Genomic DNA, 144179 nt, shown 5'->3' on the forward strand with positions numbered 1-144179 from the left:
GCAGAAAATTTTTTTATTACTATCTCTCTCCTTCAATTGATGTTGGTTCTTTCAAACCTACATTTACATTGTTTTCTTTGCGATTTAGAATGATGTTACTGAATTCGTAAAAGTGCAAAAGGAAATTTTTACATTTAGGAAATTTTAAAAACTAAATGTAAAAATTTCCATTAAGGGATTTTCCTTTTTGCGTTAAACATGTTATTGGGTAAAATATGGTATAGGAAAGTGATTAAATCAAAATCATGTGGGTTGTTAAAGATTATTTGGTTGTTTGGGGTCTCCTAGGATACCTAGTTGTTTTTCCACCAACCCACACATCCTCTACATTCCTAATAAAGCCTTTGGAATCTGCTGAGCTTTTTAAGGCTCTCAACATTCTCTATGACTTCACCATATCATTAAAAATCTAAAGTTATTTAGCATAATTTAATAGTATTAGCAAGATGTGTGTCCGTATCCAAGGATATAAACTTGTTTGTTGTGACAACCGCGTAAACACTCCAAAAGGCCACTCAAAGAAAAAAACATACCAGGTCAAATTTTCAGTAGTTTTATTGAAAAATGCCTCTTTTGTTTCAGAAATAAATAATATAAGGCAGTGAAATTCACAATCTGCAGTTAAAATATAAAAGCAGCAATTCTATGTTCATAGTCTTGCAAACATTTTCCAACTGCTTTTGATAACTAAGAAACATTATGTTCTGAAAAAAAAAGTTCATACTAAATATACAACACAAACATGCAATTCCGTCTCGGCAGAATAATCTGCAATTTGGCATAAATGTTAGTGTGTCTAAAACAAGGAGGTTTAAGGCAATATGGAACTGTATCCAGTTGATACAATAATTTCAGCTACATGGCTTAAGGTTTGTGGTTGTTAAAGGAGATGTATAAGAGCATTCTATGCCCTAATGTAGAACAGAAGATAGAAGAGGAAGATAAATAATTGCAATGGAGTTGTTTTTTCCCTCCGTTTTGGTTTGAGGAGGGGAATTACTTGAATCGTGGTGTAATTGAATTGCAAAAAAAGTTTTGTAAAAGATGAACTGCCTTCTCGAAATATACAGTAGTCCTGGGGTTCCAGGACTTACTGCTTAACCTAAGAGTTTCACTGAGGCTGCCCTTTGTGCTAACTAAAGGCACAAGGCACGTTCTCTTCTTGCACCTTTGGGGCAAAGTATTTTGCAAGCATTTCAAGGGCAAAGGCAAAAATGTCTACAAGACTGCGTGCAGCGAGCTAGGTTTCCTGCAGAAACAAGGTTCTCTACAATCAGAAAGCGTACTCTTGGATGAAGCAACGCCGGAAGACACATCGCAGATAAGACGTACACCTCTCTGTCTGACCTGTAAATGAAAATCCCAACACCTCCCCCCAGCGTGGCTGCGCTGCGCGCGGTTTCAGGTTCACTGCCCAGGGCCGCGGGGCAGGGCGCGCCGCCAGCGCGCGTGGGGAGGATCCTCGTCGCCAGGCTCGTCGGCGCCGTAGTCCTCGTACTCGTCCGCCGTCCGCTCGGGCTCCACCGGCACGATGAAGGGCTCCCGCTCGGGCAGGTAGGCCCCGCCCTCGGGCACGTACGGCTCTGTCCGATTCAACATTACAGTTATGGCATGATTTGGAAGGCACACACACAGCAAAAGCTAAATCATCACCCGAGGTGATGGCAATCCAGTCTTATCTCATAGCTATAAATAGAGAAGTTACAATGTCCTGATTACGTCCATTTGCTGAGAGAATTTGCTGATGATCAAATAATGAAATGGCACTTTTTTTTTTTAACCTTCAAGGATCCAGCGGTAAATACAATCATTGCACAAATACCTGGGAAGGGTCAGAGGCTGGGCCAAATAACTGTAAACGCAGAAACCTAGGTAGGATTTTCGCAACTGTGCAGGAGTTCAAACTCCTCAATTCAAAGAACAATTTGGAAAGATGAGGAGATAAGGGAAGGTTTTATTGGCTCCTAGAAACTGAACGCTGGAGGTGAGAATCAACTATCACCAGGTAATATACAGTACATGACATTTTCTGTGGCTGTCTCTCCCACAGACTGAGTTACAGTCGGTGGGTGAGGAACACCAGTGACGACAGTTAAACAGGAAGAAGAAAAAGTGGCTATAAAACTTTGGTTTGAAAATTGCAATTACAAAACCCAAATGAGAGTACATGTACAAAAAATAATAATAGTAAGACACATGCCCTGAATCAGACACATCGCTAACAAGCAAGAGATGAGGAGATTCCATTCGGTGTTATTCCGGCATAGAGCAAGCAGCAGGCTTGGATGCAGAAGCTTATTGTAGAATTGTTAAGTGATTTTAGTGGACAGGATCACATACAAATCATTTACAAGCCACAATTAGTTTATTATTTACATAAGACATTTCCCTTTAACCAGGTTAATTGTTTTTCTCCAAATGGCATAATCTCCGCTGGTTAGTAGTTTTATTATGCGCCTCTTTCACAACTGAGGCTCCTCATGGTTGTGTGTTTGAACTTTTTTTTTTTAATAATACTTTTCTATATTATTACTGAAATGCATCAGGCTTATAAACTAACACCACTGCTTTTGTCTCATTCAAGTTAGTATAAAGAGTCTCCACCCTCCTTTATGATGTCCACCCGGTTCTTTAACCATATATCTGTGGTGAAATTTCCATACAGACTCATTTCCTAATAAGCACGTGCGCAAACATCTCAGAAACAGGATTTTCATGTATTCAAACTGTAAGCAGCACTGGCGACTTAGAAAATTTGTTAGCCGGAACCTGAAACAGGTCAAAGATGATAGTTTTTAAAAGTTGAATTACTATGCAAAAAATATATATACACATCCATCTAAGTATGTAATGGTTAAAAAATATATATATATATATCCATATATTTCCAGTTATTCACACATACCATAAGGCAGAGGTAATTAAAATTTATTTTATAAAAAATTAAATTATAATTTTGTGAATGAGCTGCATGAGAAATTTATATTAAAATTACTACTTTTGGTCATATATAAGTATGCACATAAATATATAGATATATAGATATTTAGATATCAACTACTCATGCACTATTTGCTAGTAGCCAACCATATCAAACAGCAGTATCATTTTTAAAACTTGCAAGATGCTCGAGGGTGCGCTGATGAAAAGGTCACCTCTGACCACAGCATGAGTTTCTTATTCCCAGATCAGCATATCTCCCTTGTCTCCACACTCCCCAAAATCAGGCGTAAGACACCTGGCCTCTGTAATTGTCAGACACTAGATATGCACTACCAACTCCTTAAAAGAAAAAAATTAAGTCCCAGATTTTAGGAACATTAATTCTATGGACAGGATGAGACAGTGTATTATTTTCAGTTGTCTGCACCATGTCAGCAAAAAGTTTGCCTCAACATCAGATTCCCAAAACAATTTTTTAGTATGTATTCTTGATATTCTATAATTATATTCACAAATCTCTCTTCTCAATCTTTAGGTTTAAAAAAAAAAAAAAAAGTCATGTTATAGCATTCTTTGAACTCCCAGAAGAAGTAAGGAGAGATTTATGATGTGATTGGGCAAATGTAGAAATATAGGAAGGAAGAGCAAATAACCATTTGACCCCTAACAGTGAAGTCATGTTTTATGCTTTGAGAGAGAACAACATTACTGCATAATCAAAACACACAACTGAAAGAGTTTATATCTTCAAAAAATCCTCAAATCAACCTTCCTTCAATCCTAGGGAACTTCATTTCCATAAAGGTTCTAAATTCAGGTGAATTTGGGTTCCTACAATGGCAACAACATACCTGGATAGCCTTGCCCATTGTATGGGATGCTGGCACACTGGGATGAATCACAGTATCCAGGAGGACCTGGGGGGCCTCGGATACCTGAGTTTCCAGGACGACCTGGGGGGCCAGGAGGACCTCTTGAACCTGTGGACCCTGGTGGACCCGTTCTGGATTCTCCTTGTGGACCTAGTATGGGATTAAAACAGAGATTTCCCCTCTTGTCAAATACATCTCCTGAGGCAGTCCACAATTCTTCCACACCACCACTGCCTCAAGACTACATGATGCACTAGTGTATGGTAAGAAAATATTTCCTTAAGAAATCACCAGTATGAACCAAAGTGTGAAACTTTCTTACCAGTGATCCATCAAGAATTAATGACAGAAATACAACTACTTTAACGATTGTATCCAAAGAAAACTGACTTACCAAGAATTAAGCCAAACTAAAGATCCCAGTGAGTTCCCTGGATGGTTCCCACTCTTACAGAGATAAAACTATCTGAAGGAAATGGTTATATTAGCCGTGTTAGACTGCCAGGAGAACATGGGAGTGCCTGCCCCACACCTCCAGACTATGTAAAGTAATGTTATTTCTGGATCAAGTTGTACGTATTTATGGTTAACACAAATGTAAAGATTTAACCACTAGGGCTGACCTTGGTTACAGGGTCTCATGGACCTTATAACGAAGAAAAACAAGAAGTCATTTTCAATCTAGTAAATGAAATGCATAAAACAACTGGACAACTATTCTTTCTTTCTAAAACATCAATAAAGAAACTGTGAATGAAATCTTGTAATGTGTCAGGATTTTTAGTGAGAATATGTTTTCTCAGCCGCTAGCAACATCTTGAAGAATACTAGAAGAAACAGGAAATAACACCATCCTTAAAGGCTATGTGGCCAAACAAAACAAATGGGAATTCCATAAAAAGGAAAACAGTAACCCTCTGTGTCATTAAAACCCATACCCTCATATATTAAAGTTACAGTGAGTGCTTAATATAACACATTCAAACATTTTTTTTTTTGAACAAAGAGAACATAAAAATGAGCAGGTTTATACAGATTGAACTTCTTGCTAAAATATATTCACAATGACAGGCCTGCCTGAAGCTAACAGGATGAGATTGTGAATCTCTTAGGGTTGTATACTCTCAGTATTTATGCTGTTTACTTATTTGATTTACTACCAAACGTACCTGGGGGGCCAGGCAGCCCTCGAGGTCCCGGAGATCCAATACCCCTTTCACCCTTCTCTCCCGGCAAACCTAAGGGAGGACAGAAAGAGAACAGGGAGAAAATTATCTGGAAACATGTAGTTTTCATCTTAACTGATAATACTTAATTCGAGTAATTCACTTCTTTTAGTGAAAGCAGAAACTAATTTTTCACAGAAGTTCACTCTTTAAGCCAAATTCTTTCTAGACATTTGGGTAATTCCAGATTCATGGCCAAGAAACAAATCTGGCTACAAGTCAGGGGGAAAATTATTTGAAGAAAACAAACATGTCTATTATATATATTTTTTTAGAAATAGTAATTAAGAACAGGAATCTTGACTACATAGTTACAACTCATTCAGACACATCTTAAAGGTAGCTCTTTAATAGCTCTATTGCATAGCATCCAAACCGTTAGAATTATAGAAGTATCTAAATTTTCCCCAGAATATTAACTGCTGCTTTGACAAAAGGGAACACCCAGCATCCCGAAACATCTGGAATTAAATAATTCTATTTTTCTTCTTTTCCTTCAATGACACTTATCTACCATGAAATTAAAGCCAAACAAACACGTAAGACCAGTGCCAAGCCCTGAACAAAGGAACTAAAAGAATTTGGATCTAAAACTGTAAGGCTGCTCAAGTACATTCTAAGTACATTCAATGTACATTAAGCACATTGCTAGTCACAATAATTAATATTTTAGCATCTGAGTTTGCCAAAATAGTTTTTCCCATCAACAATAACAACAAACAATCAGAACACAGCATTATCTTTACTGAGATCTCCTGACAAAATCCTCCCATGTTCTAAGATACGGATCTCTATGGCCTGCGGCTGCCTAAAGAAAATAACGGGTTCGTGGACACACAGTTTTTCTGGGGCTGTCCAAACAAGAATAATTAAAGCAGTTTGCCAAGTTCAGCCTTCCACGTGTTTTTCAACCTGACCCAGATCCCCCACTTGCAAATTCCTTTCTTTAGCCCTGTACATCGGCCAGAGATGCCCACCTCGTTCACCTGGGGGCCCCTGCATCCCTGGTGTGCCAGGGAAGCCTGGTCGCCCCCCAGGTCCCGGTTCTCCTCTGGCTCCTGCACTGCCAGGAGGGCCTGGGGGACCCGGTGGGCCTGGTTGGTTGCGATTGGAGTGATAATCATTTGGAATCTGATTCAGCATCTGATTGAATCTGCTCATCTGACCTACAAACAGAAATAAGACTTGTTAGTAAGAAACCCAGTAGGGAAGGGATGAGATGGTGAAACTCTTCTCTTAGTGTCTAGTGAAATCCATCTCTATTCCTCCCCCTCCAGGACACATTCTAATTAGAAGCCTAAAAATAAAATAAAACACTCCAGTCATCTAGGACAAAATGATTCCTGATAAACACGTGTCTCCACAAAAATACTGACCAGTAAGCCACAGCATTACTATAAACGTAAAAGAATGGTAAAAGTTTGATATGGCTCTGATATAAAGCCCTGTGGTTTGCCAGATGATGTCATTCAAAAGAGAACCTTTCTTGAATTAAGCAATTTTTTGTGTGCATGTACCTAGAATGATAATCAGGCTTTCGTGTAAATTGGAATCGCGTATAGGATACATTGAAAAATACAGATCTCTGGGCCTCATCTCCAAAGACAATAATTCACTATGTTTAGGGTGTGGCCCAGGAACACTCATTGTTAACGAGCAATATAGGTGATTTATGCAGGTTTCCCTCAGGATCACACTTCAAGAAACACTGTTAAGAATTCTGAAATAGCAAACCCTGAGTTTAAAGCCATGTTGTTTGTAGGCACTGAGCTTTATTACTTAATAGGCTTCATAAAATAAGAAGAAAGAGTCTGTGAAAAATAAGGAGGCAATAAAAAGGTCACCACCAATATGTACTTTCTATGATCAAATTAATCTTGATGGGCCCCCTTTCCTTAAAGTCATAGAATAATTTAAAGTTTATAACTTTAAAAATCCAGTGTTTGCTGCTTCTACATGTATCCTGATGAAGATCAGTAAAAATCCTAACAAGGAAATTGAAAAGCCCTTTCAAAATATGATTCTGTATCAGATTAAGTATAGGATACAGGCTATTATTTTACTTTGGGTTCTTGTCTTATCTTAATGACAGTCATTAACATATGACTAGTTTTAACCGACCAGATACAAAACCAAGAATGTATAAAAATAAGAGATCATCACAATGAAATAGAAATATATATCTTAGAAACTCTGTGACTCAAACTCTGCATTTTCCTGCAACAAATTTAAAAAGCATTCATACATTAAAAATAAAAGAAATTTTACCACTTATCAATTGTTCACAGACTTGTCTTGCAACTGCTCGCATCATGTTCTGGGAAGCAATGTCTCCCTTGTTGATCAAATCAATGAGAATCATTAGCATATTATTTCTATAGTTTCAGACTTCAATGTTTAACACACAAAATAAAACAGTAAATCAGATTTTAAGAAATACATACTCTATCGCCCTTCTCTCCTTTCAATCCAGATGGACCCTGAAATACAGGAATTTTGTAGATTAGAAACTGACAAACATGATCTAAAATGATTCACGAACAGACATGATGATGAAAGAGAGCAAGGTCTGCTTTCTAACAGATTAGCAAAATGACACTTCATATTTATATCCATCTTACTTGCATTTTGCTTGTCTGTAAAAAGGAATCTTTCTGTCCTTGTCTCTCATAGAAGCACGTATCCTCCAAATTAGTGCTGAGATGTGAATTTTATGATTACACATTTAGAAATTATGTAGTCTGCATGCATTTATGATGCCATTTGCAATATAAGCCTGGAACTAAAATAGAGATGAGAAATTGCCCTTGGTACCATTACTCTTTCCTTTACATCACCATGGCTGGGTAGCTCAGATTGCTTCTGTAGATTGTCCATGAGGTTAATCTTGGTTCAGTTCTAGTAAGAACCAGTGGGAATTGAGTCAATTTCCTAACTAAATATATATCTCTAACTTCTTGCAATTATTTTGTGTGTGTGTGTGTGTGCACTGAGTATAAAAGGAACCATGTGTCTCTCTTACTAAAGTGGTCCCGCATCTAAACGCAGCCACAGAATATTTGTCCCTACTCTGTCAAGCCTCTCACTGGCCATGAGAGGATCTTGAAAAAAGTTTTCTATAGTGCCAGAGGGTTTTATTTTTCCATAATGTGTTTCTAGGCTGCCAATTGCTATCATGAAAGGAACATCTAAACCATTGACAAACCCACTGCTCACGTAATGTCCCAAACCGAACCACCTCTTACAGTCCCTAAGAATTTTGCCTAAAGAACTCCAATATCTTCCTCACTGCTCTTCCTGTTTTCCCATTCTTCCTCTCTAGAGTCTATTTTCCACACAGAAGCCAGAGTGATATCTTTAAAAGGAAAATAAGATTAGGTCACTCTTTTAGCTCTAAGCGCCCATCATACTTAGCACGAAATAAGAATTACATATCTTGGGCTAGATGGTCCACACAATCACCTTGTCCAGCTCTCTGGTCTTGCCTGCTACTCTTCTTCCCCTCAACTCCCTTCAGTTCAGGTACACAGGCCTCTCTGTGGTTCCTTTCATATGCCAGACTCATTCTTCAATCATTCTTCACTTGAGGCTTTTGTTCATACCTGGATCTTCTTCCCACAGATTTTCAAACAGCTCTCCCTCCATCCACTCCAGTGTCACCTCCTACGACAGGCTCCCTGACCACTATATCTAAAATAGCCACCTTCTCACTATCACAATTACTCCCTTGGCCCTCACTCTGCTTCTTTTTCTTCACATCACTCAACACTGCTAGAAACTATATTGTTTATGTACACGTTTTGGTCTATATCCCCCACTAGAATCCCCATGAGGGCCAGGACTTTGTCTTGTTTACTGTTGTATCCCCAGACCCCAGAACACAAGAACATGTACTAGCACATTTAGTCACTAAACAAAAAGGTTTTGAGTCAATGATAAAAAATATTCCACAAGAAGTTCCTTGAAACATCCGCCCTACAACATCATGTGTTACAAGTTAGCGAGAAGATACCAACTGCTTACAAGAGCTAATGATATAAGCCAACAGCCAAGCTCTCTGCTAAGACCTTTCTATACCCATCTGCTAGTTTTAGTTTTAGAAATTAAAGGTAAGTTAGAAAAGAGAAGAAAAGGAGGAACAATTTTCTACTTTAGAAGGATGAGGAAAATAAAGGGGAAAAAGAAGGTAGGGAAGGTCCAAAAAATGTTACCAAATGATAAGAAGAAACTGGAGTTTGGTTCTCCCTTTGCCAAAACTCTACACTCCCTTTGCCAAAATTCTACACTCTTACAGAAACGCTACTGTTACTTAGTTTGGAGCCTTCTGTAAATTGCAAGGAATTTCTGTTTTGTTTTGTTTTACATTTACTGCTACTTTGAGATTGTTCCTGGTGTGTGTGGTTTTTTTTAATTTACTGCCACTGTGAGATTGTTCTAGTATATATGATTTGTAGAAATCATCTTTATTGCCAGTATCTAGAGATCGCATTTCAAGTAAAGGAAGCAGAAATTTCTTTTAGGTTTCTAGTTCCAGCCATCAATTACATCTGGTATATTCTTATGTAAGACTCCATTTCAGTAATACTCAAATGAAATAGAATTGTGAATGGGTAGAAAAGTTCCATGTGCTTTTAACTGCTCTTGTGAAGTTCCTGCTATGATTCACTGAGGAAAAGAGAGTAATAAATTCATGTGCTAGGGTATACACAGATTGTAAAATATATCAGGGGTCCTTTCATCTTAATGCTGCTTGCTTAATTTTATGTAAACGTAGAAGGCAGGCCGTGTCACATAAAGATTCTACCCTAAGTTTCTTTGACATTAGACAGTTTTTAAACTTGGGTTTATATAATTTGGACAATACTTAAAAAAAGAGTTCCGTCCCGAGAACAGCCCTGATAGATTAGTGTCATTGCTAACAGTTGGACTTACTTATCTTGGAGATAAATTTTTATGTTTTAAAATTCATTTCAGACAAATAAACTGCTTAAAATAAATTCACACTTCACACATACAAATAAGAAAAAGGTTGTAAAGAAGAATATGATGCTCAATGTTCATTAAAAATACTTCTGGATTGGCAATTTTAGAACTTCAAATTCAGTTTTGGAGGTACCAACGTGGAAATGCCAGATATGCATAATGCCATTATTTTAACCAGGCCATCTGACCAAAAGGAAGTTAAACTGTATGTGAATTGCAGCAGGACAGTATAAAAAAGTAAAATAGCAGAGCAGAGAAATCCTTTTAATCCTAGGACTACTGTCTAGCAGATGAAACAGAAATAACCAAATGCATGGCCGGCTGACACTCATCAAGGGTTACCATCTATAAACTACAAATGAAGGCACCATGCACCATCATGTATTTTTCTATCTTAAGCAGCATACCGCTCCTAAATAAAAGAATCGTTCTGCTGACCCAGCTTTGAGTGTTTATACAGTGCAGAAATATGTGTCTTGGCTCAAAATCCCATTCTCCTTTTAAAGAAACCCTATGACCACAGTTTTCATCCCAGAATATTATAACTCAGAGAGAAAAACTTTAGAACTGGTACCAAGTTAAATCCATGGGTTTCGCATAGTTTCAACAAATGCTTCAAACACATTACAGAAGAGATAACATAAATACGCCAAAGCCTTGGCAACATCCTCATTATTTATGGCCACAGAGAAATGACTCCAGACATGCAATCTGTCCACTTACTGGTCTGCCATGGTCTCCAGGTTTTCCTGGTTTCCCACTAGGTCCTGTGACTCCTGGAGAGCCTGGGCTTCCCTGAAATACACAGGCGGAGAAAGGGAATGATGCGATGAAAGAAAAAGCCCATCTAAAGTAAACTAACAAATGTGGCCAGCTCTAAAAGCCTGTAACAGAAACAGCATACAATAGAGAGAGTAAAACCAAATTTTAAGATAGCACGAAAGAAAAAATTTTGAAAATTTCTCAATATTTATGGTGTGTATAGTTCTAAAATATATTTTAAGACCACTTGAAAAATATATAGATACATACAATCAGTTTCACAATTCATAGACTGCGATTCTCATAAATTGGTTACAAAATGAATTTGCAGAAAGCAATCCCTATTTTTTTAGTTCATTTCTATTACAAAACCGGGAAACCCCTCAAAAGACAGTAGTGAAAACTTTGGTTGGGGAAGAAATTAAGAAAGTAGCTGTGTCTATGCTAAATCAGGTACCACCGTGGCACAGTCTTCCCTTGTTGCTGGGAGTCTTGGTCTCAGCCTAGAAATTCACTATTTCGTTGGTGCCTTCTCTAAACTTCCACTTTTTTCTGTCATCTCAGCACCCTTCACCTCCTCCAAACCATAGCTTTTAACACAGTTTCAAAAATCTTAGCCATATTTTAGTAGAATATATATAATATCTACTAACCAATACTTTATGTTCTAAAGCCTAAAATTTCCTTAAAATTGATCATCAAATTCTGTAAAACAAATAATCCTTTACTTCATCAATTATGCAAATATTAAGCTCTGTAGTAAGTATTTAAAATACAAGTTTACTATACATTTAAACTCTCCTTTACCTGAGAACATATATAATGTTGAATGTTCATTAAACATCAATAATTAACATTTTTTAACATATGCCCTCATGTCTTCATATCCTGCCATAAGACATGAAGATCATCCATCACTTCAGACAAGTTAATTATGATGTCACCTGGATGCAGGCATATAGATGCCACTCTCAAAATCACTGGCTTTGGTGTTTTCCCCAAAAGATCTTAATTAGAAGATCTAGGGTAAACTTACTTCCTCAGAATGACTGATAGTGTTCAATAATAAATGCCCTTAAAACTGAAATGTCACACACCATAGCTTATCAAAATTTTAGAATAGGAAGTAACCGGTAAGGTCTTAAAACCCCACCACTCGATGTGGGGCTGGAAGGAACTGGGGCACTAGCCAACTAGTGGTCAAGTCACTTAGGAGTATTTTTCTATTTTTCAAATGTAACTTGATTAAACAGACTCTGTATTTTAACACATCTGTTTTCTCCAGCCCATTTTGATTTAGGAAAATAAAACAAACAGCTCCCTTGACAGTGCACCCCATAGTACAGATAGAATGTGCCTCAAAAGCCAGGTTACTGGGTTTTTCCCTAGCAAATGGGGGTAGGGATTTTGGGGTGGGGAGACAATAATGTAACCCATTCAGTTCTTACCGGTGGCCCAGGGGGTCCCCTGGGTCCCATTGCACCATCTTTTCCAGTAAAGCCCTATTGTAAACATAAAATTAATTATGAATTAGTGAAATAATGACCAAGTGAAAAGGAAAGATGCTAAAGAGACTGGTAAGAGTGAAGGGTGAAGTATTTAACCCAGCTGCAAGTAATCTTTCAGTACAAAAACAAATATACCCCCAAAATGCTTCCTAATTTAAGCTATGCCTTTGCTGATCATTTTAAGAGTCAAACTAGTCTTCTCCAAAGAAGGAGACTCCTTTCATAAAGATGCTAACTTTTGCTTTTGTGAGACTGTAAGGAAGCCTAAAGGAAGACTAACCTCTCTACTGAAAAAGTCAGCGTCGACAAACTGGTCCAGAAAGAATCAAAGTGGGATGAAAAGAAATGTTGCTGAGAAGAGCAACATAAAAGCTGAAGGAGAGGCCAACCACCTGATTCAAAACTGTCCCGTTTCCTAAGCAATGGCCAGCCAGTTAGGGAAGGACTTCCCATGTCCCCACTGCTGGTGAACTTCTCTCCCCCACCCCAGAAAAGAGTGAAGTTGTCTTGACTGCCTTCCACGCGAAAGAAAGGAAATCCTCAGTCTTCAGCTAATTTTTTAGTGGTTTGCTGCTCCTCATCTTGCATGAAAGACCAGATCCGCACAAGTGTCAGGTTGACTGGGAAGAGAGATGTGCCCCAGGAGCACCGCGCGTTGCTGCGCAGGCTTGCTCGTTGGCTCTCACGACCTGCCTCCATTCGGTGCCAAATGACCTCTGCCTCGCATGAGTCACTCTGCTACCCAGTTAGCATTCATCCCAACAGAGAGATCCCTGAAATTCAGCAGAGGATTTCTGAGTCAGGTCTTTTTTATAGCTCTTGCATTCCTCTGTCAAAGGAGATTTTTGTCTCATTTTCTGCAGGGAGTAAGAGTGATAATTTCATCCATATTCTTGGATTCTAACAAAAATCAAGAGCCTTTGGATAACTGCCTGGTCTAAGTATCCATGCTTCCATTGGTTTTATAACAGAGGAAGTTTAAATTATTTCCTTAAAATTGTGTTAGAAATATTCCACCACCACTACTCTCCGATTTTTTTCTCCAGAAACTTATACAGATAAAGATTTCAGAATGTTTTCTGGGAGCCCCAGGTCTGCTTCACAAAAAACAGACTCCAAGTTCACCTGATGTAACATCAACATTGCTTCTGAGAGCCACTTAAGAAACAAAAATGCTCTGGTGGTATTGCTTAGACAGTTTGAATTGCACGTCTTCCATCTAAATTTCTCCAGCGTCTAAGACACTCTTTTGTTTATTTGTTTAGGTGAGTATTATATTTCTGAATAATTCTCCTTCCTAAGAACTTCCTGATCAACCATTTTCTCTTTTTTCCCCCAGCTTTACTGAAGTATAATTGACAAATAAAAGTTGTACATATTTACGATGTACCTGTTTTGATATGCGTATACATGGTGAAATGATTACCGCAACCAAGATAATTGACATACACATCACCTCACATAGTTCTCATTTTTTGAGTGTGGTGAGAACATTTAAAGATCTACTCTATTTGCAAATTTCAGGTACACTATATAGTATTATTAACTATAGTCACCATGCTGTACATTAGATCTCCAAAGATCATTCATCCTGCATAACAACTCCAACATAGCCTTTTTGTAGCCTTTTTCCAACATCTCTCCATATCCCCCTCGCCCCTTACCCTTGGCAACCACCATTCTACTAGTTGCCTCCATGAGTTCAACTTTTTTTAGATCCCATACATAAGTGAGATCATGCAGTATTTACCTTTCTGTGTTTGGCTTATTTCACTTACACTAAGGTCCCCCAGGTTCAAGTTTCATCCGTGTTGTTGCAAATGACAGGATTTCCTTCTTTCTTAAGGCTGAGCATTTTATACATATAAAGTGTCCATCTATGAACACTTAGATCTGATCAACCATTTTCTTTTAGAAGAGACATATATCTAAGTTGGGGTGAAGAAGAGCTTATCCTAATGTCCTCAGGTCTAACTGAGCCATCTGCATAACTTTGTGATAAATTTTATTTTTTTTTCTCCATTCTCAAAGCGGCAGTGACTTTCAAAGCTGCTTCCCTCTAGGTGAGGTTGGATGAGAAGACCTATGGTTGTTTTCATAGGTGCACATGTATTAGATACCTATTCATGTGGTTCTTTTGTTTCTCTCTAGTGGTCCCCAAAGCTGTGCCTCATTTTGAAAATCATCTATGCTGAAGACAACCCATGTATCCAATTCCTACCAACTCCATCTTGGTAACAAGTCTTCCTGTCTCACTGTGGTCTTTGGGCTTGCTCTTCTGACCTTTCTTCTCTTCTCTTCCAACACAGAATTCAGGTTTCTTTTCCTTCCTTCCTTCCTTCCTTCCTTCCTTCCTTCCTTCCTTCCTTCCTTTCTTCCTTCCTTCCTTTTCTTTCTTTCCAGCCCAGATGCCTATACCAAAGTCTATCTAACTTTCCAAAGTTTATGTTCTATCAGCTGTGCGCCCTGTTTTCAGCGTTAGTGATAGGGAACTAGGGAGTAGGTAGGTGAACAAGGCTGAGCGTAAAGAGGGGAATGATTTCCTGAGAAGCTTCCTCACTCTCAAGCTGGGAGATCTGGGTGGCCTCACCACAAAGTTGGAGTCACAGATTGGAGTTTGAAAGTGAAAAAGCAAAAAAGCATAGAATCTTCCCACTCCCTCATTTTTCTTGAAACAGTGATGGTGTCAATGGCTACCTGTCCCCAGTTCAGGAAAAGCCTTTTGATGGGACATCCCTGGCAACCCATCATTTCTGCACGAAGCCCACACTGGGTGGCCATGATGGGCCCAACAAGACTTTCGTAACAGCACCAAGTGAGTCAGTCCATCATCACTTCTTGATTGCAGTGTCTTTGGTTTTGCTTTCTAATTGAATAGACTGACTTGTCACCTCTGCAATCTCACTACTGTCCTTTATTGTAAAATAATTCTTCATTAATAGGCAACAATGTGATATCATTGCCAACATCATCATAGCCTGCCTGAGAAAACTTACTCTATCTCCTGGAGGTCCCATTGGTCCCGGTGGGCCAGGTAATCCGGGGGTTCCCTACACAAAAGAAAACAAACAAGTGAAATGCTATAATATACTTCCTATATGGGAAAACATACTTTTTGTTCTTCAAAATGCTTGAAAAAAATTCAGGGGGCTCTGAAAAGAAGCAGAAAACCAGGACCAAGCCCAGTGCCAGCCATATAGTGGATGATCATCAGTATGCCCACACTTGAATTGAACAGCACAAATTTGACAACTAAGACTAGGGTATGAAATGGAAATAATGCGATGCACATAGCCTGGCTTCTGCTTTGCTGCCTCCTCTGGGTTCACCTTTTGAGGCACTACAAGGGCAACTTTTCAAACAGCACCTGACAAGTAAAAAAAGAGGTAGCTTCAAGAACAACTCACGGTCCGGCCGGGAAGTCCTGGCTCTCCAGCATCACCTTTCATCCCTTGGCGACCCTACAGCAGCAATGGGAAAACAGTCCTCAGGCATTTTACAGAGATGAAGTGAAAAGGGGAGACAGGAGTCACTTCTGAAATCTCTATCACTTCATAAATACAATGTAAACACATTTGGAAGGTAGACAAATAAATCATTTTTCAGATTGATGCTCACTTTTTAAGCTATAAATGCTGTGTTCTGATTTCCATTTGTAATATTAAAGGATAATTTTATATAATTATGGGACAATATACCTACTTTAAATGAACATAGTTTAACATAAGGTATTTTCATAGGAATAAAATTTGAAGGGAGAAAAACTATTTTTTATTTAATATATTTAATTAGTTGCTAATTTTAATAGATATTCAATGAAGTGTTATAATTTTGGTCTTTATAACTACATGCTAGAAAACACTTGTCATAAAGGCAAAGTAGAATTAATTAAAACTGAAATATTTAATTTAATAATAGCAGTAAGAAAGGTAAAAGCCCCAAAAGTCCCTTTTGGACACAAGAAGCTAAAAGTAGATTCAGGCAACCCTTTTGAGTGAGAAAGCCCTATCCCTCCACATGTCTCATTTCCAGCTTTATCTGGTATCAATTATTTTTCCTCTAAGTGCCAAGAAAATGTATCTGTCCTATATTAAGGCATCTTAAAAGGGAGTTTAGACTTGAATTTAAAACTATGCAGTTATCATATTCTTATTCATATGCTGTATTCTTTTGTTTATTTTAAGGTATAGAAAAAAATGTTAGTAGCTAAATAAAATATGAGTCTTAAAAGGTAAAAACACCTTTTATAACTTCAGATGAGCTTTTGGAACAAAAGGTAAACATTTCATTAAAAAGTTTTTTAAGGGGCGCCTGGGTGGCTCAGTCGGTTGAGCGTCCAACTTCAGCCCGGGTCACCATCTCATGGTCCGTGAGTTCGAGCCCCGCGTCGGGCTCTGGGCTGATGGCTCAGAGCCTGGAGCCTGCTTCCGATTCTGTCTCCCTCTCTCTCTGCCCCTCCCCCATTCATGCTCTGTCTCTCTCTGTCTCAAAAATAAACGTTAAAAAAAAAAATTAAAAAAAAAAAGTTTTTTAAAGAAGTAGTGACCTAGATAGACAATGCAAGCTTGCCTTGAGGTCATAAATATTAGCAAAGGGTTGCCACACACTGAAAGTAATTTCAAAGCCTTCAGGATGTTGAAGTATATATGCATTACTTATTCATTTTTAAAGGTCAAATTAGTAGCAATAATTTTATCTACACATTTAAATATTATTACATGCACTATTTGCATATCTGAAATCATAATCATAGAAGTTATCTCAATGGCCGACCTTGTTGAGTTCTCAGGAAACATTTGAGTTTGGCAAAATACAGTAAAAAATATTCTAGTTCAACTTAATGTTAATCTACCATCCTCACTGAAATACAGAAAGCCTTTGTGCTTACTTGTTCTCCTGGAATGGAGAGTCCGTTGGGTCCCTGGGGGCCTGGGGGACCCTGGGGGCCTGGAGGACCTGTATCTCCACGAGGGCCAGGGGGCCCCTAAAGCATACAAGAGAGAAACAATCACAAAGTCACATAATGACCTTCCAGTGCTAACATCCAATCAGAAGTCTGTCGGTGTGTCTTAAGACATCAGTCATATAATGTTTGCAAACATTTTCGAAATCTACACACCTATAAAAGCATTTATTAATGCCATTCCTTTCTTCCCTTTACTATTCATTAAAGAACAATTCAAGTGCAATAAATTCATAAGAGCACTTATATTTCCAAAAGTCCCATTAGAAGCAGATTTGTAAAAGAGGTAAAACACACTGGATATGATATATTCATAAATTTATACTCAAGAATTCATATGAGATCAAACCTTGAATTTCAGTGGATTTTCTTAGTTTAGGCTGGTCCTGCTTTCTCTTAGACTTGGCCTTATTTCTGGAACTAATGTGTATATAAAACAAGCAAGGAAAGAACAGATATCCACTAAGAAGATGCTCTATGCTGGAGCTTCTTTGCAACATGCCCAGGTAGAAAAGGTACAAACTCGGAGTCAGGGAACTGGGTTATCATCCCAGCCTCACCCTTTCCTAACTGGGTTAGCTTATCATTAGTAATATCATGACTAAAAGCACACATCATCTGCATAATATATTGCCCTAATAAGCTTGAGTTATCTTATGGAAGACAAGTATGGACCTGGTAGAAAAGGGCCGGTGACCCCCCACTGAACATATACATGGCTGCTCAGCTCTTTCTCTGAGACAGGGTGAAAAAAAGAGCCGCAGAACTTCTCCCAACTCCCTCCAGCTTTCTGGTGGGGCTCTGCCCCCTGTGGGTCTCCCAATGATTGGATTACCTGCTCTATTTCTCCATGTTGTAGCAGAACCCTTAGGTTCTTCTGCAGATTTCCTATGTGTAATTCCTATAGCAGTGAGATGCCTTGGACATTTCTTTCTCTGGCTAGTCTAATCCATCATCTTGACATCCAGAGACAAGACTGAGGTAATTATATTACCTAAGGCACACTAAACTTGAACTAACTTGCTCAAGGTCACATATCCCCTTAGTGGAAATTTTAACAATCAGACTTCAACATATACACGAAAACTTAAATGCACCATAAAATATACTTACAACTGCCCCACTGATACCTCTTTCACCTCTGGGACCTTTAGCACCAGGTCCTCCCTAAAATACATAGTAAGAACACATTTTAGGGTAAATATAAGGAAAGTAGGGAGAAGCTGATATACAGAAATTACTTCAAGAAGCAGCATTCTCCAGGCAATTGATACTCCTATGGTTACTTACAAATATTGAAGTGAATTTAACATATCATACAAATACGGGGGGAAAGAGAATTTCATAACTTTGTACATTTTAAGTGTCTCACTTTTACATTCTGAACTTTTCTTAATCGTTAGCAAATTTTGAAATTTATTTGAAAATTTGAAGCTTACTAGAAAAAACAAGCATTACTTAAATACAGCAAGGAGAAGATTCTGTTTGGAGTTATATGAGTGCACATTCTTCAGCGAAAATAATATGCAAAGAGAAGAATATCTTGAATCTTTCAGAATCTCAGAACATGTAGTTTAGTAACTGGAAATCAGAGTTCACTGAACAAAGAGGAAATAAATATGATAATGACATCCAATAATGCTACCTTATTAAAAAATCCTTACTTCTCAAAAACATCTACGTTACATCAGGATATAGTTTTATGATTACAGATATAAATCAGGTAAGTCACTGTTAATAAAAAAATAAATTAATAAATGGTCAATAATTCCAGTGACATTTTATTCTGTATGAGAGAAGCTGGTTTGTAATTAACCTAAAATCAATCTACACTATTTGCTCTGACCTAAGTACAATAAAATTTGTTGTTCTGAGAATCTCTGAGCGATTCCTACGTTAATTAACCATTTTCTTAAAAGAGACCACTAAAGCTTAGAGGTATCACTTCCATTCCACAAAACCAGCCCAGGTCACATGCTGGATTAACTGAATCAAGGGGTTCCACATTGATTAGTGAAATCTATCACTGTAATCTTCAGTGTTGTGCCCCTCCCCCACAAATAGACCTGGTCATAGACTTTTTTTACCCAAGTTATTCCAAACCCCAATACTTTCACCCAGAGTTTATGGTATCATCACATATGTAAATTTCCCTACTTATTGTCATGATGTATCTGCTACATAAGGTATACATATCCTAGGTTCCAAACAAGGTGTTCAGCCTCTCATCCATGGCTCCATAGCATACATACAAGAAGCTTTTGGGAAGTGTTAAGAAATTTTCAAAATCATGGGATTACAGATGGAAACCCAGATTCACATCTCTAAGGGGATAGCTCTTGAATACTAGCCAATCATTCATTCTTGCATGACTAGACAAAATGTGTTCAATGTGTTCAAACTTTCTTCTTGATTTATTCCATTTCAGATCTCGAAACATACCACAAAAAAATGGCCTGTCCCAGAAAAGACAGATGGCTGGAAGCATTTTATGCACTACATACTGGCAAAAAGATGATCACTCCAAAGATTTAAGAGGAAGGCTAGAAGGACTATTTCAGTTTCCTTACCGCAGGGCCTGGTGGACCTGGAGGTCCAACACTGTCCTGTGTACATGTACAAGCATTGGGAAGAGCAGGGCATTTTGCTTCATCTCTCTGAAATTTTGAAAAAGAATATTCACCTATGAATTGAAAGTGAAATGTCTTCCAATCCTCCACCCCCATTTGTCTTACATACACAAGGAAATCCGGTTCTCAAGTTGAAGAAATAATTTGTATTTATCAGTAAAAATAGTCTTATGTTGAATCTTGCTTTGGTCTTTTATGTCTTTACGTTTTACTTTAGGAAACCTTAAATAACGAAGAAATGCTTATAAAACCACCACATAGTCCACTGGTAATTTAATGTGGTTTTCTCTAATCTAGTATTAGAGAAATGCTGAGTATCTCAGATATCAATGCCCATTTTGTTCAGAGTAAGATCTAAAATCCTTTCCATGGCCTAGAAGGCCTTACACATTCTGCAAACCAGCGTCACCTTGCCCATCTCATTGTCTACCACTGCCCTTCCCGTTCACTTTACTCCAGCCCCACTGATCTACTTAATATTTCTCAGATATTTAGGGCACTTTGTGGTCTTAGGACCTTTGCATGTGCAGTCTCCCCTGATTGGAATGCAGTCCCCGTCATCCACATTGTACACTCCCTTACTTCACCAGGTCTCTGCTTAAACCTCACCTCATCACTGAGGGCTGATAGTGCTCACCTGACTCTCTATCCCTTCACCATGATTTGTTTTTTCATCATAAGACTTTCTACTTTGTAATGTAGCATGTATCTACTTGTTAATTCTTTCTCTCTCCTTTCCTTCCACTAGAATATTCACTTCCACTGCTGTAATCCACGCACATAAAATTGTGCCTGGCTTATAATAAATAGGTGCTCAATAAGCATTTGTGGAATAAATAACACACGTTGATCCTGTGGATGTATGTAGCTCACTGCTTGCCAAAAGCATCCACTCCATCATCATGTTCAACTTTGTAGCCACAATGAGGGAAAACCATCATCTCATAAAGTAATATGGTTATGTCTACCCTAAGCCTTAGATGTCCACAAAGGTGATATTTTTTATTCTGTAAAATGCTGATATTTTACAAGCAATAGGAGGGCTTTGTAATTAGTAGATATATCAAACGCCCTGATCCAGCAGACTTTTCTAACTACGCATAACCACTCTGGCTGTTAGGGAGAATTTCAGATGTGGTCTTGTGTATTCCTGGATTTTAAAAGAGGAGGTCACTGGCCTCAGCTGTGGTAGCTGATGAGCATGCACATCGTGCACATCCCTTGGCTCCGTCTTGGAGATTCAGTTGCTGAGTGCTACTTCCTCTCCCAGACCATCTGCATCCGCATCCCTTATTCCAGGAGGGCTTGTAAGACCACGACAACGGTTCCATTCCATCTTACTTACCCTAGAGGGAATATCACAGCATCTGTCTCTACTGGTCCACACCGGACTGCATACAATATCAAAACTCTGGATTTGGAACTGCAAACAACCAACAGAAACATCAGCTAAAGATGCGTGAAAAACATTTCATATTAACAACTCCACATTTTAACCTTTGCCAATTTCTCACAAAGACTCTCTCAAGAGTGCAAACCCTTGAGGGCAATGTGATCCTTACTTCATACGGGAAGAACATAAAAACCTATGCCTAAGAGAACATAAAAACCTATGCCTAAGAGAAGGAGATGTTAAAACAAAATGCATATGTGAAATTCCCACATCTGATTCACTTCCCCGGCTAAAATAAAATGCTTGATTGAGTTTTGTTTTTTTTAAGAAAACATTAATTTCTTTAATTAAGAATTAGGAATGTATTTAATTAAGAATTGGAAGACTACATCCATTTAAATCAACTTTTAAAAGTCCACTCTTGTAGAAAAATAACATTAAAAATAACATTCTTCATTTATTCTAAAATTGATGTTTTCTTTTCATAAATTCTTACCTGGGACTGACTAATAACTTTGATGATTCAGTTTAATTATTTCAACATAGCATATACTTTCTATTTTTCCACATTTAAAAAATAAAGTTATTTTGATAAAAAGGAAAAGGCTGCTTAGATGTAGCCATCCTTTTATAAACCTGTTATAATTGTTCTATTTAAAGAAAAAGACAATATTCAATAAAAAGTCTATGTATAAACTTGTTGAGTCACTGTTGTACATCTGAAAGTAATATAACATTATGTGTCGCCTATATTTTAATTAAAAAAAATAAAAAGGTGCATGCTAAGTGCTTGATAAATCTTAGTTATCATTATTACCATCGTTATTGATTTATAAGATTAGGCACATTAAGTATTCTATTAATCTTAAAAAATGTTTAAATTTAATTAAATTAAAAGTCCAGATGTTTATCACAATATATTAAGTTTGCACTAATGGTTTCTACATTTCAGAATAAAAATTTCACTTGTGAATCTAAGAGAACAAAATCCTGTGTGTGGAAGAAAGCTAAATCAATAAATTTAATATTTATAAGTAAATTTTTTTAAAAAGCCAAAAATGTTAACCTTGCTTTTATTTATTTTTTTAGACCAGAGAGGGGCAGAGAGAGGGAGAGCGAATCTTAAGCAGGTTCCACGCTCAGCACAGAGCCTGACTCAGGGCTTGATCCCATGACCCTGAGATCATGACCCGAGCCAAAATCAAGAGTTGGACACTTAACCAACTGAGCCACCCAGGTGCCCCTAACCTTGCTTATGGATCAATATTATTATTGATTGACATTTAATATAAACTTAATTAGCCTGATACAGTGAAAACTCTAGATTTAAATTTTTACTAATAGACAGCATTATAAATATGGTTGGCATGCTCCCGCCTCAAACTTGAGCCAGTGCAAATTGTGAGTAATGCAGTCAGCTGGCCGCCCTCCTACACTGATCTTCCTTCTGAGACAGATGATGACTCTTCTCAGAGAGAGCACAGGCTCTATGACAGTCACTGTTTGTGTCTGTGTTATCAAGCTACAAATGCTTAATGTCTTGATTGCAGAAATTTGTATTAACAATTGCTATCTTTGAAGAACAAAAAATGAGTTATTTTAGATTTCACTGATTATCCTGGCAACTATTTGTGTTCTACTCTCCAATTTGATACTGTTTCAAGATGACTACATGATGTTCTCTGGTGTCTTGACATCTTATTTTGTTTCTAGCAGTAAACCACATTATTATGTTCTGTCAGTAGTATATTTCCTCAATGTAACTTTTTCGATGTTTCAATCTGACCAAGGAATTTGACAATTTAAAACCCACTGAGAAAACAAAAACAAAAACAACCCACTGATTATTTTTAAAATGTTATTTCAATCTTAATGAAAAGTACCTAGAAAAATAAAAATGTGTGACTTACTGTAGCTGATTTCCTCTCCCCTTTAAGAAGTTTTCCAAGAATTTCATAGCCATCAGTTGTGATATTTCCAGCTTCCTTGATGTCTTTTTCTATAATTTCATAGCAGTCGATGTAAATCTTAACACTTTTTGAGGTCACTACAATATGAACCTAAAAAGATCATTTGTTTCCATTATAAAGTTTCTACCCAAAAAAACTTGGGTGATTTCTGCATATTTCAGATCACAGGTTAACAAATATGTTCTTTATATTATTGTTATCCCAAATCAAGTCTTGGACTAAAATCCCAATAGTCAGATTACAATGTCAACGTCATTTATTAAAAACATCAAATTAAATGAGCCTTCATCCACATATACATGCATAATTGCCTATTTTCCCATATGTACTCTTTCTGAGATGACCAGAGATAATGTAGTAGATGAGATGATCCCATTAACTATAAAGAACTATTCAAATACAAGTTAATAAATTATTAATGTATTGCTATACTCAGTAAACAGGATCCTCAAATGTCTTCCATTGATTTTGCTAAATTCAATTTTTAATTTGTTATTCCCTAATCTCAGCCAAAAAGAACTTGCATACCATATAGACATTTAACATAGTAAAGAATTAGCCCACGTCTTCTACAGAGATTCGGTTCTGGAAATTGATAGATATAAGATTCAATTTCCTTTTAAGGAAAGAATCTTATGTTGATTTACTTCTTATCTGATATTCAGGACACTCAGAATTTAAATCTATTAGTGCAGATAATTAATAAAACATTTGTATTTCAACAGCGTAAAGAATGGCTGCAGGTAATCTTTGAGTTTATAGTTATACTCATAGTTTCCACTTATCACAGCACAAATACTCAAGTAAGCACTCGATAATTACTTTGAAAAGTTTGGCTCCAAGTTAAAAGGAAAAGAAATTCCCTTAAGTTCTTTGAGTCAGTAAGCATAAGGACAATCTCTGGCAATGTTTTTAAATAGTGAATATTTTTCCCACATAGAATCACCACCAAAACATTAATTTAGTGCATCTGTTAAGTTCTAAGTGTGAACTGCATATTGATTGCTTTTATATAAAAGTGATACATAGCTTACTAAAAATTAACTTTAAATGTCCCCAGAATAATCATCTAATATTGAATTCAAGAAGAAGACCATATAAGCATTCCCAAGATATTTATTATCTAATAAGAACTAAAACTTATTTTTGGCTCTTCTATGAACAATCTCAGAGGCAAAAATTCACAAAATATTTTGAAAAAACCATAGTACCCCCAAAATTATTTCAAAATCAAAACTTTTAATTTGTAACAAAATTATTCCAATTGCCAGTCAATACTAGCCATTAAGAAACTCATGCTAAAAACATATTTTGCTACAATCTCTTCAGTGCTTTTCATCACATTTTAAATACAGGCATAATAACATTTCAGAGTGGGTTCTTCATCTGTAGACCACTGTCCCAAGTATTTAGGGACTATTTCCCAGCTGTGAATCCTTTTTGGTCACAGTAAAGTAGGAAGAAATAGGAACACTCTTATCAACTCATCTCCCTTCCCAAGTTCTACTGTTCCCTAAATCTTTTATTTTTCATCTATTCCACTTTTTTTCTTATGACAAACTTCTCACTTGGAACAGAGACACAAAACGTGTCAAGAGAATCCTTAAAAAGCAATAGCTGTCCGCCATTCCTTACTTAAGCTCTTTTACCCTATGCTCCTTTTCTCCCAAGAGTCCCCTGCATGTCATTTTCATTAATTTCCTACTATCAGAGTATCACTCATTCACATCCTAAAGACTGAAGAAGTTCAATTCCCAAATTAAATGGAAAATGAGAGAAAAGTGTTTGAATCTTTGAATGAGTAAAGAATGTAAACAGACAATAGTGACTGAACTCAGTACTTGATGAGATAAATGAGAATAGGTTAAAAGAATGGGGTGGAGGAGTAGAGGAGGAAAAAGAGCATAGTGAAAACATAGAGGAGAAACTAAAAAAAGAAAAGTCTGATGAGAAAAAAAGGTAGAGATTGAGGAGACAAGAGAGCTTGTCAGAAGGAAAAAGAAGAGGCATTACATAAAAACTAAGAACACAAATGCCTCTCCATAAAAGCAAGCAAAGAAAGAAATGTCAAACAAAATTATCTTGATTTGTAATTAATGACTGTCATTATAGACCTCTGCACAAAATACTGCTTTTTTTTAAAGTAGAATGAAGTATTTGATGAGGGTTGGAAATTTAAACATAATAGCGTTTAAGTGGTTATCAGTTGGTTCATAAATTTCTAATATCTTCAGTAGTATGGAAGGAAAAATAAAATAGTTCTTTTTAGCAACTACTGAAATGTAAGTTTAATAGGTGTATTAATGAGCCAAAAAAGTTCATAAGAACTTGGCCAAATTCAACATCTATTATCAGATAAGGAGCAGTTGAAGCTAATAATATTTGTCAAGCTAGAATTTTCTTTCCCAGTGAGGCATTTATTTTACTGTACTTCATCATGGCAGTAGATATGCCATTATACTCAGAGATCTTTGTTTTTCCTTCATTGTTGTTTTGCTTCTCACCAATGTGTACACTAAAGTGACTTTGAGCTTCATGAGGAGAGTCCCTTGCTATCCTTCGCAAGAATGATTCATCAATAAGAAAAAACATTCTGGAAAGAAACCAAGACTCTCAGGAAGAGAATTTGCAAAAAATCTAGCTAAACTACTCAAGTACAGGAAAGTTCAATTTTTACTTGAGAATCAGACTGAACTGGAAATATTTGTCTCCTATGCACGAGGACTAATTTTCTGAGTGCCTTACTGCTGCACAAGTGCTATTCCTCCTGTTAACTCAATCCAATGAATGACGGAATACCATTAAAAAGCCCACTCTAACCTAGATGGCTCTTTTCATTTCTAATGCTCCCAACTGTAGTACTTATTTGTCAATTAATCGTCCTTTAGAAATTTGATAGAACTTGCGTATTATCCTCTAATGTTGACATACAAAAAATTTTAATGAAGATCAACAAGAATAGACAATCCCCTAAGAATGCATCTTAGAACTTTTAATAATATTTTTTAGAGAATTCATAATGTGTTCATGTAAGAGAAATATTTCTCATAAATATATTAATTACTTTAGTAAATAATCATAACTTTCGGACTAGCATGCTTGTAACTCTTTGGTAAACAAGCAGAAGCAGCTTACTGGGCTCTATAAAAGAATTATTTTTATCAATTAAAATACTATCCACAAAAATTAAGCTTTTGAAATGAAATGACATAAAGGTTCACAATAAAATGGTAGGTAGAAAAAATAGGCATACAAAACTATACCTACTACATGATTCAAATTTTGAAGATATTAGCATTGAAAACATATCAGCATGTTAGTAGTAATTATCTCCTTGTTAGTAGAATTACTGTTTTATTTAAAATTTTTTAAATATTTATTCATTTTTGAGAGACAGAGAGACAGAGTGTGAGCAGGGGAGGGGCAGAGAGGGAAACACAGCATCTGAAGCAGTCTCCAGGCTCTGAGCTGTCAGCACAGAGCCCGATGAGATCATGACCTGAGCCAAAGTCGGGCGCTTAACTGACTGAACCACCCAGGCGCCCCTTACTGTTTTATTTTAAATATTCTCAAATTAATCAAATTCTTTAAAAGAAGATTTTGGTTTTAAAAGACATAGCTATGTTTCTACCAAGTTAACATGACCTTTTAATAAATAATAAATTAGTTTGAATTTTTAAATCATATGCTTTTTCTATAAATAATCAGATATTTTATGTTTTTACCTTGTGAAAACTGCCATAAAATAATGTCTTCACCTCATCTGTGTCAAATGTAACAGTTTGCACTTCACCTCTTGTATCCTTGTTAAAGAACGATAATGTCTTGCTAGAAGCTGTAACCAACACATAATTGTTATTAAATCACATGCATGGTATACTTTATGTGGAAAATATTAACTAATGATTCTTGTTGGAGAGCTTTCTAAAATATTCAATAATTTCAGTTGAGATTAAATAAAATTAGAATATTTATCAATACGTTGTATTTTTAAACATAAAATCATGTATCAAGTAATTATATATATTCCGTAGGTTTTTAAAGAAAAGGAAAGAGAATTCATAATCAAAAGTAGTATGCATGCGCCTTAAAATAAGATAAAAATCCTTACGATCTGCAATTACTCCAACTTGTGGTTTATAATCTCTATCTGTGATTTGCCAAATTGCAAAAGGGTCACTGGGAGTTTCTGGGAGAAGTCTGAACAATAATATAATTGTATATGAAGAAGGAAGTCCATTTGGGTGTAGATCTCTGTTGGATAAAACATAACTGATTAGTTAATTAACAAAGATTTCTCACCAGAAATAGAGAATATTTTAAATCTTTGTACAATAAACTCATTACCAGCAGTATTAGAAGCTAGTCATAATAATCTGGCTACATATTAGAAAAGGAAAAATTTAGGAAACACATCAAAAGAGCAAACACTAAAGATCTATTATGTAAGTAGTGAATAGATTATTTACAATCGGCTAAATTTGCAAAAGTCTGGGAAATTGCCCAAGGTCTTTTATCCTACCGTTAATAACTGTTAATATCCTACTGTTAATTGTTTCTAGACACAAATATGATTATAAAATTACATAATGATTTTAGAGTGATAGACACTGTATCTATGGATGTAATTTTAAGAAAATGAATCTTACTAAATATGCTTAATTTCCAATGTCAGGGGAATGAGATCATGAGTAATACAGCTTAAGGTTTTAATTTCTCCTTGCCTATTTCTGATAGTTTTTACACTTCCAAATTCCTCCCTTGAAATCAAATAAATCACATAATCTCCAGAAGCTCACATGTTCCCAAAAATAAAACCAGTAATAAACGTTAAGCCCATGTACATGTGCAAACGTTTAGTGATGATAAAGGATGTGATCCAATTAAAAGGAAATGTTTCTTGGCTCTAAAGCCATTAGACAAAAAATGTGGTCCCATGTGCTCTTCCAGAGTTGAGTCAGTCATTGTTCCGGGGGAATCTCTGAAGCAGGATTGATGGTTTTCTGTGTGAGACCATTTAATAATACTTTCTTCCTGAAGGTAGCGAAAAGGCTTTAATTATCAACTCTTGGACAGAAAAGAAGCTGTTCCTCCACAAATTTTGACAGAGGGCACAGAATGTCTCTGAAGGTTTCATGTCCTAGTACCACACCACTGGTACTTCTGGAACACAATGCCGCCCTGCTTCTTAAAACATATGTTCTCAGCATGCTGACATGATGCCTTTCATATGTGCAAAAACCTGCTATCTTCATAATATTCCATGTTAAAAATAATATCTTCTCCACATTAATTCATCTCTCACCCGGTGCATGTTTCTCCATTAGTTAATGAGTGCTTATGAAAAAAGTGTAATTGCATTCATGCTTCTGTCTTTCAGCCACAGTTCTGACTCTTGAGAACACAGTAGGCTGTCACAAATTAAATGTAGGAATCATACCTTGTGGTGACTGAAGTTAAACACCGGGTATTAAGATTCACTGACAAACCTAAAACTGTGAACCATCATGGTTAACCATAAAAGAGTTAGGAACTTACAGTGTGGTCAAACTACAACAATATGATCTGTGCTTTCTTTAAAGAAATTAGCTTTGATTTTATTCTGAATTTTCCATCAGCTTTCCCAGAGCATTTCAAATTTCAGACATCATTTTCTGACCCTGTCCTAAGTTTCTAAAGGCTTTATTTCTTCTTGTTCTTTTCTTCCCATAAGCTGCCAAACACATATTAAAGTGTTTTAATTCTAATGAATAAAAAATACATATTTTAGTTATGATTCCCAGGTGCAAACTTTCATGAAGTAAAATAACAACAGCTAGAGCTACCCAACAGATTGCCAGAGCATTGGCCAATAAAAACTAACCGCTGCCTGTCTGATCTTGGACAAGCAAAAGTGCCACAATACTTCATCTTCTGGAGATCTGAAACATTAAAAAGAATGCCGGCTCTCATTCGGCATTTATTCCATTCAGTCCCTCTGCACCACAGGAAGAAATGTTCAAAATAATTAGTTGCCTTCCTGCTTAAAAAGCCTCGCTTAGAAGAAGCCTTAAATCTACAATCCTAGCCTTAAATCCTAAAAGGTCCATTATCCATAATATTTCAGAACCAGGATGAGATTCTTGGGTCTGAGAATAGTAAGGCTGGAGTCTTAGTCTCCTGTGTGACCCGATGGGGAAGACACTTAAACCGACTGTATTTAAGGAAACTAAGCTAAGTCATCCATGAGAGACTTCTGACAATTCTAAAGTTTCCAGATTTTAAGAAGTCAGCAAAAATTCTAAGAACTGCAAAAAAGTGTCAGGCCCATGATAGGAGAAAGAAACTCCTCGTCACACTTACGCTGTAGGCTGATTCACAAACGCATTCTTCTGAAGTTTGTATGCTGAGTAGCTGGGGAAAGAACCAGACTCCAAAGAGACTCCTGGTACGGAAGCAAAATTCTTTTCTGTCAGGTTGTATGCTTCAAGCATCTTAAAACCTTTACACCAGAAAAGAAAAGATCAAAATTAGGTCCTTTTAATTATTTTGTTGCTTAAATCTGGAAGTAAGTTAGTCCAAGGGTATAAATGCTTACCGGGTGAGGTGTAGCCGTCCAAATAAATGAGAGGACAACCTGCAACACACAGTGTTCTCTGAGTTCGATTCAGCCACGTGATACACAAACATTACACATGCACACGAAGCAGCTATGTACATATACCAAGTCATGGGAGTGTTCGTTCATTTACAAAAATAACATCCATCTAGCCCTTTATAAGTGATTTCTTGTAGACTTCCTTTGTGTAGGAGAAATTATAGTGCTAACTGGTATAATCAATGTTTTCTGAAAATCCTCCAGTCCTAGTGGGAATTTTACAGTATTCTTACAAATAGCAAAAACAGAATTGAAGGGGGAAATTTTCAGATGTTTTTCAATAGATTAAAGAACTCTTCTCCCCGTGGATTTTAGATTTAAGCAAAGGCAGAAGTTTGTCCCTATTCAGCTGTCTGCCAACCCCTCCCACCCCCCAAGCCCCATGTCAGCTATTGGACGTCACACAGCGGTGACAAGCGTGCGACAGTTTTCACCCCGGGACCCCAGAGCCAGGGATCCTAGAGGGTGGCTTTCAGGACCCCAGAACCGCAAGGGAGGCAATGGTACCTCCAGACGCACTACCCCCTCCCCTGCGCAATTCCATTCTGAGCTTTGGCATGAGTTCTGAGAGTAAACCCCAGATTATTGTTCACTGCTGCCACCTCTAAGCACATCTCTGAGTTTTTAGTAATGTGTGAGAAGGCAAGATATAACACCTGTGAAGCGTAGCCCTCCCTAGGACCAGGGGTCTAATACTAGCCACATAAGTGTCTCCATAACACCCCAAGAATCGGTGCTTATAGGTGGGAAAGAGGATAAATTGACTTAAATAATTGATCTTTGGTCCTTCGCTGTATTTGAAAAGCTCCAAGTTCATTGAAGTCTTGGCAAAAACAAGAAAAATCTACACCCAAAAAACCAAAAGAGGACCAAGTGAATTTCTATGGAGTGCACACGCAAAAGTCAGTGTTTTCCTTGCTTCCTTGAAGCACGGATGTTGACAGAACAAATACCAATTGATTACTAATAGAGAAAACCTTCATCTCACAGAAATGTTTCTATAAATGCATTTCTAAGCTGAAGATTAATTTACTCAAACGTCACAGCATTGGGATGGTGGGAAAAGGATATGTTAAAACACTTCATTTCCATACAAGGAATATTACATCCTCAAGGCTAAAAGCGGACCTCTGACAAACACACATTTAGCATGATCTCAATAGGAACAATGATTCATCAGGTTCCCAAGTGATTTCCCCGAATTTATTTACTCACGGACCTGATCCCATACAGGACAGGCCATTGTCTACTAAGTTGTTTTCTTCCAAAACAGGTGAGATTGTGGATCCATCTGGACCATGACTTACTTGAAGTGGCAGTCTCACAGACAAACGTGATAAGGTTGTCCTCAATCTTCTCAAAAGACTCAAAGTCATCCACAATGAACACGTGCCGTTCACTCGGTTTGCTGGCAATGTTAGCGAGCTCATTGTAGTCAACGTCAGCCACACCGACTACAAAGACACTGAACCCTGCAGAGCAGTGTTTATAGAGTGAATTACATGTCCCCTTTTCCATACTTTATTCAGCAGTTCAAAATAAAACCTTTTCAGAAATGACACTGCATTTTTCTCAGTATATGCAGTAAGTCCTTTTAATGGACATAAACTCTCTTGGACTTTTCCAGGCCTTCCTGTTTTCTGGCTTAGAAAACTCAATTATTTGGGTTTCTTAAAATAAAATCCTAACAATTAAAAGGCGCACATCTTAACAGCAGAAAGACTTGATGTGGTGCACATTTCCTTCCAGAGATCCATAGTCCTAACAGACCCATCCATTCGACAGCTCTCTTAGGCACCATTAACACTTTAAGCTTACGTAATTCAGAAACCAAGAATGGGCTCATTTTAAACTTTGAGTTCTTGAAACTGATTTTCTCAACAACTCAGGCTCAAAGGCAGCACTTTGGCCACTCTTGAAATGGAATCTATAATTCCCAGTGGAAATAAACTTTCATTTATTTAGGCTAACACAAATAAACAAAGACTTCACTCCAAAAGTTTAGTTTGAAAGTAGAAAAAGTAGACTATATAAGAAATTAGTTCTCTAATGAGATATAAATAAGGTAACTTGAGCAAGCATGCATCACCCCAAACTTAAATCAACCAAAAGCCCAAAATATGTAGATATCTGTTCAAAGTGCATGACATTGCACTCATGCAATGAGTGGGTGGCTCAGTCAGTTAAGCGTTCGACTCTTTATTTAGGCTCAGGTCATAATCTCACAGTTGTGGGTTTGAGTCCCATGTCAGGCTCTGCACTGACAGTGTGGAACCTGCTTGGGATTCTGTCTCTCCCTCTCTCTCTGCTCCTCCCCCATGCTCGCTTGCTCTCTCTCAAATAAATAAACTTAAAAAAATAAAGGCAATAACTTATTTAAAAAGAAAAGTCAGTACAAAGAACAATCTGTATTGAAAGAAGACAGTATGACTTAGCACTAATCATGACTCATGCTTTTAGCCAAAGAATTATGTATGTGCCGATGAAAAATTCCATATAACAAAGTACTTTCTAAATTTACTACAGTCAATCAAACACAAAATAGAATTCTCTCTAAAATATGTTAACCTTGGACTCTACCTGGGAGTTGGGATTTGGGGGTGTGGAGGGCGTTAACGCAAGTGCTGGTGAGACCTAATTTCATCTCTAGTAATCCTAAATAATGAATCCAAATCTGTGTTGCCAGGAGGCTCTCAGGATATTTGATTGTCAAGGTCCACTTCAAAGATATCTTCCTCCTCCTCCCTTCAGCAATCTGCATTGGGTTTGTATCTGCAAGGATGTGCTAAAGCTAAAGGCTTCCCTATGTTTCTCCTGGCACAGGGAACCGGCATCAAAATTCACTTCTGCTATGGGAGGAAGTCTGCTCTGGGACCATCCCATTACTGCATTCTGTAGCCTTCTAGCCATGATGGGGAAATTAGGTTTGCTCTTTTACATACCCCGAGTCACATCTTACACAAAGATATATATATATACACACCATGTCATTTCTGAGCACTTACTACACCATCCACAAATTAAATATAAACTAACATTTAAAGGGTATGGACTCCAGAGTAAAACAGGAAAAATAAAGTAAAAGCAGCAGTTTCATCTTTCGCAATCATTCCTGGAAACATGTAAAACTGTTAAGATAATGAGTGCGCTCACTGGACATCAAATTCATGCCTGTGCTTACCTGACTGCTGGATGACCAAAGCTGCCTTCTTGACCTCATCCTGTGACCGACCATCTGTGACCACAACCAGCACCTTGGGGACATTCTTCCTCATGCCGCTCTCCCAGGTCAAGACCTTCTCCTTGATAAACGTGAGAGCTTTGCCTGTAGAGTGTTGCAGGGAACATTGTACTGTCACCTCAGTGAAAACTATCCAAATGCCAATAGACACACTCAACTGAGAAGAATATGAATATCAGAATGTGGTAGTACACTCAGTTCTACCACTCCAAATGCTTTGGAGAGTGAAGGTCCACGTTCACAGTTGATTAACTGTACCTGTCCTTGTGTTTCCTCCTCTGTACCTAATATTCTGGAGGGCCCCAAGGGCTTGGGCCTTGTCATTGTACGTGTTCAACTTGAACTCAGACTTGACCTCGTCACTGTACTGCACAAATGAGACCTGAAAGGGAATGTAGTTGGTGGTGAGGTTAAGACACCTCTTTCTATAGTTCAATTTTCCAGTGGCTCCTCCTGCTGTTGAATGGGGAAAATAAATATCCTAGATTTGACAGACTATTATAATAAGCTCTTTATAGCTAATACTATAACACTGACTACTATTGTCTCATTAAATTTACCAATTTCTAATCTTCAATGAAACCACCAATAATTGATATTTACATTGTAAATATGCTGTATTCATATAGTATTCACATCCTTTCTCTAGGATGTAGGAAGAGATGGGCAAGGCTAGGGAAGAGTGAGGTCCCAGGATTAGAAATGAGAACACACCATCTTGAACTCAAATGTTGGCTAAGCAATTTGGTCCTTAGCCAACTGCTTCTTCTCACTAACTGCATTCATTCTTCATCGTAAGATTAAAATGTTGCATGTGTGCTAATAATCAGCACTCACCACAAACAGTGTAATTTACTTGACAGAGTACAGGCTTTGTAGTCAGAATTCAATGGGCTCAAATCCTAGCTCTGCCTCTTAGTAGCTGTGTGACATAGGGGAAGTTCTGCACCTCTCTGGGCTTTCGTTTCCATATCAGTAAAATGGAGATAACTATCCTTACTTTCCAGAGTCATGTTAAGGACTGATAATCACGTATATAAAGTAGATGACACAGTAGTTATTTTTTACTTTTTATTAGAAATCTCAGTGTCTGAATGGATGAAAAAAATGGCTTAATTGCTAAAACATTAATTTAAGACTATAACTAGCTTGAATTTTTTACTCTTCTTGGGTTGGAAAAATGTTCACAGGATTATTTGGGGATTTTAAATTTAGTATATTCCATAAAAGAATACATGATTTGTTTATGAACTTATGTGTGGCTTATGTCAAAATCTCTTATTTTTATAATCAAAGATGCCACAGTGATGAAGTATGAAACGCCACACACCCACGCCAGTCACTGCTCATCACTGTGTCCTCTATCTTAATAGGGATTGACAATCACAGTGCATTTAATTTCCAGAACATTAGATGACCTTTTATGGAAATGTATCATTGTCGGAAGTCTTAAGCAGGAAGTCAGAGTCAGAATGCCCTAAATTCTCCAAAAGCAGTATCATCTAGCCAAGAGAATATCTACGGAAGAATTTATTTTTCTATTTGTCATTTATATCCAACTCCTTCCCAAAAATACATGTGTAAAGAAAAATAGTAAATAACAAAAGTCAAAACATAGTTTATACAGAAAAGCCTTTCTACTTAAAAAGAGAAATTCAAAGGAAATAGCAAGACCTTACAAATGAATAGCCACTATGAAACAGCACCCACCTGAATTCCAGCAGGACTGATTTCATCAAAGGCTCCCACAGTATTGAAGATGAATTTTACAACTTTGTTAAAATTATCATCCCCGATACTCCAGGAGGCATCAGTCAAGAATACAATATCTGCCTTGGCCCCTTTGCATACTGGGGGGAAAAAACAGAGAAACCCCAATTCTCATGAATTCTTTTACTCAAATGAAGTTACAAAGCTGAGAAGTGTAGCCCAACACCCCCTACCCAAAGTAGTCTTCAGCAGCAGCAGCAATTCCTGGGAGCTTCTTAGAAATGCAGAATCTGGGCCCTACCCAAGACCTCCTGAATCAGATTAGCAATGACAAGGTACCCTGACGATTCACATGCACAATAAAGTTTGAGAAGCACTAGTCTAATTGTCCCTTAATTTCTGGTCTGGAATTACTCCATCTGCTTAGATCCACTATGCAAATATATGCTCTTTCCTTGTGGAACTTCTCAAGTGGTTTCAAACAATAGATGAGGAGGAAATAAAATGAAAAGCAACAATGTCTAGAATTTAAGAATACCCATCAGTAGGTCTGGAGGTTTTGTATGTAATTGTCAAAGATTTGGTGCAAATTAGGTGTCTTTTCATTTTAAATTAGGCCACTAGAATCATACAGAGTAAGGGAAGGAAGGAATAAATTATCTTTGATTTCAATTTTCAGACCTGGAGGGTTAAAAAAATTAAAATTTTAGTATATAAAAACATGTAGAATATACAGCACCAAGAATGAACCTCACATAAACTGTGGACTATGGATGAAAATGATGTGTCAGTGTAGACCCATGGTAACAAATGCACCACTCTGGTGTTCAGTGTTGATACTGAGGGAGGTTATGTGTGAGAGGGGCAGGTTGTATGTGGGAACTCTATGTACTTTCAGTTCAATTTTGCTAAGACTGCTTTAAAAAGTAAAGTCTAGGGCACCTGAGTGGCTCAGTCCATCGAGCCTCCAACTCTTGATTTCGGCTCAGGTCATGATCTCACAGTCATAGGATCTGGCCCTGTGTTGGGCTCCATGCTTAGCGTGGAGCCTTTTTGGGATTCTCTCTCCCTCTCCTTCTGCCCCTTCCCTGCTCATACTTTCTCTCAAAAAAAAAAAAAAAAAAAAAAAAAGTCTATTAAGAAAAATTTAATATATTTTAGGACAAGGTTTTTTACTGAATTTCTTTCAACAGTCTAAAGAAACCCATTATTATTTTACCCTACAATACAATTTACCCTATATAGTATTATTTTATCATATAAGAATACATTTTTAATTATTTTATTTTATTTAGTAGATTTAATAAAGTTGTAGCATTCTAGAGCCCTCTAAGAGAAAAGAAAAATACTTATAAAATCTGAAATTCTTTCAGTTAAGTGCCAGAAACAGAAACTTGGGGAAAGAATAAAGCAGTAGTTAATTAGCTTAAACTTGATCTGATAAAACACTGAGAAGTGCCCCAAAGTACTGAGAGACCAGTTCTGTTAGCTCACTATGTCTTTTTGCCAGTTCCCTGCAAGTGACAATTATGTCTCAAAACTGCATTGAATGAACATTTTTTAACTTTGTGCAATCCAGGGCAGAAGCCAGGAATTCCAAAGCCGAAGGCCCTAGGTGTAGGTTGAAGATACAGCCAAAAAGGTTCACAATGCCTATTGATGTCAGCCTCCAGGAAAAAGAAATGCCCACCATGGGACTATGGACAATGCAAAGTATCACTAGACATTAATCTGCAAAATCGAGGAAAGAGAGTTCCAACTGAAGAGCTATAGCTTATGACTGAGTTCATTCACACTCCCGCCTGAGCGGGAGAAGAACAATTACTGGTAATCTTTTTATTTTTTTTATCTAAAAACTGTTCAGCAAAGATGATAAATCAGAAATAGCCTATATCAGTCGGAAGTAGCATCTAGGCTACATAAATAAGAAGGCTATAAATTCCTACCAGCTGAATGTACTGCCTGACATGCTGTACTTACCTTCCCGGGCTGGTGGAATTGTGGGAGGGGGAGGAGGTGTGGGAGGCTCCGTAGGGGCTTCTGTTGGCTTCACAGCTGGAATTAAAAAATAATAATTAGAAGAATATAACCTGTGCAAATTTCATATCACAGGAAGTGCATGTTAGGAGCAATTTAAGTCCTAGATAACAAATCAAGTCTCATTGGCACTGATATACCGGAAATTCTATTGTATCCAAATTTGATATCATTGGTAGTCATTCAAACATTGACAACAGCTGCAGAAAGCAAAATGACAATTCAAAGGGTGGATGAAAGGCCTTCAAATAGGGTCAAATGAGTAGAGGTCACTAATACGAGTGCATATTCACCTTCTCATTGCCAGCAAAAGCTGTATCTCCCTCCTGTAGCCCTTCCCTTAAAATAACACCAACTCTGTAACAGGGACAACATGGATTTGCTGTAGATAAAAGTCCTGAACCAGCCACAGATTCCTTCTTCATTAATCTGCCATCATTCCAATCATTACTATTGCCCAAAGGGAGAAGTGTCTACACCGGAGCCACTAAAGTCTCCCACACGTAGAACATTCTATTCTGACACCTTACAGAGACTTTCAGATTACTCAAAAACTTACTGGTATGTTCTTTGACAGAGACTCCAGGTCCCTCAAGATTTGGTGTCTGTACAAAAACAGTGACACCATAATCAGTTTCTGGTGAAAGGCCAGTGAAGCAGTGACTGGTTTCCGATCCACGCACTGTAATTTCTTGTCCTCTGGTTCCTGATTATGACAACAAAGGAAAATGCCAGTGTCACCATCAAATATATGTAAAGACATTTTTATATATAATTTTGTAGACAAAATAGCATCTCCATTACTGAAGTTTAAAATGTTGCTACTCTGTGCCCAGTCCTTTTTTTCCTTTTTTAATTTTTTTGTTTGTTTGTTTGTTTGTTGGTGTTACACACATACCATCTGCAGGGCTTAGTTTTAGCCTGTAGGAGGTGGCTGCCCGGTGAGGTGACCATCTAACACAGAACGTATCCCACCCGACCTGGTAAGTTTTCAGATCTGTCACATTTAAATACACTACGAGAAAAAAAAAAAAAAGAAAGAAAGAAAGAAAGGAAAAACAGATTTACTTCACGAATAAAGACAAAAATGCATACTTTTAATCAAAACACAATTTTAAAACTTCCACTGTAGCTGAAAAACAAATGCCTATGTTCTTAGTATGTTTCCTTGTAAGAAACATACAAGAAACATACAGGAAAATGTGGTACAGCTAAAACAGACCTCCTGTTCTATCACTAGTTCTCAAGGGAAAGAAATTCTACATAGTCTAGACACTACAAAGAACCAAGACATCTCATGTAAAATAATAATAAGAAATTTTTCTAAAAGGCTATCTTCTAAGTCCTTAAATAGTTATTAACTACTTGGTGACCACAAAATCTATCTTTGGGCCAAGTCATTAATCATGGCATTTCTGTGAAAATTTTCAATTGAATCAATCATTTAAGTAATATATGTTTTAACATCACATATGTCAAAAAAAAACAAAACAAAAACTACATAGCATTCCAAATCTAATTTTACAGATAAGTCATGGATAAAATCATAATTTCTATACTTTTTATCTTTCAAAATTCAAAGTATATTTTACCAGAAATAAAAATATCACATACATTTTTGTATACTCAATTATATTACTTATATATTTGTGTGGCTAGACAACAAAGGGCCACCTCCTTAATGCTGAGGAAACATGCATATGTTAAGAAGAAATGAAATTAGAACAGGCTGACCTGGCAATCTGCACCACACTCTTTCTTACAACCATGAAAAGATATGTCACTCACATGTAGTGCCTTGATCCGTCAGGGGGACACTGAGTCCAGAATCATACTGAGCGTAAACATCCACATCATAGGTGGTGCTGGGATTGAGATTGTGTAACGTGTATGATGTCATTTCTCCAACAAAAACTTCCATGGGCTCATTGGAACCTTTAAGAACAATCACAAAAATACATAGAAATATGCCACCACTAGTCTCAAATTTTCCTTAAAATCAAATAACTTATACTCAAATGATGGTAGGAACACCATTAATTCCACAGCCCCTTATGCACCTGCTCACTGTAGCACATGTTTCATTATATGGTGAATACAAAACTATAAGCAGAGACTGAATTCTTCACCCTCTTATAATCAAAGCATACATAGCACAGTACCTAGAATGTAGTAGGTTTGTAATCAATGTTCCTTTAATGATAGTAACTACCCTAGACCCCTCAAGCCTCTTCTCTAAGCCCCAATTTGGCAGCATAGTGCTTTGTGCATAGTAGATGCTCAGTTAACATTTTTCCAATTTGTTATAGAGATGATTTAAGAAATTCTATCTTGGGGTGTGCCTGGTTGTCTCAGGCAGCCAAGTGTCCGACTTTTGCTCAGGTCACGACCTCACAGCTTGTGAGTTTGAGCCCCACCACCTATATAGGGGTCTCTGCTGTTAGCACAGAGTCCACTTTGGATCTTCTGTCCCCCTCTCTCTCTGCACCTCCCCTGCTCACTCTCTTTCTCTCAAAAATAAACATTAAAAAAAAAGAAAAGAAATTCTATCTTGGTTCTTATTCCATGAGTTTGGTTCCTGAAGGTCCTCAATTAGCAACACCTTCTCCTCCTTTAAGCTCTCTCTCTCGAATCTCACATTTCCTTTCTCTTGCCCTCTCTCCTTTATTTTTCATAGCTCACCCCCTTTCTGGGTGCGTGAACGATACCCTCGCAAATTTGGTACAAAGAGCACTTTTCTTCCATTTTGCTAAGCATACAGGCAGAACATAGAAACAGAGATAACAAATCACTTAATCAAGGTGATATCCACTTAGATGTAAATGTTAATGGAAAGTTGAAAGCAAGCCTGTCAGGGATAAACTAAAATGCATATGCCCTTGACATAATGGGAAAACACAGAAGTTTATATTGATTAAATATGCATTATTTCACAATCATAATAACGTACAGAATATCTGAACACAGATTCCATTTGCGTCATTTTATGAACCAGACCAAACTTTATAATCATGCAATATAAGGAGAGTCTCATCTGCACCCATAGTAACAATGACACTTCAGACCATAGGCTTAGAACACTATTTCCAAAAATATTGCCTCTAGTGGGAGAGGACTTGATGTGACAACCAAACTCTCAAGAGAATCTAATCACCGAGGATGCGGTAAAGGCTCCCTCATAAACAATAAACTCTTTAATGCATTTGTATGGCAATAAAGGTATTTCCTTACCCACTGGCTTATACACAATTTTATATCCAAGAACCGGAGAGGGTGAAGGGTCCCAGGATACTCTGAATCTCGTATACCATTCATCAGAGATGTGTATGTTTTGAGGTGGAAGCAGTCCCACTGCAAACAAATATTGGCACACATTACTGACCTCTCATTGACAAGCAAGGAGAGCATAGGACATTATGAGTATTGATTGCACGGTCCCATGACAATAATTTAACAAGATGCCCTCATCCAGAAAACAATTTCAAAGCTGTGAAACGTTCAACGGGAAACTTAGTAGTTTTCCAAATTCAAACAGTAACTCAAATGGCCCCAGCAACTGATGATTCCCAGAGCTATTAGGCTATATAATGCAGATTAACAGAAAATACAAGAGATCTCATACTATTTGTAGCATGTTATACATTACAGATTGTTAGAGCCAAAAAGCAATTTAGAAACTCTCTAGTCCAACCACCTTATCACATAAATAAGATTTGATTTGCCCAAGACCACACAACTAGCTGGTGACCAAAATGACGTTCTTTCCCAGCACCCTTCTATCCTCCCCCATCATAACCTAGAGCAAGTCAAGTCTCCAGGGGTACCGCCTCCAACTCCACACCCTGTAAAACCAATGCTGTTAGGTAGCATGCTGAGTAGTTACTGCATTATTATTTTTATTTATATTATTAGATACATAACATATATTATAAAGGATTCAACTTAAACACTTTTTTTTTTTTTTTTGCAAGAGAAACTGGAAATGGCTTTGGCACTTCCTTGAAAATTTAAGTCTGGTAAAGATTTTTTTTTTATATTTTCATAAGCACAAAATTCTAAAATATGCCATTTCCCAAGAAAAGTACCAGAAAGTATTCTAAAACCTAAGGGAAAGTGAAAAATGAAAAGTTGTTCAATTTAAATTGTCAAGTCGCTGAACTGAGACTCCATTGACTCAGTCCTGCAGACAATAAGTACCAATAAATATATAAATTCCTGGCCTTGAGAGGCTGAGATAAAACAACTCTACAGGTGTTTTTCTCTTGGGAGCTTTCAAATGTCGCCTCCCCCAAATTTTGTAATGTCAAGATTGTTTAAGCACTGAAAGTGTTTGGGCAACTGAGTGTAGCAAGGAACCTGAAATCATTTACTTTAGTGGGTTTTTGAGGAATGAAGTGGAAAGAGGAACACGGATATTTACCGGTAACAGAACTCAGACCTACATAGCCCAGCCTGCCTTTATGCTAAACCAATGACTTTCAATCTCGGCTGTGCGCTAGAACGTAAGTGGATCCAGGTTACAGTTCAAACCAGTTCCAGTAGTATCTCTGGGGGTTTTAAGGCTCTTCAGGTAATTTCAGGGAGCAACCAACTTGGAGGACCTTTGCTCTAAACAATAAGAAATTGACACCAGTGTAAGCTGTAAAAGTGGCCCACCGTGGAGCCCAGGTGGCTCAGTTGGTTAAGCTTCAGATTTCTTGATTTCGGCTCAGGTCAGGAGCCCCGCATCAGCTATGCACTGACAGCGAGGAGGCTGCTTGGAATTCTCTCTCTCTGCCCCTCCCCTGCATGCTCTCTCTCTTTTTCTCTCTCTCAAAACAAATAAACTTTATTTTTAAAAAAGAAAAAAATAAGGAAAAGTGATCCGAGCAATGAGAAAGAATGAAATATGGCCCTTTGTAGTAACGTGGATGGAACTGGAGAGTGTTATGCTAAGTGAAATAAGCCATACAGAGAAAGACAGATACCATATGTTTTCACTCTTATGTGGATCCTGAGAAACTTAACAGAAACCCATGGGGGAGGGGAAGGAAAAAAAAAAAAAAAGAGGTTAGAGTGGGAGAGAGCCAAAGCATAAGAGACTCTTAAAAACTGAGAACAAACTGAGGGTTGATGGGGGGTGGGAGGGAGGGGAGGGTAGGTGATGGGCATTGAAGAGGGCATCTTTTGGGATGAGCACTGGGTGTTGTATGGAAACCATTTTAACAATAAAGTTCATATATTAAAAAAAAAAGGGATCCGAACACTAATAATTTTCTGTAAATTACTTGGTACTACAGGAAAAAAAGCTAAATTTGCAAAGACAGGGATGATTACCAATCATCTTGCTTCTTTATTTATGACTTAACATTTTATCATGATAGAGTGTTTTTTGCTGATACTAAATTGACTGAGTTAACAGCTACATCCTTTACTGATACCACACAAACTAAACCATTATTCGGAGAAACAATGGTTTTCCAAAGGAGAAACAAAACTATGTCAAGCAAAGCAAAATATGCAGATTTTGTCTCTTTTTCTTCTTTTAGTGGACTTTTAAAAAGTTAAAATACAAATTCTATTTCCATATCATTTTGACAAAATTCAATGTTTAATATAAATGTTAATGCAGTATTAATGTAATATTTGGGATGTACTGGTAAAGGAAAAACTTAAAGATTATAAAAGGATGAAGACAGTTACCAGTTCTTCCATTTCCTGTTAGATGGCCACCGTCTCCATCTTCATAAACAGCAATAACAGTAATTTTATATGGAGTATCAGACTGCAGGGGCTGCAACATTACATTATTTCTTCTGCCTGGGACTGTGGTCTATAAGAAGTTAAATGACAAGTTATCAGCTAGAGAGCTTCCAGATCAAAAGGCAACATTGTTTTAGGTATTTCTATAAACAGTAACAGTTTCTTCATCCTTTGTTTTTGTTGCACAATGCTCAATCAAGGTCTACACTGCCTCTGTGCAGCAGCAGGAGAGTGGTTCTAGAGTCAGAGAGATCTGGGCTCAAATCCCAGATCAGCCATTTATCAGCCTTGTGACTAAGCAGAAAAATCGTGGAGGAAATGGTGAGGATGAAAGGTAAGAACACATACAACACCTCGGTGCACATTACTGGGTACTGTGGCAGTCAGCAGCATGCAGCAAGGTTTGTCTCCACCTCTCATCCATGTGTGTTACATTTTCATGTACTCCCGCAGCAAATTCCCACCACGAGGCCACTGTGGGAATGGTAATAGCTGCTGGGAATTCTTTGGTGAACAAAAATGGACTCCTTGTCTGCCCTCAGGGATATCAGTTTGGCTGATACTAATTAGGCGGAAAAGACGAAAAACAGGAAATGGAAAATACATTCAACTACCCCCGTGAAGAGGAAATGAACCAGATATATCTATCTCTCTTCCAACCCTATGCTTTACCTCTACAAACAATTGCATGTGTTTCTGATAAATAAAAATGGGTGTCTGAATTAAAGCTTAACATATCAAGTTCAAAAGATGAAATAGAACACGACGATAACAAAGGGGGGGGGGGTGATCAAAGAAGGTCTGTGGCAGAATGATTGCAAACCACAGACCTAGCTGCTTTATAATCAACATTTTATGTAATCTTCAATTGACCTATCACTTCAATTAACCACTAAACTTTTTAAAAAGTGGTAAGTTTTTCCATCCATAGCTAATGGATATGCCTGGTGAGGGCTGTGAGGAAGTTACAAGAAACCTAAATCTGGTTCAAGAGAGACACTGTGACACATAAAAAGTTTTCAGGTAATTTGACAGCATATTATATTCCAAAACCAAAGTACAACAAAAAATGTTAAATTTAAAGAAAAGAGGCATCAGTTAGCACTGGAATACTGAAGGGGCATCTTGTAGAGAAATCAGATTTAAAGAAAGGATAGGCTTTGCAGGGTCATATCATTTGGACATTAATTTAGGTAGCTCAGAATAGTAGGTATCATGTTTCACTAGACTTAGTTCTGAACAAAATTAGGTGGCTAGAAATATGTATTTCATGCAATAAGACAATTTTTCAATCTGTCTTTAGAACAAAATGAACCCAAAGACATTGACTCTCCCTAACGTGGGAGACACATTAGATGTATTTGGGTGTTCCCAGTATTGTGTCAGAGAAAGTCATAACAAATGTGACTGTCACCCAAGAGTCAAGGACTCAGCTGTAATCACAGTACACTCTCAAAGGAAAAAAAAAAAAAACAACTTAATTTCACCCCCCCTGCCAGGTGAGAGATTATAAAATGCTCAAATAAATGAGAACTGAACTTACATATTCATCAATTGGATCTCCAACAGTGGGAGAATAAATGATCCTGTATTGCTGAACCGGCCCATCAGCATGATCCCAGGCTACAGAGAGGCTATTGGTTGTCTCCCCAAAGACTCTCATATTTCTTGGTCCACTTCGTGGTACTAAGTAAATAAAAATAGAATAAAGTTAGTTGCCCGCTTGTGAGCATGGCAGACATGGGGGTGGCGGAAGGGGCATAGGATAATTTTACAAAGGTACAAAGGAGTTACTTGGGGAAGCCTCACATTCGTTAGGATATTTACTCCCTTATGTTTGAAACTAAATATACAGACTGGGAGAGAAAGGGATTATTTCAACTACTATAAACCACCTCCTGTTTAATGAAACATAGAAGCCAAGCCCTCACATCTCTCAAGTGCCCACTTGGTGAGAAGATCCACTGCAAGGCAGAAGAAGAGAAAAACTCCTCTTTAACTTAGGTCCCAGATGAGAAAATGGCAGAATGAAGTTCCCTCAGCACAGACAGCAGTCATGGGCCCAGAGCTTTAGCCTGGAATTTGAACGTGAGGATGCCCAGGCAGAACCACATACCCAGGCCTACTCTCGTCTGTGCAAAGGTGGAGACAGTGCTCACCACATCTCACTCAGCACCCACCTCCCACTTCTCACTCACTCGGAGGAGCCCTGCCAACCTAGTTACAAGGGAAGGGGGTGGAGAAAGGATTTCTGCCTCACGCGTTCGGCCCTGGCCAGGGCTGGGATTTCCCTCTCCATCGGAGTAGAGAGCTACAATGTTCACAGAATAGGGCGTGTCCGGAATCAGCCGCTCCAGGTGCACCGTGCGGGTATTCCCTGGCACCACCATCTGGAGGGGAGGAAATGCCAAATTCTGCTTGACAACAGCTCAAATGCTTATCAAGTTTTTTATTAGTCAACATAATAACATTTATAATTAAAAGCTGAGCCCAGGCACGTCAGAAGCCAACCACTATGCTTCCTCATGAGATCTGGCAAAGCCACACTATCAGATACAATTTATCCTCAGAAATTCCCCCTCCAAAAAAAACCAAAATTTAGTTCATACTAAACTACTAAACATGCTAAACTACCCTTAGTAGCTTCAGTTGTCTCTCATTTATGTTTACTATAAAGATTCTCAAATCCAGGGCTCATGGTAGTTACCCACAGTGCATCCTGATTGTTAGACACACATAAGAGAAGGGACCCCCCCCCACACACACACACACACTAGTAGGGGAGAGATTTTGCATTAAAATCGAGAGCTACTCCATAAAATGGACAAGGACAATGTTGCCTGAGTAAGTCCCGCCATACACAGAGACATGCAAATCATTTGTCTATCTTTGTTCACCGCCATTGTCCATTTTTATAAAGACGTAAAGTAGTCCATAATTTTACTTTAGTCCATAAATTAGTCCATAAATTTACTTTTCCCTAGGTGTTCTGATACTATTTCTATTCAAATTACTAATTTCAGATTTCTACATCATCAATCTACTTATAAAACTGAATAGGAGACACCTAGGTGGCTCAGTCAGTTAAGCATCTGATTCTTGAATTTGGGTCAGGTCATGATCTCACAGTCGTGAGATTAAGCCCTGAGTCAGGCTCTGTGCTGAGCGTGGAGCCTGCTTAAGATTCTCTCTCTCCTGCCCCTCCCCCATTTGCGCGTGTATGTGCACACCCACTCCCTCTCATCTCTCTCTCAAAAACAAAAACAAAAAAAAACTAAATAGTATTGTGAACTGAAACAGACTGGGCAACTTGTAAGAGCCAGTGAAGGCAAACTTTAAGATATTTTCATAACACAGACATTTCTACATTACAACAAAAGCCCATATTGACAAGGTCTGTTAATGATTTGCATTTATTACTGGGGTATTTAACTCATATAGCTGACTTGTATTTTCCCAAAATCCATCTTTGCTAACTAACCCTAAATTTAGTACACCGCCTTAAATCATTAGGTGCAATCATTTAAGCATTATTCATGGTCATGTTTGTGGTTGGCATTCACACAGGCTACCAAACAAGACACAAACACAAGACTAAGCTCATCAGGAAATGAAGTTTGCATGAGACTCAGTGCCACTCCAATAACTGGCTTATCCGTCTGGCCCAGCAGCCACAGCAGGAGGTGCAGTAGAGTCTACACAGCTCTTTTACTGAGCTCGAAGAGGACCAGATTGCTTACAGACTCTGACGGTCTTGTGCCAGCCACAGGAGAATACACGATGCGATACTGCTGCACGGGCCCCGGCGCAGGGTCCCAGCGGACGTCTAGGCTGTTTGGCGTAGGATTGTACACTTGGACATTCCTTGCCAGCCCTCTCACCACTGAGGAAAGAAAAGCCAACACATATTTCTTAAGTCTGTTTACGTAGGTCAAACTTTTGTTATCGCTTCTTCGGGAGTTATACTCTGCAACAGGATAAAATACTGTCCTCCTTAAATTTCTAATTATCTACCCACAAAAGCAGATTAAAACCCTCCAAATCCAAATTTAGTCTAAGTTAGCCAATTATGGCCTTTTTCTATATGGAAGCAAAACTGTTGCCAATAAAAACAAGCTAGTACAAGCAGTAGTACTGGGCTGGCCATAAAAGGACAAGGGACAAGGGAGGCAAAACTGGAAAAGAAACTTTGGTTTTCCAACATAGATAATGGAGATACAGAAAAGGAATTTTGTAGTGTCTGCCTTCTAAGTACAAACTGACAACAGCTATGAAGCCTATCTAATTCAGCTGGCTGGTTTCAATCATTCATTCTTTCATCCAACCCTTCTTCATTCAAGAAATAGCTACTGAGGTGCTCTGTGATTAAGAGAAAAGTCAAAAAGAGGGAGAAATAGAAGATACACTCAGTTCTCAATTAACTTCCCCAACAGGCCCTTAGAAAAACATACAAATTAAATCCATGTATTAACCCCAAACTCTACTTTAGCTAATCACATCATCTTTCCAGAGCACAAATCTCTCACCATAAGAAGCCATCTATACTTGCTTCCTTTTAACCATCAGCAAGTATATTTTTAAGGCCAAAGAAATTATTTATTAGTATACACAAAAGCCTGTAAGCAATACTACAAAGCACAGTAAAACCACTTTAAACTGGTTTCACAAGATGTTAACAGCAAATGAAAGCACACAGATTTTTGACGACCAAAAGCACTTCATCAGCAAACCAGAGAAATGTGCAATCAAGTATGTGATAAACACATTTCAACACTTCACACTATGAAAGCCAATTACAAAACACTGTTTCATACAGATTTATAAAGCACAAAGCAAAGCAAAATCAATTTTTGTAGGTGAAAGAGAATGACTAAAATAGCATATTGATGATCATATTCACATTTATAAGTCCTGAAATTACCACCCCAGAAGAATGCCATTATAAATTTGTTATTTCATATGCAAAAATGTTAGCAGTTGGTGGTGTTTGGAAGACAAATAGCAGGTACCTGTTATGTAGTTATTCTATCATTCTGAATTTTCCAAAATTTTTTAACAGGCCTATGCGGCCTTTATAATGAAAAGCAAAATTTGTAATGAAAAACCTAGAATTTTCCTTCCTTCTCAACTTACATGTCCTTCCGGTATCTGATGTGCGTCCTCCATCTCCTTCAGTATAAACAGGAACTACTGTAACAGTATATGGGGTATCTGGCTGCAGATTCCTAAGAATGGCATAATTCGTATTCCCAGGGATTGGTACCTAAAGATTTTAATAAAACATAAAGCACTTGATTTGAAAAACTTGTAAAAGAAACAATACATGAAACAATATAATACTCAAAATACTAACTCAAGATCAAGTCAAGAAGCAAGTTCTGTAATATCGGAATATAAAGATGTGCCCATATGAACTGTGACAAGAGGTTATAAAGACTTTTTTAGACCCCGACACTCACCCTAGGATCCCCCTTTAGAACATCCTGGAATAATTATTTCCCCCAGCTCAACCTCCCAGAATCCTCCTATCACCCTGGCACTAAGGCAGCAATCTATTACCCTCTACTGAGTTCTATTAAATGAATATGAACTTCCTCAGCCCTAAAGCAAACTGGTTAACATTTTTAGCTCAACTTTGATTTCATTCAGCTACAGTTTAAATAAACATGCATTTTTCGCTACAGAATGTAATTACCAGTTCCTCTGGACCACCTGCTGTTGGTGCGTAGAAGAGCTTGTACTGACGAGGGTTTCCCTCTGCGTGGTCCCAGCGAACATTCAAGGTGCTGGTAGAAGGGTCATACACTCTGAGGTTCCTCACAGTATTCAGAGGTTCTGCAATGCACAGAAATCACATGACAGTATGATCCCAACTACGAAGCACACTCAAAATGCTCATTCGTTGATATTTCCCAGGCACCTTGAATACAGCAGAGACACCATAATGGGCACCCCACAAATATTTGTTGAAGTAGTGAATAAATAAAAGAATTTCTTTGGTAATCTGGTACACATGTCTCCTCTCCACAAAATATTTTGGCCCCAAAGTGGTTTCTTTTTCAGTCTTAGAAAGTAATAAATGTCTTTCTCCATAAACAGAGACAGATAACTCCAAGCAAGGATAAGCAATTAATATCATTTTTTCAATGTATTTTAAAATTTGATTAGCAAAACTGTGTCACTCGCTGTTTCCAGATAAAGATGTGATTCTGTTCCAGTGGTAGCTACTAAAGAAGCTACAGGAGTCTGGATTTACTTACTGGTCTTGCCTCTTCCTGTCATCCGACCTCCTTCACCGTCAGGATACAGGGAGGACACAGTGATCGTGTAAGGAGTGTCAGGCTTCAGTTTCTGCAGGACCACACTGTTCTGCCGTCCCCCTATTGTGGTCTTAAGCAAAACAGGGATAAGTGTTAGTCACGTCCTCTCCATCTCACTGATCTGCCAGAGAAAGCTCTTTCTACAGGGGAGCTATTTGAGACCCTTGCCAAGATCTGGAAACACATACCACAGTGAAGGTTTAAAATACATCTTATGGTGTAATTTGAAGTGTAAACTGTGCACCTTAAATCATAAAGAACATTCTAAGCCTTAAACTGGTGACCTCAAAAAGATATTTCAACTTGCCGCCAGCACAGCAAAATTTGGTCCAAGGCACATTTCATAGCTCTTTCCCCAAAAAGGCTTTGATCATAAGTGAGCTACAAAGGAATTTTCAGATAGCAAAGAACTGCCTAATATTAGAAGCTCCACACCATTCACTAGTATTTTTACTTTTTTACAGATGTTTTTTATTTGCTTTAGAAAACACATTAAAATGATTCAGCAAAAGATCTAAAGCATTGGAATTTTTCCTCCCCACCCTCCCCCTACCCCCCGCCCCAAAAGTGCCATTCTAACAGCATTAGCTGTGTAAACTACGTGACTGGACCCTTTGCCAGGTCACTCTCAGGCCAGGGTTCCCAGCCAGCTCTGTGATACCAGGCTTGAGGTATGAAGCTTTCCCAATTTCCTCCAATTACAGAGTTTGAAGTTTTTTACTCATTGCTTAAGGCCATCTAGCTATCTTGTTGAAAGAAAATTTGTATGATTTGTTAACAGTCTACCGAATTCAAATACTTATGTGATACTAATTAAAATCACATGAAAATGGCATGCTGCCCACAAAGAGTGTACATCTGGATGGCTGGATGCTCTAGTATGGTCCAGATGTTTCCCACTTAACCACCCACCAACTCTTTGAATTCCAGAAAAAAACCTCAATGAAACACGAGTCATCCTCAATATGAGCAAATTGAATGAGGTGGCTAATTTTAGTAAATTGGATATTTGAGGTTATGAGAAAAGAAGTATCAATATCCATACAAACCATTTGATATTTAACAAATATGAAGGCATTCACTTAGTAGAACAAGCCTGATGGGTAAGCAGAGGCATGTCCTACTTCTCCCGTCCAACTCTACAAAATATTTCCAGTATCAGTGATTCATTACTTTATTTCATGGACTAGCAGTGAAATGCAAATATTCCTAAGAATAACAAACCTTGAGGGATTATCATTTAATACTTTCCAGAGGGTGAGTTTATGAGACTCCTTCAAGTTATATCAAACCTCTGAGACACAGTAGAAATGGGGAGGGAAATGCTGAAGACAAGCTTCACCTGCTTTTAAGTTTTACCTAAATCTGGCCTGACATAGATAAAAGAAGTTCTGGAGTTTTTTTAAGTTTATTTATTTTGAGAGAGACAGCACAAGTGGGAGACGGATACAGAGAGAAAGAGAGAGAGAGAGAGAGGAGACAGCGAGAATTCCAAGCAGCCTTCATGATGCCAGAACAGAGTCCGATGCTCAATGTGGGGCTTGAACCCATGAAGCCATAACCAAAACCAAGTGAGCCACTCAAGCACCTCAAGAAGTCCTGTTTCAGACATCAAATTATCAGTTCATCAAATGTGTCTTTTCTTATTTTCTATAAAAGCCAGTTGATTACAGTTGGTATTTAGTTTATTATTGAAAACTTAATTAAAGTAGACAAAATTTCTATCCAAAAATACTGCCTAAGACTAGTTGTATGGAAACCTCAAAAGACTGACTCAAAAGTCACGCCAGTGACTGGAAGGGTGCCAGTTCAGCTAAACCCACTTAATATGCAGTATCAGAAAACCTTACCCACACACCTTTAACCACTGCCAGCATCCACCTCTGGCATCCATCTAACATCTCTACTGGTAAGGGGTAAGACCCATTTGCTGGATCTCGGCAAGTCCAGTGACTTACTGTTAGTAACTCCTACCTCTCTATAGGGCTATGTGAGGAAATGTTATAGCCAAAATTATGTCAACAAAATGCTGGACCATATACGGCAAAAGAGACATTTGAAATAAATCAGGAAGCATCTCCCTGCTGGTATAAAAAAATCATGGTGCCTTCTGACCTACGTGCAGTTCTAGTCACATATTTCACAAAGCAAAGGTGGAGAAGGTTCAAAAAAAGACGAAGTGAATGGACAAGGACTTTGTTAAATCAGGGAAGACCAGAAAGATAAAGAATATGAAGGTTGTTTACAGTAATATCATCTTTCTCAGAAACTTCTATTTGGGTAAATATAAAAATAATAAATAATATGAATTAGGTGAACAGAAGCCTAGATCTGGAAACTCCAGATGTAGGAAATATCTATCATATGCAAAAACAAGAAAATTACAATAACAGAAATTTGGCAAACTTTCAGTATTTGATTAAGTTGGAGAAATATGGATTAAAAATCTAAATAGACTTTAAAAATCTATAAATCTTCATAGATAACCCAGCGCTAAGAGTTTTTAAGGGAAATGTGCATGCATGAGGCACATGTCTGATGCTGTGAGGCTGCCTACCATGAAAAGCAATTTTTGCTTCTCATGAGAATGTCCAGAGTTCCCATCGCAAATGGAGTCAAATAAGCCCATTCAATACAATAAATTTTGCATCCCTCAAAGTAGTATGACTAAACACTAGAGGCGAAAAGAGTTTGAGGAGAAAAAGTAGAATTTTCCCAGTTATATTTTTTTCAAAAATATTACCGTTTGCTCATTGCCTTCTCCTGTTGAAGGCTGGTAAGTAATTCTGTATTTCTGCACACGACCACTAGCGGGATCCCACTTAACAGTCAAGCTGTTAGATGTTGCATTGTACACTTGAAGGTTTCGTGGGCCACTTTTTGGAGCTGAAAAAAGATTGTTGAGAAACAGAGTAAGCTCACAGAACGAGGCCTCCTCCCCAAATAATCACTATTCACAAGGAAATCAGTATACTTTTAACTTTAGGACTAAATTTGACCCCAGTAAAGGATGGCCATTGAATCTTAAATGACTTCTTAACAAATGGCAATAAAGCAGTTTTTTAAGAAACGTTTAAAAATAGGTCTCAATCGATGCCTTGCAATTTAAAAGCAGAAAATCTCTTTGCAGTGGATTTCATGGTATTTTTCATTCATTCATTTGTTCATCATTTATTCATTCATTCATTATTTGTCATTCATATGGCTCAGCAAATTAAACTCTTACCTTGTGTTGTTAAGGGTATCAAACGTGCTGAAATTAAAAAAACAAAAAAAAAACAAAAAAAAAAACAAAACAGAATTTGGGGAAATATTACTAATATAGCCATAGCTCTATTTTTTAAATTAACTTTAAAATAACAAGGTCCTATTTCAAAGCTGAACACCTACGTGTGCGCTCACTGCCAGTCAGGTCATCGCTTTCTGACTCATCAGGATATATGGCAGTAACAGAAACTTCATAAAGAGTGTTCGGGTTCAGGTTTTCAAACACCAAAGTATTTTCATCTCCATTTAAGATGGTCTTAGTGAAAGAGGAAAAAAAAAAACAAACCCACACAAAATTAAGTCACCATGTACATCATACACTCAATGGAAGTTGGTTGACATTATTTAGCCACTACAAAGCCATTCTGGCTTTGTTGCATCCCAAGAGTTCAAATGTCACTAATAAGAAAGGATGCTTTTCTGGCAACAGAGGTAATACATGCTTCAAACAAGATTCCTTATAATGAAATAAGATGTTTTTCAAAAACGGAAGGGAGAAAGGAAGGAAGAGAGCTAACACTACCTCCATCTTGTCTGAGCTTCCAAAAGGTGCCCAGGTTATTCTGTACAGGGACACATCTGAAGCTCCATGATCCCAAGTCCCTCGGAAACTCTCCGGTGTTACTTCAGTAATCTTTAGGTTTGTTGGTGCTGGCACAGTACCTATCATGAGATAAAGCAAGACCAAGTCTATGAATGTGATCCACAAACAATATAATAAAACTGCTTTGTTTTATCTTCATGGACATGGGGACACTGGCTGAAAGCATTGTTTAGAACCAAGTATCTTACCAGTTCAGTTCATTTGAAAGATAGTGTAAGAGAAAGCTCTGAAAACTACAAACACTACATGGATGTAATAGGTTGCTATTTGTATTCTGTTAAAATGGTGATATTTTTTAAAGTACCTTTTAGTAATACTCTTCTAATTCACTGGTTCTCAATCATTCTGCATCTCAAGTATTTTTTTTCAATGTCCTATTTGAAAGCTGAACATCTACATGTGAAAACCATGGACCTGTTCACACAGCAATACACATAAACCTAAACTTTGGTAGATAATTATCTGAGAGTGCATGGGCCATCATAGTCTATGAAATGTAATGATCTAAGTAATCCATGCGTGAGGTTTTCTGATAAACACTCGTCTATCCTAAGGATAAGTGAAGCAGACTGTACTCACTCTGTCCAGAGACAGGAATAACCCCAGAGTGCTAATGACTGCTTGAAACCCCAATTAAAAGCCTCTCCAGGGGCGCCTGGGTGGCTTGGTCAGTTAAGTGTCTGACTTCGGCTCAGGTCATGATCTCACGGTCCGTGGGTTCGAGCCCCGCGTCGGGCTCTGTGCTGACAGCTCAGAGCCTGGAGCCTGCTTCAGATCCTGTGTCTCCCCCTCTCTGTGACCCTCCCCCGTTCATGCTCTGTCTCTTTCTGTCTCAAAAATAAATAAACGTTAAAAAAAAAATTAAAAAAAAAAAAAAAAGCCTCTCCATTGACCAGGCACAAGGAATCTGGAATGTCTGCCTCCAGTTATGAGCTTTCATTTTCAATTATTTCTCTACCCGCTACTAACCAAAGCCAACTACACAAAATCCAGACCCATCAAAAATTTATTTCTAATAATTACAGTGAAAAGGCCCAATGAGATACTGAGTGGCACCACTTTCATAAGCACATCTGCAAAGCAAACCACATGTTAAGGATGTACTTTCAATATATCTAAAAGGTATTAGGAAGTCTTAAGGATTAAAAACACATTGAAAGTATTGATTTAGTAATTACTAAATTACCCCCTTCCACTAGTCTTTTTTTCCTGACTTTTTTTCTTTACTACACCTGTTATGTTTATGCAGAGCTGTCTGTCTACTTGCATGCACTGATATTCCCATGCAGGCACTACCCTTTCCAGGTAAGAACCATGCCAAGAAGACAGCTGAGATTGCTAGCAGCAATCACATAAGAAAAGCAGAAGTCGATACTGTCTGATGTTAAGGAGTAGGCTGTAACATTTGACCAGACTCCCTGATCCTGTATAGACAGTTAGGTATGAAAGGAGAAGCTTTGGGGCCTCTAGTGAGGGAGTTACAGGACAGGAAGCAAATGTTCCAGATTTGTATTGATCCCAGCAGTACCTTACTGGATGAGGTGGGGCATCCACCTAGACCTGCGGTGTCTCCTGTCAAAGCTACTAGCCATACAGTAGTAGCTACTGAGTACTTGAAATATGTCTAGTCCCAATTGAGAAATACTGTAAGTATAAAGTTAATACGTACTGGATTTCAAATAATTAGTATAGGAAAAAATTATGAGAAGTATTAATATAATTATTTTACTGATACATATTAAAATGACAACTCTTTTTATATATTGGGTTAAATAGAACACATTGAAATTAGTTTCCTCTGTCTCCTTTTACTTTTTCAACTTTTTTTTAACGTTTATTTATTTTTGAGACAGAGACAGAGCATGAACGGGGGAGGGTCAGAGAGAGGGAGACACAGAATCTGAAACAGGCTCCAGGCTCCGAGCTGTCAGCACAGAGCCCGACGCGGGGCTCGAACTCACGGGCCGCGAGATCATGACCTGAGCCGAAGTCAGCCGCTCAACCGACTGAGCCACCCAGGCACCCCTCCTTTTACTTTTTCAAATGTGGCTACTAGAAAACTTTGAATTTCAGAAGTAGCTCCCATTATATTTCTTTGGAACTAGACCGGCTCTAGACTTCAACTTTTTAAAAAAATTTTGTTTAGTGTTTATTTATTTTTGAGAGAGAGAGAGAAAGAGAAAGAGCAGGGTAGGGGCAGAGAGGGAGGGAGACACAGAATCCAAAGCAGGTTCCAGGATCCAGGCTGTCAGCACAGAGCCTGAAGTGGGGCTCAAACTCACAAACCATGAGATCATGACCTGAGAAGAAGTTGAATGCTCAACCAACCCACACGCCCCCTTAGACCTCAACTTCTTAAGCGCTATTTGATTAGGAAATTATGTGCTAAGCATGGTGCCAGGCACTGGAGATGCAAAGTTGTACAAAGTAAGTATGTCTCTGCCTTCACTGGTGGGGAGGAGGGGTAAGCAGAATAGATAGAAAAAGATTAATGAGCAACAATAATTGGGTTAAATACTATGCAAGTACCATGACAGAGGAAGAAACGGACATCCCTGGAAGCAGCAACAAAATGGAGCAGGAGAGACGGGACCAGGGCAGGTTGCCCTGCATCTCCCCTGCCTTTCCACCGTGCAAGCCTCCCCTTCCTCTGAAACCCGACAGTGCGCAACCTGAGTGCCGCTTACCTCACCTTCCTTACACGAGCCCCTACATTGTCAATTACTTTTTCTTATCTCCACAATGAAATCATGAACTATTGAAGGCAAAGATTTTATATTTTGTTACCGCTGATAGCACTTTATATATAGTAAGATTTCAAAAAATATTTGATAACTAACACAACTTTCCCAGAGAAAATGGCCAACTTACATCAAGAATATACTTCCTCCCCACCCCCCCACACACACATGCACACACGCACGCACACACACACACACGTACACACACCAGTTGAGTATCTGGAAGATGAATTAATGACAGTGGCTGATAGAATAATAGTAAGATAAACGTATCATAGAAGGAATGGACATGTTAAATCACTATATTGTACACCTGAACATAACACTGTATGTTAACTATACTGGAATTAAAATTTAAAACTTAGATAATAAATAAAAACATTTTTAAAATTTTTAAATAGAGTGTCTGGGTGGCTCAATTGGTTAAGCGTCCAACTCTTGATTTCAGCTCAGGTCGTGATCTCTCAGGGGACTTAGAGTCCCACGTAGGGCTCTGTGCTACCACATGGAGACTGCTTAGGATTCTCTCCCTCTCTCTCTCTCTGCCCCTTCCCTGTTCGTTCTCTTTCTCTCTCTCTGTCTCTCTCTCTCTCTCTCTCTCAAAATAAATAAAACATTAAATTTTTTTAATTTTTCAAAAATTAAAAACTTAATTGAAAAAATAAAATAACACAATAAATTTAAAAATAAAAGGAATGGACATGAAGGTAGAAGATGGGCAGAAAATAAATAAAAAGCAATCTGGAAATCCACAAATATTCAAAAAAACTTGTACTAAGAAACAAAATGACCCAATAAGTTCAGTTACACAGTCATGTAATGTTGTTTCTCAATTATCAAGGAAGCATGATCACAACTTACGGGTAGTTTCTTGAGCAGTCACCGGGGGAGACTCCCCTTCATCATACACTGCAGAAACCCCTACTGTGTACAGGGTTTGTGAGAGCAGGTCTTTGAGAGGGGTGCTGGTCCTTGACCTGTCTACTTCTACCTGTAATAGAGCAGGGGAACTATTTTTACGAAGAGTATAGTTTTAACATCTCTGTTGTTTACTGTACCTCTTAGCAAAAGAGCATAAGAATTATGCTACAAAAAATAGCAATGGTTTCTAATATGCAAAAGAGTCCAGGAACCAGAGACAGTTTAAATGCTTCCAATGTGGAAAAATATATTGACACTAGGGTTTGGTAAATAATGACTCTCTACAGATTCAAGCAACCTAACCATTTTGCAATGACAGTTTCTCTGTTTCCTTTTGTATCACTGCCTTACTTCTTTCAGAAATGTTCTCCTGTGCATTACCTCATTTGTTATGCACAAGAATCCTGTGAGGCCCACTGGTCATTGTGCCTCTTTTGAAATTGAAACTTAGAATGAAATGAATGTGTGCACATGTATAAATTAGCTTTAGTGTAATCCAAATGACCAGCACAGTCAACAAGTGAGTGCTTACGGAAACTATTTCTATCTACCAAAAATGTCATTAATGTGCCCCCAAGCACACATAAGTTTTAAGCCCATTCTCTAGTGAAGGCCCTCAGTTTGCTCCCACCTTGAATCAGGTTGTCATCAAAACAGATCTCTGCCCCAACATCATTTCAAAAACGCTCACCTCCAAAAGGACCCTCCTCTAAGAATACATTTACCCTTTCTCTCAGTCCTGCTGCATTGCCCTATCTTCCTACTATCTGATGAACTCCCCTCTTCTTTCCTGCATTCTTTGCTAGCTTTTATTTTTAGAAACATTATTGTGATATTTTTAGTAATTTATAGAATGCAGAGTACCATAAAAGGCATCTTAATGAGAAGGAAGTACCATCTACATTCTACGACTCTATCCATTTAAGGGATAATGATTTTGAGATCAATATCACACAACAAAACATTTCCAAACTAAATGCAACACAGTCCAATATATCATCAAGTATTCAAAAAATGCCTTATTAATATAACAAATTTTCAATACTGTATTAATAAAGTTACAAGTATTCAAACATGCTATTCTCTATACTTATTTGGGTTCTTTTATTAAACCTACAGAAAACAAATATTTCCAAATCCATTCCAGTCTTCAACTTACCTCTTTGACATCTTCTTCTGGTGTTTTGTAGCGAACGATATATTTACGCACTTTTCCAGGCACGGGTTCCCAAAACACATTCATGGTGCTGTGAGTCACATCTCTGAGTCTCAAATCTCGAGGTTTGGGTAAAGGCACTGGAGACGCATGAGAAATGAGGTTTTGATGTGGCTCTCACCACAGAGTTCTAATGCATTTACACACGTTTTCAAGGAGTTGTTTGCAGAAAACTTAACAGTGTGCAGCAAAATAACTTTAAAAAATAGCTATGCTGATAAACATACTATGATTCTACTAGGTAGAGCTCAATTTTTCTTAGTAAGGATCTTTAAAAATATGATAAATTTAAATTTTTATTATAATTATAATTTCTCTTTTATATGCAGACTTCCTTCCACACTATTTTAATAAGATCTTACTTGCTATTCAGCTATAATATATCATAATTCAGCATAAATGTGCAGCTTGTGTTTATCATATATTTAAATCAGTTAGGATAGAAAACAAAATCGAAAGAGTTATGGTCCCTTGATAGAAAATGATAGAAAAACAAATGGTTATGAGAATGAAGAATGAAGATGGGCCAAAATTAAGCACCCGGTAAGCTGGTAAGAAAATCCACAGAAGCATAAATGGTTACAAGAAAATCCAAACGACAAACTTTTTGCCAAGTCAAACAAAACCTTACCTTAAAAAGAACAGGGCTAAGGATAACCAACAAAGAATATATTAGACAGATCTCACTTTCTAGCTGCCCGTTGACCACTTTCCTTTGTCTCTCAACTCTGTACATCCTTCCCCCTGAACGTCACCCTCCACTTCCATGTTTCTGCACCTTTTTCCCTTCAATGTTTTTGTCTCTCTGGATCTCTGTGTCCTCCCTTCCTCCACTGTTGTATTCCAGTTCCATATCAAATCCATGACCACACTCGCCTTTCATGCCATTATGACTCTTGCATCTTCTCTCCAGACACTCTGAGAACACCTATCTCCAATCCCTAGCTGGCTTCCCACTCTTTCCATCTGCCACTACCTCATTTCTAAAAAACCACCACCAGCTCTAAACAGGGTCTAATATATAAAAAATGATTATTTGTTGTCAATGAATTTATACTGTCCCACCTTTCAAGGGCTCTTTCTCTTTTCTGCCTTATCATGCTTCTGTATCACTTCCCCTCCCCCTTGAAGTTTCCTTCTAACTTCTTAATTTCCTTAGAAATGTGGGCTGAGACTCAAATTCAAACCTAGTCATCTATTCCAACATGACCACCTCAACAAGCATGAAATAAAAGTTCTACCCAGGAAAAGCAAGGGTCCTAAGTGCAATCATTGTCCTTTTCAAGAAAAAGCACCTGAATGCCAATGAAACAAACCAAAAACACAAAACGGACTGATCAATAACTCAAGAAAAGTGCAAACCACAAAGGAGTCCACGTGCTTTACACTACCTTGTATTATCTATTGGTGCATTCCCAATACCCAGCAAAGTGACTGAAGTACAACAGATGATCAATAAATATGTTTTTGGATTGAGTAAACTGATTAGCTCACTTAATTGAAACAGACTTATCTACATGTGCCATAAAGTTTCTACTTCAGCAAGAACTTGGAACATCTTAATCTTAAGTCCAGAATCTTCCTCCAAAATTACACTCACCCGACATTCCCTTCTCACCAGTGCTATATATCATACTTAAATATACCATTATTTTATATTCTATGCCCTAATTGACAATTGGCCAAAAGTACTTGTAAGACACCCACCACTGATTGTTAAGAAACATCCTCAGTATCAACTACATTAAATGTGAAAAAAAAAGTACATCCTAGAATCAATTTAAGATGCTGCCATAAGTCTAGAATTAGCTTTAATTCTCAATTGTGATTCCCATAAGGAATAACCCTGTAATTTATGCACAAATTATTCAAGTATTGATAGTGTCATTGGGTGGAAGAAAAATCCTAATGAACATTATATGAACAGCAATAAAGAAAGAACAAAAACTGGTAATATCTTACAGGTGACTTCCCGAGCAGTGACAGGTTCACTAGTGAGATCGTGCAAGGCAGCCTGCACTGTGACTGCATACTCAGTGTTGGGAAAAAGATCAGTCAGCTGCACGTCATTCACTGTTGGCCCCACACGCATCTGCATACGGACATGCCAAAGGGAAATAAGACATTCAAATCAAACATTTCCATTTACTGGGGCTAGCCAATTATGGCCTATTTGTAACCACTAGATTATATAACACAACGTTTATTTTTCATTTCTCTGAACAGAATTTCTTTTCATGCCAATGTTTTTTTAAAATGTGTCAGAGGTCACAAATCTAATTTTCTATTTTTCCATTTTGCATGTAGTTATAAATGAGTTCATAAGCAACTGCAGTTTAATGCAGTCTCTAAAACTATAAAGTCTCAGGAAGACCCAATGATAAAGAAACAAATGTCTCCCACCTCTTTTGGTTTTGCTGGTTCTGTGGCATTGGTGGGTTCGTATGTCACGGTGTAGCCAGTAGCCCCTCCCACTGGCTGCCACTGCACATGCATGGTGGTAGGGCTAATATCATAAATATTCATGCTGACCACAGGGACTGGTACTGTTGGAATGTAAAGGCAGACATCAGTCTAAGTCCTGTCAATCTACTCATTTTTAATTGTTGACTCCTATTTAATAATTGGTATTATATATGCTAAATAGAGAATGGGTTGCTGCAAGAAGTCAATGAGGGTCAATATAATTCTTTCCTCTCTCCTGAAAAACCTAATCTCATTGTTCATTGCCACCTCATACTCAGGACAGCAAGTTACAACTATTTTATAAAAAAAGAAAGTTTAAATTTCAACTGGCATTCCAATGAGTCCATATGGAAGTGAAAATAGATACCAACTTCCTGAAATGTCAATCTCTTTTTCTGGAATATCTTTAAGTTGTCTCTTTTCAGACTTCAATCATAAAATTTCATATATAAGTAACAAGTACAGTATTTTATTTCATCATTAATTAAAAAAAATTAAGTGAGAGTGCCATACATTAATAACTGGAACTTAGGGGATTCATGGACTTCTGGAAACCAGGCCCATGAGGCACAGTAAAAGATTTTCAGTTTCCTCTTCATTTAATATCCATATAGCTTTCTATATACTGTCCAAAGATTGAGTTTAAAGTTTCAAGAAAATATCAGATTAATCCTGCCCATTATGAAATACATTATTTCCCACTTCCTATGATCTAATATGAAGGATAGTAAGAGAAGAGATGGAGGACAGGTTCAAGATGGTAACAAAAGAAGACTCTGAAATCACCTCTTCCCATGGATGCGAAAAATTTATAGCCACATATGAAATAATTTCCTCTGAAACAGAAAGACCTGAGAACTAGAGGAATAGTACCTTCCACAACAAAGAGAAAAGAGCCATATCAGGGCAGGTAGGAGAGGTAGGAGAAATATGAAAGTAATAATTTCACTGGAAAAAGTAAATATATAGTAAAGATAGTAGATCAATCACCAATAAGGCAAGTATGAAGGTCAAAAGACAAAAGTAGTAAAGTTAACTAAAATTATAATAATTAGCTAAATGATGCATAAAATAAAAGATGTAATATGTATCATCAAAAATATAAAACATGTGGGGTGCCAGGGTGGCTCAGCATCCGACTTCAGGTCATGATCTCATGGTTTGTGAATTCAAGCCCCACATCCAGCTCTCTGTTATCAGCACAAAGCCCGCTTTGGATCCTCTGTCCCCCTGTCTCTCTCTCTCTCTACCCCTCCTCCACCCACACTCTCTCTCTGTCTCTCTCAAAAATAAATATTTAAAAAAATCTTCTTACATAAAACATCATTTCTTTAAAAATATGAAAAATGGGGGATAAAAATGTAAAATTTGAGCATGTGTTCAAATTTAAGTTGCTATCAACTTAAGAGACTATCATATGCATAGGATGCTACATATGAATCTTACAGTAACCACAAAGAAAAACTAATACTAAATATATAAAAGAAAATAGGAAAGAAATCTAAACATAACACTAAAGAAAGCCAGAAAACCACAAGAGGAAAGAAAAGAGAAGAAAAAAGACAAAGAAGAACTGCAAAAACAACCAGAAAACAACAAAATGGAAATAAGTACATACCTATTGATTATTTCTTCAAATATAAATGGACTAAATTTACCAATCAAAAGACAGAGTGGATAAATAGATTTAAAAAAAAAAAAGAACTGTCTATATGCTACCTACAAAAGACTCATTTCAGAAATAAGGACACATGCAGACTGAATGTGAAGGGATGCAAAACAATATTCTATGCAAATGGAAATGAAAAGAAAGCTGATGTAGCTATACTCATATCAGACAAAATAGACTTTAAAATAAATACTGTACTAAAAGACAAAGGGGGCACCACATAATGATAAAAAGATCAACCCAGCCAGAAGATATAACATTAAAAATAAAAGTTTATTTATAAACACCCAACACAGGAGCACCAAAGTATATAAAACAAATATTTAAAAACCTAAAAGGGGAGATTGAAAGCAAAAAAATAATAGTAGGAGACTTTAAAACCCTACTTACAGCAATGAATAGGTCATGAGACAGAACATCAATAAGGCAATATTGGTCTTAAATGACACATTAGGTCACATGGCCATAATAGATATATGCAGAACATTCTATCCAAAAGCAGTAGAATGCACATGCTTCTAAAGTGCACATGGAACATTCTCCAAGATAGATCACATGTTGGGCCACAAAATAAGTCTCAATAAATTTAAGAAGACTAAAATCGTATCAAGCATCTTTTCTGACAAAAATGGTAAGAGACTAGAAATCAATTACAATGACAAAACTGGAAAAAACACAAAAACATGAAAACAAATAACATGTAACTGAACAACCATGAGGTCATCAAAGAAAGCAAAGGAGATATCAGAAAATACTTAGAAAAAAATAAAAGAGAAATAGCATACCAAAATCTATGAGATTCAGCAAAAGCAGTTCTCAGAGGGAAGTTCATAGCAATATAGGTTTATGTCAAGAAACAAGAAAAATCTCAAATAAACAATCTAACTTTACACCTAAAGAAACTAGAAAAAGAAAAATAAATTGAGCCCAAAGTTAGAAGGAAGGAAGTAATAAACATCTGAGGCAGAAATAAATTAAATAGAGACTAAGGAAATAGAAAAGATCAATGAAACTAAGAGCTGGTTCTCTGAAAAAGATAAACAAAACAAAAAAACCCTTAGTTAAACAAACAAAGAAAAAAAAGGACTCAAATAAAATCAGAAATGAAAGAAAAGTTACAACTGATGTCATGGTGGGGAGGGGGGGAAGATCATAAGACACTACATAGGAGTGCCTGGGTGGCTCAGTCAGTTAAGTGTCTGACCCTTGATTTCAGCTCAGGTCATGATCTCACGGTTGTGAAATCAAGCCTCATGAATGGCTCTGTACTCAGCATGGAGTCTACTTGGGATTCTCTCTCTCTCCCTCTCTCTCTCTCTCCCTCTCTCTCTCTCTCCCTCTCTCTCTCTCTCTCCCTCTCTCTCTCTCTCTCTGTCTGCCCCTCCCCCACTTGTTTTCTCCCTCCCTCTCTCTCTCTCTCAAAATAAATAAACATTTTTTTAAAAGACCTACTACAAAAGACAATATGCCAACAAACTAGACAGCCTAGAAGAAAAGGATAAATTCTTAGAAACATACAATCTCCCAAGACTGAATCAGGAAGAAACAGAAAACCTGAGTAGAGTGATTACTAGCAAGAAGATTGAATCAGAAATCAAAAACTCCCAGCAAACAAAAGTTCAAGACCAAACAGCTTCATTGGTGAAATCTTCCAAACAGTCAAGGAGATTTAATACGTAACCTTGTCAAACTCTTCCAAAAATTAAAGAGGAGGGAATACTTCTAAACACATTTTATGAGGCCAACATTACCCTGACATAAAAACCAGACAAGGATGCCACAAAAAAAGAGAGAAAATTATGGGTCAATATCCTTGACAAACATAGATGTAAAAATCCTCAACAACATATTAGCAAACCAGATTTAACAATACATTAAAAGCATTATACATTATGATCAAGTGGGATTTATTCCAGGGATGAAGAATGGTTCAAATTCACAAACCGATCAATGTTATATACAACATTAACAAAATGAAGGATAAAAATCATATGATCATCTCAACAGATGCAGAAAAAGCATTCAATAAAATTCAACACCCATTTATGATTTTAAAAAAACTCTCAACAAAGTGGCAATAAAGGAAATTTACCTCAATATAATAAAGTCCATATATGACAAACCCACAGCCAACATCACATTCAGTGGGAAAAAGCTGAAAGCTTTTCCTCCAAGTTCAAGAACAAGACAAGCATGCCCACTCTCACCACTAATTCAACATAGTATTGGAAGTCCTAAATATAGCAACTAGGCAAGGGGGAAAAAAGGTATTCAAATCAGAAAGGAAGAAGTAAAACTGTCACTATTTGCAAATGACATGTTACTATATATAGAAAACCCTAAAGACACCACCAAAAACTGTTAGACCTAATAAATGAATTCAGTAAAATCACAGGACATAAAATCAATATACAGATATCCATGGTATTTCCATACACTAATAACAAACTATCAAAAAGACAAATTAAAAAAATAACCTCATTTGTAATTGCATAAAAAAGAATAAAATATCTAGGAATAAATTTAACCAAAGAGGTGAAAGAACTATTCACTGAAAACTAATAAAACCTAATAAAAGAAACTGAAGATACACAAAGACATGGAAAGACATACTGTGCTCATAGATTGGAAGAATTTATACTGTCAAAATGTCCAGACTATCCATAAAAATCTACAGATTCAATGCAATCCCTATCAAAGTTACAATGTCATATTTCACAAAACTAGAACAAATAATTCTAAAATGTATGTGAAACCGCAAAAGGTGCTGAATAGCCAAAGCAATCACAGGGAAAGAAGAACAAAGTTGTGGGGTGCCTGGGTGGCTCAGTCGGTTAAGCGTCCGACTTCGGCTCAAATCACCATCTCGCGACTTGTGTGTTCAGGCCCCGTATCGGGCTCTGTGCTGACAGCTCAGAGCCTGGAGCCTGCTTCAGATTCTGTGTCTCTCCATCTCTCGGCCCCTCCCCCACTCATGCTCTGGGTTTCTCTGTCTCCCAGTAATAAATAAATGTTAAAAAAAATTAAAAAAAAAGAACAAAGTTGAAAGTATCACAGTCCCTGATTTCAAACTATATTACAAAGTTATAGTAATTAAAACAGTATGGTATGGGCAAAAAAACCACACATATCAATAGAACAGAATTGAGAGTCCAGAAATTAACCTGCACATATATGGACAATTAATTTATGACAGAGGAACCATTGTATGTGCAATGGAATAAAAACAGTATCTTCAATAAATGGTGCTGGGAAACTGGTCAGCCACATACAAAAGAATGAAACTTATACCACTCTCATACACCATACACAAAAGTTAGCTCAAAATGGATTAAAGACTTGAATGTAAAACCTGAAACTATAAAAATCCTAGAACCAAAACATAGATGGTAAGCTCCCTGACATCAGTCTTGGTAATGTTTTTTTTATTTTAATTTTTTTAACGTTTATTTGTTTTTGAGAGAGAGACAGAGTGTGAGCAGGGGAGGGGCAGAGAGAGAGAGGGAGACATAGAATCTGAAGCAGGCTCCAGGCTCTGAGCTGTCAGCACAGAGCCCAATGTGGGGCTCAAACTCATGAACTGTGAAATCATGACCTGAGCTGAAGTCAGACACTTAACCAACTGAGCCACACAGGTGCCCCAGTCATGGTAATGCTTTTGTGGCTGAGACTCCAAAGGCAAGGGAAACAAAAATAAAAATAGACAAATGAGACCACATCAAACTAAAAAGCTTCTGCACAGCAAAGGAAAATGTCATCAAAACAAAAAGCAACCCACTGGATAGAAGAAGATATTTGCAAATCAAAACTCCAATAAGGAGTTAATATCCAAAATGTATAAAAAACTCATACAACACAACAACAACAAGAACAACAAAACAAAGAACCCAATTAAAAAATGGGCAGAGGATGTGAATAGACATTTTTCCAAAGAAGACATACAGATGGCTAACAGGCACATGCAAAGATGTTCAACATCACTGATTATTAGGAAAACACAATTCAAAACTACAATGAGAGGTATCACTTCATACGTGTTAGAATGATTATTATCAAAAAGATATGAAATAACAAGTGCTGGCAAGGATGTGGAGTAAAGGGAACCCTGATACACTATTGGTGGGATTGCAAATTGGTGTGGTCACTATGGAGAACAGTATGGAGATTCTGCAAAAAAATTAAGAATAGATACCATAAGATTCAGCTATTCCACTACTGGCTATTTATTCAAAGAATACAAACCACTAATTCAAAAGATATATGCAACGCTATGTTCACTGAAGCATTACTTATAATGACCAAGATATAGAAACAACCTATCTATCTGTGTGCTGGTGGATAAATGGGTAAAGAAGAAGTGATATATAATGAAATATATATAAGTATATATAAAGTGGAATACTGTTCAGCCATAAAAAAGAATTAAATCTTGCCATTAGTGACAACAAGAATGGGCCTTGAGGGTATTATGCTAAGTGAAATAAGTTAAGAGAAAGAGAAATACCACATGACTTCACTCATACGTGGAGTCTAAAAACAAACAAAATCCAAACAAACAAAACCAAATCCATATACGGAGAACAAATCACTAGTTACCAGAGGGGAACAGGGTTGGAGGGTAGGTGAAAGGGATAAAGAAGATCAAGTGTAGAGTGATGGATGGTAATAGACTTTTGAGGGTGATCACTTTGTAGTGTATACAGATGTCAGCTTACAATATTGTACACCTAAACCTTATACAATAAAGAGAGGGGGAAGAGATAAAGACTTAAGGAACTTAACAGTAAGTAGAGTCAATTCTTGTCTTAGAGAGAGTGATGCCCACTCCCTCATCTTATTACTGGCCTCCCTTCCCCTGGAGTCCAGCCAAGAAGGCGGGAAAAGGAAAGAGTTCTTTCATATGGCCTCAGAAACCTTACCAGGAATAGGAGCAAGGAACAACTCTGCCAGAAGCTCTACTCAAAGTCAAAGCCATTAGAACTTCTCTAATAAAGGCCAGGATGAAAAGGCCAGGAAAAAAGGGTTGATGTCATTGACAGCAGGAAGATCTGGCTACATGCAAAACTGAAATAGGTCATCTCTGCACAGCTCCTCTTCCTAATCTTTGTCCCACTCCCCACATGACACCTTTCTTAAGTGAATAACTATACGAAAGGTAAGTGAGCCCTCTCCGTTATCTATGGCCATGACTACCCATTCTACCAGTGGAGTCCCATGATTGCAAGAACAGCCAGTAAGCACAGATGAGTATTTATTGAGCACCTGTACAAAGAACACACTTAGTAAATATTTGTTGAATGGATATTGAACAATGGAATGATATGTAAGGCTGCCAAAAATCCCACACAGACTGCCACCTATTCATCTTAAAAAACAAAATAATGAGAAGATTTTTTTTAATCTGACTTACAAGTTTTTTCTGTGCCCTTCAGAGGCTCACTATATTCATCTTCTACCACAGAATACACATTAACAACATACTCCGTTTCAGGCTTCAGATCTTTCAGTACTGTGCTACTTTCCAGTCGGCTCACATAAAACTAGGGGAAAAAAATTTAAAAATAATAGCAACTTATGCTGCAATCACTTCCTTCTCTTCTACGACCATTACAAAGTAAGTTAGCTGCAATGAGCTTAGAAATTATATTTCGATGAAACCATTGTCTTTTGCTTTTGGAAATTACCAGATTACAATGAGATCTTAGACAATTCATATAATTTATTCTCCCAGCTGTTGTTTCCTTATTTATTTGTAAAATGAGTGGGTAAAACTAGATCATCTTTAGTGTTTCCTTCCACCTCAAGGATTCTACTATAAACTCACAAATAAATCAAGCATCCTTTGATTAAAAATCATATTGATATTCTGCAATTCTTAGAAACCATGAGAATTTAAGCAAAGCTCTTTTCCTTTAATTAAGCCCAAATGGAAGTGTTTGCCTAGCAAGGAATAGAAAGCACCACTGTTGATTCAGTTCTGCCGCTCTCTACATCTTTCTTGCTCCACACCCAACATTTTTTGGACCTTAATGTGAAGGACTTAATCTCAATATCAGGAAGGAGTGGGCTGTAGATGTTGTCTACTCACTTCTTGACGTTTCCCTCCAGAAACGGGATAGTATTCCACCTTATACCTGTCCACGCTGTCAGCAGGAGGTGTCCAGCTCACTCTAAGAGAACGATGGGTTCGCTCAGAAATAACTAGGTTAGAAGGTGCTTCCAGGTCACCTACACATGGAAGTAAAATGCATACGCTTTTATCATTATTATAGCAAGGTGATGAAATCTGAAATTAGATCGAAACAGTATTACTCCCCGTATTTCAAATTTGTACACACATCCTGATATAAAGTAAATCAGTCTAGAGTCCCATTGCCCGTAAGACCTCCCTGGGTGGGCAAAGGATTTTTCAGTCCCTGAAGATTCAAGCCTGGGTTCATCTTTCATTAAAACCTGATCCCACTCTTTCTTGTGGCGCTACCTGTTTACCAATCACCTAGACTCTAAAACCTCTGAATCGTCCTTGAATACTTCCTCCTTTCCCTAATCTTATACATATAACTAATGAATAAGGATTTGGGTCCTGACAATTCCACTGTCTCTATCATTGTTGGACCACCCACATTCACCACCCTCATTATCATTTGATTATTTATATTCATGTCTTAATCTCCTTAACAATAAGTTATACTCTGTGTGGACAGAATTGGTTTCTCATTTATGTTTATTTCTCCTATAGGACCTAGTTCAGTGGTAAGAGAAGCTACCCACTTTCTTTCTCAAGAGAGAAGAAAAACAACCAAGTCTTTTAAAATTTGGGAATATCCTACTGCCTGTGATTGTGCTCTCTCTGGTTAAGGAAAGTGAAATGACCAATGAACAACAGAATGACTACAGACCAATATCTAGACGTAACATCAATGAAAATAGAAATATTAAGTTCACAGTGATCATTAGAAAGATGTCCCAAATAATAATTTAAGGAGAATTAATTCAATGACTTCATTAGCATAGCAATCATTCTCCTATAAACTCTTTCAACTTTCTTTGTAAAGCTGGGGAAAGCATTTCCATTCTTAGTACTCTAACCTTTATTATAGTTGGGTCATAATCAAGCCTACAAAATTATCAAGCAATTTTACAGTCTGGGAAGCTAGAATGAATGCAACTATTACACAGCTGATAAAAAATAAATAAAGGAAAACTGATAAAAGATGTTTTCATCCCCACTCAAAGTTCTCTCCAACTAAATAAAACTACAACTCTCTCAGCTAACCCAGAGCCAGAAGCCTAAAAATTCTGGCTTCCTGGCTGGTCTATTTCTCCAGGGAAAAGGTCAGTCTGTTGTTCAAAATCCAAAAGGAAAATCTGCAAATGTTTGGAGAGAGAAACTCAAGGAAAAAAGTCAAATACGTGTATTCTCAATACCCAAAGCATATGAACCATTTCTCCCATATTAGTTGCTTATCTTCAAATAAGCTAGAAGTCATTTCTAATTCGTTGCCATCAGAAACAAATCCGAGAAAAAATCACGGACTAAACTAATGATTCTCAACTGAGGGCATTATTCTTCCCATCAGATATTTGGCAACATTCAAAGATATTTTTAGTTGTCACAACTCAGGGAATGCTACTGACATCCAGTAGGCAGAGCCAAGGGACGCTGCTAAACATTTCACAATACACAAAAGAGTCCCCTTTCCCCATCCAAAACATAATTATCTCTCCCAAATATCAACAGTGCTGAGGGCGAGAAGCCCTAGGCTAATCTTACCTGGACCTTTGACACTGTTACACAAGTTAATGGTGAGGTCATCTACAATCCTAGAGAGTGACTCAAAATCAGCCACGTTGTATGCATGAATATCATCAGGATCCGTCGCAATCATCTTTAACTCATCTTCATCAGCATTTTTAATACCTTGCAAAAAAAAAGGATACATCAAATTAAAAGCATTTGGATTTTCAATGTTAACTAGAACATACATATGATTTTCCTCAATAATAAAATGACTATCTCTGGCACAAAATAGAAACAAATAAAAAAATAATGTGAACTAAAGGCTATTCTGAATTGGCTTCTTCTAAATGCTTCTAGCACCAATTTCCCATCAAAAAGTGTCTCTAGAGTGTTTTCTCTGGAAAGTAAAATAATGGATATCAAAAATAAACACGGTGCCACAGAAAGCCAAACAGGGATTTTCCTGCATCCTACTAATAGTACATTTGTCCTCCTGACCCATTACTTTCTTCCAAGAAGCCATGTAGTTGCATCCCATTACAAGGGGAAAAGAAGAAAATGAGTTGACTTCTTGGCATATCTTTTTGATAAATTATGTGATAGGGAAAATATGTTTAATAAATTATGTGATAGGGAAAATATGTTTATGTGTTTATGCTTCAAAAATATTTTAATTACAAAAATATCCTCAGCTTTTGTAACCCCAGGGGCACTGCTAGCCTTTCGAGGGCTTACCAATAGCAAACAACTCCACGCCTTCATCCTTGAGTTTCTTTGAAGGTGCCTCAACATCATCTTGTGATTTTCCGTCAGTGATGAGAACACCAATTTTTCGAGCTCGAGGCCTCATGCCAGCTTGGGTCTTGAAGCTCTGTTGACGAATGAAATTCAAAGCCATGCCTAGTGGGATTTTTAAAAGAGAATCAGTCGTATCATTACTCAGCCACAAGTTCTGACCAAAAGCAAGACCTAAAAGTGCACGAGGCTGTCCTTACTCACCTGTGAGAGTATTGCCTCCTTTGTATGGTAAGTTTGCCACTGCTTGCAACAAGCTCTTCTTGTCTCTGTGAGCATTTAACTGCCACTCTGTTCTGGGATCCCCACTGTACTGAGCAAGGGCTAAAATAACACCACTGGCATTAGCATATATAAAAAAGTAGGACAAAAATGTCTAAAGGTCTTCAATATTGCCAGACCTACCAATTTGTACTCTTTTGGGACCAATTTCAAAGACTTCCACAATGCGAGAAATGAAACTCCTCACGGTTCTAAAATTTGCCCGGCCAATGCTCCATGATCCATCCACCAGCAACACAATGTCTGCTTCCGCTCTGGTGAGACACTCCATTCCTGACATGGCAATCATGAGACAGGACAGAGTAAGGAGCAAATTCTTAGTAGAATGACTTCCTAGCCATGCCTCTGCCATCCCTGGATGCTCAGTGTTGCCTAGCTGCTTCAGTTCTGTAGCTTAGCTTGGTGATTTGGAGGTCAAGACTCCAAAAATATGTCAATATGATTCATTAACCTCAAATAACATTCATAAGGATCACCAATTCCTCCAATGATATTTCAATGACAAATCTTTCCTTCATCTTTGACTCTTTCCTGACTACAGTCATAGATGCTGGAGACTTAAATTAAACCATCATTGTATTTGAAAGGGCTTACAAACCCAAGAGCTGTAATAATTGAATGAGAATGTATAGCCATCTGGCGACAAGGCATTAATAATTTTAATAAAATTTTAATGTGATCTAAAAATTAGATGCAGCATTTTTTTGTAATATGTAATGGTCATTGGCAGACAAATACGAAATGAACTGATAAAATGTGTGAGCTAAAAAAGGTTTTAGCTTAAAACATGTTCTAAAATAATTAAGCTTCGGGCAATTATTACATATATTATGAAGGATTACACACATGAATCTTTATTAGACCTTTTGGAAGTAAAGATACCTTGTTCTAAAACCTGATAGCTACTATACTATTGAGTTGCTAGCTATTTAACTTTATCATGTACTATGTAAAACAATCAGGTAAATACAGATGGTGAAGTCTGCACATTTAAAAAATCAAGAAAGAAGGAAGACAATTTAGAAAAGTATGCAAACAAATATACAAATTGAGAGCTTTAGAGACAACAAGCACAAACACTGATACAAAGCTAGGGTGCTTTGGAAAGAGAAAAATCCCAATATCCTCAGTGCACAAGCTACAAAATAAAAATATAAGTCAGTTAATATCATCATAACAGAAACAACAGAACATTCATACAAAACAGCAGGATTTGACACTTTGACTTATTTTGTCCACATCCACATTTTTTAAATCCCCTCTTTTCTGGAAGCTTACATTACCAGCTATGACTTTTCCAACTTCTTGCCGTGGTAGCATCCGAGAAAATTAAATGATGCTCATCACACTACAACGGCATCCTTTGCATATAGTACCTCCCATCAGGACTGAAGACTCCCAAATACCACTCCAAACACCTAAGCCTTTGCAAGCCTGCCCCTACTCTGCCCAGGTCTACTCCTTTTTATCAAATGATGGAAAACATTTAGAGGTAAATTCTATCCACTACTTCCACCTCTAAGAACATTCAAAGCTAGCTTCATGCACATCAAAGCAATAACTGTGACAGGAGCAGAAAAATCTAGAGAGCTTATGCTTCCATGTTGCTTACCAAGTCATGGCTGTCCACCTATTTATGTAACCTAACTCTGCTTGCTCAGCCCAAATAAATCATTTCTGCAACTACTTTAACAAAATAACATTGCATTTTAGTTATTAAAAAGAGAGAAAAAGTATGTAACCTACCCATTGCAAAACCTCAGCTTTAAATAATACAGTACTATGTAACCAATGCAAATGCTGACAAGATAGGCCTTAAAAAACACTGTCAAAGGTATGTTTAGCTAGCTGTTTGAAGATACCTTTTTAAGCGTGCAAATTATTTAAGCATATTGTAGTATAAAGTGTTTATATTTGCTTTTCACTGTGTGACTAACCTAACAGTTCACATTTGAAATAGCATCATAATATTAAGTTTTCCTGGGGAAATGTAACTCAGTTTCTTACCAGAGGATAAAATTGGCATGACAGTTGTATCAGAAAGGGTTGTCATTTCTTGTCCAACAAGGGGTGAACTCTCTCCTCCATCGAACATTCCAAAAACATTTACTTTATAGGTGGTACCTGCCCTGAAATGTTAAAATATATAGTTTGTATGTAGAACTGGCTCAAGAGGTAGCACATTTTGCTTTGTTAAACACATTCATCTTGATTTTACAAACGTCCACTTACAGCAAGTTAAAAGGTACTGCTTCTAAGCAATGGGCTTTAAGAAAATAATTTAAATGCTGTATGTTGCAAGGTAACATAAAGTACCTAGCACAATGCCTGGCACATAGCAACCTCAATAAATTTCATCCTCTCTACTCTGCTAAAAGTAAACAATGAGTATTTATATAGATTTCAATATCGTTGAATGAATGATTGAGACAAACAAACTTTCCAAAAGGCAATGCACAGTAGTCCATTCTTCCTACTGTGATGAATGTAGGGTGCTGTTCAAACTCAGACTTCCTTGTTTTCCACTGCACAGCCTGAAGCGAGACCTTTAATCAGCCCACCCTTTCCCACTCCTGCCAGCTGGCACCAAGCACAAAGTCCTGCTTCTCTCTCCCATGGCCCACCCTGGAAGAGGATTCATATTCAGCATCTCAGTGTGAGTCACCTGGGCCTTTCCAGAAGGCACAAGAACCCCCACATTTCAACAGGCCTGGCTAGGGACAAGCTGCTTTTGGTGACATCGTGAAACATGAAAGTTAATTTTTTAAAAAGCAGGATGTTATTGAAAAGATGCCATTCCTAACCATTAAAATGTCACAAAAAACTCAGCTTGGCCTCTGAATCCTAACCTCATCTTCCGTAAGAACAAGACTAAGAAAGCAACGTCAGCTGATTTTAAGCACTCTGCTGGCAATCAGACACATAAGTGATTATCTGTGTAAGTCCTACTAATTTACATAAGCTATTCGATCTTTTAACCATAACTGAATATAGTTCATTCCTACCTAAGTTCCTCCAAAACAACTGTATTGTCATATGGTCCAACCACTAACTCCCCCAGTCTTCTGTCATCCCCCGTAGGGTGGAAAGTGACTTTATAACCCTTTACTTCCCCAGGGGCAGGCTCCCAAGTCACTCGGAAGCTTGACATGGTTGGGTCAGATGTTTTGAGGTTTCTGGGTGATTTAAACCGAGAAGCTGTAAAGATAAAAATGTTTTAAAATATTATCCATAAGACTAGGTTTGGGGTTTTTTATTACCCCCTGCAATAAGAAATCAGATTAGCGATATCTAAGTGATGTACATGGGAATCATCGCAAACACAACACTTCAAATTGTATATTTATAAAATGTGGTAGCACCAGACATAACATCCAATAAAAATCCTGATAACGAAGTGCTACCCAAATGGATATATAAATAATTCTCACCATTCATAAGATCATATTAGCATTAGAACATTAATATGTAGAATCATTTTACCAGGATTAGTATGCTAATCAGGATCCCATCTGATTATTATAATCTAATTTACTATGGAATTAATTTTAGGCACTAACAAATAAAGTAGATGTATTAAAGCCTTCCTTTAATATATTATACTCTTGCCCCCCCTCCAAAAAAAAAATTATTTTATACCTGTTGTTCCTGATCCTTGCCTAAGCTTTCCTTCTCCTGTCTTGTATATTGGGAGAACTGTAATGTCATATGTGGTCTGGGGCTGAAGTCGTTTTAACACTGTTGAGGTGACTGTGGGTGGCACTTTAGCAACCATTTGTCTCCCTCCCCCACGGGGGCGATACACAACACGGTAGTTGATGACTTTCCCAGGTGCTGGTTTCCAGGTAACTCTCATTGTGTTTTCTGTTTCTTCATCCACTTTCAAGGTTTTTGAATCTGGGGATACTGTGGGATAAAAGCAGATTACAATGTATATCGTGTTGAAAGAAAATATACATGTCTTCTTTCCCATTTATGTGAAAAGAAACTGTGGTTTCTTAAATATGTACAGTATTCTTTTGCTTAGCAATGTGATCTCTCATAAATTCATGATGGCGTGTGAGCCTAATCTCCGTGAGATCACGGTAAGATGTTTTCTCTTTATCTAGCTAATAACTAAAAAATGGAAGTTCATATTGCACGGATTTCCTTTTGCATTCTAGAGACTTTAGTAAAGAAAACATCCATTTCCGGAGATGAGCTTTAGAATTTTTATTATATTTCCATCCGTAAAGAATTCCAGTAGCAATCATGCTGTGGAGAATACTAAAAATCATGAATGCAGGGTCAGAAATATTATTTGGGTCTTTTCAGTAAAAAGTATGGTCCATAAATGATTAGCCAGAGTTGACTATAGTTAACCCTATTTTTGTGACTGCCACTGACATGAACACAAAAGAATAGGAAACTCTAACACATAAAAATATCTCCAGGGTTCTAAAAACAAACTGGTATACACTGAGTGTTTTAGGGAACACTATGTAAAAAGTGTTTGATAAATATATAATCAATGTTTTTTATTAAATTATCTTTTACTAATATTTCACAATTATTAATAACTATATCAGTATCAGAAACAGATCACTAAACATCCACAAAAAGCCAACACACATCCCTTTTCTTTTACAAAGTTAAAGCATATAAGCAAGATCATTTCACTCAGTTCAATAATCTTAGCATTCAAAGATAATAAGCAATTTCTACACGAAGACACTAAACTGAAGGAAACAGTGCAAAGAATATTTCTTGATCCTAAGAGAAATTTTCATGTAAAGAATCTTTCTTGATCCTATGAGAAATTTTCGTGTTCAAACAGGCAAGGGCCACTTGTAACAACTAAAAAATCGAAATAAACTAAATATGCATATTGAACAAAATTTTTCAAACATTGGATATCAGGCAAGGTAGGACAGTGATCCCTGAGAGATAAAAACAAACGGGAGTGAGCTTTATGATTATCCTGGCTTATTGCTTAGACAGAATTTCCAGCCCCAGTTCAGGAAGAGGGAAAGCAGATGGAGCCTGATGATCTCACTTAGATCTCACTTAGAGGAGATGGTTTTGTGAGTTAGGGGAGGCCAAGGCATCTAGAATTGCAGAGCAGAGTACTGAAGAGGAGATGGTGTAACAGAGGGAAAAGCTCCAGAAATCTGCAAGCGGTCCTCCTGGAATCTTCAGCCCAGTGCTAATCAGTGCATATGTATGAGGAAACCACCCAAAGCTAGGGAAAGAACTACTCAAAAGCAGCAGAAGGAACAATTATTTCCTAGAGTTCATGCAGTCTCCCAGTGATGCCCCATTAATGGGGCAAAATTATCCCTAAACTAAGGGATTCTCTGGTCTGGTTGTAACAGAACTTAAATGGAAGCTTGAGAAAGATTAAACTACTCCAAATAACTTAACTGAATCCCAGAGCAAAGCTTAAAGATATTTATAAGAAGGTAAAAATATCTGGCACCCAACAAAGTAAAATTCACAAAGTCTGACATCTCATAAAAATTACCAGACATGCAAAGAAGGAAAAAATATGACTTATGTTATAGACTGAGTGACTGTGTCTCCTGAAAATTCATCTGTTAAAGCCTTCACCTCTAATGTGATGGTATTTGGAGTTAGGACCTTGGAAAGGTAATCAGGATTAAATACAGTAGTAAGATTAGGGTCCTAATCTGATGGGACTGAAATCCTTATAAGAGGAAGAGGAGACATCAGAGCATGATCTCTCTCTCTCTCTCTCTCTCTCCCCCCACCTCCATGCGGAGACTGGGGAAAGGCCACGTGAGGACATAGTGAGAAGATGGCCATCTGTGAGTCATGAACTGACTTCTCAATAGAAATCAAATTGTGCCAGAATTTTGATCTTGGACTTCTAGCCTCTAGAAGTATGAGAAAATAAATTTCTGTTGTTTAAGCCACCACTTAATGGTATTTTGTTGTGGCAGTTACAGCTAAGACAACCCATAAGAAGAAGAAAAATCAACCAATAGAAACAGCATCAGAAATGACATATGTGACATAATTATTCAAAAGGGACAGTAAAACAGCTATTACAACTATATCCCACATGTTAATAATGCGAGAAAAAGTATTAGGCATGTTAAGTAAAGATATAGAACATATAAAAGAGACTCAAACCAAACTTCGAGATGAAAACTACAATGTCTAAGATTAAACATTTGGAAATTGTGGAAAGAAAATTAGTGAACCTGTTGACATGGTAATAGAAACTATCTGAAATCAAACACAAGGGGAAAAAAGATTGAAAGGCTGAACAGCACAATACTAAGCTGTGTGATAACCTCAAACAAATTAATACATGTATAATTGGAGTACCTAAAGAGAGTGGGGTGTAATAAAGTATTTTTAAAAAATAATGGTCTAAATATTTTCAAATTTTATAAAAGTATAAACTCGCAGATCCAAGAAACTCAATAAGCCCCAAGCACAAGTATGAAAAAAACTTCATCAAGGCCCATCAGAAACAAATTGCTTCAAATCGGTGATAAAAAGAAAATTTTTAAAGCAGCTATGTAAGCAAAAGATACATTATATAGAAAGGACAAATAATGACAAAATAGATAAAGAAATTCAATATATGGTGGGGCGCCTGGTGGGTGGGTCAGTCGTTGAGTGTCCGACTTCAGCTCAGGTCATGATCTCGGGACTCGTGGGTTCAAGCTCTGCATTGGGCTTTGTGCTGACAGCTCAGAGCCTGCAGCCTGCTTTGGTTTCTGTTGTCTCTCTCTTTGGATTTTCTCTCTCTCTCTCTCTCTCTCTCTCTCTCTCTCTCTCTTTCTGTGCCCCTCACCTGCTCACACTCTGTCTCTCTGTTTCTCTCTCAAAAGTAAATAAACATTAAAAAAAAAAAAGAAATTCAATATATGGTTATGGATTGTTTCTGGGAGATGCAAAAGTATACGTTAAACTTAGAGTAAACTGGTTGCAATTTTTTATTTTAGGGTTTAAAGACACTAAGAATTCTCAGCAAAGCCCATTACTTTCTATAAATACTAACATTTATTCAGATTAATCCTCAATTCTCTATTACTATTCTCTAGGTAAGTAAACTATTATTTATATATACATATGATATTTATATTTATTATATTTTTTTCAAAGGAAAAAATGTAAAGTCCTTACAAAAACTTTTGGAAATAGTATAGGAAAGAGCACTATATAGAATAACAATCTATTTGGATTAGTATCATTTCCAATTGTCACAAATATTGAGTAAGTTGGTGTGTGTCTAACACTTTTCTAGAAAAGATTGTGCTAATGTTTCTGACCTCTTGTTTCTATGCCTAAATTTTTATTCAGTGGAACAAAGTGTATCTCTCTTGCACAAAATTTCCAGACCAACTTCTCACAACTCAGAATTGAGAAAAATTAACAGTTAATTCTTACAAGTGTTGGTCTTGTAAGACAACTATATCCCCCAAAATATGAGATCCCAAACCTCAAAACAGTCCCAAATTTAGATGTTAGTAACAAATTTTGTAAATCATACTTTGAAATGCTTCAAGGAACGCAATTATATTCCTGCCTTTTAATTCTTTAAAATAAAAGAATCGAGGTGAAATAAGGTACAACATATCTTACCCTAGTCTTCATGGAAAACTTTAAAGTTTAGGGCAAAAAAAAAAAAAAAAAAAAAAAAAAAGCCTCGCTGGCTTCCCATGAGCAAAAAGCAAAAATTTTCACTTCATTGATAGGTATGCCACGTGCTGTAAAAGGGTGCAACATTCACATCTGTAAGTGCTTTTCATGTTTTAGAAGCTCTCACAAGATGCTTTCCAACACCCACTGTACCTCTGCTAACCCAGCTGCCATAAACTCGAGCGCCAATAGAAAGGTTCCCATCTGTTGGCTTTCTAGCCACAATCCATGGTTTTCATTGTGTCAGCAGTTTGCACACCATGTTGCCGAGTTTCAGGAGAAAGCACTCCCGAAAATATTTCCACAATGTCCCCTTGGAAGTTTATGAGAAACTCTGAGAGCATGACCTAGTGACTCTGCCCATTTATCCATACTTTAGGATTCATCCACCACCCAAGTACCACATCTGACTCCGATTTCTCAAGTACTTTCTAAACTGCTTTACTTTCCACAGAGAGGGCAAAATAAAATACAACAACAAAATAGAAGTAGAACAAAGAAAGTTTCTTGTCTTCTCTATCATTTGCTTAGATGTTTGAGCAGTTTGTGCACAAATGAAACTCTGAAAACTGTACGTTTCATTCCTGCCTACTCTGCTCCTAGTTCAAAAGAGGCCTTTCTGTTCACTTACCTTTAACTCAATCAATTAGTCAAAAAAATATTGAAAATTTCTTAGAGGCTCAGCTTCTTAGAGATGAAGGTTTATTTAGGGTTTCTGTTAACATATTTGCTTTTGGCTAAAACATATCCCCTGTGGAGATTTTCAGTCCCAAATAAATATTTGAAGACTTAGTCTTTTTGGAAGAAGACACAAATGAGAAGATTTTTGAAAAAGCTCCCCTCTAAATACAGATACTTTTGTAACTGCTCAATCACATGAACTGTATCTTCACTCCTACAAATAAAGTTGGCTATATGTGTAATATCTGGCCTAGTTTATGAAATGATTTCTCTTTACAACAAATAAAGTTCTGCCAGATGAACTTCTGCCAAATTTTTAAACTACATCAGCCAATATATTCAGACACAAGAGTTCATTTACTACCATGGAAACCAATCATGTGAATATCTGAGCAATGTGCCTTTTCACATATTTAAGTTTCCAATAAGGAGTTCATTTTAAATCTGGTTAATTTTGCACAAATTTAAACTTGGACACATTCTTCTGAGTTTTCCAGTGATTAAAAAAAGAGAGAGATGAGTTCTTCAGACAACTCTGACCAAAAGACTTCAAGACAACTTAAAATCAGGATATAGGACTTATCTAAAATTACTCATGTCACTTCCCTCTCTTCTCTTTTACCCAAAAAAATTCCCCACTTCTTCCACTTCTTTCTAATAAAAGGAAATTCAAGAAGGTCCCATTCTTTTCCCTTTTCCTCAAATCTTCCCAAAACAAAAGGAATAAAATCTTCTCCTACAAATTCTTAGAAATGCCTATACTTGGTGGTGCCTGGGTGGCTCAGCTGGTTAAGTGTCCAACTCCTGATTTCGGTTCAGGCCATGATCTCATGGTTCCTGGGATCAAGCACCACATCAGGCTCTGTTCTGACAGCAGCAAGCCCACTTGAGATTCTTTCTCTCCCTCTCTCTCGGTCCCTCCCCGGCTCGTGCTTGCACTTGCTCTATCTCTCTCTTAAAATAAATAAATAAAGTTAAAAAAAATAAATTCCTATTGTTAACAAATGGTTTTTTAGGAAAGAGAATTATGAAATACTGGCACATCTTTCACCAACCAGCTGATAATAAATGATGATAGGTCATTCAAAACTATTCACAGGAAGGAATATTAATGATATTAAGGTAAACCTAAGCCATCAAAAAACACTGAGTAGACTTTTGATTTAACCTTACCAAATATAAAAGGAATAAAATAAAGACTCTAGGAATCTAGCATTAGTCTTGGGTATATAATAATCATAGCTTCAATAGCCACTATCATTTATCAATCAACTCTAAGTGGCTCGGCACTATGCTTAGCGCTTTGCACACTGTCATTTCATTTAATCTCAAGTCAACTCTTAGAGACTTCAATCTACAGATAAGCAAACTGAAACTCAAGGGAAATTAAGTAATTTGCCCAAAGTCACATAGCTATAAACGTGCCTGCATTCTCTTTGTCTCCATAGCTCCTGATCTAACTGGCTGACCACTCTATCAGGAAAAAAGACAAAGAGACAAATATAGGTAGTTGGATGGGATTCGATATTTCAAAATTTGATATAATTTTTATACTAAATGAACCAAGCAAACTTGAATTTAAACCACATTCTTTAAAAGATGCTAATTTTTCAGACCCCATTTATCACATAAAAAGAAAGAAAGGCAAATGGTTAAACTGTCACTTGAGCTGATAGCTATTAGGTAGCACCAACACAAACACAAACACAAACACCCTCGTGCTGTTACCTACATTCAGTCGTGGCTTCTCCATTCAAAGGTTCTCCTTCTCCACTGCTGTAAACTGCAAATACTGAAACTTTGTATTTGGTCTCTGGCTGCAGATTTTCTATCACAGTATGAATTGCATCTCTGGGAAGACTTTTCTCTCCAGTCTCAATATCGTCATAAAGCGATTTCCATGAAACCCTGTAACCTCGAACCATTCCTGGAGCAGATGTCCAATAAGCCCCAATTGATGTGTCGGTGATATCTTTAGTAACTAAATCCTTAGGTGAACCACGTTCTAGAATAGAAATGAAAGGGAAATCATTTTTCTGTTATCTACTAGATACGTAAATATTCCTTCATCTTAGTGCACATGCTAACTTGCTGAATTCAGACTCAGTTTGTCTAAGGTTGCCCATTCCTTCTTTCTGAGCCACCTGTCCTTTCCTGTCAGTGCAGCAGACTGATGCACTCAAACTTTAGAATCGTATCTGATTCCTACCTATCACCCTGGTCCCTGTACGTCCAGTCAGATCGTAAAGCCCCTGAGGACAAGGATGACATCCAAACATGAAGGGGTACGTGCCTAAAAACGTTTTCTCTTCAAAGGGAAAATTGCACCTAAATCCCAAAATTTTACATTTCATTCCGCTTTACAACATAGTCAGCCATCGTTCACAAAGATCTTTATATCTTTAGCATCATCTTTTTCTCTCTGATGTAACTAAAATAAGTTCATTTCAATGGATGACTTATAATAACTTCAACGACTTCATATCACTTGCAAATATTAATTCCAGCAATCGTTTTTTCATGAAAACTCTACTTGTTCATGTTATTTAAAAGTATAAGTGCAACCTTCCAATAGAGCTGAACTCTAATGAAACTAAAAACCACCAATTCCTCTGGAAAACTTAAAAGCCATCAGTCATCAAAATAAAACACACCACTTGTTCTAGCTGATCGAAAATGTCTGCTACTAAATTTTGGCTCTTTCAATTCAAAAAAGAAAAAAAAAATACAACCCAAATGGAAAAATATGGAAACCTCAACTTAATAGGAGGCACAGATGTCTTCCAATAAAACCCTCACTTTCCATAATTTAAATGTAAAATAAATATACAGGTCACTTTATATTGGCTACCTTTACTAGGGTTTATGCCACAGCATGACATAAATATACAAGTATCTGTCTCTACAGCATACATTTCATCAGTAATTGTTTTATATTCAAGCAAATGATATATAATGTTGTTACAAGAATTTTGAAGACTATTATTTTACTTGAAGAGTAAAAATGAGTATCTTAAAAAATACTCATGACGAAACAACTACATTTCAGCACAAAAAGTAAAGGTAAGAATAAATTTAAAAAATAAATAAATCTGGATAGACAGAAACCTATCATACTGTAGAATTTAGAGGGAAAAATAAATAAAACAGGAGCTGGGCATCTTACCAGAGCCCAAGCACAAATGGAAAATTCTAACTCCATTAAAAATAACTTTAACTGCTGACAGGACATCTCATCTCTGGAGGGAAATTAGTTACATATTTCACTGAAACCCAGAATACTTATTTTCAAGAACACATTGACTTTTTTCCCCCCACAGTGCTTGAGGCTAATACTCATTTGAAGGCCTTCTTGAACTCTATTTCCTACTTAAATGGCCACATATTTTTATATTTTCTCTACTTGGGGGAATATAAACAAACTGTTTGTTTCTGATTCGGTTTGGTTGTTGCTTTTTAAGTTTTACTTTGTTTTGATCATTGACACCCCAGCAACTGGTCTCTAGATTTTCAATGTGCAGCACATGTTTCCTTTGCTTGATATACACCTTGTTTTCATATGTGCCTCTGAATTTCATAAACTGCAGCTAGGCATAGCCATTGTAAAATAGTTGTACTTGAAAGTGACTGAACTTAAATGAGCCAAAAGCTGCATTAATGGCACTCCAAGAAAAAGTATAAGATAAATAGATAGAATATGGGAATATCTTCCAAATTAATACTGAAGTAACTTACAAGTAATAGTTTCAGCATCTTTTCCATTCCAAGGTTGTGTTCCTCAGCCTGTTTTCCTCCCTACTTTGTACAGCACTGAGTTTGTGACACTATTTATTTCCATGACAACAGACATCAATCTCACAAACACAGGCTAATGATTTCTTTGTGAGAAAATAATAGTTAGACAATTATGGCTGAAGCAATCATACATTCACAAAGATATTTCTGGGCTACAAACAAAAGGAGCCTAGTTCACTAGACAAGCATTCCCATAGACTTTAATCAACTGTTTTAACACTCTCAGGACCTGGAAAGTTGGAACAAAATACTAGTAAAATTTCAGTAAATATCTTTGCAAGGTTTATCAATGTCCAGAAAAGAGTCTATAAAAGCACTTTTTGAAATACAAATGAAGCATTAACTAAAAAACATTCTTAAGTTATAATTAATGACATGACAACACTAAATCCAATGAGCACTGAGTAAATTCTCAATTACAGAAAACAATCCTCAAAAAATTATATTATCTGCCAGTGACACCCAAAGGCATTATATACAGGCAGTGGCATTGCAACATTCCTTATTAGTAACAAAGAAAATGAAATCCAAAGAAGGAAGAAAGGCACCTCAATCCAGAAGCCAAGACTGACAAGACAAACTGCTTCAACAGGCTTCAGTCGGCGTGATAAGAATATTCTTAAATATTAAGCTTATGCTCTTGTCAAACACATTGGTAAACTTTTTTTTCTCCCAAAAAAAGCAGGAGGGTTGAGTATTCTAGCTGCTGCATTACACCCAAGAATTTTGAGAATATGATGTCCTTATGACAAGTAAATTTTATCAGACCTATAACCCTTTAAAAATATTATTTAAATGGAATCTTAGCTTGGACAAATATTGGTTTACAAAAAAAAAAATGAAGCAATTGAATTGTATCCTATGATACAATTGGCAGACTATCAAGTGGCCAAGCTGGTCTTAAGACCTGGTGTGCAACCAGCTGAGCAAGCCACCAGCAGGCTATGTCGCCCCCTGGGGCCCTGGAAAAAATAAATGGACTGGACTTGATAAGATACATAGAATCACCTGGGGTGCCAAAGAGTAGGCCATGCCCAAATCAATTAAATCGAAATACGTGGAGATATGCCTAAGCACTGATACTTCCTAAAAAATCTTTTAAATCTCTATTATTCTCATTCCCCTACAATTCTTTATTCTTTTCTCATTCCTTTCTTTTTCCTTATGCTCCTCTCTAAGGCCATTATTTGTTAGATGTGCTTGGTCAGTGCAGGAAGAAACCCTCACACTTGCATTCACTCTGAAATAAGGTTCCTTCAAAATAAAGACAGGTATGGGGTGCCTGGGTGGCTCAATTGCTAAAGTGTTCAACTTTGGCCCAGGTCATGATCTCACAGTCCACGGGTTCAAGCCCTGTGTCAGGCTCTGTGCTGACAGCTCAGAGCCCGGAGCCTGCTTCAGATTGTGTCTCCCTCTCTCTCTGCCCCTCCCCTGCTCACCCTCTGTCTCTTTCTATCTCATGGCTGACCCTCAGAGAACTGAGAAGTGTGTTGGATCTTCTCATCACATCCTTTCTCCCCCATAACACACGTGTGATGTTCACTGCTCTCTCCTCCCCTTCATCCTGTTTCAAAAGGAAGTGGCTCTCAACACATGCTTCTTATTCAAGAGTTGATCACATTTTCTTGTGAATGAGGTTCAACTGAAATGTTACCTAGCTAGGCATTTGCTTTGGTTTAAAATACGAATTGCACATTTTGTCTTTGACCTGAGGAACTTCAGACATCAATAACTACAGAAAGAGTATTTGGCTTGGTTTGGTTAGATTGGGTTTGGGAGTCTCTTTTTAGAAAACCTGGGAAGGAAAAGGAAAGGAAGAGGAATAAGAAAGGAAAGATGTCAGAAGACCAGCGTGTAGCCTTTCGACAGGAGAGATTACTGTTTCTTAAAAGGGGAAGCTATAGAAACGGTCCAGTGAACAGGAACCAATGCCAGTAGTCTTTTTGCCCCTTTGTCGCTATGCTTCCCAGAACCTGGATCCACTTCCACTTTAGCAAAGGCTTCCTACCTCCTCGAGTCCCTCTTTTCGCTCTGCCTCAAGACTTATAAATGTTTGTTTTATGATGTTTTAGTTTGTTCAAGATTTCACATAAGCAATATTGTTCTCAATAATATTTAATTTCATGGTACCTGTTTTCTGCTGTTCTGGGGTATGTGCCTATGCTTTGAATATTACTTTTATTTCTGGTAATAGAATTTCTGGCAATCGTTTCAAACAAGTCCTCTTCTATAATGATGGCATGCCTTCATCTTCATCCTTCTCAATAGTTTTCCCAGCTACCTTATCCTCCCCAGTATAGTACCAGTATATTTATAAGAAATAACATGCTTTCCTGTCGTAGATTTAAACACACAAAATTTATCAGTTTTTGAGATTTTGATACTCAATATCTCTTCTCTGATTATCAAACATATTTAGATATACTCAAAAGTCGTTTTTCTCATGCCTGCTCACATGCATCTCTGAGCAACCGTTGTGGGAAGTAATTTAGACAGGTGCATTTCTCATGATCTGAACATCCACAAGGGGTTGATTTCTGCTTTTTCCACATATGAATCCAAAGAACTAATGCCTCATTTAAGTAACTTTCCTACGTTTCCTTAGCCCTTTTCCATTTGCTTTCTGAAAAGCAAATCATCATCCAATTCAAATATAATTATAACGCAAATTAGCCAATGATGATAACTGAAAAATTAATCATAATGAAATGAAACTGTATAAATTGTTCCAGTCAGCTTTCATTGAGTTTCACATACCACTTTCAAAAATAGAAATTAAATTGAAAATGTAATGTAAATCCTCTTCTAAATCAATTTGTCTTTTCCGTTAAAGCTCAGTTCAAAAGTCATCCAACTTTCCACAGCAGAATACAGAAAACCTGCTTCCGCGTTTATGTGGAAACATACTTGATTTACAGCCAATGAATTAGATCCACCACTCCAAAGGACAAAGTTCACTATTGATAAGCTAACAAGTACGTTAAGCAGTATGTAGTTCTTAAAAACCGCTTAACAAGTCACTCTTCAACCTCAAAGCCTGAGATTTCTTCCATAACTGTTATGTCTCCAACATGATTTAGATATTTCTCTGATGAGCCATTAATGTGCAGGAAAGGAAATATGAATTGCTGCTTGGTAATTGTGCTAAAGTTCCCAGGAAACCTCAGAGTTGTTATACTCAGAACATATAATTTTTCAAATTATGAGATAGCAATAAATCTAGGGAAACATAGAGACCTTATTTAGTCTGTCTTGGAGAGGCCCCACGCTACTCAACATCATGCAGAGGAATCCCTATGATGTGCTAAAAACCTCATTGTAACAAAATGTCAGCTGAGTTAGCTTGGTTTGATGTACAGGAAGTTCTTCGTGTCTAGGAAGTTGGCAGGTTGCTATAGCAACTGCAACAAAGGAAATGTTGAAAAGTCATCTTTTCCATAGCCAAAAAACAACACTCAGAAACAAAACGAACCATATTATTCCCAAACTGAAATTTTCATTCATTTGTGGTCAATCTTTGCATTAAAAATGGCCATTATTCATTTCAGGGTTTCTATGAACAGGTTTTCCTTTCTCTAAATACTAACAGTGACAATTAAAAGTTCCATCAGGACCTAAAGTACTTTTACATTACAACAGTGCTTTAGTAATTACATTAAATCTACTTTAACAACAAGGGGGGGGGGGGGAATCATGTAAATCAAACCCAAGAGTTTGTGCTCAGATTCCTCTGAAGTTTGGATCTGAAATAGTAATAAACACTGTCTTTGTGATTCTGTTTCACACAGTCCTAGAGCAAACCATGAACTTCCCCAATGCCAATGCTAATAAATCTCTCTTCCAGGGACAGGGGAATTTTCTGATCATTGGCTACATTTCAACAAACGAGGAAATGGATTTAAGTTAGGGATGGTTGTAGACCATACTAAATATTTTTTTTAATATTTTTTGAATTGAATAGAATGCACTTCAGACAATCCATAAAATTTCAACCTACAGAATGCTCTTGCCGGCTGGACCATGCCTCTGGATGGAAGAAACATTCCTTCAAGGTCTGCTCTTACCACCTTCTCTCCCAAGAGAAAAACAGATTAGAAAAACAGCGGCCCTCAAAAGCAGTTGCCTGGCTCTGTTTCTGGCTTTCCACTCCCTGCATTTACCATCATATCCTATTCCTGTATATGGTATGTGGATTTGGCTGAGTTAATACAATAAAATGAAATGGAATAGCCAGGGGCAAAAATCTACTATTTTAATTTAGTCACAACTATGCTTTCACATATTTGTCAAGTTTACCACACATAATGCAATGGGATAAATATGTTAATAAAATCAGGCTGGCAGCATTTTATATAATCCTTCATTGTAGTAAAGAGCTTTGGTGTAAATGGGAAAAAAGTATTATTACAATTCAATTATCAATTAACTATAGTTAATCATCTCACTTCCCTCCTTCTCAGGAAATTGAAAACAGTAATTTCTAAGATCTATTTTACTACTCATGTATCTCCCTTAGAGGTAATTTCTGATCAAATATGTGTATCGGGGGGGGGGGAGAGAGGGGGCACATGCATAGAAGTTGGTAGATTTTCTATACTACTTGTACAAAACTATAAAATTATAAACAGTTTAGCTATACACTTGGCTTGGAAAAATCACAGCTTAATAGAATATGTTTGCTATTAAATTAAAATGTGTATTTTGTTTTCTAAAGATTGTTAATATATTAGTAACAAAAATGCCCTAATTTTTAGCTTTAAGAGATTTGGACTGAGTATGAATATGGTTTGTTTTAAAGTAAGAAAATGCAGAAAAATATCAGAAGGTTAAAAGGTATAAGAAGTAAAACTATTAAATCATTTCCAAGATATTCTTTATGAGAAATTTTCACAAACATCAATAACCTACAATTATTCTGTAAAAAAACAGCTCAAAAGTTTATCCTTAAAAAATCCTATAAACAACCTATGTTGAAAGCCTATGGGAAGCACATGAGAAAGAGAACTTCAAAAGGTCAAAACAAAAAAACAAACTTTTCAGAAATTCTGGACGTTGCTCCAGATAGAAAGATCACATGCTTTACTGATTGGATTATGTCTCTGTAATTAAGGCAAATTCCATTTCTACTTCTTATTATTTTCAAAACTTTAGGGTAGCTAATCAATATCTCCAAAATACTTACAAAAGCTTTATTTTTAGATATCAATCTTAAAGTGAATATTATTTCTCCTCATGAATTTTATATACATATAGTATTTTACAGTTCACAAAGAGTTTCGCTTAGAGTCTCCCATTCAATCTCCACGATAAATCTGGGATGAAGGCCGAGCAATGATCATCCCCTCTTATAGATGGGAAAACTGAGACTCGAGGGGTTAAGGAAACATGTCCAGGTCACATGGCTAACTAGTCAAACCAGGACTCTTCTAGTAATCAGTATTGTACACACTGGTATTTAATCTTTCATTTAAATCCTCTTTTAAAAGTAGATTTCAGGGACTATTGGAATTAAACTCTTGGTCACCATTAGAGATAGGATTGATTAGAATATTTGTTTTTGTTTTAACTATTGACAAAGTCTTGAAGTTTTAATCAAAACTGTCTGTTGTGGGCCTTGTCCCTGTTAATTATAATATCTACAATCCTCCAAGCTCCCGGATCCACCAAATTTGACAGATATTTTACCTAAGGTCACTGTGACTTCACATCACAAAAGGTACTTCAGATTTGTTTTCTTCCTATAACTATTTTCAGTAAGTCATATAAAAGATGGTGATAACAAAAAGGAATCAATACCTGATTTCCATTTAGGCTTCCAGCTATGGTACTGACTCATTATTGTAATCATCCACTGATATTTCTTTTTAATATCACAACATTCTTATTGTGGTTAGGTTAAATTTGTATTTTCTCCCTCTTACACAACTTACTTTGTAGTTGTGGTGAGTTAAATGTAAGCTGCCATTATATTTCAAAAGATTCTAAGAAATATGAAGCCCTCTGGCAATTAACTCTGCAGAACCAAGGACATAGCTCCAGTTGTGTTGGTGGTTCTTGCTAAGTACCGCATTAACTTCAAACTTCTAACACAGAGCTGAATTTTAGAGGTCATTCAGAAAACAAACAAAGCAAAAACCTGGATTCTCATATTTCTCAAGCTGAATGCTTTTATGCATGGTGAATGAAATGAGACTCAGAGTCAGAAAAGTCTGAGTCTGTCTGCTCGTGAGTGATGGAAGCAGTCACATTACCTTGGGCAACCCAAATCCTTTTCACCCACAGATGTTCCCCAAGGCCCTTTCCCACCCTGAATATCACACACCTCTTCTCCACTCAACCAACCCATGGCATTAAGAACACATTTCTATGGCCTTATGATGCACTCAGCTTCCCGGTACACCTCTTCCTGATCACACGTGATTTTTTACAGTTGCTTGCATTCTATGTCTCTGAATCACAGGCAGTTTCATAGTTACTTTTCAATCCAAATTCCTTTTAAGAGAAAGGATAGCACATTTCTAGATTTTGTTCTCTGGAAACATTTTCAGCTTCCTAAACAAATCACCAACAAACTCAGGAATTTCTATAAAACATGACGGCAATTACCTTCAAGCGTTGCTCCTTCACCAAACAGGGCATCTCCAGCCCCGGATGCATACAAGGCTGTCACAGATAAGGCGTATTGTGTCCCTTCGTTTAATCCTCTCAGCACAGTTCTGTCTGTATCTCCCGTCACAGTAACCTCTTGAGTTTCACCCCCTGCCGCTGGGGTGTATGTGATGAGATACTGTTTCACTTTCCCCGGTGCTCTAGTCCAAGACAATTTCATAGTTGATGTTGTGGGGTCAGAAACTCTTAAGTCTCTCGGGTTCCCTCTAACTTCATTAAAAAACAAGAACAACATCAAAACTCATTATTGAATAAAATGACTTGAAAAACATTTTGTTGCTTTGCGTGTGGGGGTGCGTGTTGCGAGGGGGAGGGTGTCTGTGTTTGTGTGTGGGCGGCACGCGCACCACATCAAATTTATATCCTGAGTGGTATTACAGCAATCGTAACTCTTGATTGGCCAACAGAGCCTAAGCATTTCTAAACTGGGCCTTATTTGTCAGTAGAAACAAATCAAAAGGCATCCCATTCCTCTTCAGTGTTTACATAGGTTAATATCTTTCATGTTACTCTCTTTGATGTTAAAAACTACAATCTTTTCTCTAAAAGTGGAACAAAGCCCTACAAATTGTAAATACGTTGATTAGTATCACAATATAGGCTTTAACTCCTCCAAGAAATTCTCAATAAAAAGGATTTTATTGGTATCATGCTATGAACTTCTAAATGTAATAACCAGGAAATACACTGATGAGATAAAAATGATAAATGATCAAATGCTATCCTAGAAAAAGTCTTAAGGTAAGAAACAGCCCAAGTGAGGCCTTGCCTTGGGTAAAACTCAGGGGCTGTCCATCCCTTTGCAACTATGATGTTTGGCATTTCATGACTTTTCTGGTAGAGTGGTAATGTCATCTCTGAAGGGTCACAAGGCACCAATCCTATGACACTCTCCACTGGGCACACAACAGCTAACCACTTTCACTCCGAAAAACAGAAAGATGAAGAGCCACTGGATCTTTTTACAGTACCCAGCACAAAGGGTCCTAGATCCCCAACTAGAAAGAGAAAAAAGGAAGTGGTGACTTTCTGAAGGGCAGAGAGGAGGAAGAAATCAGATGGAAAGAGAAGGGGACTCCATAGGACAGGCTATTTAGCTGCTTACACTGGGAGGGAAGTGGTGACGCAGGCCATGCTGGGGTGGATATTCCTTACGAGTGTCTGACTCAGATTCACTGCTTATCGGCAACATGACTCTGAGCTATTATTTAGTATCCTCAGCCTTGACTTCCTTATAAAAAGGGATAATAATACTAACAATTCCATTGACTCTATGCATGGATCAAATAAGAAAATATATGAAAAGCTCTTTGCACAGAACCTGACACAAACAAGTCCTCAGCAACTGTTCATTGTTGCGAATATGTTGTTATTGCTATCATTTTAAATTTTAAAGAATAAAATGAAATAAATGAAATGAATAAATGAATAAAATGAAAATTATGAATGCCTTAATTTTTCTCAGTAAAACAAATATTTAACATTAATAATTTGCAGCAAATACCAGAATCTATCCTGGGGGCCTAACCATTTAGGTAAAAAACAGGTTATTATTTTAAAATCTTCCTGAAGAAGTAATATATAATCTGTTTCAATGGTGCAGAGCGGTTTGATTTTCAATCCCTAGTCATCCTTCAATTTATATCAGAATATGTAATCATGCTATTTTTAAAAGAATATGTAGATCATAAATAGTATTTGAGTTCTACGACACAAATAAATGCTGTCATAAGTCAGTCAAAAATTTGGGTAACTCCAGTCTAAAAGGACTACAGTCTAAAATACTCAGATAATCGAGATAAAGTAGTATCCTGTAGTGTCCTGATAGTTGCTTCCCCTGCAGTCAAGAGTTTGGTTGTTACCACGCAGTTGGCATATTTCCTCTACCTTCTTCAGTGGCTGCATTTCCAGTCAGCGGAGACCCAGGTCCTGAGAAATATTCCGGAATTACAGATACTTCATATTTTGTGTCTGGAGTCAGGTTCTCGAGTGTTATCCTCCTCTGATTGGCAGGGGTGGTCACTTCTTTGCTCTCTCCGCCAGCAACTGGTTTATATATAATTCGGTACCTTAACACTCTCCCTGGAGCTTGAGTCCAGGTAATTTTGAAGCTGTCTGTAGTTTCGTCTGTCACCTTGAGGTTTCGAGGTGCTCCTTTTACTGAAATATTTTTTTAAAAAGTTTATTTTACACAAAAAAATGCAAAACTAGCTTTTGATCAATAAATTATAGCATTCCTCTAAACAAATCCAAAAGCAGAATTTTATCAAACATCCTGGTTACAGCATTCATTTAGCCAGATATGAGCTAGGTGATGAAACAATAAATACTCAATATACAGAAAGAAAGTAAGTACTGTTAATTTTTTAATCAAATAAAGAGGTACATAATAGTAAACTTTTAAAATCATAAATATGTACTCTATTAAATAGTAAATTCATACTGACATAAAATTCAAAAATAAAAATAACTCATGTTTTCAAATATAAGTAGCCAACCCTTTTCCTCTAACTAGATTTTCTCAGAAACATAGGAAAATAATACCTAATACCCAGTTCTACCATATTTACCCACTTGAATGAACTCTTACCCAGCCAGTCCCACAGCTAACTTTTTTTATCTGCAGAGTCCTTTGACTTGGAGAATAATTAGACCACACATGTGTTGGACCAAACACACTGTAGACACTTAATGAATGCTACCTGGATCTAAATCTTGAGGTCAAATTGCAATATGTGTAATGTCCATAGACTAACAGTCTTAAATAGATTTCCATTAAGCCTAAATGAGAACATCATTCAGCTTTATAGTTAGTAAACATGTTTAAATTATTTATTTATTTAAGGAGAAAATTGTTCATTTGGACCACACGTTCAGGGAAGACGGACTAAAGGTTATTGTCTTTTCAATCCACTGGAGTGAAAGCACAGTGCAAAACGACTGCATTTATCTCGCATGTAATGAGAAGTTTACCTAAACAGCCAATACGTCAGTAGATCACTTCAGGGAGAAAAGAAGTGTATCCCTTAAGAAAAGCAATGGCAGTTGGCAGAGTTACAGCCATGATTCATTTTACATGGCAAGGAAAAAGACTAAATTAGCCAGAACAAATGAGACAGATAAACTGATGAGTTTGAATATAGTAGTTTCCCCCACCACTCATCTGCAAGGGTGACATTCCAAGACTTCCCAGAGGATGTTTGAAACCACGAATAGTACTGAACCTTATATACACTATGTTTTTCCTATAGAAGCATACCTATAGTGAAGTTTAATTTATAAATCAGGCACATTAAGAGATTAACAACAACTAATAATAAAATAGAATAATTATAACAATATACTATAATAAAAGTTAAGTGAATGTGGTCTCTCCCTCTCTCAAAATATCTTATTGTGCTGTACTCACCCTTCCTGTGATAATGTGAGATGATGAAATGCCTACATGATGAGATGCAGTGAGGTGAATGACGTAGGCATTGGGATGTAGCATTAGACTACTATTGACCTTCTAACAATAGCCAGAAGGAAAATCATCTGCTTCTGAACTGTGGTTGACAGTGGGCAACTGAAACCATGGAAAGTGAAGCCACAGATTAAGGGGAACTACTGTACTAGTTTTGAAGTTGAATGTGTAATTTTGAGCCTCAGATTACCCGGAAGGAAAAAACATGACTACTTGTAGGTTTACTGAAGTTGTTAAATGAGATAATCCATGGAAAACAATTATCACAGTACCTGACACATAAGTTGGAGCTCAATAATTAGTAGCTTAACGAAGGTACTGAAATCAGAAACTTCCTTATTGACTAAAGAAAGTTTAAATTTCAGATTTCACTACAGACAATAGAATTAGAAATGTATTACCAAATTGTATCATTGGAGCCCAATGAGCAAAAACTAGAGCGTATATGAATGTAGTTGGCTCTACTCAAATACCCTCTGGATTTAAATTTCTTCTTATCCATATTCCCATCCCCATCCCAAAATGCTGAAGGAAAAGGGCCAGGCTCATCAAGCAACAATATGGGCATTATAGAGAAATTATCAGAAAATCAGAAATATCTAAGTATGGATTTCAGGGTTACTCAACACAAAAAATCATAAGAAAAGAAGTAAACTTTGGCCATTATTTTATTTGCTGGATTTCATATAGAAATTTCCCTAAACCATGCACAGAAAGAAAACATCAATCTTATTTGAAAAATCCTTCAGAGAAAAAAGATTCTCTAGCTTTTATCAGCAAGGTACGCCAACATGTGCCTTTCCTGTTAGCAAATACTTCTTTGTAACCATCTTAATTTCCTCATGTATCTGTTTATGCTTTTTTGCTCATCCCTAGTAAAAATAGAGAACAACTGACATATCTTTTAATATTTGCGATATTTATCTTAAAGAGTAATTGCCTAGTCTTAGTCTTCTCATGGCCAGCTTCCTTGGTACCCTTTGAATATCCAATGTAGTGAAATGTATCAGAAAGTACTCAACTCTATCCAGTGAAGAGGATATACCTAAACAAACACTGCTTGAAACATTTGGTAAAATGTGTACACCCATGTTCTTAGCAGCATTATTTACAATAGCTAAAAGGTGGAAGCAACCCATGGGTGAGTGGACAGTCAAAAAGTGGTATATACACACAATGGAATTTCTTTCAGCCATAAGAAGAAAGGATATTCTGACACAAGCTACAACATGAATGAACCTTAGGGACATTATGCTAAGTGAAATAAGCCAAACACAAAAGGTCAAATACTGTATGATTCCACCCCTATGAGGTAACTAGAGTAGTCAAATTCATAGAAACAGAAAAATAGAATGGTGGTTGTCAGGGGCAGTGGGGAGAGGAATGGAGAGTCATTTTTTAATGAATACAGAGTTTCAGTTTTGCAAGATAAAAAAAGTTCTAGAGACACATGTGGTAATAATAATATGAGTGCACTAACTTCCACCGAAATGTGCATTTAAAATGGTTAAAATGGTAATTTTATGTTATGTGTATTTTACCACAATTTTTACAAAGAAAAAACATTTGGTAATATATTTGCCATCACATCCATAGATAAAGCAAACAAAATTCATAAGTATTTGAACATAACACTGCTGAAACATGGGACAGAAAAATCTGGAAAAGTAATATTTTGAGAGTTAATTCCATAATTATTAATAGTTCTCTGTATCTCTTAACCTCAAATTCATCAAAATAAATTTAGGGGTTTTTTTACATAAATTTTTTTTCCACTTTCTAAAAGGGTGTATGAATAGCTGTACTTTATAGAGGCTGAATCTTACAAAGACATTCACCATTCTAAACTATAGTTGCAGATGATTATTTCGAACTGTAACCTGGTTCTACAATAAATTGCTAGTTTTTGGAAAACAGGGTCAGAAACCCCATCTCACCTTCCGCAGTGGTCTCTTCTCCAGCTAAGGGAATGCTGAAGCCATCCTCATACTCTGCAGTTACGTTGACTAAGTACAGAGTCTCTGGCTTCAAGTTGTTCAGAATGACACTGGTGCTCGATGCTGGCTCCACCACTGTGACCTCATCATCCCCGGTAGCTTCCTTGTAGGTGATGTGGTATGAAAAAACATTTTCTCCAGCGGGAGACCAGTTCGTTTTGAAACTGTAAGAAGTCACCTCAGAAAAACTAAGATCCTTTGGAGGTACATAAGCTATTAAAAAAAAAGAAAAAAGAAAAAAAAAAAGCCAGAGTTTGAAATTTTTAAATCTATAAAGCTAAATTGGAACTAATGATTATTTTTCCGAAAGGGCTTATATTCATTAGAAGAATAGTCATTGAGACAAATACATTGAGTAAATATGCCACACATGACCATTGAGAGAGGGCCTCTCACTTACAGCCCTACAAGAAGATCCTGATCATTTGTCTCGACCATTCATAATACTAAGTTACACTGTTTAAATGACTAATTAAAATTGAACTTGGGGGCACCAGGGTGGCTCAGTCATTTAAGTGACCGATTCTTGATTTCAGCTCAGGTCATGGTGTCACAGTTCATGGGATCAAGCCCCACATCAGGCTCTGTGCTGACAGCTTGGAGCCTGCATAAGATTGTCTCTCCCCTTCTCTCTCTCTGCCCCTCCTGCACTCACGTGTGCACTCTCTCTCTCTCTCTCTCAAAATAACTAAACTTTAAAAATAAAAAATAAAAATAAATAAATAAATAAATAAAATTGAATTTGAATTGAGTTTCTAAACACAAAGCAGTAATGAAATGGTCCTGCCCACAACTGGAATAGTTAAACAGTAACAAACCTAAAATAAACCATCAGTATTTTCCCATTCATCCTCGGCAATAGGATATTAACTTCTGGTGATAGACAGATATTTCAAGATTATAATTAAGGGACTTTTCCTAACAAAAGAGTATTCGTTAAACTGAGTCATAGGAAAAGCCAACATTTAAGGCACACTGCTGTTCTCAGGGAACAATCAAATTGGAAAGAAGGATAGTGTGACGTTATTAACAAAACAGAGCAGTACCTATGAACGCCAAATGACCGGAAGTGATACTAAGTGTTCAGCACCAGAGCAGTTAAGGAAGCCTTGATGAAAGAGATGGGACTTTTAACTGAATGTTCAAAAACATAATTTGAACAGATGAAGAAAAGAAGGTAGGGAATTCCTGCTTGAGGAATAATGCCTAAAAGTGTCCCAGGAAAGGGAATGCGTAAGAAGAATTCAAACATCCAGGACTCTGTTCTAGTCACCTTTGATTCAAAAGACTTGGTTCACCATCTAGCACATAGTAGACACTCAACTAGCGGTTGTTGAATTGAATATGACAAATAAGTGTGATAAAGCTGGTAACCAGCCATGCTTAAGGATCTAGGATCGAAAATATCTCGTGACTCATGGTAAACAGCTTTTTCATCAATAAATACATGATCCATACCCAAAATAAAGTCCTATCTCAGAGCTAAATAAACTAAGCTCAAAAGATTTCTATAAGGCAGCAAAATTCCTTTTTCTAGCTCATGAAAAGAACAATCCACAATTATATATCCTCAATTTTATAACCAAATGCTTTGTTCATGAACAGATAACTTTGACTCTACAAAGTCTACTAACCTTTTTTCTTTATAGCTGCCAACTCTTGCTCAATTCTAAGGCAAATAGACTGTGTGAGTTCAAAAGATATTCTCTGAAAAGCATCAAAATCTTCCACTGTGAACACGTGGGTCTCAGCAGGAGGAGAGGCAATAGCTTCTAATTCTGAACGAACAGCATCCTTCACACCAACTGCAAAGATTTCCACATCGGAATTCCTTAGTTTTATAGCAGGATCTCTGAAAGCATCTGAAGATTTCCCATCAGTGATAAGAATCATGACCTTTGGTACGTTGCCTCTTGAACCCTTGCTAGGCACAAATATTTTCTCTCTGACATAAGTCATTGCTTTCCCAGTGTTTGTAGATCCTCCTCTGTAGGGGAAGGTGTTTATTGCTTCGATTATATCTTCAACTTTGTTGAATTTTTTCAAAGTGAACTCAGTATGAGGATCCCGGCTGTACTGGACAAGGCTTATCTGTACCCTATTTGGTGAAATCTCGAAACTTTTTACAAGAACTTCCAGAAAGGCTCTAACTTTAACGAAGTTTGCAATCCCAATGCTATAAGAACCATCAACCAAAAACACAATATCGGCTTTTATATCCACACCACGTGAGCATTCTGTAAGAAGAAAGAAAGTCCATTAAAGTTCAACAAATACAAATCAGTCATTAAAATACAGATATCTGGTTTTCTCAGTATGCACGCTTATTTAAAAGAAAATTATTGCAGGGTGCCTGGGTGGCTCAGTCGGTTGAGCATCCGACTTCCGCCCAGGTCATGATCTCATGGTTCATGAGTTCAAGCCCCATGTCAGGCTCTGTGCTGACAGCTCAGAGACTGGAGCCTGCTTCAAATTCTGTGCCTCCTTCTACCTCTGCCCCAACCCACTTGCTTTCTGTCTTTGTCTCTCTCAAAAATAAATAAACATTTAAAAAAATTTTTTTTTAATTTTTTAAAGAAAACTATTGTAAATATTTTGTTTAAAACTAAACCCGATGCAGGAAGGCATACTGTCAAATGAACCATCACCTATTCCAAACTCAGTGATATACCCATGAACTTACCCACTTGAACTTTCATGGGCTGAGTCTTCTCCATTATTGAAACGGGTTCACTGGATGTCAGTCCCTTCATGGCAGAAACACTGATCTGGTATTCTGTGTCTGCTGAAAGGTCACGAACACTGAGTGCGGTGGTCTGAGGCCCCACACTCAGTGCGTGCTGTCGGCTTCCGACGGTCATTGGTGTAAGGAGGACTTTATAGCCAGTCACTGGGCTAGGAGATGGACTCCAAGTTAGTTTAATGTATTTTGATGACACTTCCGTGGCAATCAAATTTGAAGGAGGTTCAATAACTAAAAAGTAACAAGTAGAACAGTGATTAAAAACAGTGCAATGCAACCCATAGGTTTGAACATTTGAGCCTCCCAAGTCAAATTAATCATGAAGGCATCAAGAAGAGTTGCCCAATCCCAAGTCTTCACTTTCACCTGTACACATCCAAACCAAAAAAGACTCAGTGCCTGATTTTTAATCAGGGAACTGAGAAAATTAGGGGGAAAGAAAGTCATTGGAAGAAATCAATAAAAAGATGTCTGATGCCTGATTCTTCTCCAGGACCAAGGTTTCCATTCTAATTTTGGTATTTTACTCATCATCTTTATTCTTAGGTACCAAAGTGGGCACTCAATAAATATTTGCTCAACCAATGACTTGCTCAATTCTTTTTCTGTTTTCATGATGTTATAAAGATTAAAATGTAATCTTTAAAAGATACTTTATAATATGCAAAGAAAGATAAAGGATTCAGCAGTTCTTAAATGACAGTTCTTATAATCTTAGACAATTTTATTCCCACTTGTTTCAAGCTAAGAAAAAACGTTCAACTCTATTCATAATGCCACCAGGAGTGACACATTTTACAACATGTATATCGACAAAGAAATATCAATCATCTAAAACATTTCTATCCTTATACAGTCATGTATGTAACAGACAACAAAGTATTTGAAGACATTTCACATCAAAGTTTCACACTTTTACATTTGTCAATGTAATCAACTTCCCAGAATGTACAGTTCCAATTTTTATTTTAATCTCAGCCTGCAAGAAATGGATGATAAAACAGGCACCAGTTTACTCGTGGCCTCCTCAAAAAGGCAATCATATCTCCATATGCATACATATGTATAAAAATGATGTCTAAAAATTGAGTAGTGGGGGGCATGGAGAAGCAACAGATGTGCCATCTGGATGTTTGGCCAAAACTTTTGAGTGATGCAGAGACAGAATAGGGAAAAGAAGTCACGGGCTAAGCCAGCAAGAGCGAGAGGCCCTGAAGAACAGTGTAAACACCTGGAATACAGCCCTGCGCATCATACAAGCAGAGTTCAAACAGTGGCAGGACAGAAATTTGGTCTACCCTCACACGTGCAGTGTGGACAGTGTACAACAGGTAAGAAATAGAGTATTTAAGAGGTGCATGGGTGGCTCAGACGGTTAAGGGTCAGACTTTGGCTCAGGTCAAAGTGTGTGAGTTCTAGCCCCACATGGAGCTCACTGCTGTCAGCCTGTCAGCGCAGAAGCCTCTTCAGATCCTCTGTTCTCCTCTCTCTGCCCCTCCCCATCTTTTGCTCTCCCAAAAATAAATAACAGATATTTCAAAAAATAGAGTATTGAAAAGACTACATAAAGAGAGGCTAATCAGGGAAAAGTGGGGTGAGGGGATTGATTTTGTAATAGCACAGATCAAAAGAATCAGACATTAGGCAGTAAAACGAAGAAGATTTGGAGCCCATGAAGTAATGAGAAGGGGTTCTGAAATAGAATTGGGGCCAGTGAACATTGCCAAAACACTTGGGGTTTGGAGATTAAAGAGTTTACATGACTGAAGATGTAGCTATTCTAAACTTATCTTTAATCACTTGTCAATTCTCAGGCTAAGAGGACAACAATCATGGAAATTGTGACTTTCTAATGCCCAAAAGGATGTTTATGAAATGTCTTCTGAAATGTCTTTTCCTTCTCCCATGTATTTAGAAACAATAACTGATAAAAATGGGAACTTTTTCCAGATGTGGAAGGATCAAACTGACTGATCTTTGATATATTCTTAAAAGTTTTGAAAACATGCAGAGAATGATGACAGAAAACCCTTTTTTTCACCACTTAACATGAACATTTAACAGTGTTCTTATTAGTTGATGTTGCCAAATGCTAAGATACATGTCTTCCAAGCCTGCCAATGTTTAAATCAGAGTGTAACACAATGAAAGCAAGTACCTGAATAGCATAATTATGGGCAGACGCTCAACATGCACAAAATGGTCTTAGACAAAAAGAGCAAGTCAAACTTGTTCAAATAAGATTTTTTAAGAACTTGATAATGATATAAATATTTTTATTTAATGCTCCACTGGGGGAGGGGGGCCAATACAAATAATATCAAGAAGTTGAGTTACTGAAAAACCATACACATGGAGTATACAACTGGAGAATCACTAGAAGATATGTTTGAGTAAAAATGTCTACCTTTAGAATTCCTATAAAGCTACAAATGCCATCAAATAATGGAAAAGGCTAACACATGGGAACAGTGAACAATTCACTCACCTTCCTCTCCACTAACCAATTCACCAAGCTGTTCATCAACACCTGAGCACACCTGAGAGATGATCTCATTCTGAATATCCACAATTGCATCAAAGTTGGCCACGTTGAAAACATGGTTTAATGAAGGCGTGGAGGCGATTTGTTTGAGTTCTTTTGCATCTGCAGCTTTAATGCCTTAAAAACAAAAGGACAAGGATATATTGAAAAGAAAAATGTGCTGAATTCGGGGAGTTCTTTGCTTTCTCAGTCCTTCACAAGTAAAGACATTTTTAAATCCTTATTTAGTCATAAACCAGAATTGGTTTGCTTCATAACGAATGTGCAACTGTTCAAATGACAAAGGCATTTTATAATTTCACATAAAGTGGCCAGCCAAAGAGGAAAATGAATGGTTAGTGAAACAGAGTGGGCTCTCATCCCAACCATGCCATCATTTGTCCCTGCCATCTGTAAAGATAATACTTTCTTCTTCCAGAGTCCTGAATGAGCTGGAACCCTCTGAATTCCACAAGTATTACATAATATAGGAAACACATTTAAAAAAAAAAGAAACACTTAATGATAATACAAGGAGGATCTTTATTAGAATCAGTGGCCCAGCGTTCTTTGAAAAACAGAGGGCTGGCAAAAATATATATATGTATATATGAATACCACCTCACAATGCATAGGCTGAGGGAGTTCTAGGAGAGAAATACATAAGCAGAATTTTTACTGAAAGATAACCTGGCTTAGCACTACACTATAAAATGCAGTAAACACTTGTAATAGCATCCTTCCTTCAGGAATCAACCTTTCCTCTTCCTAAGCAGGCAGTATTGAAGTAGTTCTAAAGTCAAAATAATCAGCCAAACATGACCTACCCAAAGAGAAAACTTCAACCCCAATACTCCGAAGCTCTCTTGCTGGAATTTCCACTTCATCCTGGGACTTGCCATCCGTAATAATAATTGCCACTTTAGGAAAGCCAACTCTCGCTCCAGCAGATTCCGTGAAAGTATTTTTAATTAAGTAATCAATGGCATCCCCTGAAGTGAAAAAGAAACATATTTGTTCCCTTCTTACTACACAATTTTGCCAAAGTCAAAAACTATGTGGTTAACTTCAAACTTATTTAAGCTATGATAACTGTGTGATGCTTAATTTCTTTCCCAAACAGGTGTTCCACTTATTTTTAAACAATAATGAACTTCGTAAAACATACCTGTCATTGTGTTGCCACCTTTGTATGGAATTCTTTTAATTGCAGCAAGAAGCTCATCCCTTTGGTAGTACTGACTTAAGTTAAATTCAGTCCTGGTATCAGAGCTGTACTGAACAACTCCAACCCTTGTCTTCTCTTCTCCGATGTCAAAAGCGGACACAAGAGCAGCAATAAAGTCTAAAATGTACTTAAAATTATTTCTTCCCACACTCCATGAGCCATCCACGAGGAACACCAGATCAGTCCAGGCACTGACAGAGCATTCTGAAATGCATTGGATATATTTTTAATTGATGTATTATTAACCCGCTTCATAGTTAAAGACTACAAGCTAACATTGAAAAACTGTTGTCTCCTTAAATCATTTTGTTGATCAGAATGAATTCACATTGTTCTTCACCCACAACCGACATGCACAAAAGAATCAACTGTTTTAATTGCGTATACAGAAGCATTTTCAGTGCTTTCATTTAACACGCATTTATGAAACTATATGCCTCTAAATTACTATATAAGACATCGTGCAAGAAAAGATAAATAGATATATGACCTACTCTCCAAGAGCATGTGACGGAAGTATTTATGCTATCAACTTATCTATTTTTATAAATGATATCCTTCCTCTTTTCTCCAAGTAAAAATTACACAAAACATCTGGGAGACATACAAAACGAGTGTAAGCAGTGTCTTCATTCCTTGGTATTTAGCAATAAATACAAAACAACTGCTGTCCTATTCAAACAGATGCAGTTAAGTTGAAGAAAAGAGAAAAACTTTTAAAATTCTTCTGCATTTTATAATGTAATTGTCTGAAGTTTGCAGTCGGTTTGTCTAGAGGGTTAACAGAGTCTAACACAAGTCAAAACAAGCATAAATATTATGCAAGGTAGTCAAAATATCTTATTGTCCTAATTTTCAGTGTATCTAAATTGGAAGCTTAAAACCTACTTTTACAAAACAAAGAGTAGAAAAACACATTTCAATTCAAAAGTAAAAATTCACATTACATCCTTAAATTACTGAAATGCAATGATTGGCTTTTATAACTAAACATCCTATCTTTCTTTTCTTTGTGGTCAGAAGGGAAACAAACTGATTCTCATGAAAATCTGTATTTTTAAGGCAACACTAAGTGAGTTTTCTGAAGATGTTTTCGTCCTTGCAGTCAGTTGGTGGATAATAAAAGAAATATTTGGCTAGGAAGAGAAGGAAAGGGTCCTGGAAAATTTTGCAAGCTAAATACAAGTTGCATGCCTAAATAATTTTTGCACACCATTTAATGGGCCCATTTAAGTCTACTGAATACTCAATATTTGGTATAATGCTTTGATTTAGAATAAATATTGATGGCTCAGAGAAAATATTAGCATTATAACTACATACTACAAACTTCACTTGGATTATTAGGCATCAGAAGGAATGATAAACAATTATTTGTAGGGAAAAATTACAGATAAAGGGGACTTTGTATTCATAATCCTTTTATTGTCATCCTGGGTCATAAATCCAACTTTTATAAGGTGGTAAATTAGGAGTCCAAGAAACTCCTTAAAGGTCCATCCCAGTAAGTCAGACAAAGCAATAGAAGACAAAGGAAGCTAGGAACTGCAAAAGCAAGACTAAATAAAATTCCTTTTGTTTGATTACAAACGCACCAAGGATCACTGTGTACCTTATTTTGTTTGGGGTTGGGCTCCTAATTGTATATTATAAAGAAAATTGTAAACAATGTTTTTCATGCCTTTTTCTTCTCTAACTTGCCTCCTGCATTCTTTGTGGGGGCGGAATAATAATAGAGCTAGTAGTGAAAGAATGTATCAGAATGACCTGGGAAGTTGTTTCAAACTGCTTAAGACTCCATTCCAATTTCTCACCCCACTGATTCCCAGACACCACCTCCCCAACATCATCTCTGGAAAATGTGTAATTATTCTTTAGATATGTCAAGACCCACATGTTGCCAAGATGTTGTGCACAGACACTGGAAATAGCTACACTGCCATCAGTTAAAGTCATCTAAATGCCCTAGAGATGAGCATAACATATACATAGATTGAGAAGTGTATTTTCATGGCAACTGAATTTCTTCAAACACAATGAGGGCATCTCTCTTGTGTTCCAGCCTTATATTTCTCCTATATCCCTATTTCAATCAGTTTCTCTTTGAGAAATGAGTTAAGTCCAGTGATGAGCTTTGTTTTTCACCTACTGCCAAAATCCTGCAAAAAAAAAAAAAAAAAGTGGACACGCACCAGTTCAAAACACTCCCAGTAAAATGAATATTTAGTAACTAGAATGAAAAATTGACTAGAAACCCAGAATGTAAGGTAATATAACTATTTAGTCATATATTACTATTATGTTGCCTGTATTTGTTCTAGATAACACCAATAGAAATTAGCACAGGAATAAAATCAAACTATGTATATAATTTGGAACATCTCCTTTATATTACATCATGACTTCTATAAATCCAAGCAAAAACATTAAGGAAATACTTACTTTGTATCTCTGGTTTTCCAGGTTTCTTCTCCCCTGGCTTTGTTGGGCCACCTGTTTGAACTGAATCAAAACCTGATTATTACAAAAAGAAATGAACCCTTACAAATAGTTCCTTAAAAAAATAAATGTGTTGTTTTCTACCACTGTCTTTCAATGTTTATTTATTTGTTTTTGAGAAAAAGAGATAGTGGAGGAGGGGCAGAGAGAGAGAGAGAATCCCAAGCTGACTCCACACTGTCAGCACAGAGCCCGAGAGAGGGTTCAATCTCATCAACTGAGAGAGATCATGACCTGAGCAGAAATCAAGAGCGGGACACGCAGCCGACTGAGCCACCCACACGCCGCTACACCGCTGTCTCTCAACGGTCCATGCCCAGCTGCTCAAAGAATACTGCCAAATAAGCAATGCCTTGCAAATAAACTATTTTTAGTGAGATTTTAGATGTACTTCAAAAAGACATTAACATTGTTGCCTGGCAAAGTTTAATGTTTTTAATAGTTTTCATTCATAACACTCCTGCTGCTTCCAGAGACCAGGGTTATAAACCAGGAATGAATTATTAACATCCACTAATGACTACGATCATAGAAAGAACAGCTAATACTGATACAAAGTAACTCTGCATAACAGATTAAATCTGAAGGTTGGAGAAATCTTCTGCATAATAAAAAAGGATAGAAGTACTTTGTATGTGTGCTTACTTGTTAATTGTCCTATAACTGGTACACTCTCTTCTACTTCATTATATGAAGTGATTGTCACCACATACTCTATTTCAGGTATAAGGTCTTTTAATAAAGTTTCAGTGGTACTAGCTGAAAGGGTAAATTCTTTACTAGGCCCATCTGGAAATATAGAAAGGAAAATATGAATGCAATAAAATATCTTTCACATATAACATGACACAATATAATATAATTCCCAGATACACTCAAAATCTAAAAAATTAAATATATATGCATTTTTTTTCAGAACACCCACACATCATCTTCTTCTGTCTTCTAAAACCAGAACTTTGAAATGTAATAAATGGGCTGGCATTGACCTTACTTATTATAATCATATTCAATATTTGTTTGAGGACTCAAGGATTCCTCTGGAATAAAGATATACCAGAATATCAAACCAAAACCCCCCATTGTTTTTTAGGGCTAATGGCAGATAACAAAATTATTTCATAAATGAGACAAAAAAATTAATTTTAATTTTAAATTATGTGTTGGAGGAGAATGAAGAAAGACAAGTAGGGGATGAAAATCAACTCAAAGACATTATAGGTTAAAATTAAACTGTAGTAGGAAGCAGTCTGTGTGGAAGCAATGCATTCTCCGGACTCAAATGGGTGCATACATTAATGGGTAACCATAGTCTTCTGAATTGACTTAACCAGGTATCAAACATTTCAAAATACAGTGTACTGGATATACAGTCGTATATAGATTATGTTCATTCTTTTTTTTTTTAATATTTATTTATTTTTGAGACAGGAAGAGACAGCATGAACGGGGGAGGGTCAGAGAGAGAGGGAGACACAGAATCTGAAACAGGCTCGAGGCTCTGGGCTGTCAGCACAGAGCCTTACGCGGGGCTCGAACTCACGGACAACAAGATCATGACCTGAGCCGAAGTCGGACGCTTAACCGACTGAGCCACCCAGGCGCCCCGATTATGTTCATTCTTTATTCAATCAGGAACGATGGTTCCTAGGCATTAAGTGCCTGGTAGGATTTTTTTATTATATTAAATTTTCATCAAAAGATAAATAATCAATAAAGGTAACAGGTAAAATAGAACCCTTAGAAACATTCCTGGTTTTTGTGTGGAACGTGCAGAACCAACCAGGGCCCCCACAGGACAAGCCAGCAGGGCTCTGTTGGGTTCGGTGGTCTCAGTGCCAGTTTGGGGAGTACAGGAGTCAGTAATTTCCAACATATGGAAACTGATAGGACTGTTTTTCAATGGACTTTTTGCCGTGGAATGAGTGAATTAGTTAACTGCAAGTATATTTGGGGAGAAAGATTCAAAATGGAAAAAGTAAATTCTTGACCCCTTAAGTTCTCACATCATATTTAAAAAAAAATTCCAATTCCTTGATAAATTAGCATTTAAAATCACTAGTAGTTTCAGAAAACTTAAATTATATCAACATCATTCATCTCTACTGTCAGCCAGACAAGACTTCTTCCCACCACGGCCAGTGCAAATGGCAATGGTTATTTTTCCGTGCCATGTTAAAACTAAAAGTTAATCAATAGAGACTAGTTCTCCACAGTTGGGCAACATCATGAACACTAAAGATAACTCTTGACAACAACCCAAACAAGATTTTTTGTTTGTTGTTTAAAGACTCTGAGTCTAGGATCTACGGAATCCACCTAGCCAAAGTAAATTCTTATCTTCCATCATGGTAGCTCAACATTATTCTAGAAGAATGTTTCCTGTGTACTGAAATGTATAAGACACTGGGTAAGGCATAAGAACTCACTTCATCACTTGATAATTTAAATGTTAAAAATACTAATTCAAGAAAAATATCAAGAAATGAGAATTCTACTTTATAAAATCAAAGATTAGCAGCAATGTTCTGGTCAGGTAAAAAAAAAAAGTAACTCTTTTAATAACAACAGCTTAGCACAGCAAACCATATAATAAAGCTCAACACTACAAAAATATAACAGTGGGTACTAAGCTGGAAATTTGGAGACCTGAGTCCACTAAATATCTGGTGACATTAGCTAAATCCTTAAGGTTCTCTAAATTTCAGCTTTCTTATAATGAAATGCAAGGAGGAGAGAAGACTGGATTATATCACCTTTAATGTCTCTTTTTAAAACCCCAACATTTCAAAACTTACCTGTTGTAGAGTCCACTGTTATTCTGTAACCCACAATTGGATCAGCTGGTTTTGCCCATGACATATGAACAGTATTTTCATCTTTTATTTTAAAATTCAAGTCTGAAGGTGGGTCAACTGCAAAAGAGAGAGTTGATATCAATTACATTTTCCAATGTCACAAAATGGTCAACTTAATCAATAAAGAATTGTGTCGAGCAAAGCTTACTAAAATTGTCTTTGCATAAATTTGTTTCCAACAAATATAGAAGATATCTTGTTGGATAAGAATAAAATTAAAAGCTGACAAGATATGACAAAACATCAGAGAGTATACATATTACAGAAGACAGCACAAAACACTTTTGATTCTTGAGTTGCTAGGTCATCCAAGAATGGCCAGCAAAATCAAGCAAAATAGAAACATATCTGGATACAAGTACATACAAGTACAATGAAATCACATATAATAACCACATATGCAAACAATTCACATAACAATTAAAGGAATCTAATACATGCTGAGTGCATTTTGAATAAGCATGCCAAATCACAACCTGCTTGTAACCATAGAAGTTAATTTAGAACATTGACATAGTACTTTTTTTCCATAATGTGGAAAAGAATCAATGATGTTTTTTGTCCATTCTCTGCATCATTGTTTTGTTATTAATTTTTGTTGATAAATCTCAATCTGTGCAGAGATGAAATATGTATTTTAATGAAAGGGAGAGATCATGGGAAATTTAGCACTGTTATGTTGCACAAGGAAATATACATTTAAATGTATATTCATGTTCTCATAGACAAATAATCAAAAGTAGTAATAGGGATGTTAATAATGTTTAAATGTACAAAAAGTAATATACAGATGTCTATAAAACTAATATTCTGCCTGTTTACACCACTACGCTGTATGTTTGCAAGGTGTAAACCAACACTGTTATTTTCCTTTGCAGCAGGTATACTCCATACTAGAAGTGGCATTTTAGGTTAAAATGCCAGTATGGTCCTTTACAAAACAATGGTTAATCATGAAAAGACAACATCAATGTATACTTATGGACATTTATTTATAGAACTTAAAGAAAACAGTGAAGAAGGATCAGCAATCTGAAGACATGACTGTGCATAAAAACTTGGAGAAGTCAATGACAGGAATAATTGAAAAGTACAGAAAGAAATAGTTTACATACAGAACTATATAGCTTCATGCATGTGTCAATGAAATGTTGACTTGCTTTTAGTTTCCCACAATAAACGAAAGCCTCCATGTACAATAGTCATTACACAAAGACGTTTCAGAAATATTTTATAATGATATTCTCTCTGCCATGTTCATGCCTCATCATGCAGCATTGTACTGACTCACTGTCAGTGCATGGTCAATGCATTATAAATTACTACTCTTGAGGGAGGTCAACAAAGTAAGATGACTTTCAGCCATACTCTTCTTAAAGTGTTTAAGTCTGAAAGTATTCCTTGTGAGTCAGAATTTTTGCATCTGTTTTGAAGGATTACAATCTCCTTTTAGGTTTTCATAGAGGTCAATTGAAATACAGTAGTAGCTTTGAGACATGAGTCATAGAATTTAACTGGGGTTAGGGATTTATGTAATATTAAAAGCACATTTTAATGGAAATAAAACAAAATAAGCAAACATTTGCTTTAATGAACTGCTGCTTCCAACTGTAGGTGATGGCTTTTTATTTTTATTGGATACTCTAGCAATGGAATAAATGTTATTTTCTTACTATCCATACACAGGCAGTGAGATTAGACTATTAATCTACATGCATGGTTTAATTATTCAACATTCTGCTGTCTGTAATCATACTGCAAGGTTTAGCTGTAGTCATCGCTTAGTATAACAAGCATGCAACAAATGTTAATACAACAAGAGGTATTAAGAATATCATTATAAAATATTGTTCCAGTAGCAATGGCTCAGGACAAATTTAATGCAAAGGCAGACGCAACTGGCCTGAGCATGCTTTTAAAAAAAAATCAGTACATGGAAAAACAGTACCACCAACCTTGCAGGGAAATTGACCTGAAGCAGCAGACATTAGGTTAAGACTGCTGAAGGGCAGCAGCGGCCCACCTTGTTGATTTCCAAATGACCAGGATTCCAGAAAAACTGAAAAATTGACTGTTGGGAAAAGTCTTTAACATTTCAGAGGTTTTTAAGGTGTTCATAGAAACTCAGATGTGGTACTTGGGAATCGAAAGAATGGCCGGCTAGCATGTGTACGACAGAGAGCCCACTCCACTCTTCTTCCTGCCACTTTTATCACACGTGAAACCTTTCAGCCTTGCCAGTCCATTTATACATTTTTGTTTGTTTGTTTGTTTGTTTTGCAAAAAAAGATAATAAAGCAGATGTGAGTATGGACCCACGTCAACTTGAATCAATGCAAAATGTATTTTCATTAATTTTGAAAATCTTTTATTTTGTACAAAAATAATTCACAACTGTCATTGCATTGTCACAAGCAGTGTCTATGTTCCCTAAAACAATGGAATGTTCCAGATGCTGGAATATTTCAGATATGAGCTACCTACATAGGGATTATGATGACAAAGAGTCATAGTTGCACACAATGAGAATCTGAATCAAGAGAAATAGAACTTAAATTATAAATAAATAATATAGCAATCAGATATATATTCAAAAAACCTGAACACTGATAATGAAAAGACTAAAATTTTAGGTATCCATGACTCTAGTAGTGTAATTTCCCATTTATGAATAATGTTTTCTGTTATCAATAAGCTGTGCTATGCAAACTGCATCCTGGTGATATTCTGGTTTCATGGATTGGCAGGATTTAGGACTTTTTAGGAATGATAATAATAGCTAGCATTCTCTGAGTGTCTGCTATGCAATAGGTAGAGTACAAGTCACTTTATACGTTGTCTCTTTTTTCTCCTGATAACAATCCAGCATAACGTGCCCTGTTACCCCTGTTTCACAGATGAGTCAGTGAAATTTAGAGAGGTGAACACAACTAAAAAGCAGCAAACCTTTGATCCCATAGTCTGACTCCAGAGCACACAACTCTCTACAATACTGGGTTGAATGTAAAGATTAGGAAATATTTGAGAGAACGACTAACTTTAGAAAGCAATATTTGTACACAGGTGCTTATTAACATATATACCTCTACATTTTTCAATCTATAAAAAGCATTGTTTGATGCCTGCTCAATAATATATTTGTGGTATTCAGATATAGATAGAATTTGACTAATTTTACACACTTTGTTTAAAACTAAAGAATCTAGCTTAATATATAATTTAAAAAACCTTTCACTATGGCAACCAAAAGGAAGATATGTCCAAGAGTTTACCAACTCTACAGAGATTAATGGATGGATGGAAAGATGGACAGGTAGGAGGAGAGAGTCTAGTAAGTTTTGCTAACACATAAAATATGTTAAAGATAAAGCAGAATTCGACAACATCCTACTAAAATACCATCTTGACGAACTAGTAAGATTTTTAGTCTGGTCTTTGTGATAACAACACTGAAAAGGATACTGCCCTAATGGCAAAAACCTTTAGAAGTATGCCAAGAGTGGTTTTACTCTATGCAGTTGGCATTAATTTATATCTTCCATCCAAGGCTAGTATAAGTTTAATGATCTTTGCCATGATATATTCATTTTATTTGTGTTTATAAGATACCAAAAATAAACAGTTGAAAACTTAATATTTCAAACAAGGGATGGATTATTCCTTACACATTACAGAATGTGTTCCTTCCTTTAACTGGGTTGACCAGTTTTTAAGCAAGAGAGAACAGTGTAGGCAAACCTGCACTAAACCAGGAGAAAATCTGGGTCTCATCTATACCTTATCCCGAAGTAACCACATTAGTTGACTGAGCTACTCAGCCTATCTCCCTCATTTGGAAAATGAGAGAATTAGAATAGATGACTAGAAAGTTCCTCTGTAGTCCAAAGTGTCTGTTTTATGACACGGGATTATCAGATAAACATAGACATACAATTACATATATATATATATATATATATATATATATATATATATATATCTCAATTAGCCTCTTAACCTAGACACAAGACAGTTAAAGCTTATGGCCTCAACTCACTGCTGAATTGATAATATCCAGGTACTCCTCATAAATTATAAATATAAATCAAACTTACTAAAATTAAAACACTGTTTTTCACAAGATGTGTTCATCTTGAATTCTAGATTAATGAGAAAGGTGTCTAATTCTCACTAACCTTTAAATGTGAAATGTTAAATTTTCTAAATGGCAATTAATATACCATATGCTACATGAACCAAAAATGATTCATACATTATAGGTCATACAGAACACTGGCCACTATAAAAAAAAAAAAAGGAGATGCAAAAAGTATGTGCCAAAACTTTTAAATTAATATGAAAAAGAGCACTGTTCTCAACGTATAAAAAATTAAGTAAGTAGAAATTGGTTGAAAAATAGTATGACTACGACAGTTCAAGTATGAGTTGTAAAAGGGAAAGAAAAGCAATTATGGGCATTTCATAACTAAGATCAAAATGACAAAGCGGGAAACGGGGAGGTCAGCTGAAATTTTGAAACGTGCCCCAATATTTCCAAGAAATTCTCTTTCCAGCCATCATTCCCAGAAGGGTCTTGGCCACAAATTCTGTTAGCTCTTCACAGGCTCGATGGGACCACTTAGTTGGTAGTTAGCACCAAGCTGTGCTGTCCAACACAGGAGCTGTATGCGTCCAGCCACGTGTGGCTATCAAGCACTTGAAATATGCCCAGTTCAAAATGAAATGCGCTGCAAGTGTAAAATACACACCCAATTTCAAAGACTTAGCACAAAATTGTAAAATATCTCACTAATAATCTTTAAATTGATTACATGTTAAAGTGATAATAGTGTGGATATATTAAGTTAAATATACTATAAGAAGTAGTTTCTCATGTTTCTTTTTCCTATTTTAGTGTGACAACCAGAAACTTTAAGTTACACATGTGGCTTGCATATGTGGCTTATAATATATTTCTATCTGACAGTACCAAATTAGAGAATAAGGCACAAAAAATGAATCCCATTGAAATATAATTACTAAATGCTGACCTAAGGAGTTGGGAGACAAGAAAGACACAGCTTAAGAAAGCAAAAGAAAGAGCTGCATCAAATTGAAAAGATAAAATGTGAGAAGTATGGAAATCATCAGTAATGTAGATAGTAAAATGTTCTCCCTTTTGTTGTTGAGTACAGTTGACACACAATGTTAAAACGTTCTTTTTAACTGCACTTTGCTAACCAGCCATTATCCAATTGAGAATTGATTTTTTCCATTTACATCATTTCCAACTTAATTCTTTTCCTAAAAATTCTCAAATCTTTCTGATTTTCAAATAACTATTTTCTTAATGAGCAATAAATAGGCCGAGTGAATTATCTAAAAATATCTTTAGTAGGGCTTCCAGAAGTTCCTCAAATAAAATTCCTTCCTAACAACGACATAGAAAGGAACATTAAAGGCAACCTCATCCGCATATTACTTCACAGAAGCCACTCTGAAAAGCCTCTACATTGACACAGCATCAGTTAGATAAGAAAAACAGCAAGTTTCTGTCACTTTTCTAAGCAGGCCATCCATTTTGGAGCCTCTTTGTTTTCCTTAATCTTAATTTTTTTATACCTGCAGTCCTGAAGTCGAAAACCAAACACAATAGAAAGTTATTGAAAATATCAGTGTTGTCAAGAAACAGCTCTACTTTCCCACAACCTCTAAAAAAGCACAACCCCCTCTCAAACCCCACAGCTACCCCATGCATGTCTTTTCTCCCTTAACCCTATCAGGGGGCATTTTTTAATTGAAAAAAAAAAATGTCTGTTATGGTATTACCCGATTTATCTTGCAGAGCAATAACTCGAGTTTGTCAGGTCTTGAATCATACTTGAGGGAACACAGAAGCTCTCATTGGGTTAATATAGAGAAATAACTTTTTCAATAAATACTGAGAAATTAGGCCATCAAGGGCACACAACAAAAAAGAATAAACTGAGGTTGAAATAAGCAAAGGTCCTTCATTTTCCACAAAGCAGGGCCACACGGAGCTGTTGTGACAGACCTTGGGGCCACGACACCCATCTCCCATTCCCTGACAGACTCTGCTCAGGTCTGATGCTAGAGGTAAGAAGGGAGGGACCGAAGCTGGGCTCCTCTGGCTCCCACTTGCTTCCTGGGTTGGAAACCTTGGCACAGATCCAAGCTAACTGCGCGGGGCTGGGCCTGAGCCACGTTCCTCCCGAAAACCAAACAGGGACAGCAGTCACCCTGGGCCACGCCAACACATCCTGGGTCCGGATCTCGGCTTGCCACCCATCCCCTAGGCGATGTGTGGCTGCCACCTCACTTTGCCTGCACCGTCAGCCTAACGACTGCGCTCCCCACAAAACACACAGAGACGCAGAGCCGGCACTGTTGGAGTCTTTTATTTCATGCTGTCACCGAGGTCGCAGCCCGCAGCCAGGTGGTAAACAGCCACGCGAGTAAGCGTGCCCGCGCTCCGGGGTTCCTGGGTACCACCAGGAGTCATCCTGTTCGTAGAGCTGGGTGCAGCTGTCGCCCCCTCCCGGACGGCCGGTCCTCTCGGAAGGCAGCACTGTAGGTGGCAGTGTGGACAGCACACCGCAGGGACAAGCGCAAGGAGACCACACAGCACTGTACGGAATGGATTAAACAGAATACGAAAGAGCTGGACCTGAGAGCCAGAAAATGGACAGACCTCAGGAGAAGGGGGCGTTTCTCTTAGAGGAGAGAAACCCCGGAGAAAACACGAAGTACAGAAAAAAACAGAGCAAGCAATAGTGGCAAGATTGATTTGTTTTTTTCCTTTCTAGAATTCTGCATTGTCACTGACAGAAGGGGGAGGAAGAGCATTTTACCTTCTGCCTCAATGGAAGACAGCAGCAGGGCCGCGCCCAGGGCGGCAAGCGCTGGGGGAAGCCTGGTCCGCATGCTCGGCCTCCGAGCTCACAGCCGCATGAAGGGATCTGCGGGAGGAAGCAGTGACCGTATCAGAACCGGGTCCGGGCAGGCCCGGAACCAGGTTAGAACTGGAGCCTGGACCTGGGCCAGGACCCGACCAGATCTGCCTTAATAACCGCAGGGCCCAGCCTCGAATATAATGGGCCTATTGTGGAGCAGTGTAAGTCAAGTTCATCTACTGCAGTTTAATCATGGCACTAAGAGGGATTTCAAGTTTAAAGAGGGTCCTGTTTTCCTGGAGGTTGGTCCTGCTTAGCATCCCCGGGTGACGGCCTTACCAGGCCCCACATGACTTCATCCTGCCTTGGTGATGGCTAATTCAGAGGTCATTTTATCCCTGACTCAACTAAATGTCTCTTCCAGCTGGGGATTTTATTTGGCCTGAAGCTTTTTCCTAGCTGCTGAACTCTTTAGGTAACTGTACTTTAGTGGTCTCAAGGTAATTTGGAAAAGTATAATAAACCTCTTTTACTCTCTTTTTTTCTTCATTTTGTTCTTCCTACCAATATGCAGCTCTTTAAGGTCTGAAATGGATTATACAGAAATATGTAAGGCCCAACTGAAACCTGACCCTACTGCTAGCTGTGTTCTCTTCACATCTGATAAATCCTTTACCCAAAATGAGGAGATAACAATTCTAAGATATATAATTTTTAAAAACAGGCAATAGAAGAGACAAAACACTCTCATCTGTTTTCCCAAGAGATTTTTAATAAAAATTCCCAATAATAATTAATATTTTCATTTAACTGTCCACTTAATCCAGAAGATTACAAGAATATATCCTCCACACGAGAATACATTCTATTCTGATTTTTCCTGATTCTGTAACTAGGTTATTAATTTCTTAAACACAGAGTCTTATTCATCTTTCGTGATTCCCAGCACATAGTAGGTGCTTAACTATGTTGGCAGAAGGGAATCTTCTAAAATATTCTAAGGTCCAATCCACAGACAAAAGCTACTAGCAATGAGCTGAATTGGGAAGTTGCCAGAGGCAAGACATAAAAAGAGAGTTGACTGTGAAGTATGTAAGTTATTGTAAGGCAACGGGCAACGCTGCTTGAAAAACGAAGTCCTGCTTGGGAATCCAAAAATGAGCCAAAGGTCAAGCCCTCTTTGAGAAAAGAAACTGACAAGCTCCAACCATGCCCTTCCAAATTATTGGCACAATGTATTAGGGCATCTTTCCTCAGCCTGAGTGTAAATTGCGTTTTAAATGTCTGATGAGCAGGCGTGCCAAATTGCCCAGAGCTCCTTTTCATGAGGCCAAGATTAAAATGTTGGCGCTGCTCAGAAGATTCAAGGACTCCAGCAATTTCTTTCTCCCTAATTAACAGCTGTTTGACATTTCTAACCCTCTTCAACCATCAGTGAAAAGCAGGAGGTGAGGCTAGCCCATTGTTCCCATCAGCTGGCCTTAACTTTGCTACAATAATTTCCAACTCAGTTGGCAGTCGTGCTCGCGAAGAGTTAAAGGCTGACTGACAATCCAACCGTCAAAAAGCTGCGTTCAGACTTTTTTTTTTTTTAATCCCTGAACTCTTCACACACAAAAAAAAACCCTGAGAAGTGGAAGCGCTTTTGTCTGGGTCGAGAGCGCCACCTATTGGCTGCCTGACTCAGCGGCAAGAATGAATCACGTCGCGTCGGGATATCGGAACGTACAGTCAGTTCTACCAGCCCCCAGGCATTCCGTCCATATGTTTAAAAAAAAAAGTTTTCCCTCCTTTTAGCCAAAACATTTACGTGAACGCAAAGGTCGGTGCTTCATTGAGCATTCTCAGACATAAATGTCTGAAAGCGGCCGCCCCTACGTGTCCGCAAGGATTCCCTCACTTCACCCTCATGAATGAAAATGAGTCAGCTGCGGAGGAGCGGGTGCGGGGAGAGGGGAGGGGGAGCGGGTAGGTCTTAAGAAACTGGTCTCCTTCCACCCACTGCCCCCCTCCCACCCTCCTGGAAAAGACCAATCCTTTAACTCCTGAGTGCAGTTAAAAAAGAAAATTACACCTCCCCTCACCCACGGGGTTCCTCCAGATCCGTGCGCGTCACCTACCTCCTCTTTGACCCACTGCGACCTTGACCTTAGTTAGCCAAGGGCGAGTTTAGCGCTCCTTTCCTTTCTTGCTCCATCCTTCCCCAGTACTCCTGCATACTTTACGTAGTCCACGCTGCAGCGGGAGGGGGACAGAAAGGGGGTCCTGGAACGCCCCGAAAGGGTCACCCGAAGGTGCCTAAGGACCCTCGATTTGGGGTACCTCTTTTGCTCCCTGTCTTCGCGTCTCCGCTCCATAAATGAACCCGGCGCCCCACGCTCTCTGATCTTTATACACTATCTAGGATTTGGGATGGAAACTACTTCGAAGGTTCCGCGGACCCCTCGACCAAGGCACTCGGGAAGAGGTCGGGAAGGGCGAGCTTTCTCGAGAAGTTGAGGAAGTCGGCCAAGGCTGCGTCTCCTAGAGCCGGATTAACCCACCATCATCGCAGATGCTTTGAAAAGCCGAGGAGCCAAAACACTCGACGAGGAATCTGTCTCAAGATGCCACACACGCCCGCGCAGCTTCGACGAGCTGCAGAGCACTCAGCCGGCCCGCCAAAGAATTCCGCGCCGTGCGTCACTAAAATACCTTCCCAGCGCCGCGGCTGCACCACCGCACCCCGGGAAAGCTCCGACCAAGAGGCAGCGAGCGGCCGGTGGCCCCAGAACCTGGGCCGCCCTTCCTGGAAGTCGACAGCATCTATAGATGAAATCCCTCTACGAGCAGAAACGCGGAACAGGGTGCTTCACGCACACACGGCCGCCCTGCATCAACTCGTAGGAAAAGCTACAACTCTTTGTCCCGCAAAGATAAAATGAATCACAGAACCCCAGGACACCCGGCAAATCCCAGGCACTGCTCCACTCTGACCAGTCCAAACGGTTCTCGCGCGCGGTCCCTAGGGACTTAGGGCAGCGTAAGGAACGGGCTAGAAACAAGGTTCCCTAGTTATCTTTGTGAGGGACGAGATAAGGGGAAAGGGCTAGAAGCCGCACTAACCTGGGGCGGTGGTGTCCGAGGTAGCGGCGGCGACAGCGGCTTCCCGGCGTCGTAGAAGGCTGCGCTCGGCGTGACCCTCCGCACGCCCAGGCAATTGGCGCCGCGCTCCAGGAGCACCTGGCGGCTGCCGGGAGGCGGGCAGCGGCAAGGCCACCAAGGTTGTGAAGTGTTGGAGTGTCCCGGCGGGAGCCGCAGGCGCCGCAGGACGGGCGGAGACTGCCCGGGACCGCAGCTGCCCGCGCGCGGACGCGTCTGCGACGGCTCGCCTTGGTCGAGTGGGAAGAGGCTCCGCGCCGCGGGCTACTTAATAGAGGGCTGTTCCCGGCTCTCAGTTTACTCGGTTACGAAACGCCTGAGAAGGTGGACGGCTGCCACGGGGTGATGTATGCTCCTCCGGCGGTGAAGGAGGTCTACTTTTGGGAACGTGTGCATACTTCCAGCATTCCTTCGGCGTGAGGTGGCGATCCCCGTAGTAGCAATGCCCCGCCGGGAAGGCGGGGGGGGGGGGATGTAGGGAGGGGGGAAGAGGGAGGAAGCGGGGAGGGGGACAGCCGCAGCCGGGTTCCCTGCCAAGGGAAGCCGCGCACTCTTCTGCTTGGGGCGGGCTGGGGAGCTCGGGTTTCCCTATCCTTGCGATTTTCTTTAATGAATTTATTTTCCTAAATTAAGAACAATGGGAGGGAGGGAAGCGACTCTCAGTTTCAGAACTGCAAGAATGTGTGACCGACCCCACCCCACCCTAGTCCCATCCCCCATCATCACCACCTACACTTCCCTCCCCCTCCGTCCTGGGTGCACTTAAAACCGATTTACAGGGTTTCCATTAACTAACTGTCTGTGCACGCGGCGCGCCTTCTGTCTTTTTCAATCTCTGAGCGGCCGATTGGAAACCCGTACAGCCGCCCTCGCGGGGCTCAGCGACGGGATGGCTTTCCCAGTCCTGTCTTACTTCGCTAATGCTTCGGGACGGAACTAAGAGGCTTAATTTGAGCCAAGACAGAGGGCAAGGGACGCAATGAAACCTGGGGGTCCTCAGCACAAGAAGCCGCTAGGGAACAAGTTGCAATCACGTTGGAAATTTGGCATCCGGACCACAGCATAACCTGGCCCCCAGCGGAGGCTTTGGACCAGAAACTCTGCCTTCCAACCCCGCGGGGTCGAGACAAATGAAAGTAAATTTCCCCCAACTAGCAAAGAGATGGACGCCAGATGAGAGCTGACATTCTGCCAGCATCTTCCCCTTTTTACCGCCCCCTCCCCCCAATCGGCTCCACCCCCTTGGCCTAGAGCAGGAAGCCTGGCACTCAGGGTTGCCAAATTGTACTAGATGCACGGGAGAAAGCGCGGGGCTCTAACACTGTAGCATCAGAAAAACGCTCCAGGAGAGGTTCAGATTACACACGTCCGTGCCCTGGTCACAAGCTCTGCACTTTTGGCCTTTTGAAGCCCAGAGGTTAACCCTGCAAGGGTGAGCACCCCGGATGGGGGAGGGGGCCCGGAGGGGAACGCGGGAGCTATGCCCCTGGAATTGACCGCCAGCAATAGTAAAAGGGGAGGTCTTGTCGCCAATGTAAACCTCTCTTCCCTATTTGACTGACGTTTGCAAATCTGGCCTTCCCTCCAACAGGCGTGATATCCTCTGAACTTGCCTTTAGAATGACAAGAACTTGCAGAGCGCCCCCCTCCATTCCGCCCCACTCACAGCTGCCTCCAGCTAAAGCCAGAGGAAGCCAGAGAGAAGGTTGGAGGGAAAGAATGGAGAAAAATGGGAATCTCCACCTCTGCACATTCTCTGAGTACACACGGCCCACTCGAAGTCCTGCTGGGCAGCTGTCACAAAGAGCCCACACACGCGCACAGTGCCCAGGCGTTTTGCCCCTTCGAACTCTCACAACCCGGGTGTCCGGCACAAACCCCTAGGGCAGAAGCGCGTCCTGGACGTGAATGACCCGACGTGCACTACGCGGAACGGGCTCATCAGCTGAGTACCAGTGAGCTCTTATACCCAGCCGGTGGAGAGCGGTCCTTCGCTCGCTGGCCAGCCCTCTACCCGCACCCTCACTCAAATTCCTTCTTACAGACGCAAGTGGGCTGGTGGCAGACACAAGGACAGAGCCAAGAGGCAGATAAGTCCCGGCAGCCGCAGGCCGGTCATCCAGTCGCGCTGCGCTGCTCGCAGCGGACACCCTGGCCCGCACAGGGACTTAGAACCGCCAGGGACGCCCCTTGGGAAACCGACACCCACTGTCTAGAAAAGGAAAGCTGCCGCCTCGCTGGCCAGCCAAGGCTGGCTGGGGTTTGCATTTCGCTCAGGTGTGTGTGTGTGTGTGTGTGTGTGTGTGTGTGTGTAGGCGCGCTTTTCTTTATGTACTTTTTGTTGTTTTTAATTTGTGATGGCAAAGTTGTACACCGGGGAGCAGTGTAACTCTGGTTTTACTGATTTTTTTTAATTGTTATTTAAATGTTAGTTAAATACAGTGCAATATTGGTTTCAAGAGTAGAATTCAGTGATTCATCATTTACATACAACACCCAGGGCTCATCCCAACAAGGGTCCTCCTTAATACCCATCACCCATCTAGCCCATCCCTCACCCACCTCCCTCCATCAGTCCTCAGTTTGTTCTCTATTATTAAGAGTCTCTTATGGTTTGTTTCTCTCTCTTAAAAGAGTTCTTCCCAGTTGATTTGGCTCAGAGCTGCAAATGCAGAGTTGAACAGTCAGTCAGTCACCTGCTGGGGAGCCAAGGGCTGCCTTTTCCAGAGGCGGGAGCACGCCCCCCCCCCAAAAAGCACTCACATTGCACTGCTCTCCAACCCAAAGTGACATCCTGGGGACCCCTGTGGCCATCCTCTCTTGCTTAAGGCATTCTCATTAACAGACTTAGATTTAATGCATTTGAAAATAGTTACTGCAAAGGTCTGTCAGGAACAAACCACTGGCCGCAAACACCCTTGGTCCCTCAGAAAAAAGAATCTCTACGAAATACTTCCAAAATAGGTTGAGAGGAAAAAGAAGGAAGGAACACTGGTTCAGGGAGTACACAGACATACATCCACAAGCTAATCCAAAAACACCCATTTTCACAAGACAGGAGTGCAACTCAAGGTTATGCAAAGAGGCACCTCGGGAGGGACTTCCAGCAAGACACCTGCACGGTTTGGCCTCTGGGGGCCCTTCTGCAAGCTAGACTCCCGGTATGGTAAGGGGACAAATCGGTAAAAAAAAAAAAAACATGTAAACCCTCTTCCAATCTGCCCCCTTTTGCAGAGCGTCCAGTTCTTGATGCCCCTTGGAATCCATTAATGTTTGCAACAAATTGACATTTATCGAGTGAGGCAGAGATGGTTCAATTTATTCACTTTAGATGCTTTGTGTGTCTTTTATTCCTCAGGTTATACCCTGGGCTCACCCTTCCTCACTCTATCATCTGCTCGCCCACCTCTTCTCCCTTCGACTCCTGGGCTCCCGGAGGTTCCAGGGCTTCAGATTCCTTGTCCGACAGCGCGATCTAGCGGTGAGCACGAGCACTGGCGTCGGAGGTCAAAGTTCCAGGATGGAGAGCCAGAAGTTGAGTTGCAGGTGAGTTTTTGAAAAATGTGTCATTCATCCATCTGATTCCCAGGAATGTCTGGGAGGCGACAACATGGGAGACCAAATGAGGAGGTGACATAAACTCTCTTTGTGTCCATTAACTAACCGCCTATAGAAATTCTTGCCCCAAGGCTGCTGCAAGGTTCTGGTCAGGGATAAACTTAAAATGTGTGAATTTCAGGAAGGGGTTCAGATTACAGGGTCGTCCCTATTTATAAACAGGCAAAAGCAGCCTCCTTATTGATTTTCTTGGCGTTAACCTAACCAGCACTCCTGCTGTAGGTGAAGGTGTTTCCACTGCAAGTTCTTGCTGATGTACCTCTAGGGGAAGGAAAGAGACACCCAGGCTGAATGTGCACAGTTGGTCCAGTTCTTGGGGCTGTGTGTGGGCTGTACCCAGAGTGGACTTCAAGGGTCTTGGGAGAAGAAGCCCTTTGAGATAAGAGTGTGGAGAGAGGAGGTAGTATTCTGCCTACACTGATTCTCAGAGGCAGAGAGGCATTGTATCTGAACAGTCAAGAAGTCACATCAAAAACAGTGTGTCTGAATCCTCTCCTTTAGAACCCTGTGCACAAAGTCAAAATACATTTGATGAGCACCTTCCATGTGTCTGCACAGTGACAAGCTCAGAGCAGTGGATACAAAGACAATTCAGATGAGGTCTTGCCCTCAAAACTCTGTCAAGGAACACCCAGGGCATTTCACTGGCCCACTTACATCTCTTGAGAGATTATGGCTTCAAAATGTTTTAAAATTAAAAAGGAGAAGCAGTAAGCAACTACACTGTCTGTACTAGCAAAGCTAAAGAATCCAGGGACCGAAGCCATCCCTACAGGAAGGGAGAGGGGATGTATTATGTTCCTGCCTCCTTGACTTCTTCATAAAGAACTATTCCAGAGAGGTCTCCAGGTTTGTGCGCACCTCATCCAGACCTCTCACTTGCCCTGAAACGATCTCTCCCTTTCGGCGTGTGAGCAGCTGTGGAGCAGAAAACAGTAATTGCATCACATTTATCCTCCCACCCAAGGTGGCAAGTTCAACTTCATGTGACCTCAAAAAGTGTGGTTGCCTGGAAGGCTATGAAGCTTAAAACAAAAAATTTGCATCCAAATACACTATCTTCCTAGGATGAACCATTCAGATTTGATAAAAGTCAAATGCTGACGGGAGTCGATTATTCAGTTAGCTCTGACCTCCTTGAGCAACTATGAAAGATAAAAGGAAACACATTCACTTAAGAGTTAAGAAAGCAGCCCTTTGTGACTTCATTTCTATAAGATTCAATACTGTTTCAGTCATCCTTACCACCTTGGGACTCAGAATCTATTTATTTGGTAACTATCAAAGTAGGAAGGAGCAGGTCCAGAATTCCTAATCAGAACACCGCTCTGTGTGTGGACACTTGGTAAGTGTATACTGACATAAATTTGCAGGTTGCTGGAAAATGTGAAAAATCATTAGGAACTCATTTTTCAGGATTTGGTCATGGCCTTCAAACTGATTACGTAGTACACTGAAATGCAGTAGTGATGAAATCATAGTCAAAAGAGGTTTTATTGGTCCCAGTTGGAGCTCCTGTGTAGGATAAGTGTAACCAGACCAAGGTTTCATTTGATAAAGCATTTTTATACACTTACTACTTCATTCAGCTACATTTAAGAAGCACAGATACCCAGGTATTCAAGGCAGACAGAATTCCAGACTTTGAAATGTTCCTAAATCCAATATGGAGTGGAATGCGCCCTCTGGTGGAAAAGAGGGAAAGGATGGCCATTATCTGAGTAGACTCCTTTAATCGTTTTGATCTGGATCATTCATTCAGCAAACATTCATGATGTTCACTAGAAACTGTGAGGAATTTTTTTTAAAAAGCAAATCAAAAGAGGTCCTGTCCATAAAAAGCATAAATGTAGTAACAAAGACCAAAGTCGAAAGACTCAAGAGAAGTCTGGAGACAGTGTATAATTGGAAACTGACAGACCAGTATAAAAAATAATTGGGGGGGGGGAATCATGATATACAGAAACAAGACAAAAGACATTGCAGGAAGCAATCAATTCAACCCACGATTCAGAGCATTCTGCATAAAAAAAGCAATTTCTCCACAAACCGGTTTCTCCATAAATCAGTCTCTCCAAAACCCCATGACAAGAAAAAAGGGGGGAAAGAGTAGATTGTTATGAAAAAATATTTAAGAGCCATAGCAACCAAATAATAACAATAACAATAATAGTCGTCAAGAACTATTTTAGGATCTGAAATTGTATCCTACTTTCAAGCTAACAAGTTAACATACTACAGATTCACAGGATGCTGGCAGAACACACGAGGAACCAGAGACAAAGGACTGTGTTACTGACAGCAATACCAGTAGCCAGAGTATCATTATTTGCCCTGGTTCTCCAGGCCCCAGTTCCCACGGGGTAATGCGAAGAAGGCCCAGTGACCCTTACAAACTCAGTGGGTTGCACTGAGGGAACTGAACTGAGCTTGGGGAACCCATGTCTTTTCTAAGGGCAGTCAGCCTGCCTGACTTTTGCCCTGAAAGGAGGCATTATCTTTGTTACACTAGACAGTAAACAAACTTGCCCTTTGCTCTGGAGGGAGAAATTACCTTTGGTTCTTAGGCCGCTAGTATACAAACTCCCTGGAAACAATCCTCTAAAATAAAAGCATTCGGTGCCTCTGCAGAAACAGGAGAGATCCACTGGAGAGGTGTCTCCCAACAATAAGAATTGTTGCAAGTTTGTGCAAGGGAGAAAGCAGTGTATGCTGAAGTGGTCCCTAAAGAATTTCTGGAGGAGGAAGATTTTAAAGGACTAGCAGTTAACATTCCAAGCACAAGATTCAAAATGGGAAGTTGAAAAAAATAGCAAAGAGACAAGAAATGTCCTGGGCAATAAATAAAGCAGAGTTGTTTCAGCAGAAACTTTGTGAACACGATGGAATAGTATTGGAGTTTGGAAGTAGCTGAGATTCTGGAATTTAATCCTTTAAATATAATCATTACTGAGCAAATAATTGACAGGGCGTATCCCAGTCATTGCGCAAAGCATTTTACATACATCAGTCCATGACATTTAATTCTTATCTCTATGCTAGAGAGAAGGAATTGAGGCTCAGAGACGTCAGGTGATTTACCTGTTAATTTTGGAACCCAGATCTGAGCTCGGCTTTCTGATATCTAAGCTCATGGTCTTTCTGGTATATTAAAACCACAGAAGAATGATAAAAATCTTGTTGCAAAAAGCCTAATCTGACAATCAGGCTCACAGTAACTTGCTAGGAAGACAACCTACAAGCAAGGAGACAGGGGGAGGCAGGGGTGGGGGGGGTGCCTGGATGACTCAGTAGGTTAAGTGTCCAACTTCAGCTCAGGCCATGATCTCAAGGTCCATGAGTTCAAGCCCCGCTTTGGGCTCTGTGCTGATAGCTCAGAGCCTGGAGCCTGCTTTGGATTCTGTGTCTCTCTCTGTCCCTCCTCCATTTGTGCTCTCTGTCTCTCTCTAAGTAAGTAAATAAACTTTAAAAAATAAATGAAAATAAAGGGAGATGGGGTGAGGGGTGGGCCAGAATCCAGGTAAGAGACTCAGAGGGTCTATCTTGTGGCATTCACAACAGTGGCATGCAAAGAGGAAAATGACTGGTGTTAGGAAGTCATGATGGGAAAATATCTTACGATGATTGAGCAAAGTCAGATGACTGAATGACATGCCAGGGACACAGAGAGAGAGAGAGAGAGAGAGAGAGAGAGAGAGAATCCCAAGCAGGCTCTGAGCTGTCAGTGCAGAGCCCGATGCAGGGCTCCATCTCACGAACCAAACTGCGAGATCATGACCTGAGACGAAATCAAGAATTGGTCACTTAACCATTGGAGCCACCCAGATGCCCCTCTATACAGATTTTTTAAGAGAAAGAGATGTATCCTTCCTCCCATCTCCCCCCCCCCCGCCCGAATTTTGCAAAGTGTGAAAAACTACTGAAGAGGTCACATTTGCACTGTGTGACAGGCAGTTATTCAAAGGGAAAAGGATGGCATTGTTGTTCCTTGGCTCTCCTGAAAGCTTGGTCATGGGTGGCTGAATACATAACACTGCATGTGATACAAAAAGCATCTGGGAAATGCTTAAACAATTTTCTCCATCCTCCCCCTGTCTATGCTGCCCGGGTGCTGGACTCATCAGGCTGAAAGTACATTAAATCCTCACTCAGTGTTTAAATTCAGAAAATCATTTCAAACTTTCACACGTGGTCTAGTTTTTTTTTTTTTTAAGTGCAGTTTTATTTATTGAATGGCTTCTTTTCTTAGATTTTTGGTTTTTTCCTGGTAGCAATAGCTTTGAACAAAACCACTAACTGCCCCCAAAATAAAAGCTTCTGTTCTCTGATGTCAGGAACACTTAAGGCCATGCTCACCACACAAGTGTAAGAAACCAAGTATTGAGGTTATGTTTTTATTAACACTTTTTTGAAATGAAGTCTTGTGCCTTCACTAGTTTTATTATTACCTATGAAAATGAAGTTGAAATGTCTGGTCTTGCATTTTCTAAGCAGTGCCTGATGCTCTTTCCCATTTCTACACTGGAACTAAGGTGAGGATTGCAGCAAATAAATAATGGGCTTTCACAATATGGCCATTGTCTGGGCTCTGTGATTGGCTCAGTGATATTCCTCCCACTTCTGTCCTACTGGAAAGCCACCATGTGCCTTGAGGTGACCTAAGCTTAGTAGACCTAAGCTAATGGGACTCAAGCCTACCTGCACAAAATAATCACTCAAGGAGCCTGGAAAACTTCTCTACTGATGTCTGAGCACCACCCTTACACCAATTATATCTGTTCTCCAAGGAAGCTTGGGCATCTGTACATTTTTGAAGCTACCCTGATAATTCTGATGGTCTGTGAGGGTTGACCCGTGCTTATCTAAGCCAAGCGCCCTTTGCTATTCATGAAGTCTGTGCTGAGAAAAGCCGAGAACCCACCTGCCACCTGGAGGGCTAAGGGGAGCCATCTAGAACTGGCAGGTCAGGAGGACCAATCACCTGGAGAGCTGGTCCCCAAATCAGTGTTCCAAGGGAGTGTTTAAATTTGGGTTCGGTGTTGCCAGCCAATTGTTAGAAAATTATTTTGAGGAAACCCCTAAACTGAAGGAAGGTTGATTGGCCAGGGTCAGAGAGCTGGCGGTGGGGCAGCCAGACTCAAACCCGCCCACACCTGCTTCCCAGGCTTCCACCGCCCCCACTCCCATGTTACACCTGGAAGGAGTCTGTTCATTGTTGTCATTGTCTTTAAAGTTTCAGTCAGAAAAAACATGGTCAAATTTAATTGCCAAAGGACACTCAAGATGCTATTTCTTGTTCTTACTAATGTTGACATTAAAATATATATACAAAGATGAGGACAGAATTTGCTTTTATTTCTTCTAATGTAAATACTGTAATTTTTTTTTTACTGTATGTACTTTCAGTAGATGAGTTGAATACTTTTTTTAAGAGGTTTATTTATTTATGAGAGAGAGAGAGAGAAAGCACAAGCAGGGGAGGGACAGCGAGAGAGAGACAGAGGATCTGAAGCAGGCTCCAAGCATGGAGGAGTGCTGACAGCAGTGAGCTCAATGCGGGGCTCAAACTCATGAACCATGAGATCATGACCTGAGCCGAAGTTGGACACTCAACCAACTGAGTCACCCAGATGCCCCATGAACACTTTTAGAGATAGAAATGAGATTATGTGGTAGCCTCATCTATCTAATGATGATAGAAATTATCACAGAATGATAATAGAACTCTGATGTTTTTATTATTATGGAAGAAAGAGAGAAAAGGAAATGGGGGACAACTAGCAGACTCTATGACCAAAAGGGATCTTAGAAATCATGTAACCCACTGCATCATTTCACATTTACAAAACCTGAGAACCAGAGCAGTTCAGGAGCTTGCTCAATAGTATATTTCTATCATCGGTGCCAGGACTAGAACCCAGGTGCCAACTGCTTAGATTGGTCTTCTTGCCATTATTCTGGGTACTGTATTCTTGAGCATGTCATTAATTTAGCAAAACATGTTGGGACTCATTGCCTCACTACCTCAAGAATGGGGTTGGACTAGAGCAGTGGAAGCTTGCTGCCTGTCACAACATACCTGCATCTGAAATCTTTTAAAGTTAAAGCAAAACAAAATTGCCACAAATAGGTAGTGATATACGCATCTAGATGTGCCTGGCCCACCCAGCACTTACCGGTACAGCTGACAGAGCTGCTAATAAGGAGACCAGATGTCTGAGAGCAGTTGCCATGTGTTCTGAGTGAAGGTGGAAGGACAGACCCAGCACAGCAGACTTGTGTCCTACGACAGGCAGTGACTGCTTCCTTCCTGAGACCATCTTTGGGAATCCATAAGAACAGTGCCACACCCACTTTAATCTCTCATCTCTTAAAAGTGCCCACAACTGGCACTCTACTGCATCAAAAGGGTTCTGCTGCTAGCAACAGGGAACAGAAGTAACAGGGATTAAAACACTCATGGAAGTCAGGAGGTAGGCAATCCACATCTGAGATGGTGGACTTGTTCCATGAAGTCCACCGAAGCCCAGGCTTCTGTCATCTTATCAGTCCACAGATGAGGCTTCTGTTTCAAGATACCACATGGTCTAAGATGGCTGTTTTGGCTTCAGTCATGACACAGAAATTTTAGCCAAAAGGAAAAAGCAAAGGACAAAAAAAAAAAAAAAAAAAGTGGGGGAAAGAGGTCAGACAGTAATCTTTGTCGTCTTCAGAGGAAGATTCCCACAGGCTGCTCTTAGATGATTGTGATTATATTTCTTTGGTCAGAACTTAGTCACATGGCCACATCTAGCTACAAAGGAGGCTTGACAATGTAGTTTATTCTGGCCACCCAGGCACCCATCTTAAACTCTGAGGTTCCATTATGATGGAAGAAAGAGAGAAGCAATAATGGGGGGTGACCAGCAGACTGTACGACCAAAAGGGACCTTAGAATTCAGCAGACTCTACCACTGAGAAATAGTAATCCAGTGGTAAACATCCACCTTCTGTGGACATCTGGGCTGGACTGGGCACTTGGTAGCTAAAAAGTAAGCTAAGCCAATCCCCCTCCAAGGTGCCAAATAGTCCTGGTTACTGACATCAGATTTAATAAGACCTTAATCAGAATTTTGACTCATTCCACTCAGTCTGGAGATTCCACTGCCAAGAACAGAGGAATCTCCTTTGTGCTATTGTCTTCAGAAATTCCTTAACTCCTATTAACTTCTGGCCCTCACACTTAGCATAATTTTGAGATTGGCTTCACTTGAAAGCAAAACCATCCTGTGAGCTAGACAGCATATGGAAACAGCAGGTCCCCAGAGAACAAAGGGGCCATGGAATCATCAGTGATGACATCATTGCATAGACATGTGTTTTCCCTAGCGAGTCATTGACTCCGTTAAAACTTCATCTTTCCTATCGTAGAGGGCATTGCAAGGATTACATGACATCTTTTTTATAAATAAACATTATGCTGGAACACAAAAAAAGGCAAAAACAAGTGGAGTTATAAATAGAAAGGGAATATAGGAAAATTTCCAGGAAAACGTAGGCGTTTTATAAATGACTATGACTGAACTTCTGTGAAAAGATGCTTGTGTTAGAGACAACGGAAGAGTCACAGAAGGATGCTTTCACCTCCTCAGATATTAAGAAGGCTCCTAGCATCTCAGATCAATTTGATATAATTTGAGTATTCTTTGTCATGTCACACTAGTTGAAACTGAAAGGCACATCTCAGTCACATCTATAACCTCACAATTTTAGGGGTGCCTGAATGGCTTAGTTGGTTAAGCATCAGACTTCAGCTCAGGTTATGATCTCAGGGTTTGTGGTTCGAGCCCTGACTTGGGCTCTGTGCTAACAGCTTAGAGCCTCGAGCCTGCTTCGGATTCTGTGTCTTCCTCTCTCTCTCTACGCCTGCCCCCTTGTCCTCTGTCTCTCTCTCACACTCGAAAATAAATAAACATTTAAAAAATCCTTTAAAACCTCACGATTTTGGGGGCGCCTGGGTGGCTCAGCCAGTTAAGCATCCAACTTCAGCTCAGGTCATGATCTCATGGTTCGTGGGTTCGAGCCCTCCATAGGGCTCTGTGCTGACAGTTCAGAGCCTGGAGCCTGCTTCAGATTCTGTGTCTCCCTCTCTCTCTGCCCTTCCCCAGCTCAAGCTCTGTCTGTCTCTCTCTTAAAAATAAAGAAACATTAAAAAAATTTTTTAAAAACTCACAATTTTGTTCTCTGGGTCTGAGGTGGACTTAGTGCGAAGAAATTTATGAATGTACCACCGACTACTACTGTAAAGCATGTGGGATGCTCTAAAGGGGCAGGAAAAGAGGTTAAATGAATCAGAGAGAGGGGACCATTGATGTGGTAGTTATAGAATGAAAGTCAAAAGAATGTTCTACAGAAGAGAATTCAGGGGGGAAAGCAGTTTTTAAAATTGGCCATTTAAAAGACATTGATGAAGTGTATATTTGCACTTACCAGTACATCTCAATGCAATGCCCACAACAAGCAATTGAAGTAGATGGAGTTACTCGTATTTCCGCAGCATCTCAGATGGAAGAGAAAAAAAAAAAAAATCTGGTGTTTAAATCAAAGGTTACAGGATTTGCTTACAGCCACGTGACTAGAAAGCGGCTCGGCTGGTCCTCAAACCCCAATCTGCTGCCATAGCTGGCAGAGAAATAAAACGGATGTCTTGCTCCGGTCTCCTTTCAGCCTGGTTGTTGGCCATTTGCTGTCTGGCTCCCTCATCTTGGAACTCTGCTCTTCCCAGCCTTCGCTCATCCCTAGACTCAGATTCTCCATACTCGGCATGGCTCTCCCACCCCACTCAGAACCAGGGCTTTGGAAACTGGTCCTGACAAATTTTGGTGAAGTGATCCTATCAGATCAGCTTCCTGAGGACTTTGAGTTCTAACAAAGTATTGGGGGGACAATGACACTGCAAGGAAGGAATTTCAAGTATCGCTAACTAAAACAGTGGAGGAATTATTTGGGAGGAATGGGCCTTATTCAATATCTTTCTACTCTGGCAACCAAAAAAACCCCCAGATCTCAGCACCTCTATCCATTTACTTTTACATATTTTTTAAGTAACTTAGCAATATGTGACAACTATAAAACTAGAAATCTAGCGTACTTATTATATTCGTTGTAAAAGTACTGATGAACTGAAAACCACGTATGCTGCTGGTAGCAGTATATATTGGCATCATTGCTTTGCAAATGGTTAGTATTTTATTATAAGATTAAACACACGCTTACCATACAGCCCAGAAATCTCAATCACACGTACTTTCCCAAAAGAAATGAAAATCTGTGTCCACATAAAGATCTACATGTGAATCGTTTTAGCAGCATTCTCCCCAAGAGTTAAAAACTGGAAACAACCATAACTTCCACCAAGTGGGTAAACTTATTTAGACCGTGCATGAGATGGGTACTGCTTAGACACGAAAAGGAATAATCTGCTGATGTATGCAACATGGGCAGATCTCAAACACATCATGTTCAGTGAAAAGAGTCAAACTCAAAGAAGTGTAAACAAATCTTGGAGATATTGTGGGTTTGGTTCCAGACGACCACAATAAAGTGAATATCATAATAAAGTGAGTCAAATGAAGTTTTTGGCTTTCCAACATGCATAAAAATTACCTTTACACTACACTGTAGTCTAATAAGTATGTAATGGCATTATATATTAAAAAAACAATGTACATGCCCTAATTTAAAAATCCTCTGTTGCTAAAAAATGTTAACGATCATCTGAGCTTTCAGCGAGTCATAATCTTTTCACTGATAGAAAGTCTTGCCTCAGTGTTGGTGGGCACTGAGTGACCAAGGTGGTGCTTCCTGAAGGTGGGGGCAGCTGGGGCAATTTCTTAAAATAAGGCAAGAGTGAAAATTGCCACATCAAATGACTCTTCATTTGAAAACTTCAAGGCCATTATATGGTTATTAAGTGGCCTAATTTCAATATTGTGTCTCAGGGAATAGGAGGCCCACAGAGAGGTAGAGACAGGGGGTCAGTGGAGCAGTGAGAATACACAATTTGTCAAGTAGGCTCACTGTCTTATACAGGCACAATTTGTGGCACCCCAAAACAAATATGATAGTAATACCAAAGATCTTTGACCACGTAACAAATATAATAATAATGATAAAGTTCAAAATATTGCAGGAATTACCAAAATGTGACACAGGGTCAGGAAGTGAACAAATGCTATGGAAAAGCGATGCCGATAGACTTGTTAGATGCCGAACTGCCACAGACCTTCGATCTGTAAAAATACATTATTTGTGAAGTAGAATACATCAAAATGTAATAAAATGAGGTATGCCTGCACATGATACATAAGATTCCATTTGTATTGGCAGCATAGCACTAACAAAACTGTGTAGACAAAAATCAGAGCAGTGGTTTCCAGTGGCTGGACATGGGGTAAGGGAATGACTGCAGAGGAGCAAACAGAACTTTCAAGGGTGATGGAAACATTCCACATCATAATCGTGGTGTGCTTACAAGACTGTATACATTTGGCAAAGTTCATTGATCTGTACAATTTTAAAATGTTAATTGTATTGCATGTGAATTACTCCTCAATAAATTTAACTTTAAAAGTATATGACGGGTGCCTGGGTGGCTCAGTTGAGCATCGGACTTTGGCTCAGGGCACGATCTCTCAAGTTTGTGAGTTCAAGCCCTGCATTGGGCTTGCTGCTGTCAGCGCATAAATAGCCCACTTCAGATTTTCTGTCCCGCCTCTCTCTGTCCTTCCCCTGCTGGTGCTCTCTCTCTCTCAAATATAAATAAAAAAAAACATTTAAAAATCTTTTAAAAAGTTTATAAATTTTTTTTTTAACATTTATTCATTTTTGAGACAGAGAGAGACAGAGCATGAATGCGGGAGGGTCAGAGAGAGGGAGACACAGAATCTGAAACAGGCTTCAGGCCCTGAGCTGTCAGCACAGAGCCCGACGTGGGGCTCGAACTCACGGACCATGAGATCATGACCTGAGCCGAAGTCGGCCGCCCAATCGACTGAGCCACTAAGGCGCCCCTAAAAAGTTTATTAAAGAAAAATATGTTTGAGATATTTTGAATCTCAGATGTGAGAAAAAAATGTTTAAGGAAGAACTTATTGCATATTTGCTATAAGACAGGCACTTTGCTGGGATCTAAGAATATAGAGATGAAAGACAGTCTGTGACTTTAAGGAGCTTATAGTCCAGTGGAGAAGAGACAGGAGCAAACAAAACCACAACATTGAGTGATAAGTGCATTAGTAGAGATACACACAGCAGGGCTGGAGCACACCCTGGGGTACCTAGACCAGGTTTCTAGAAATGATGGACTCCCTAAAGAGAGATGATGCTTGAGTTTGAGTCAAGCTGCCGTAGGGGTTAGTGAGCCAGATAACAGAAGGACATCCTTAACTAAGGAAGTATAAAGTACAAAAATAGAGGGAAAGAGAGAGAGATAAAGTTCTCATGGATCAGCTCTAGTCTTGAAAATTGCCAAAAGGAATAAGGCAATGAATGAATAGGAGAAAAATTAGACTTGTCAGAAAGTAAATTCCATGGCAGTGAGACATATTAAAATGTGAACTGTTATTTCCCCAGGAAATGGTAGATGATCTTGAGAATCCAGAAAACCAAGTTCATAAGATAAACAAGACTGCTACATGTTAAGAATGAGCACTCCTTGCTTTAGCATAGTGGCCTATTAATTCTTCAATGGCTCAAGAATCAACACAGACTTTATTGATCTGTTCCATTTCTAATTTTTACTACTTTCCTCCTATATGTCGTATCTACTTCAATTCACTAATATAATAGTTTGGCTTCAACTTTCTTCGCCCTACATTTTCACCTTTATTTTTTTAATGTTTATTTATTTATTTTTGAGAGAGAGAGAGAGAGAGAGTGAGAGACAGAAGTGGGAAAGAGCAGAGAGAGAGAGAGAGGGAGAAAGAGAGAGAATCCCAAGCTGGCTGTGTGCTGTCAGTGCAGAGACCGATGTGGGGCTCAAACTCATGAACCTGAGCCAAAACCAAGAGTTGGTCACTTAACCAGCTGGGGTACCCAGGCACCCCACATTTTCATCTTTAAAAAAAAGGTAAGCACACAAAAATATGGCTAGTTGTCGTGCTGTATCATTGTGAGACATATAAAATCGTTTACCTGATGTATTAACTTCATAGTACAAAAGTCCCTTCCCAAAGACGCAACAAAAACAGTACAATCTGATGATCCCTAAAGCATATACCTAGTCTCATAAAGCAGGTTCCTGCATGTTATCTCACAATACTTCTATTTCTGTTCTCCTGGCCAAAACTGAGTTGCATGGCCTCACCTAACTGGAAGGTAGGAAAGAACACATAGTCTTTATTCTAAGCAGTCATGTGCCAGCTGCTAGAAAAGGAAGAATGGGTAGTGTAGGATAAGCAGGAATCTCTGAATCAAAGAGGAGATTTCCCTTATCCCTCAGAATACTGGGACCATAGAGATAATGCAGTTTCTCGTTAAAATACAAACTCTAGAACTTCATTGCCAAAATTTTCCTTTGATTTGGAGCTGTTTGTTTTTTCATTCTGTATTCATTCCATTCATGACCCTGGAGCCTCACAGGTTCCTTTACAAAGCACTAAGGACAGTGCCTAACGTAGAGTAAGTGCTAGATAAATACTGGCTGTTATGGTGATGGTCTCTGTGTTGTGAAGCCAAAGAATCTTATAGTTACAAAAGAGATAGTCCAGTCTAATCTCTGCCACCGTCTCCCACCCCTTACCCAAGTAAGGGTGCTCATTTACAGTCTTGGTGCCTCACTAAAATAAGGCGATGAATTTGGTAGATTAGTGCTATACAAAAGCAAATAGCACTTAATAATATATTTATAAAATGAGAAAAAAAAGTCTTTTGCAGAATTGTGTCTCCATTTAAAAATACTTTTTATTGCATTCAATTCCATCTCTTTAGGACTTAAAGTTTCCATGACTGGTGGCTTGTCAAATATGCCTAGGTGTTTCTACCTCTATTAACTGCAACTTTTTATGTGAATTCTTTCCTCATTTATGAAGATCAGAATTTCTGTTCTGTAGATGATAGTACCAAAACCTCCCAAATAAGAAGTTCCACATATATATGCTTATTTTTAATTATTGATTATTAGCTTATTATAAACAGGCACATTTTCTAATGAGCTAACTATATTCTTGGTAACAAAATTGAACAAAATTTACAGTTGCCTTTTTCAGTTTTTGTTTTGTAGCCATTGATAGTCTTTGCAAATTTGCATATTGTTTTCTTTTTATAATTCAGGCTCTTATTTCTAAGAATGTCACTGAAAACTTGGCAAGAAAATACTAAAAATTTTCAGCTTTCTGTGTATCTTTTGCTGTGAACCACAGTCCAAGAAATACCATTTTGTCATATATACTAATGTTATATTTTGATAGATAAGATATTTCCTGATGGCTAATTTTGCAAGACAGACCTGAGAAAACTCAGATAAGATTGTTGACCTATTATTTTTATTTTATTAGAAAGCATCCTGGGTAATTTCCATAGCATCAAAATGACATGGGGGAAAAAGAGTAATAATTACATATTTTTGTTAACTGCAGTGTAATAATAAATAAATACGAGAGAGGACATTTCCATTAGATTTTCTTGTTTTAGAAAATTAAGTAGAAAACAACACTGCAGTTTACTTAGGGACAAACTGTTTTGAGAACTGAATTTATAATTAGCCCAAAAGACGAATCACATGAATTATTATACAAAGGAAACAAATTTGCTTCCAAACAACTTTATGAAAAGGAGTCAATCCAACAGATCTTGGATCATACTCTTTAGGAGACTAATTCATCTCTTGGGAACTCTGATCAAAAATAAAATCTTTCAAGTGTTTCCTTATCCACTAATAAGTCCAAATTATGAACAATGTTTCTAACATCTTCGTCTCATAGCTATCCACAGTCTAAAATCAAGAAGTCAAATTTTATCCCCTGTCTTCAAATTCACAAACACCTCATCATCACAAGAAGTGGCTCCAAGTCCCTCATTCTTTCTGAGGTTAGATTGAGACCTGTGAGCAAATTTGGCAGCCTGGTCATTTAATGCCACCTTTAAACCATTCTGTACCCATTTATTCAACATACAGTGCAGGTAGGATGAAACTGATTACCTGTTAATAAAAATTGTATGCCCTTTCCAAAGAAGTGGCACTGGGTATAACTTTGTATTTTAACTTACTTGCAAACGTCTCTTAATTTGCGGTTTTTTCACCCCTTTCTTTATGAGCAATGAAAGGAAGGAACAAAAAACTGTACCCTATGTCACCATAAGTCAAATGGCACAGATCTGCTGCATTCGTTTACTAGGACTTCCATAACAAAATACCACAGGCTGGGAGGTTTAAATAACAGAAATTTATTTTTTCATTGTCCTAAAGCCTGGAAGTCCAAGATCAAAGTATCGACAGGCTTGATTTCCCCTGAGGCCTTTCTCCTTGGCTGCAGACAGCTGCCTTCTCCCTGGGTGTTTCTATTCTCAGAAGTACAGGGTGTGGCTTCTCCCTCTGCCTCCTAATCTCTCTCTTTTTTTTTTTTTTTTTAATTTAAATCCAAGTTAGTTAACATATAGTGTAATAATGATTTCAGGAGTAGAATTTAGTGATTCATCACTTACACATAACACCCTGTGCTCATCCCAACAAGTGCCCTCCTTAATGCCCATCGCCCATTTAGCCCATCCCCCCACCCAACACCCCGCCAGCAACCCTCAGTTTGTTCTCTGTATTTAAGTCTCTTGTGGTTTGCCTCCCTCAAAATGATCTCCTCCTCTTATAAGGACACCAGGCGTATTGAATTAGGGCCCAGCCTAATGATCCCACTTTAACTTAATACCTCTTGAAGGCACTACTTCCAAAATAAGGTCACATTCGGAGATACTAGGAGGGTTTCAACATATGCATTTGGGGAAGATGTAATTCAGCCCGTAGCATCTGGCCATCCTAAAATGTTAAAATCAGACAGGAAAGGACCTTATTTCAACCCTTGACAGCCTTCGATTACAAAATCCTAAAATGTGTCTATCTTACATGGCATTTCATATTTTACTTTGGGATTCCAAATCATTCTCTGCACAAGGACATTTGCAGAAACTGAAGGGACAAACACAGATTCATTTCTTAATTTACTTCTACTTGCTAAGGTAGGATTAGTATCCTGAGAAGGATAAAAAAAAAAACAAAAAAAAACAGCAAAATAGTCCCTGTTTTTACTAAGTGTGAGTCCTCTGTTCAGCTTACCTTTGTGACTTTTGAAACCAGGAAGCTTCTTGGAAGATACACTAAAGGATTTAAAATTTAGAACTTTTAAAAAAAAATCACTCATTCATGGGGCGTCTGGGTGGCTCAGTTGGTTAAGTGTCTGACTTCACCTCAGGTCATGATCTCACCGTTCATGAGTTTGATCCCCGCATCGGGCTCTGTGCTGAAGGCTCAGAGCCTGGAGCCTGCTTTGGATTCTCTGTCTCCCTCTCTCTGCCCCTCCCTTGCTCACACTCTCTCTCTCAAAAATAAATAAGCATTAAAAAAAAATTTTTTTTTAAATCACTCATTCCTTGGAAGCCACATCATGGCAAATATATGTCATGTTTTGAACTACAAATAATAGGATACCTTCCTAACAGGCTTAACTGTGAAGGACAATTCTTATCTAACATGCAGCCCAGTAGCTAGCAGTTCCAGTTTGGTGAGTTCAGTACCAAAACGAAGGTGGAACTCAGGGCTTGTCGTCTCCCCTCTGAGGTATCAGAAGTTGGTTTCTGTCCTCTGCTGGTTGCCAGGTTGACACCAGTCATCACCTCCTTTCACAAGTGTGCTCAGAGCCTGGAAGGGAAGCCTTTATCCTCCTGAATCTCTTCTTATCAAGGAAGAAAGCTTTGCCCAGAATATGCTACCTCAAAATACGACTGTAGAAGTCCAGGACGTGTCACCCCAAATATGCTGCTTTGGTACATTGATTGTTTTGAGTTATAAGCACTTGAAAAATAGCAAATACAGGGAGAGGCTTTCTCTGAACTCCCTTTTCAGTCTAAAGACACATGGTCCAAAAGGAACTCAATTGTTTTAAATTTCCTCCTTAGGAGTTTCAACAACCATGAAAAATTGGTAAAATTGGACACCACACCCAGACAGACTTTGTCACAAACTACCATACCTCCCATCTATTCTTCTAAATGTCCATTTGTCTTTCCTAAAAATGATTTACTTTCCCCTAAGAGGCCTACATTCCTCCTCTTTGTTGATTAAAATGGTATTTCAGCCTGAATCTTAAGCCTTCTCAGGGAGTTACTCATGTTCCCCTAGTTATTTTCTATGTATACATGAGGTATACATACTAATCAACATTTGTCTATCTTTCTATGTTGTTTATTACAGGGGTCTCAGCCAAGAACTCAGAAGGGTGGAAGGAAATTATTTTTCCTCCCCTGTAGTCCCAACCTCCCCTAAGGCATCCCTGGTACAGAGAAGTGGAATTTACTCCATTGCTTTTCACACAAATACACAACAGAGATGGTCATATGCCAGAGAGAAGTGCTTCCTAACTAATTTTCTTACAAAAACAACATCCACTTCAGCAGGAGTGGACTTTATTTGCATTTCACCTGAATCTTTGAGAGAACTTGAGTTTATCAGCATTATTCTGTTTTAGTGCCTTGTTTCAATTATCTAGTGCTGAAAACATGGCTTCAAAATAGTATTAATTTCTTTTGCTGATTGATCTTGGGCTGAGTGGACTCAGCTAAGCAGTCCTTACTTGGCTCTCTGTGCAGCTGCAGTCAGGCAGCAGGGGCAAGGGTCACCCTGAAGCTTTCACATGTAGCTGGCACTTGGGCTGAAGTCACTCAAACAGCTATGAGTAGAACAGCTGGGGCTCCTTGGTCATGTCTCCATGTTTCTCTCTGGGAGACCTCCCCATATGGTGACCTTAGGGGGACATTTTGCACAGCAGGGGAGGCTCCATATGCAAGTGTACCAAGAGGAACGATCAGAAGCTGCATAGACTTTTCTAACCTAGCTTTGGAAGTCACACAGTATCGCTTTAGCCACATTTATTCGTCAAGGCGGCCACAAGACCACCCAGATTCAAGAGGTGGTCTTGAAAGGAGAAGTCTCAAAGAATTGGTGGACATATTTTAAATACCACCACACACCCCTTCAAGATTGGCCCTCCCATCATCTATTCAGCTGGACCACCCTCAGTTTACCTGTGAGTCCATGCTTTCCATGGCCATCTGCACCTCTAGGCCCTCATCTCTCATCACTATCCTTGTGGACAGTTCCCACTTTCATTTCACACACCTCCCTTTGCAGGATGGACTGTTTAGAGAGTGAGGTCTTTGTGAAAAGGAACCAGGATTTCTGGTTATCCATAGCTAAGACAAAGACTCTCATAACCAGTGTTTCAAGTTAAATTTTAGTCCTTATTTCCTCTCATGCTTTTTGGTTTCCAAAGAAGGAAAATGCAGAGACAGCCAACTAGCAGTGGGGAAAGCTCTCCTATGCCAGCGAGGCCCAAGCCTACCAGCAGTCAATGGATATAAACACAGAAACAAAAAGCAGTCGGGGCAGTGTGGAAGGAAATGGCTGCCTGTCCTCCTAACCCTCTGAAGGTGAACTGCTTGTATATAGCTTTGCCCACCTGAGCAGAAAAGATGAGCATCTGGAATCTTAGCTTTCTCCCTTGAATGCCTCTCCACTCAGTATCAGTCAAGCTGACCGACTTTTCCTTCAATAAAAAATTCAAGTGAGAGCCTGAAGTAATGAGTATTCTTCAAAAACAATTTCACCAAGACATATTAAATGAAATTTCCAGTGGCAGCTTAACCATTTTAGGAAGAAAAGAACCTTATATAATTTACACATGTTGGTAAAAGGAAAGGAAAGAAATTCCGTGATGCTCAATCTAGGACATAGACTCCATTATGTGGAAATAAATTCCTCAAGACCCCAAATATCTTTGGTTCAGTCTTAATTTATATTAAAGTTACCTTGTTTGTTCATTTGTTTGTTTTGTTTTGTTTTAAGCAGGAAACACTGAGGGATGTGTTAGGAAGCTGTTTTGGTGAGCACATTTAAGAATGCAAACCACAAGATTTACAACTGGCTTTGTTTGGATAAAATAGAACTGAGCATACATACTTGTCAGTTACCATAAAATATAAGTAAAACTTACAGTTACTCTGTATTTTGTCATCACAAAATTGAGTTTCTGTGTAACTGACTATGAGGAGGAAAAAGTTTTCCCATAATCTTCAAAAAATTATCTTACTAGTTTTTAGGACTTCTACTTGTAACTTTTAGGTTATAAATATTTGTTTTGAGAAACTGCATTCGTTAAATTGTTGTAGGGAACTGTTCATGGAGAGTTATAAACTCTGCCAAAAAGGTTGATTTTATCCACCAATCTTGAACTACTGGTTCACTACTTTTTGACCTTGTTCAGTAGTAAAACAAAAACACTATGAACAGTTTCTTAAAATTAGGAACATTGCCAAAAGCACATTCTTATTTACAAAAACCGTATTGCAAAATAACTTTAATAGACCAACTTTAAAACACGGTGTAGAATCCTGATTTGTCATAACCTGAGCATGGAGCCCTGGTGAGATGCCCTTTGATTTCCTGACATTCCACCTAATAGATGTCAAACTCTGAATAAGAAGCATATTTGGAGGATTTTGGGAGAATCAATGTCAAAAGAAAAAATGGGTATGGAAACCTCAGAAACATGGTATAAAGTGAAGAGATGAATATAGGGAGTTAAATTGTGAAATGTCATGATCCTATTTTTTTTTTTTTTTGACAGCATAAAACTCACATCAAGATTAAAACTGAAAACAAAGGAAATTCGTGTCTCATAGAAGGTTCCTAACCACCCTGTCAAAGGGTGCTCCCCAGTTCCAACCCCAAGCATTGTAGTTACACTGAAGTTTAAGTTTATGGGTGTTAAGAATATTTGATAAAAAAAAATGACCGGATTGACAAAAGAAAAATGGGGAGGAGGAACATCGTTCTAGCTTAATAACAGTGTTATTATATTAGGACATAACAAACAGATACAAGATATGGTCTTTGGTAACAGCCTGACTTGAAAAAACATATAAAAACATTTTGGGGTCACTTGAGGCAATTGAAGATAGCCAGTATACTAGGAAATAATTAGGAGTGATAATGGCACCATATGATATAGGATTATATGCTGACATATTTTGGAGTGAAACTTCATATAGTCAGTCTACAATTTAAAATGGTTTGGTGAAAAAATACATAGATGAAGTGTATGTGGTAAGACAACAATTGGGTATAAAAGTGTTGAGTATACTCTTTCTTCCCATTTTGTTTATGTATAAAAAATTTCAAATTAAAGTTTTTAAAGTACATGGATGTTACTCCTGTCCCCAGATTTTTTTAATTCTTAAAATAAGAAGGAAATGTGTGTTAAATTTGGCTTAAGAAGATGGGACCTGTAAGTTCAAAGAGCTAGCAAATATAACCAAAGTGCTGTTGTTCAGATGTGAAGGTCCTCACCATTGAAACAAGTCTAGAAATGTTGCATCACCCTTTGGTTTCTGTGGACAGTCTTATGCCAGCTATGCTTGAATTTCAGGCTAAAAGGTAAAGTGTAGTTACCCCAGGAGCCAACCAAGTCCACGAGAGGTCAAAAGGGTGCACTCTCATCATGGATGGAGCTAGAGGCTAAGTGAAATAAATCGGTCAGAGAAAGACAAATACCATATGATTTCACTCATATGTGGAATTTAAGAAACAAAACAAACAAAAGAGGAAAAAAAGACAAACCAAGAAATAAACTCTTAACTATAGAAAACAAAATGATGCTTACCAGAGGCAAGGTGGATGGGGGAATGGGTGAAATAGGTGAAGGGGATTAAGGGGCACGCTTGTCATGATGAACACTGAGTAATGTATAGCATTACTGGATTACTATATGGTACACCTAAAATGAATATAACACTGTATGTTAACAACACTGGAATTAAAATTAAATAAACAAATAGGTAATAAATAAATAAATAAATAAAAGTGTTGGACTCTCTTTATTGGTTTCAGTGTTTCTGTCTCTCAAACTAAATGAAATAATTGGTCAGAATAAGCCTCTGTGTCATGATATAACAATAATAACAATGAATAACACTATAAATAATAATAATAATAATGCCTAACATTTATTAACCACTCAGGGAAAGGCACCATAAATTGGCTTGGACATTACAGGTGATGCTTCAATATTATGATAGATAAAGCATGTTGCACATACTGAGCTATGTGGTCATTATGAATTGTCTTTCCTTAAGCCAGGTGTTCAACAGAAATTTATTAAAGTCTTTCATAGCATCTAAATGGGCAAACTCCCAAGGTTAAGCACTATTGGCCAACTGTATAGGGGTTATATGGGCAGCTGGGACACCCTTCCCTCCTTATACCTTTTTATCCTCTAACTCCTGCCTGTCCTGACTTCATCCTTCTGCCTTCCAGAAGGACTTCCTCCATTCCAAGCGGGCTGAGGCTGTCTACATACTCCCTTACTCCACTTGTAGCCCTTATTATACATCTAATCCTTTGAGCCACTCTACACAGTTCAAGACCAACATGTTCAGATCTCTATTAATTTTTTTTCATATCTCTACTGATTCATCAACTTATCCCTCCTGCCCTTACTAGCCAGAAATACTGTGTCTTCCTTCTGGGAACCTCCTTTATGCACAAATTCTCAGGAACAGAAGGAATTAACACAGTCTGAAGAAACGAGTGGGGTGTTTTTCAGTCTGGCCTCCCCATCCAGAAACCAGACTGAGTCAATCCCTGAGGGCTGTGGCTTCTCATAGACATCTGGAGCCACCAGCTCAGCTCCCAGGGTTATTAGGAGGATCAAATGACCTAAAGTAGGTGGCAAAACTCCACAAAGAAATAACTATGGCTATGTGACTTGTTAAATAGCCCATGTTGGGTTCATTATGTCTTCCTTATTTAATACTTTCTACTCTACATCAAAACTTCAACATTTTATTTTTATAAAACTTTTTTCAACTGTTAAGAACCCGGCATGTATTCAGGAGGTGCTCATAAAATATTCACCTATTCAAAAAATATTCTATAATAGACTAAGGAAGCATAAGACAGTCATCTCCAAGGAACTTGCAATTGAATGGAGAAAATAGTGGATGTAAGACACGCTTGCTGTTACATGAAAGTACATGTAGGCAGTGCCATCGGAGTACAGAGAAGTAGACTTCTGACGGGCAAGAGCCTCATAGTGTAAATTGAGGTTTACTGAAATGTTATTTCAGTCTACAGTGATAGGAGGAAGAATGTGAAGTTTTCCTTTTTCTCCCTATCCAACACTGCCTCCTAGTGGTGCCATGGCCCCTTTGCAGTGCCTCTCAATTCCTCCCAAGGGAGTACAGGGAGGGAAATGGAAACATCGAATCAACAAGTGGCTATAGAATCTGAATCGATTTGTGAACATCACTTTTAAGTTGAGCCATTGTAAGTGAAGCCTTCATTTCTTTTGTTCTTCCCTTCCAGGAAAACGGTTCTACCATAGAAGTGTCACCTACTATGGGTCCTGGCATTTTTATCACAGGGTGCACTGGGAGAAGCAAAGCACCCTCAAAAAAGGACATAAAAAGGAAAAGGAGAGCTCTTCCACTGCCTTCATGGAAGGGCCAACTCCTGTTCCCAAGCTGCAATGAGAGAAGCCTCCTCGTGGAGACTGCTCAGGGGAAGAGGAAGGTCACAGTTCCCTGAGTTTGAGTCTGGGACCTGAAATATGGTCCCAAGAGCATTGAAATCTTGATGCATGTATCAAAAAACAAAAATGCTGTCATGTCAAGAGTGGAGCTGTTTTCTGTTTTGGAGGAAGTGATGGCTTAGGTCCTCTTTGGGGGCAGGCTGTTACTTGCCCTGGAGAGACCCCCACGATAGGCCAAGTGACTGTTCAAAGACAAAGCTGAGGCTCTAGAATCATGTGAAAGGTTGTCAATGAAGCAAATGGAATTCCAGCTTTGAATACTTTCTGTTCCATCAACAAAACAAAAATGTTGACATTTTCTTTCTAAATATGTATGGGTTGGGACATCGTGTGCCTGAAAATGGTTATTTCTTTTTGTGGCACGTGAAGGTTTTATTGGAGAGGCACTAACAGGAGCCCAAAGCTGGAGCAGTCATCTTCACCAGAAACTTTGCAAGACTTGATGTAAGTCTTGCACCAGAATTGCTGCCTCCAGGCCTCACTGAGGAAGTGTGGCTCAGAATATAACTCACTGAGAGCAGGAATTTTGTTCCATGGATATACACTCCAGGGACTAGAACCTTACTGGGTTCATAGTAGGCATTTCAATGTTTGTCGAATGAACACATGAAGGAAAAGTGCTACCCGTTTCCCATGCAAACCAGTTCTGCCCTGGGACAACAGGGAAGGGTAGGTTTGGGAACAGAAGACAGAACCTGAGGCAGAGCAGTGCCTAGCTGAGTTGAATTTTCATGGTATTGGTGAAGTAGTCTGACAAGAAGGGCAAAAGGGAGGAATATGGAAAATCATATTCCTGGTCATCTGTGAGGGCCTGATGACACAGAAATGAACCAGGACACCTTGAAGTACAGCAGTGTTTCTGTGTGGACAGGTGGGAATTTTGGTCATTTGGACACTAATGTAAATGTGGCCTCCACGGGCTCCCAAGCTGGGTGACCAGGTTAATTGGTCAGCATAACTAGCACAACCCAGCACTAGCCACTTCTTGTGTCCGGAGCAGCTCTCTTCTGGTCTGCTATTCCCATATTTTAAAATTGGAGCGCATAGACATTGGGTCTCGTTTTTGAAGGAACATGCTGTAACTATAAATTATAATTTCTGGTCTTAGATTATCTCCACCATCAGCTTTGTTTTTACCTCTGATTATTGAAGGTAGAAATCTAAGAATAATGTCGCTGGCCCTCTTCACAAATTCACCCATCCTTCTATTACTTCTGCTCTCTTTATGGTGCTTATTCTGCTTCTCTCACAAAACGTGACTCGTAAGACTTTAGGTTATTATTAATATCCTTACTAACACCTCCTGCCACCTTTGACTTACTCTCACCCCAGTGACACCCATGACAATTCACTTTCCTCAATATTTTTATTTTTTCAATGTTTATTTATTTTGAGAGAGAGAGTACGAGCAGGGGGAAGGGCAGAGAGAGAGGGAGAGAAAGAATCCTAAGCAGTCTCCTCACTGTCGGTGCAAAGCCTGATGTGGGGCTCAATCTCACGAACCGTGAGATCATGACCTGAGCCGAAACCAAGAGTTGGATGCTTAACCGACTGAGTCACCCAGACATCCCTTCCCTCGATATTTTTTAATCTTGCTTAGTCTACAATAATATCCTCCTTATTAGCCATTCTATCTCCACTCCGGTCCATCTTCAATGCTACTGCTGAAACCTTCTGAAGGTCCCCAGTCATATCTCCTTCTGCCCTCAGGTTTACCTCCTTAAAAAAAAAAAAAAAAAAAAATCAAGAAATCCTGCAATGGATCTTTGGATACCAAAATATCATAAATTTCAGATCCCATACATTTCAGAATTTCTCTTTTCCTGCCACTAAAACTTTGAGCAGAATATTCTACACTTCTAGAATTAACTTACTTATCTCATATCAAGATATTTTTCATCTCTCAGTTACTCTTGAGAAAAAGAATCATATACTTTTA

At 38.3% G+C, this 144179-nt stretch overlaps 1 protein-coding gene across 4 annotated transcripts; it reads right to left on the bottom strand.

Annotated features, from left to right (window-relative positions):
• Nucleotides 1-1316: 1316 nt before the first annotated feature.
• On the bottom strand, nt 1317-116834 carry COL12A1 (collagen type XII alpha 1 chain). 4 transcript variants are annotated; one of them, XM_007090120.3, is made up of 66 exons: nt 116754-116834; nt 113607-113714; nt 106696-106812; nt 104543-104686; nt 103841-103900; nt 101339-101602; nt 100998-101162; nt 100135-100308; nt 97587-97877; nt 96538-97140; nt 94844-95116; nt 91328-91600; nt 89378-89650; nt 80709-80981; nt 74279-74545; nt 73645-73837; nt 72647-72768; nt 70763-70912; nt 70562-70681; nt 70298-70462; nt 69596-69742; nt 67910-68049; nt 67232-67361; nt 60090-60232; nt 59649-59778; nt 57630-57766; nt 56411-56540; nt 52728-52867; nt 52328-52460; nt 52164-52190; nt 51681-51823; nt 48878-49007; nt 48313-48452; nt 47751-47880; nt 46358-46500; nt 44878-45007; nt 44161-44303; nt 42558-42687; nt 40107-40226; nt 38664-38810; nt 37774-37890; nt 37435-37581; nt 36819-36893; nt 34839-34978; nt 33387-33510; nt 33069-33212; nt 31195-31359; nt 29828-29866; nt 29593-29731; nt 27362-27504; nt 26976-27085; nt 23191-23340; nt 21233-21310; nt 19828-19914; nt 18371-18424; nt 17183-17278; nt 15702-15755; nt 15291-15344; nt 12235-12288; nt 10748-10819; nt 7486-7521; nt 7310-7376; nt 6019-6207; nt 4985-5053; nt 3795-3965; nt 1317-1583 (listed from the first exon to the last, which is right to left on the bottom strand). In XM_007090120.3, exons 2-66 carry the CDS (start codon nt 113677-113679, stop codon nt 1408-1410), a joined length of 9363 nt encoding a protein of 3120 aa, XP_007090182.2. In that variant the 5' UTR covers nt 113680-113714; nt 116754-116834; the 3' UTR covers nt 1317-1407. The 4 variants fall into 4 exon arrangements, with proteins under 4 accessions (XP_007090182.2, XP_042842610.1, XP_042842611.1 ...); XM_042986675.1 differs by lacking the exons at nt 1317-1583; nt 94844-95116; nt 96538-97140; ... (7 more) ...; nt 113607-113714; nt 116754-116834 and adding an exon at nt 2137-2769 and having other exon boundaries at nt 91328-91388; XM_042986676.1 differs by lacking the exons at nt 72647-72768; nt 73645-73837; nt 74279-74545; ... (10 more) ...; nt 104543-104686; nt 106696-106812.
• Between the last annotated feature and the right edge of the window lie 27345 nt (nt 116835-144179).

The sequence above is a fragment of the Panthera tigris genome, chromosome B2 (genome assembly GCF_018350195.1).
Source record: "Panthera tigris isolate Pti1 chromosome B2, P.tigris_Pti1_mat1.1, whole genome shotgun sequence".
Classification (NCBI taxonomy): domain Eukaryota; kingdom Metazoa; phylum Chordata; class Mammalia; order Carnivora; family Felidae; genus Panthera; species Panthera tigris.

Excerpts from the sequence above, each read along its gene's own strand:
- COL12A1 (XM_007090120.3), bottom strand. The coding sequence starts at position 113,679 with ATGCGGACCAGGCTTCCCCCAGCGCTTGCCGCCCTGGGCGCGGCCCTG. Across the intron at positions 67,362-67,909 it reads CTGGAGGGAAACGTCAAGAA|TTTTATGTGAGCCGACTGGA; the intron begins GTGAGTAGACAA and ends TTTTTCCCCTAG. Across the intron at positions 52,868-56,410 it reads GACTGCTCAAGAAACTACCC|GTACTGTGCCAGCACCAACA; the intron begins GTAAGTTGTGAT and ends ATCTCATGATAG.